This window comes from Microcebus murinus, chromosome X, assembly GCF_040939455.1.
Source record: "Microcebus murinus isolate Inina chromosome X, M.murinus_Inina_mat1.0, whole genome shotgun sequence".
In the NCBI taxonomy this organism is placed as follows: Eukaryota; Metazoa; Chordata; class Mammalia; order Primates; family Cheirogaleidae; genus Microcebus; species Microcebus murinus.
The window spans coordinates 34,975,051-35,096,946 of record NC_134136.1 but is presented as its reverse complement, the minus strand read 5'-3'; the positions used below and the strand labels follow the sequence as shown (position 1 = coordinate 35,096,946).

Here is a 121,896-nt window from a genome sequence, read left to right as displayed (position 1 = left end):
TCTACCTCCGTTTACTTTGTCATTCCATTTTTTTTCATTTGGTCAAAACTTTAAACAATATTTTTTGCTGTTATCAGTTTTTGTATAACAATTTTTTCTCTATTTAAGATTATATCCTAGGATGTATTTCCAGTGGATTTAATAGGTTGAAGGTTTGAACATTTGAAAAATCTGAATGCATTTTGCCAATTTGCTTTCCAAATGGGTTAGAACAATGCATGTTGCATGATTATGTTGGTTTCATGTTCTTTTCCCTTGCCTTGGTCACCATCATTTTGAAATACTTTTACTAATTTAGTAATCAAAAATACTTTCTTTTCATTTGTATTTCTTTGATTACTAGTGAGGCTGAACATTTCTTTTCATATTATTGTATACTAGTTACATTACTTTTCTTCCTTATTTTTGGTTACATATTCTTTGTCCTTAGGTGTTTTTCATATCATTAAAATTATTGGCTGGGCACGGTGGCTCATGCCTTTAATCCTAGCACTCCGGGAGGCCAAGGCAGGAGGATCGTTTGAGCTCAGGAGTTGGAGACCAGCCTGAGCAAGAGCGAGACCCCTTCTCTACTAAAAAAATAGAAAGAAATTAGCTGGACAACCAAAAACATATAGAAAAAATTAGCCGGGCATGGTGGTGCATGCCTGTAGTCCCAGCTACTTGGGAGGCTGAGGCAGGAGAATTGCTTGAGCCCAGGAGTTTGAGGTTGCTGTGAGCTAGGCTGATGCCACAGCACTCTACCCCAGACAAGAGGGTCTGTCTCAAAAAAAAAAATTAAAATTATTTTTTTCAAGTTATAAAAGTAATATATGCTTGTGATAACAAGAGAAACAATTCAGGACAAAGATATATAAAGTAAAAACTCTCCTGGTTCATCCCTCTTCCAATGTCTCCCAGAGGCTCGGAAGGGAAGGGGGGAAGGGGAGATGAAAAGTTGGTTAATGGGAACAAAAATACAGAAGATAGAAGGAATATCTTCTATCTATATTCCTTCTAGATAGAAGGAATACCTTCTAGTATTTGATGGTACAGTAAGGAAATGATAGTTAATAATTTATTCTATATTTCAAAATAGCTAGAAGAGAAGAATTGTAATGTTCCCAGCACAAAGAAAAGATAAATGTTTGAGGTGATGGATATCCCAGTTACACTGATTTGATCATTACACATCGTATACAGGTATCAAAATATGACATGTACCCCCAAAGTAAGTACAACCATGATATATCAATAAAAATACAAAAAAACCTCCACCATTAAATAAAGGGTAATGGGGCAATTGGTTAGTAAGTTCAAAGAGAAAAATAATCAGTTTGGCTCCTCATTTCCTCCTCACCCTACACCAAAATAAACTATAGTTGGACTAAATAACATTTTTAAAAAGTTAATAATTTTTTTAAACCAGCAGAAAACAGAGCTCAGTATTTATTAAACCCTTTGAAAAATCAGAGCAGGCTATCTTATCATTGGAAGAAATTAGAGGAACATTTGCCCAGTCAACATTGCCAAACTATGTCAAATAGGCAGCGATATATTAGGGAAATATTTGTAGCAAATGTGCCAAAGGTATTTTATGATATATTATTAAAGATCTTATGTCCATGATATATATTTTAAGTGAAAAAAAAGCAAGTTATAGAATGATAAATATACTCTATTTTGGTAACGAAACCAAGCCCCCTTTGTATCTTTAAAAGGAAATATATCTGTATGCACAAACAAGGAGAAAGGTAGCAAGATATACCTGGGCCTTTAACACTGGCTCCCTGTTAAATAATCTTAACATACTAATTTCAAATCTTCACATTATATTTTTGCACAAGTTAAATCATTATGTGCCTTAAAAATGACAACTTTCTCATAACAGCTTGTGCCAGTGCTGTGTATTACAGAATTTCACTAAACTATTAGGTTACATTGCTCTGGAGGTCAGTGCATCACTTTATATGGTATCTTGTATCTAAGTGCTTTTATGTTTTTCTTTTATGGCTTTCAGAGTGAGTCAAAACTTGGAAAGATAATTTTAAATTGTTTTTAAAACTTTGCAGTTGAGTAAAATTAGTCCTGGAATAATAAGTACCCATCAGCCTAATTAATTTTCTTTTTAATTATTAAGGTAATTTGCAGGAGGTTGAGTGGTCTAAGTGCTGACTCAATGTTTTTAGTTTTGTCTGTGGGACACCTACCTACATTAGAATCCCTTGGAAGTTTATTAAAATGAAGATTCCTGGGTCCCACCTTCCATCATCCTGAATCAGAATTTGAGGGAAAACTTAGGAATTTGTACTTTAAATAAGCCCTCCAGGTAATTCCTATGCACTTTCAAGTTTAAGAACTTTAGATCATACAACTTGTACATGCTGGATGATAACTGGATCTAGTTCTGGTTTTGACAGATTAGTTGCTGCCATTTTATTTCAACCTCATTGTGCTTCAACTTCCAATCTATAAAGGTTTGATGTTTACTTGAACTTTAGCTGGTACTTTGAACATTTATAAAGTATCTTACAAACCAACAGTTTACACAAGTGCCCACTCTACAACAGCTAGTATATCCTTGGGAAGACAAAAACCCCTCTGGGCCTTTTTCTGGATTTGCACAATAAAAGAGGTTGGATTAGGATTTATCTATAGGGTCTTTTCCAGATCTGACATGCTAGAACTCTGTGAAAATGAAAGTTGTTTAGAAATTATCAATTTCAAATTTTTCCTTCCCATCAGCACAATTCATAGCAAAGGTGTACTGAGTACACATAATTGTAGCATCTAAATAGGAAAGTAAGTTCAAAATATTGCATAAAGCTTGAGCTCTAATAAAACTAACAAATGCTTGAAACAGTACTATATACTGATAGTTCTAAAACTTATGTGCACATTAAAATCTCTTGGGGAGCTTTTAACTATTCTGATGCCCAGGCTGCACCCCAGAGAATTAGGGGTTAGTCTTAGGTATAGTAATTTTTGAAACTTCCCAGGTGATGCCAATATGAAGCCAAGTTTGAGAACCATTGCTATATAGTACTGTTTCAAACATTTAATATTATTAGACTTTTTCAATTACTTATACTTGAGTGCCTTAATAAAGGTACTTATTACCTTTAAAATCTGCATTTTAACTGTAACAATAAAATCTGTATTTTAATGTTACCTTCAAAAGTTATATTGAATATACCCACTTCTCTCAATCTCATTTGTCACCTACCTAATCCCCTTGCTTTCCCTTTTGCCTCTTGCATTAGTAGGATACAGGTTAGATTTCTGTTCAGAGACTCAAAATAATGGTGGCTTAAACAAGATAGAAGTTTTTTTCTCATGTAACAGCCAAAAGAGGTAAGCGGTATAAAGCTGGTATGGCAGCTCCACAATGACAGGAACCTAAGTTCCTACCAGCTGGTTGCCCTGCCATCGGTAGGGTGTTGCTCTTCTCTGCATCATCCAAGATGTCTCACCACCATGCTCATATTATAGCCAGCAGAATGGGGAGGGGAAGGAAAGAGAGCATTCCCTCTTTTTAAAAAATTATAATTATTATTTTTAAATTTTTTCCATTTCAGCATATTATGGGGGTACAAATGTTTAGGTTACATATATTCCCTTTGCCCCATCTGAGTCAGAACTTCAAGCATGTCCATCCCCCAGATGGCGTGCACTGTACCCATTAGGTGTCCTTTGAGGGAATGGTTCTGAAATTGTATGTATCACTTATGCTCACTTCCATTGGTGAGAACTGAGTACAAAGCCATACCTAGCCACAAAGGAAGTAGGGGAAAGTATTCTTTATTTTAGGTCGTCATGTACTCAGCTAAAAATTGGGAGATTTATTGCTACAGAAGAAGAGAACAGGTATTGGAGTTCAACTAGCATAATCTGCCAACCTCCTTGTAATCCATTCTCCTTCCAGCAGACAGTGATCATTCTAAAACATGATAGTGGCCACAAACCATTGAATGGCTTCCCAGTGCTTTAAAGATACAAACTAAAGTCTTTACATGGCCTATAAGATTCTGTATAGTCTTGCAAGAATCCTTATCTATTTGCCTGTCTCATGTTGTATCCCACTTTCTACACTCCAGACCTTATTTAATTCCTCAAACATACCTTCTGCTGCTTGAAGTCCTTTATACTTCAAGTTCACTTCCTCAGGGAAAACTTTCCTAGTGCTTCTTCTTCATTAAAAAGCTCTAATATAAACCACACACCTTTCCTTTATCACATTTATCTCACATGTTTGTGCAATTTATTTGAATGTCTTTCTCTTCTACAACATTTGTAAGTTCCATGAGAGTAGGGACCATGTCTGTTTTTGCTTGTATTGTATTGTGTTCTTAGTGCTAAGCCAGTGCTTGGCACAGAGTGGACACTCCAATATTTAGATACATGCAATAATAATTTGGTTCATTATTTTATGAGCCTCATGGTTTAGAGTTTATCTCACAGTGAAATTTATTATTATTCAAATCTTTTACTTTGTGCTCAAATTACAGTTTAAAGAAACAGACTTTAGCATATAAGCTTAACCTTATAATTTAATTGTCTTGACTATTTTATATTGTCATTTCGTTTTTTTTCTCTTTCAGTTCATCCATTTACAAAATAGATACTAAAACCTTGTTAGGGGCACCTTCTAGATCTTAAGCTACTAGAAGTCAGATACAATAACCTCAGAATAGCATCAGAGGCACTTGAGTTGCTTTAAAAAAAGCTGCTTGATTTTCACTGAAAGTGTGCATATCATTTTAAAAACAGCGAATATATTTCAGATTTGTTTTGACAACAGTCTTTAAACTCATATGAAAGGATCATCTTTCATATTAGCAAGTATATAATAGGCCAAAAATGGGGAGGAACACATTAAATACACTCAAAATGAGACAGGAGACCAAAAAAGTTGCTGTATTTTAACTTCTTTAATAATACACTTAAAACTGTAACACAACAAGAATCCACTATTTTAATTAACATTTAAACACAATTATAAAGAATAAAAGACCGAACACATTTATGAACAAACTGCATTATGTCTTTAGGTTTGTAGGCTGCCCAACACATTTAAAATGTATAGCAAATGAAGTCACAGTACTATAGGGCTACAAGAAAATCTCACAAGTTAATAGCTTAACTAGAATTAGATTTATCTTGATACAGAATAATCTTTAAATTCATTTGATGGTCATTTTGGCTCATCTAAAAAACCACACAGATGTCAATCACAGAGACTTACAAATACAGAGTGGCCATTTCATTTAAAATGAAGTATTATAGACAACCAGAATAAAATCAATTCCCTTAGTTTCTGTTTTTCACTTTCCATACGAGCATTTGAAATGTTAATATGAGATAAAAATTTCACATTACATATATTGAAGCTACAAACAAATACAGCAAGAATACAGACATACTGCAGCCTCTGGCTTTAACATCTCAACACACTGGTCAAAATATTGAGAAATTCAAGGCATACAAAGTCACGATATGGGGTGGATAAACCTTACAACAATTTAATTCAGCACATTCATTTTACAACTGGCTAAACAAAAGACCAGGGACAACTGGACCATAACAATCCATGTGTGCTTTTGCAAATGCTAGAAACTACCTTGGTTGTGAGAAATGCAGGTTGATCACTTTAGGAGAATTTAATCTTCAGATTGGCAATTTATAATTTCTCCTTACATGTGAATAACACTGGAAGGATGTTAAATCTCCAAGAAAAGTTACTCTTATAAGTTAGGATGCCTTATACTGAGGCTTTAGAATAAAAGTACACTTCACGAATAGAACACTGAACATAAATTATTGTTATAAGTCAGGATAAGAGTCATACAGAAGTAAGGTAGATTTCCCGATACACAGAAATTACTTTGATGACCTTGTTTTCAATCATGAATCTAAAATGAAGTACGTTACCTCCAAATACAAGATGAACATAAAACCACTTAACTTTAGAACTCACGTAATATTTTTGCTGAAAACGGTTACTGAATTACCAACAATGTGATAGAATATCTTTAAAGTAGTGCCTTCTTTATAATCTGTAATAATTTCATTTTTTAATTTTTAAGAAGTATTCTTTGGACTATAAATTTTCTGCAAATACACTTCCACTTTATTGTTACCCAAATTACAGATATCCAAGATACCGATGATATGGACTCTATCCAGTTCAGTTGCTGCTTTTATAATATCACCTAAAAGTAAAAAGCAGATGGTAAGTACTGTAAAATAGTTAAATATTTACTTGGATTTAGTATCATATAAGCTGATGATTTTTTTCTGACAATATTAACACTGTTCTTCATTTTCTCCCTCTTCCTTCCAATTTATCACATGCATTTACCAAAGTTATGATATAGTAACTTCTGCAGATTAAAAGTTGAACACATCAAACAGATGGACCAATAATGTCAAGATATAGATTGATACTTCAAAGCCATATTTAGTTTTTGGGTTTTTTGTTTTGTTTTGTTTTTGGTGGAGAAAAGTATATCTACATATCTTCAAGGTCACTTAGAAGGTTCCAAATAAACAATTTACACTTCAAAGAAATGCAAAGATAAATTTTATTTTGAAATTCAATCATCAATTTTTCATGAAATCTACAAGCCAGAAAGCAAAGCAATATATAAATACCTTATATATTTTAATTAAATATGTGTGTATATGTGTGTATGTGCATATATTTAATTGAAGCTTCTTTTAAAGTGTATTTCCTCTGAAGCAATTTTATTAACTAAAATTTAGCTTTGGATACTCTCAATAAGCTCTATCAAAAATGGATCAGGTAAGTGACATCACTGAAAATAGCAGAGTAGGGAACTTTAGGGTTCTGTCCCTCTTCAAAGCATCTTTTAAGCTGGTAAACTTATAAGCTTATAAACTCTCAGAATCAACTTTTGCAGAACTCTGGAATCTAGACCAAAACTTAGAACAACCAGGGAAAAATTAATAGAGAAAGAAACTGCTGCACTGTGGGAAGAGTGTGCTGTGGTGTTTTATAGCCCCTCACTCCCCAGATAAGTGACAGCCATGAATATGGCAGCTTGCACTCTTGGTGCAGGTTGATAGTACCAAAGGCAGCAATGCAGACCTTATTTTCAAAGATGTGGTTGTATTTTTAGTTTTTAAGAGATGGTGTCTCCTCTGTTGTCCAGGCTGAGTGCAGTGGGGTGATAATAGCTCAAAGCAGCCTCAAACTCCTGGGCTCCGGTAATCTTCCAGCCTAAGCCTCCACAATAGCTGGGACTACAGGCATGCGCCACCACACCCAACTAGTTTTTTCTTATGTTTTTTAGAGATGAGATCTCACTATGTTGCCCAGGATGGTCTCAAACTCATGGCCTCAAATGATCCTCCCACCTCAGCCTCCCAAGTGTTCTGATTATAGGCATGAGCCGCTGTACCCAGCTAGAAGATATGGTTGTGTGTTTGACCTGTCCACCAGCTCTCTCAAGGACAGATGCAAGAGTCTGCTTTTGTTTCACCCAGTTTGGAGCATTCCCACAGCTGGGGTGGCTTTCCTGGTGGCAATTTAGTTGAAAGCATATAAAAAAAGCAAAAGTATTGGCCAGGGCATCTGGGTAGTCTATAAAGCTGAGACAAGCAATAGACAGAACAAAAAAGCCTAGATAGGAAAACAACAGGAAAAGAGATATATCGGAGAATAAGGGCTTTTTAAAAGCTCTTGTGTACACTGGGAAATCAAGAAGGCCATATGCATACCCAGGTCTGGACAAATATTCAGAAAAGGCCTGAGAAGACTCTGATCATTCACCTCTGGCTGACCTTTAGGGTCTGAGCAACCAGGAAGTGAAGGCTAAGGAAGAGTTGTAAATGTCCTGGCTAAATGTTGAAGGAGTGCCACCACACAGGGCTAATCTGCAAAAATTGGGAGAGTATGTTTTTTTCTTTTCCCATTTCTTGGCTCCAATGTTTGAGGAAACTGTCAAAACACTAGCTGACCGCCACTAAGCTAATGGATCACAGACTTCAGTGGCTATACACAAAAAGATTTTATTTTAAATAGGAAAATATTAAACCGCTTAGAGGTTAAGTAACAAGCAAGTCACATGGTGATTCTAATCTAGATGATCTTGTTCCAAGGCATATTTTAACCTTTTATGCTAGAGCTCCATCCCTACAAAACTGTGCTAAAATCCAAGAGGGGATCTAAGTTTTGTGGGGCCTGAAGGGTATATTATTTAGGAGCCCCATTTCATGAAAAAATACAAAATATACAAGAATATCAAAAGGGCCTTAAAAGGGACCGATGCAAGCTTAAAGTTTCATTAGCATCACAGTAAATCCACCTCTGCTAGACACATTAAAAATCTAAACAATGATCTAAAATTATACAAATTCACTAAAGCACAATGAATATTATAACAACTGCTAGTACCATATAATTTTATTTTTCTTTGAGTGGGATGGGCTTTAATCCAGATGCTTTGGAATGATTTCAAGATCTTTAGATTTAATGCCAACAGCAACCACCTAAACCTCAATAATTCTAATTGCTATCATATATTGACTTTTACAAATAATGATTTAACTACTACCCAAAACATAAAATATAGGTTAGTCTTCTATTTAGGTGATTCTGCCTAGTTGTGTAAAACTTTGAAATGACAATCTCTCTATGCTTCAATTTGTTTAGCTAGTACCTATATCATAAGAATGTTTTGAGGATTAAAAATATGTAAATCATTAAGAATGGTAGCTGACACATAGCAAGCACTCAATTAAATATTAACAATGATTATTTTCACTTAAAAACTTATGAAATTAGGCTATGATTATTATTGCTATCATAATTATTCTTTTAAAATAACTACAGATTTTATTGATAAAATGAGGTTCTCTACATTTCATTTTAAATTGTTAGAATTACAAGAATGGCACATTTTTAGGAACATCACAGATGCATAGGGTAAGTGTGACAAAGGCAATGCTATATGTTCTCTACTCTGTTTTCTCTTCTTGGTCACAGGGGAAAACAAAGTATCCTGGACTTCCTTGTAGCTAGGTTAGGATCATGTAACTAAGTTCTGGCAAATGAGAATGTGAGTGGAAGTGATGTCACTTCTGCTCCTATGTAATTAAAAGCCAGAAGTGACGTCACTCTTCTCCAATGTAATTAAAAGCCAGTGTCTCCTCCATCTTTCTTCCTCTGCCTTGACAACCTAGAAGCCATTTGTTTCTACTGGGGCAGCAACAAGATGGAAGTAGGCTGGATTCCTGAATCACTGCTGGGAAGAGAACTGATGAATGATTGCATTAGACTCGAGCAAGAAATAAACTTTTATTAAGTCATTGTGACTTTAGAGTTGCTTTGTAAGTGCAGCATAGACCAACCTATTTTGTAAAACAGTGTGGTATTCCTGTCTCTGAAAATAATATGGGAAACTCTGACTACCTAGAGAATAATAAAATTATTTTCTTAAATGTGTTAAAACTCTTCCACATTATGCTATACTTCTGAGATATGTATCAATGGTAATGTTTTCAAGGAGTTGGAAGAAATAGATATCCTTGTGTTTAATAAGTAAACATGATACCAAGTAGGACATGATATCAGTAAGTATTATTCAATAAATGATTTGGGGTAAATGGCTAATCATTTGGAAAAAATATATAAAATATAAAGTTATCTTACTTTCTACACAAAAAATACAAATGGATAAAAATTTTAAGTAGGAAAATGAATCCATATCAACACCAAAGTACCCCCAAAATCTTAGGCCGGGTGTGGTGGCTCACACTTGTAATACTAGCATTTTTTGGAGGCCAACATGGGAGAATCACTTGAGGCTAAGAGTTAGACACCAGCCTGTGCAACAAAGTAAGACCCCATCTCTACAAAAAACAAAGAAACTAGGTAGGTGTAGTTGTGTGCACCTATAGTCCTAGCTGCTCAGGAGGCTGAGGAAGGAGGATGACTGGAGCCTAGGAATTTGAGGCTGCAGTGAGCTATGATGGTGCCACTGCTCCTAGCCTGGGCCACAGCCAGATGCCGCTGTCTCAAAAAACAAAACAAAACAAAACAACCCTCCCCTCCGCAAACTCAAATCTAATTAAAAAATGGGCAAAGGACTTCAACAGGCATTTTTCCAAAGAAAATATACAAAGAGAAAACAAACACATGAAAAGATGTTCAACATCATCAGAAATTAGGGAAATGTAAATCAAAACCACATTATATCCATTAGGATGGCTGTTATAAAAACCACCAGAAAAAAGTGTTGGTGAGGATGTGGAAAAACTGGAATTCTCATGCATTGCTGGTAGAAATGTAAAAAAAAAAAAAAAGTTAAAAAAATAGTGCAACTGCTGTGGAAAAGTTTGTGATTTCCTCAAAAAGTTAAACACAGAATTACCATATGATCCAGCAATTCCACTCCTAGGTATGTATCAAAAGAAGTGAAAGCAGGGACTAAAAGTAGATACCTATACACCAATGTTCATAGCAGAATTATTGACAATAGTTAAAACATGGAAACAACCCAGATGTCCATTAACAGATGAATCGATAAACAAAATGTGGCATATATACACAATGGCATATTATTCAGTAATAAAAAGGAATGAAATTCTGATTATATTACAACATGGATGAACCTTGAAAATGTTATGCTAAGTGAAATAAGCCAGACATAAAAGGACAAATAGTGTATTATTCCATTTGCATGAAATACTAAGATAGGCCAATTCATAGAGACTGAAAATGGAACAGCCATTACCAGGGGGTGGGGAGAGGGGGAAGGGGGAGTTACTGTTTAATGGGTACAGAGTTTCTGTTTGAGATTATGCAAACTCTCTGAAAATGGATAGTGGTGATGGTTGCACAACATTGTGAGTGTACTTAATGTCACTGAATGGTACACTTAAAAATGGTTAAAATAGTAAATTTTGTTATATATATTTTATCACAATAAAAATATGAGTAAATGTAATGAAGCTATAAAAGTACCAGAAAAAGACATAGAGAATTTAAAAAAGTACTTTTGAATTGAGTGATGCCTTTCTGAGTATGACATAAAACTAGCAGCCACAAAATAAAAAGCTGATATATTTGAGTATATACAAATAAAATTACTTATTAACAAAATACTAAAACAAACCTCCCATTGAATAAATGTCAAACTGGGTAAAAGTATTTGTAACACCTGATGAAGGGTTAATTTCTTTAATATCCGTAGAGAACTTACAAATTAATAAGAAAAAAAAGACACTAAGAGGAAAGTGGAAAAAATAAAACTAGCATAGAAAGTTCTAGAAAGTTACAGAAGGAAAAAATATAAATGGCCAATAAACATATGAAGATTTGCAATCTCAGAAACAATTAAGAAATGTAAATCAAAATAATGAAATATTGCTTTTTGCCTATCAGTCTGCAAAGATTAATAAGACCAATAATACTTAGTGTTTACTAGGGTGTGAGTAAAGTGGTACTCTTGCTTTTGGTTCAAGTGTGAATTAAGTATAACCTTTTTGGAGAACAATTGGACATTATTTACCAAAATTTTAAATGTACATGCATTTTGAGTCAGTGACTTATCTTCTAGGAATTCATCTTACAGATAAATTTGTAGAAATGTACATAGATTTTATATATATATACATATACATAAGTATATTCACTGCAGTACTGTTTGCTAATAGGAAAAACAACTGAAAACAATCTAAATGTCCATCAGTAGAGGATGGGTTAAATAAATTTTGGTACATTCACCCAGTGAAATAGTTTGTAGTTATTAAAAAGAATGAGGTAGCTCTCTATATACTAATATGAAATATATCCAAGATATACTGTCAAAGGGAAAATGCTGGTTATGGAATCATATGTTTCTCAATCCCATCTGTATGTTACAGAGAGAGAGAGAATGAATGAATGAATATATACTGTTATATGCAAAAGTAATTCCTCAAAGGATTCAAAGAATACTGGTTATTTCCAAAAAGTAGGTGAGTGGGATGTTGGAATGGACTGGGTCTGGGAAAGCAAAGAGGGGAACTTTCACTTTTACCTGGTACCTTTCTGTACTGTTTGAATTTTTAAATTATTAACATGTATAGTTTTTTGTAATAAAAAAGAAGCTAGTTTATAAAAAATATATGAAAGATGACACTAGTGTTCTATGAACCACTGCATTATATCTCTATATAACTATTTTTATCTTTCAATTTAGAATCATGAGAGAGATGGGAAAATGTGGAATCAGATCTGGTTTCAAATTCTAGCTGTGTTATTTATGCTAGTGAATCTCTCTGATTTTCAGTCTAGTTATCGATAAATAGGGGATAATAATCACCTTGCAAGGTTTCTATTAGGATTAGTTGTAACTTATGTAAAATGGACAGGCACAGAGTTAAATGGATACTATTATTATTATGAATGCTATGTCATGAAAAACATGGTATTCCATTCAAAATTAATCACTTTGCCTTTGATTACCAATTGATTTTTCTTCCCTAGTGATTCTTGTCTTTCATGTCCCAAATAGGGACTTGTCTTTCATGTCTCAAACTTCTCTGACAGAATGATACCAGTTATTTTTCATGTGACCATGTCAGTGACTACTGGAAGAATATTGGCACTAGTAACAAGCAGATAGCTGAGAACTCTGACCTGATAGTTTATATCAATAATAGCATATATATATAGCATAAGACATGTGACAGAAGTGGATATCATATGAAATAAGAGCATATATGAGTACACAAATATTTAAACAATATGCTAGAGCACTAATTAAGAAATTTGAAATTACCAAAAGTCTAAGGAGCTGCAATGTAGGAAGTAATACTGCAAGTCAACTAATATATCATTTCTATAATGGACTGTGGGAAAAATTTAAAATCCTCACCTCTTATAAAATTAGATTCTCAAGTTCAGTCTGCAGCAACCATTACTGGCAAAAGTTACTTTATCATCGGGCATAGCTTGTAACACTCATTTAAAAACAACATACACTCAAGGGTTTCATCAGCTTAGAAAGACCTACCACAAAATCCCAAGATAATAAAGCCTTTCTTAACAGCTCTTTTAAAATTTAATATCCTGATAAGCTCAATGAAAATTGCTAGAAACTTTACCACATGCTTAGGAATTAGAAATAACAACAGAAAGTGAATAGGATAATTACAATTGGACACATAATTTTATAGGTATGCAGAAATAACTTAAAGTTAAGTATATTATGCAACAGCCTAAACAATTTAGTTGGTTGAAGAGTTTCACTATGGGGATTACATACACTCCTAGCAGTCCTAAAGGAATTTATTTCATAGGACTTGAATAACTAAACATTTATATAAGAGAAAATAATTGCACTGGAGGTATGATTTCAGGCAATTATAAGGTGAAATGACAAATTGTCTTGTCTGAGTTAAAAGGAGAAAAGAGTAGAATCTGTACTGTTCCATGTGCATACCACTTAGGTCTGATGAAATAATTACATTTGGAATTGTATTATAAGAGAATATTCTTAATAGCTGTATGGAATAGAAACAAGTTATTCAATTTATTTAAAAGTCTTGGGGTTCATTTACCAAATAACCCTTGAATTAAAACTACATTAAATTTTAAGGCTAGAACTATTTACATAATAAAATCTTAAGGTTAGGACTGCTTATAATATTACTTTTTTCTGAGTGAAAAGAATACTGAGCTTGTCTTACCGGCAAGTGCTCTTGGACCTTGGATTCGGTCATTGCCAGTTAATTCCTGTGGATATACACAGCTGTAATTCATGCTGGTTAACAATGTGTCTATTTGAGATGTTCGGACATCTTCTGGACAATACATGGGTAGGAATGCGACATCAATTGCTATCTCATGGTTCAGACCTATTAGAGAAAAATCACACGTTATTGAAAGTTCCGTGGGTTACCATATAGTCCTAATGAAGCCGAATTTGCTGGTTTGATCCTAACATGTGCAAACAGCTTCAGACCTGGGGAAAAAAAAAACCTGTGTTTCAAAACTGGGGACTATACCCTTAGCTCTGCAAACAATTTATAAATACATGCTCTTGGCTGAAAGACTAGACACTTGAGTGCAACCTATCACCATTGCTGGAAATAACAATTCAAAAGGTTTTCCCCACTGATGGAAGATTGAAATCTTATTTTTCAGAGGATAGCCTGGTCACATAAGTGAAGACATACAGAGTGTTTCCTTAGTCATTCATGCCACTACAGGATAGGAGAATTCAGAGATGACTATTGGTTCCCTTATTGCTCTTTGGACTTAAGGATATCTGACTCAAGTAAGACCAGGGATGGTAGTAAACTAGGTCCCATCTGTCCTTAAATATACAAGCCAAGCTTCACACACTCACCATTAGGGCTATAAAATGTTGCAGTAGAGAAAGGGCTAAGGGGGAACAACCAAAGTGAATCCTGACCTATGATTGTCATCTCTTTATTTGGGTCAATGTCAAGGTGGATAAAAAAGACTTCCTAGAGGAAGACAAGGGTTTGAGCTGGGTACTAAAGAAGAAGTAGCATTTAAATAAACAGAGAGGAGGGCATTTCAGGCACGGCAGGGAGTAGCACAAGTCAAAGGTAGAGACCAGAGTAAAGAGATCATCTTAGTTAGAGCAAGGGTAAATAAACACACAGAGCACAGCTTTTAAACTATGAATTCTATCCAGTCACCCAAGCCAGAAACCTGAGTTATTCTTAACTCCTCCCTTTTATTCTTCCCAGATATTTAGTCACTAGATTCTATGATCTTAATATTTCTCCTGTTCCTCCCTTATAGCAATTCTTAAGTACTGAGTATGGGCCAATGATGGGTAAACAAAGTCCTTCTTGTTAAGCTGCAAACTGATCCAGAAATGAAAGTCCTTTGCTTTTGAGCAAGTGACACTAAATCTCATAGCTTTAATTTAATATACAACTAAAGTCCACTTAAAGCTTTTTAAGGATTACTAAAATTTGGTATTCATAAACTAAAATAATCATATTAGCTAGAATTTCCCAAAGATTCCAATTCAGTATTTTAAGAAGTGTAGCTACCCCACAACTCTTAGCAATGCTGCAAAACTCCTGTGAATGTGTATACAATGGTCTCTCTCCTTGATTCTAAGACTAAACTCTAAAGCATGCCGTTAATTTTATGTTTTTTTAGAAAAAAGAAAACACTGCATTAAATGTACTTATTAACCATAAGGTGCTTTCCAACTTGCAAATGTGAAAAGAAAGCATGCCTTAGAACTGAGAAAATACCAGAAGTTGGAAATCCTGGTATTTTCAGGAAGGCAGCTTTATTATCAGTGTGTCATGTATATTATTTTGAATTGCTTTCTAAATTACAAAATACTGTGAGTTAAGCTTCAACATTATAAATAATGTTTGTTCTGAGCTGTTTGATTAAAACTAGAGTTCAAAGTGCAAATGTATTAGTCAACAGGCCTCAAGGTTCTGTACCGCTGCTCTAGCGCCTGGAATGTTCTTTCCCCAGATAACTACCTGACTTGCTCCTTCACCTCCATCAGGTCTCTGGTAAAATGTTACTTTCTCAGGGAGACCTCTGCTGGCCACTTTATTTAAAATTTAACCCTTTCCTAATATAGCATTCCCAGCCCCCAAACCCCCTTTTTTTTTTGTAGTGATTATCACCATCTCACTCTACTACAAGCAGTCTTAGGGCAGGGTTTTTAATCAACTGTATTCACTAATGTAACTTTAGCACCTAGAACAGTGCGAGGCACATAGTTGGTGCTCAGTGAATATTTGTTAAATTGAGTAAATAAATGTACATTTGTGTATTTTACCTACAATTTTCAATACTAGACTTTAAGACATTTGTGCATTCATGTTCAAATACAAATTCATACATATTCCAATTACCAAGAAATGAACACAAATATCCTGTACAAACCCCAGTAACAATGGCTACAATGTAAGGAGAGCTGTTAAAATAATCTTCTCTAGATTTTTTTTGAACTCCTGATCTTGAGAAATCCTCCCTCCTCAGCCTCCCAGAGTGCTACGATTACAGGCATGAGCCACTGTGCCAGGCCCTAGATTTTTTTGTCAAAATATGTTTAGACAAAATTTGTCATATGGTTTGTTCTTTTCCTTTTCTGTAAAATGCATTTAAATGATAATTTAAAATTTTAATAGCATTAATTGTGACATAAAGGTAATTTAATATGCTATAGTTACATTGAAATAATAAGGCTTCATTTCCCTTTATTTTTTTCTCCCATTATAGCAGCCACATACACCAACATAATTCTTGCCCACCTTGGTATTAGCGTGTGGGCTCAGGATCAATTATTTGTACCCCTGAGGTGTGCCTCCTTTTTCTTGCTGAAAGCCCACTTGAACAATTAGCTGAGTAGCACTGGGTTCCCTCACTGTTGGTTCCCTCATCACTTAATGCTATTACTGGGGTTTATATCTCTTGACTTCCAAAGACAAATAGATGGCCTTCAGAGACTTACGAAAGGCTGGCTGGATTATGTTCCTAAGTGTCTAAGTCAAAGGCAAATTGAAGAGAGGATTCTTTTTTTGCTACAAAATATTTTACATATTTATGGACTATATGAAGAGAGGACTCAAACTTTGACTCATCAGATTTCATGGGTAACTAAATTAGTGTTAGTAGAGCCAATGACATACTGATGACATCTATACATTCAATTAAACTTTTAAAAAGTGTTTTCTTATATTTATGACATCTATACATTCAATTAAACTTTTAAAAAGTGTCTTCTTATATTTATGACATCTATACATTCAATTAAACTTTTAAAAAGTGTCTTCTTATATTTAAGGTGCGAGATAATTCTTAAAATTGGGAGAGACTGAGCAACAGATTTTAAATTTTATACCTGGGCTGAAAATTTAGTTTGTTTACTTCATCTCAGAATAGTGTCTTTAAAGTGTGTGATTTCACATGGTTGGCAATGGGCGGAGGTTTTAGTTATTATTATCTACTGATGTGAGGCAAGTGAGATGATGTAGCAAGGATTTTTTTTTTTTTTTTTTTTTTTTTTTTGAGACAGAGTCTCGCTTTGTTGCCCAGGCTAGAGTGAGTGCCGTGGCGTCAGCCTAGCTCACAGCAACCTCAAACTCCTGGGCTCAAGTGATCCTTCTGCCTCAGCCTCCCGGGTAGCTGGGACTACAGGCATGCGCCACCATGCCCGGCTAATTTTTTATATATATATATCAGTTGGCCAATTAATTTCTTTCTATTTATAGTAGAGACGGGGTCTCGCTCTTGCTCAGGCTGGTTTTGAACTCCTGACCTTGAGCAATCCGCCCGCCTCGGCCTCCCAAGAGCTAGGATTACAGGCGTGAGCCACAGCGCCCGGCCAATAGCAAGGATTTTAAGATAAGAACCAGTGCTTCTGGGATAGGTTTCTGATACTGCCACTGTACTGAGCTAGTTGTTGAGAGCCATTAGAACTGTGAGAAAGAAGATTAATAATTCTATTTGATGTTTTCAGTAACAATTCACTCTATGCCAGTCACAGCTAATGACTGGGTAACAGGGTTGTGGTCCAAATAACTTCTGGCTTCAAGAATAAGGTATTTCAAAATTGCTGGATCCTACAGAAACTAGCAAGATATTGCACAGGGATAATAAACCACTAGAAGACAGCATCAGTGTAAGTCAGATAATCTTTGTGCTTGGAGAACTTTAAGTGTCATACAGATTTATCTCCCTGGATTGGTTTAAGCAGTTGTAACTATGAACAGGGGTTAAGAACAGGGGTCAGTAAACCTGGAGGAGGGCCAAGTCTAGCCTGCACCTAGTTTTGTACATCCCATGAACTAAGACTTACTCTTTTACATTTTTAAATGGTTAAAAAGTCAAAAGAATAACATTTTATGATACATGAAAATATGAAACTCAAATTTTAACCATGCATATTCATTTACATATTATCTGTGGCTGCTTTCACACTAAAACAGCAGAGCTGAATAGTTATAACAGAAATTATCTGGCCTGCACAGCCTCAAACATTTCATCCTTTACCCTTTACAGAACAAGTGTGACCCCTTGTGCAGGATATTCTTAAAGTCATCTTGCAGTTTTAGGAGTTATTTAACTAATAGAACATTAATCAGAGATTTAATCCTCTCTTCTGAGTTCACTGCTCATGTCCATGCTTAAAATATATAGACATTACTCTGGTCTTAATACAACTTGGGTTTATACTTTCCTAAAACATCTGACAAATTCACCACTTTCATAACTGATATTCCGCTCTCATATAACCAGTATCAGAAAATGTCTATATTTCAAGTACTACTTAGAGAATAGTAGTTCTCAACCTTCATTATACTCCTGTATACCTGATGGACAGGATACATTCATTGCTCTCTGTGGCAATGTTTCCCTTACAAAGGGCAAGAGACTGAATGAGCTGCTTTTCTATTTCGTACCAGAATTCTAAAAAGTAGGGTAGGCCTCCCTCAGATGATTTTGATAGGCTACCCTCTTCCACCAAGGTTATATGAGAATCATTGGATCTAGTACCATTTATCCTAGTTTTCTAGATTTTATTGCTATATTAAGACAAACTATTAGAGAGTGACGTACTTGGATTATACAATAAAGTAAAAATATATTCCTTTATAGAAATGCTTTATTAAGATATGACTGATAATTATACTGATCATGTATATTACAAGGTTGATGTAGGAATCAAGTATATGAAAGAGAATTTACATTTCTTCTTTAAAGAAGAAAACCGTAGTTGAAGCTATCAACCCATTTGTTATTCTGTGCTATTTATACAATAATTTCATATAGCAGGTTCAGATTTTAATTTTGTTTGAGTAAAAAAAAATAACAGGATTTCTATATATGATTTTTTTCACTGCAACAGAAGATATGTTTAGAAACTCAGTGGATTTGATTTCTAATCACTGCGTGGCTTTACCTAGCCAGGAAGTAAGACTAGAAGATATCCAAATTTATTTTAGCTCTAAAATTAAGTATCTCATTGGAAAAAAAAACACAACAACATTCAATCCCCAACCCCTTTTTTCCCTCCCTGCTAGAAAGCTTAGGGAAAATTACTGCCAAATGGTAGTGATTTGGTTATTTGTAAGTACCTAGTAAAATCCCATTTTTTCTGTTTCCTTTAAAATGTTCTGTTTTGTTTTAGTCATAAATAGCTTATTTTTCACTGTCTTTTAACTCTGAAAATCGTCCTTGGAAAAAGGTAGGCTATAAATGTTATATAAAAAACAGCATATTTCTAACATGGATTAGAGCTGGTAGGAAGAATGATAAATGTTCCTTTTTCACATTTGATTCCTGCTTTTAGCTGACTCATAGCCAAAGCTAAAAAGTTTACAATTACATGTAAGACAGTTGAGATGTCTTAGTCAAGCTGTTTTAATAGATCAGTAGCATGTTAAAAGGAAGAAAAATATTCAATTTCGATGTTTCTAGATGAACTCATCATTTCCATGGTTACTTTTAAAAGGTTAAAAGTAATCTATTAACATGGTTACTTTTTGTGATGTATAGGAAACCTTGCTATCATTTTTATTTCCTAAGATATAAAACTAAGGTTGAGAAACTACCTGAAGACAACAGTAGTGTGATTTAGTGAAAGAAGCATTTGAAACATAGGTCTGTGATTATCTAACAGAGTCAGTGAAAATTTAGATGTTTCCTAGATTATACCACATATTCACATGTATGTACCCATTTAAGTGTGAGGAGGTAGGGAAGAGGGGATGGGAATGAATAAAGGGGAAAAAAGAATCTGATAAAGGTCAAGGCAATTCATTCTAGTATTACAGATGTAAAAATCCATGAACTACATTGTTCAGCCATTAAATTAATTTGCTAATGATTTTTCCTCATTCCTTCATTTTAAGGTAAAAAGCTCTAGTGCTAACATCGTCTCGTGACACACAAATATAAATTTTTCCTTGACTCTGAGAGACATTTTGGCTAAGATTTTATTTTAGGATTTTTTAAAATTAATTTTTCATTAATTATAAAAACCTTAAAAAATAAATCTAAGTTTTAAAATGTTTTGATTCCTTTAAATTTCTGTAAGTTCCATAGTTATCTTTCAGTTTTGAACAGCCTGGGAAAATCAACTTATTTTCCCTTATCAGACAAAGGAAGTGTTTTCAATAACTTCTTTCTGTTCAACAACTTCTTTCTGTTCAACCTTAGTTACTTGAGAATTCCATTTTCTTCAAGAGCTAAACAGACATCTTTTCACAGGGGTTTCTCTTGATTAATACCCGTTTTTTTTCTTTATCTTAGACTTCACCCTTCATTGGTTCAGATGAACTGAGAAAGAGGCATGGAATATGGACAAGAAAATGGTGGCTAAGGGATAACAGAACGGGTCTTAGAAGAAAGATAGCCAGGAGTGAAAAAAGTTCCCTTAGTTTTCATTCTTCTCCCCACAAATACTTTCCAAGGACTTGCCAATGTTTAAAAGCCCATAATTAGAGCTTCATTTATTCCAGAATTAGTGCTCCATTCCTTTTGTTTGAACTAAACAAGAACTCCCCTTGGAGCTCTTGTGTGTGTGTGTGTGGAGACTTAAATTTTTTAAAGCAAAATAGTATCTTTATTTAAAAGTATGTTAAATTGATTATATTCAAAGAGAAGAACATTTGACTTACCTAGGAGGGTTACTTCAAAATGTCCAAGGCATCGGGCACTCTTAAAATCATCAAGTTTTGGAGGCCTTCCTTCTGGTGGTACGTATTTTGCAGGCTGAGAATTATACTGCTCAGTAAGAAACTTTCTGTGTTCGAAAATAAATTTCCGCGGAATACTTTCAGGATAAACGTGGCTGTAATGCAGGTGATCTATTAAGCCAAACTTTTTTTCTCTCCACAGCGGACTCTCCCACCTATCACTTATAGTTTTTCTGGCTTTCCTTAGGGGAGTTGAGAGTCCACCTTCTCGACCTATTAAAAACACAATGAGATAGACACAGTTGACTTAGAAACTAACCAAATCAAGTTATTCACTGCAACAAACGCACACATTAATGAAGAACAAGTTAAGTAACTTTAAAGATCAAACCACCAACTCCAAAATGTAAAATGAATATGCAAAAGATAATTCTTTTTTTTTTTTTTTTTTTTTTTTTTTTTTGAGACAGAGTCTCGCTTTGTTGCCCAGGCTAGAGTGAGTGCCGTGGCGTCAGCCTAGCTCACAGCAACCTCAAACTCCTGGGCTCGAGTGATCCTTCTGCCTCAGCCTCCCGGGTAGCTGGGACTACAGGCATGCGCCACCATGCCCGGCTAATTTTTTATATATATATCAGTTGGCCAATTAATTTCTTTCTATTTATAGTAGAGACGGGGTCTCGCTCTTGCTCAGGCTGGTTTTGAACTCCTGACCTTGAGCAATCCGCCCGCCTCGGCCTCCCAAGAGCTAGGATTACAGGCGTGAGCCACAGCGCCCGGCCCCAAAAGATAATTCTTATGAAAGGGAAGAATGAACTAAATTCACTTTCAAAATAAACTTTTACTATAAAATATTAAAAGTGATGTTGTTTTTTCTGTTGTTAGAATTAGGAAGATTTATAATTTTTTCCTTATACTTTTATATATTTTCTAAAAACTCTTAAATAAACATATATTTCTTTTATATTAAGTGACACATTCAAGTTAAATTAAATTCCTGAGAATAGTAGTACCCTTTAGAGATTACTCACTATAGATGGAATTTTAGCTTAAAATAAAAATTAAAAAATTTTTTTTTTACTTTCCTCTATATTTCTTAGTTGGCCAATTAATTTCTTTCTATTTTTTTAGTAGAGATGGGGTCTCTCTCTTGCTCAGGCTGGTTTCGAACTCCTGACCTTGAGCAATCGGCCCGCCTTGGCCTCCCAGAGTACTAGGATTACAGGCATGAGCCACTGTGCCCAGCCTAAATTTTGTTAATCTTTGCTACAAGTAGCCTGAACAAATACAGTCTTGTTCTTCGGTACATCTCTCCTTCAAAAGGGCCATTTATTTATTATATATGACACTCCTTTCAGATATAAATAACACATGAAAACCAAAGAGGGAACTAAATTGAGATGAAAGACTCCCCTCAACTCTTGATTATTCTCTATCATCAAGTCAAATTATCATTTGTGTACAATTTATCTAACACATTTAATTTCTAAGGCAGAATATAATTTATCCCTTACACATTACGACATCCATTCATTCAACAAATAATTAATGAGCACCTATTATGTACCAGACACTGTGCTAAGGAATTTGGTACAAATAATATTTTAATTGAACAGTATATCCTGGGGACTGAAAACATATGGTAGAATCAGAAAAAATTAAATTTGGAACAAGACTCTTAAATTGTCAGTTCTGCTAGCTGAGGAGTTGCTGACAGCAACTGTTTCAGAGTTTGCCAAGGTTTGCTGAGCTACTTTCTTGCAGGCTATGTCCTGGTGTTGATTCTTATCCCAGCATCAAAAAACCTTGCTGGGACAGAGGGTGGCTTCAAAAAAAAGGTTTCAGTATGGGTAATATACCACTTCTGATGATTTTCAGACTTTATTCCATATTCCCAGACTACATGATTGGTTTTTCCAACCTAACTAGAGACTTACTAAAAATGTATTACAAAGTAAAGTATTAGATTGAGTTATAAAGGAAGATGATGAAGTTGATCACACACTTCTTACTCACCAGGAATTTAAAATACTATAATATTACAGAAGAGATTTTTTAAATTCAAAATTCAGTTCATGAACACACTTAGCTTCCTATGATAACGCTTGATAACAAAAAGGATAACAAATTTAATCGCACATGAAAAGGAAAGAAAGAAATAAATCAAAGCCAAGATAAAAACTTAATGTTAATAGGACTAAACTAAGGATGGGGAAATAATTTCATCCTTTTTATCCTCTAGAAATAAATCTCTTCTCAAATTAATAAAAGTACATAATTACAACAATAGTAGCTATTACAGTAATCTAAGCCATATTGAATTTTCCTGATTGACTTGTTCCAGAATATAGCATGCAAAAGAAATGGTTATATGCTACTTCAATTTTTTTTTTTTTTGAGACAGAGTCTCACTCTGTCTCATCATCATGGTAGAGTACAGTGACATCATCACAGCTCACCGTAACCTCAAACTCCTGGGTGCAAGTGATCCTCCTACCTCAGCCTCCCTAGTAGCCGAGACCACAGGTGCATGCCACCACACACAGCTAATTTTTTCTATTTTTGGTAGAGACGGGGTTCTTGCTTTTGCTCAGACTGGTCTCAAACTCCTGACCTCAAGCAATTCTCCTGCCTTGGCTTCCAGGAGTGTTAGGATTACAGGTGTGAGCCACCGTGCCCAGCCAATTTTACTCTTTAATTTTAATTAGCAAGTAAATGATAAACTTATAGCTAAACAAAAATTTTCTCCAAAATAGTATGGAATAGGAAGGAAAAAATGAGATTAATTTCAAATAGTCATTCCCCATGGGATAAACAAAATGTGTATAAAAAGCTCAGCACAGTGCTTAGCACATGAATGTCCAATAAATGGCTGGCACTATTATATAATTGTGGGAAGTACCATATTACTTCCTGTAGGCAAAACAGAGGGGATGATCTAAGCAGATGCTAATATAAAGATCTTTATAAAGTTTAATCACCAAGTTGACAGACTGAAGATTAGAAATTTGATTGCCTTCTTGGATATTCAGTAGAGAATGACAAAATCTGGAAACAATTATTAATATGTATTTCTCCTTTATTTTTAGAATTTAGATTCAGGTAAGATTTGTTTTCTGAGAAACCTTTTTTTTAAATTTCAAATTATGCTTATTTGGGGAAAACAATCTTTTTCTTCAGAAGTCTCAAGATTACTTTTTTTTTTTTTTTTTTTTGAGACAGAGTCTCACTTTGTTGCCCAGGCTAGAGTGAGTGCCGTGGCGTCAGCCTGGCTCACAGCAACCTCAATCTCCGGGGCTCAGCGATCCTACTGGGCTCAGCGATCCTACTGCCTCAGCCTCCCGAGTAGCTGGGACTACAGGCATGCGCCACCATGCCCGGCTAATTTTTTGTATATATATTTTTAGTTGGTCAATTAATTTATTTCTATTTTTGGTAGAGACGGGGTCTCGCTCAGGCTGGTTTCGAACTCCTGACCTTGAGCAATCCGCCCGCCTCGGCCTCCCAAAGTGCTAGGATTACAGGCGTGAGCCACCGCGCCCGGCCAAGATTACATTTTTTTTACTGAAACTGTCTAAAATGTGCATTAAAACGTTTAGAGAAAGTATTCAGCCTTATTCGGATAATAGTCTATCTAGAATATGATTAAGGGAAATGAATACAAATTTATTATTAGGTAACCTACATAAATCTAATAGGTAAGGTTAGTACAGATGGGTATTATTTTTTTACAAAAAGATTGAAAATTTTTAGAATGGAATTATTCAAAATGTCCTGATTTCATATCATGTAGCAATCAACAAAAAACATATTAAAATACTTTGGAAAGGTTCATGAGACATCAAATTTAACAATATAGTATGGAATAAAATAACAGTATCACTTCTAAGTGATACTGTTGTCTAAGTGGACATTGAAAACAAAATAATAACACCACCAAAAGCAAGAAAGGAGAAAAAGCTAAAGTGTAGTCCAAAGAGATAATCCCTTATAAGAACTGATTTGAAACAAATCACTCTAAGGGCAACCTACCAGAACAAAATTGTATTATAAAATCACTTCAGAAATGAACCCAAATTTCAAACCAATCAACATAATAGCAAAAAAAGCAGATACAACTTACTTTTAAGATTTACTTAAAATTACCATCAATTAAAAATTATACTTTCTACTTAATTATTTTTCTGTTAATTAAAAATTGAAACCTTAAAATCTGTATCCCCATAATCTGCCGAAATAAAAAAATAAAAAATAAAGTTTGTTTATAATTACTTTCACTTTGGGGATAATACCAAATTGATTAGTACTTTTGGCAGTGACATAGCTAATATAAATATAAACCAGCAATGAAACAACTAGCTACATATCTACCAAAAACACTACATTACTATATGGAAGCACATATTACTATATGCGAATAGTATTCTGTGTATAATAATGTTCCATAAAGTTTTCATAGATAATAACAAACAGTAACATACGTGGGGAGACGTTTGCCACGCCTGGTTTAGTTCCTTTTATGTGTACAGAAGCTTCTGGCTGAGGTACAGCAACTCTACAAAGGAATAAAAAGAAGATAACCAATAGTTATAAAAACAGACTCGTATGAAAAAAAAACCCTAATTGGTTCTATTTAGAATTTATTCTAATTCAATAAATTGAGAAAATAAACAAGTTCCTTAAAATAATGCATTAAAATACACAATTATTAAAAATATCCATACATAATATAATTCAAATATTATAAGAGATTTAAATTTTCTTTTAGGAGTATTCCATAAAAGGGAGCATTTAACTTTACTAAACATCAGCTAATATTTTCATTCTTTATAATGGAAATTTAAAAATTAGTGCAATGCCTTAGTTTTCATGTTTTCTTTGTTCAAATATTTTGGTAAACAGTCTGGCCTATCTCTTCAACCTCATTTCATAGTTTCATATTAGTCCCATGCTTTTTAAAACCTTTGTGCTTTTTATTTCTGCCTGAAATAATCCTATTCCCTCTTTCCTTTGCCTGGTTAACTTTTATTCATTCTTCAAATTTTAGTTTAGGCATTATTTCATATAAGAAGCCTCCCCTCATCTCTAGTCAAGGCTAACTGCTCCTTGCATATGCTGTTATGGCACTATGAATAAATTCTATCATAGTATTCATTACACTGTATTGAAAGTACAGATTTATAGGTTTTTCGTTTCCACCAGACTGAGCACTCTATGAACGTATAGACTTTATTAGTTTCTGTAGCTCCACATAGTAGCTGCTCAAAAACTGTTTATGGAACAGAAATTAGTAGAGAAAAGGGGAAACATCTTATTCTGAAGCTAAGGAGAACCATGCATTTATAAGGAAAGATTTCCATCTTACAGGCTTTAGCATATTGCTGTGAAAAATTTTTTCCTATTGTATTTACAAAACTAAAGGCATAAAGTGAAACAGAAATGTTATATTGTAGAATGACACATAATACTGCTCAACCTATTTTATCAATAGATTTATCTCTTATAATATTATTTTTAATTACACTAATCAGTTATTAACCCTTTGCACTCGCTTGCTTTTTTCTCGATTCCTTTATTCTACTCAGGATTTAATTTTTTAAATACCCCAGATTTTACAAAGCGTGGCAGTAGAATAAAAAACTGGAGCTTCTTTTCATACAAACTTATTTATTTGGATTTTTTTATATTTCAAATTATTGATACATTCAAAGAGTAATTTTAATCTCTATAATTTTTGCTAACAGTGTCGAGTCACACTCGACATCAAGTGCAAAGGGTTAATGAACTAAAAAGAAGTAGTGTTCATGAAGTATGTATGTACCATTTAACTATAAAATTCTGGCAAATAAAAACGTATTTTGGCTGGGCAAGGTGGCTCATGCCTATAATTCTAGCACTCTGGGAGGCTGAGGTGGGAGGTTTGCTTGAGCTCAGGAGTTCAAGATCAGCCTGAGCAAGAATGAGACCCCATCTCTATCAAAAAGAAAAGACAAAAAAGGGGGGAAAAGCCCACATTTTATAGTTGTAGTTTCATTTATTTTCAATTAATAAAAATGGAGTATTTCTAGAAATCTGTAAGCAGAAAACATAAACTCTAAGAGGAATATAAATAACTAAAAAATAAATAGTTGTATGCATTTTGAGATCCTTAATCAGTGTATATATACTTTTTTAAAAAGTGTGATTATAAAGTGATTTTTTTCATTTGACATAAATTAGAAGAAATAGTTTCTCAAACTCTAATATCACCATTACATTATACAGAATATTTTTTAAAAAGTGGTTTAGATTATTACTTGGTATACAAAATCATTCATTTGTATGACCTAAATGTCTTAAGGTGAGGGGCTAAGTGACAGATATGGAGCTATACAATGTCTATCGCTACCACCTGTGGAAACTGAACAAAGAGAGATAAAAAGATAAAGGAGAACAGAAAGATAACTGAGGGTAGAAAGGATAAAGAGGGCTAAAAGAAGAGAAGACAAAGATGCATATGATGTGTAGTGGCAGAATATCATGCAAATTATGTCAGGGACTACAAGTTGTACTCTAACCTTGCCCTTATTACCAATTTATTTAATTTAGCTAAAAGTCACATAGATTCTACAGTAGGCCATTCTCTCATCTATATAATAAGACTATAGTTAATATTATTGTGGTCTTATATAGTCTCTAATGCAAAGAAATTAAAAATACTTAATACATATATAGATATTATATTTTATCCTTTATGAACCTAAGAATCCTAATCTATAAAATTGAGATTATTATCCTGCTTCTCCCTCGCAGGGAAGTTGATGATCAAATGAAGTGATGTAAGTGATCTTGCTTTGTATACTGAAATGCTCTATGCAATTAATTGAAAGAATATTTTCAGTGTATTCTTAAGAAAAGCAGAAACATTATGCAAAAGGACACAAACATAGTTTTTTGTGAAGTTGCTACTTACTATAAGCAAATTAGAAATAGTTTATAATGATCAAAAATGCTAAAATCATTTGTGATCATTAATTCAAATTAGCAAATGCTTTTCAGGAAACAACCATTATTTTAAAATGTTTCCTATGGTTCCTCTGCTTTTCTTACTGGAAGATACTAAAAATGATTTTTAAGGATTGATTTAACTTTGGTATGATTCACTTTCTCTGTGGAGTAAATATCATCAATAGAATGAAATGAAGAGGTTTTAATGTCCCATTTGTCAAGTTTGATTTCTTCAGTGTTAATTTTTGGGGTGAGTTGATAGATTTTTGACTAAATTTTAAAATCTAACAGAAAGCACATGGTGTCCCTTAAATTGACTATCTACCATTTGAATTAAAATGTTGGTTGGATACAAGCTCTTAAACGGTTATATTCACTATTATTGTACCAACAGGTGATCAATACATTGGAGTTGTCAGGCCATGATATAAAACACTATGATTAGCCGGGCGCGGTGGCTCACGCCTGTAATCCTAGCACTCTGGGAGGCTGAGGCGGGCGGATTGCTCAAGGTCAGGAGTTCGAAACCAGCCTGAGCAAGAGCGAGACCCCGTCTCTACTATAAATAGAAAGAAATTAATTGGCCAACTAATATATATATAAAATTAGCCGGGCATGGTGGCGCATGCCTGTAGTCCCAGCTACTCGGGAGGCTGAGGCAGCAGGATTGCTTGAGCCCAGGAGTTTGAGGTTGCTGTGAGCTAGGCTGACGCCATGGCACTCACTCTAGCCTGGGCAACAAGCGAGACTCTGTCTCAAAAAAAAAAAAAAAAACAAAAAAAAAACAAAAAAACAAAAAAACCCACTATGATTAATACATTCAAGAAAACAAAAAAAACATGGTCAAAACAGATATAGAATCTTTAAACAGAACATGTAAAAAGTGAATCAAGTGGGCTTCCTAGGACGAAAAAACAGAATAGCTGGACTTAAGAACTCTGTGGTATAGTAAAGAATATATGTCGTACTTGTCTCTAGTTCCTGGCACAGAGCTTCAAAAACCTTTGGAATTTTCTGAGTGATAGAACTGCCTTTGTTAATCTAATGAGGTGACTGGTAGTGGGCTCTTAGATTGCTTCAGGATGGGGGCTTGTAAGTAGAAAGACCAACCAAGTAATTTGAGGGTTGGAACACTGGGTTACCTCAAACTCTAGGGAGAGAAGCGGGGCTGGATATCGACTTCAATCATTTGGCCAATGATTTAATCAATCATGCCTACATAATGAAATTAAAAAAAAACCCTCTGGCCAGCCAGGCTTGGTAGAACTCTGTGGTTGGTGAACACAGTGATGTGCCAATAGAATGACATGCCTGGATTCCATGAAGAGAGGGCACAGAGGCTCTGCATTCTTTTCCAGACCTTGCCCTGTGTGTCTCTTCATTTGGTTCTTCCTGATTTACATCCTTAATAATAAAACAGTGATTGTAATTGTAGCACTAAGTTCTGTGAGTTGTCTAGTGAATTATTGAACCTGGGGGTCAGGGGCACCCCTGAATTTATAGCCAGTTGATTTAAAGTGCAGGTGGCCTGGGGACCCCCTAAAGTGTTACTGGTATCTGAAGTAAGGACAGTCTTGTGGAGGACTGAGCCCTTAAGTCTGTGGAGTCTAATGCTAACTCTGGGTTGTTAATGTCAGAATAGAACTGCAGCATGCCCAGTTGAAGTGGAAACAGAAAAAGAACTCAATGAACTCAACTGATAGGTTTAATAGTAGATTGGATATAGTAAAAAAGTAAATAAAGAGACAGGTTAATAGAAAATTTCCAAACTGAAGCATAGAATCAAATGTGTGTATATATGTATATATACACACATATGAATAATACAGAATAGAGTGCAAGAAACATTTGTTCACAGAAGTACTATCATATGTGTAACTGGAATCACAGAAAGAGAGGAGATAATGGGGCAGAAATAATATTTGAAGAGATAATGGCTGATAATTTTCCAAAATTGATAAAAGAAATCAATCTATAGTTTCAAAATGCTCAGTAATCCCAAAGTAGTATAAAACAAAGAAAGATACTCCTTGGAACATCATATTTAAGGCACTAAAAATTAAAGATTGAGAACATCTTAAAAGCATTTTATGAAAAAGGATACAATACCTTTGAAGGAGCAATTATAAGACATCTGCCTGACTTCTCAACAAAGATAGCGGAGACAATAAAACAGTAGAATTACACATTTAAAGTTCTGAAAGTAAAAAAAAAAAAAAAAACAAACAAAAAAAAAAACACACACACACACACAAAAACCAAAAACCCCCTGCAACCTAGAGTTCTGTATACTGTGAAATGGGAATAAAGGTGAAATAAAGATATTTTCAGACAAACAAAAACTGAGAGAATGAGTCATCAGCAAGCCACACTGAAATAAATGCTGAAGAGAATTCTTCAGTCAAAAGGAAAATAATGCCAGAGAGAAGAATGGAGATATAGGTCGGAATAAAGAAGAACATATAAAAAATTAATCATGTGGATAAATATAAGGGAATACTAACCATACAATACTATTCTTAGAGTTTAAAACATATGTAGAATTAAAGTGCAAGATAAAATAATGAAAATAGGGACGAATACAATTGAAGTGTTCTAAGGTTCTAGCATTGTCAGGAAAATGGTATCATTTGTATTTAACTGCAATAAGTCAAATATTTATGTTTTAAGGTAACCACTAAATAATAATGGTAACCACTAAATATGTAATTATCAAAATAAAAAAGGGAAAATTGAATAATGGAAACTACTTGATTAAACAAACAGTATGAAGACTGATATAAATACAACTATATCATTAATTCCATTAAATGTGAATGGAACAAATAAGTAAAAGACTAAGATTGTCACATTGGATTAAAAAACAACTATATGCTGCTTAAAGGAGACAACTTTAAATACAAAGACACAAAGAGGTTCAAAGTAAATTGAATGGAAAATATATGCCATGCAAACCCTAATCAAAATAAAATTGATATAGGTATATTAGTATTAGACAAAGCAGACTTTAAGGCAGAAAGCATTGTGAGACATAAAGAACATTTCATAATAACAAAGAGGTCAATGCATTACAAAGATATCACAATTCTAAATCTGTATGTAGCCAGCAACATTACTTCAAAATACATGAAACAAAAAAAAAAAACGTATAGAACTAAAAAGAGAAATAAATCCACAATCATAGTGAAAAATTTTGACACATCTGTCTCAATTAGCTGATGGAAAAAGCAGACAAAAAATCAGTAAGGATATAAAGGAGAAAAGAGATGATCAACAATTAACATACTTGGACCTAGCTGACATATATAGAGCAGTGCACCCAACAATGACTGAATTCATATTCTTTTTAGGTACATATGAACCATTTATTAAAATTGACTATATATCTTTCTTAAGAAGGCTTTCAATAAATTTCAAAAAACAAAAATCATTTAGAATACCTTCTTTATCCAGAATGCAGATAAGCTGAAATAAATTTTTAAAAGGTAACTAGAAAATGCTCAAGTATCTCTAAATTAATCAATATACTTCGCAATAGACCTATGAATCAAAGGAGAATCACAATAAAAACTAAAAAAAAGAATGTTTTTAAACTGACTGAGAATGAAGTAGAATGCAGCTAAAGTAGTGCTTTGAAATTTATAGCATTATATGCAAATATTAGAAAAGAAGAACCAAAAATCAATGATTTAAGAATCTAGCTCAAGTCACTATAATAAAAAAAGAATAGGAAGACTGATTCAGAAAAAAAGTCAGAAAACACAAACTATGAGTATCAGGAATGAATAATGGAACAACATTATAGATTCTACAGAAATATAAAAGACAATAAGAAAAAAGATAAGAAGATACTATGAACAATTTTATATCAATAAATATTACAATTTAGATGTGAACATAAAATTCTTTTTAAAAAATGGCCAAAGGAGAAAATATGGATATTCTAAAATTTATTAGAGAAATTGAATCACCTATTCAAAACTTTACCCAGAAGAAAACCTCAGACCCAGATGGTTTCACTGGAGAACCCATCTAAATATTTAAGGAAGAAATAATACCAATCTTCCACATTCTCTTACAGAGAATAAAAGAGAAAATATTTCCTAATTATTTGTTAGTAAAGCCAGCATAAACTTGATATACATCTATAACAAGCATATTATAAGAGATAAAAATCTATAGATCAATCTCATGAACATGGATACAAAAATGCTAAATAAAATATTAAAAAATCAAATACACTGATATATATGAAGGGTAATATATCATGAGCAAGTAAAATTATTTATAAGAATGAATGGATGATTTAACATTCAAGAAATTAATCAATTTAATTAACTACATGGGAAGAACAAAAGGTAAAAAATTTAGTAGATTAATAAACTCAGTATAAACATTTGGCAAAATTCAACTCACATTCGTGAGAATAACTTAGCAAACTAGGATTAGAAGGAAATTTAATTAATCTGATAAAAATTATTTACCAAATTTCTCAATGGTGAAATCTTGAGAAATTTCCTTCTGAGATTAAAAATGAGACAAAGATGCTCTTTACTACAAATTCTATTCAACATTATACTAAAGGTCCTAACTAGTACAATCCACAAGAAAAAGAAATAAAAGGGAAAATAATTAGAAAGGAAGAAATAAACTACCATCATTTGCAGATTACATGATCTATGCAGAGAAAATCCCCCTAAAATACTCCACAAATTTTTAGAAGCAATAAGTGAATTTATCAAGGATGCTAGTATCTACAACCTTTATAAATGAACTTATTATTTATTTATAACCAAAATCTGTTGCCCAATTGGGCACAACTACTCTAAAAAACTGGAGTTTAAAAAAATCTTAAAATCCCAAAAGATTCTGTACTCTGACTACTTTCGGAGTGTCTGGGTTTTCCTGACACCTTAAAGAAACTAAAATTATTAATCATATACAATTCATAATGGATGAGGTTTATGTAGGAAGACCTATGCTTAAACAATTGGTATACAAATATAAGCTATAATGTTTTAAAGTAAAATAAAATGCTTAAATAAAATAAAAAATGTTTATTTTTAAAAATAAATCTGCATTTTAAACTCATTTTCAATTAGTCCGTGCTGAGTATGGCAGATAAGAAGGATTCTATTATGGGTTAAATTGTGTCCTCCAAATTCATATGTTGAAGTTCGAATCCTCAATACCTCAGAATGTGACCTTATTTTGGTTGCCTGGCTACAAACAGGTGCTATTCTTCAAGAAAACGGAATAATGACCCTGGGGATGAGACTACCTCCTTCGTTCCAGAAGACGGGACAACCTTTTCAAATCTAGAGGGTAGGACCATCTCCTTGGTTCCAAAGTGTGGAGCCACCATCCAGAGCTGAAGAAGTTGGGCTGCTACCTTGGTGGGCCCAGAGGACACAATGTTGAAACTGTGAAGTCTTAAAATCTAATGGAATTTGCCTTATTAGGTTTTGGGGTTGCTTGTGACCCAAGACTCTTTTTTTCCTTCCAGTTTCTCCCTTTTAGAATGGGAATGTCTATCTTGTGCCTGTCCCACCATTGTGTTACAGGACAGATAACTTATCTGATTTCACAGGTTTACAGATGGAGAGTTCTGTCCCAGGATAAATCACCCTGATCATGGATGAATGAATCACATCAATTTGTAATTTAGATATTTAAGTGAGATTTTGGACTAGAGTTCATATTGGCATGGTTTAAGCCTTTTGGGGATATTGTGACGGAGTGAATGTATTTTGAATGTGAGAAGGACACAAATTTTGGGAACCACAGGCAGACTGTTATTGGTTGAACTATATCCCCACAAAATTCACATGATGAAGTCCTAACCCTCAGTAACTCAGAATGTGACCGTATTTGGAAACAGGGTCATTGTAGATATAACTGGTTAAGATGAGGCCATATTGGAGTAAGGTGGGCCCCTAATCCAATATGACTGCTGTCCTTATAAAAGGGAGAAATTTGGACATAGACACCACACAGGGAGAACTCTATGTGAAGATAAAGGCAGAGAATGGGGTGATGCTTCTACAAGTCAAGGAATGCCAAAGATTTCCAGCCAACCAGCAGGACTAAGGGAAAGGGATGGAACAGATTCTCCCTCATAGCCCTCAGAGGGAACTAACCCTATTGACACCTTGTTCTTGGACTCTAGCCCCAAGAGCTCTATGTAAGCCGCTCAGTCATCATATTTTGTTATGGCAGCCCTAACAAATTAATACAGCTTCTATCATAATTGCTTATTTTACAGGCTAGAGATAAACCAAAAATAAAATAATATGCTTTGTCTATACTTGACACAAATGACTTACGGTTTAGCAGATGGGCCTTGAAGAATTCTTATTTTATTGCTCACACTCAAACTTGCAGATGCAACTTGAAAACACTGAGAACACCTAGGCACATCATCTAGAGGTCGTTTAACATTTCTCTCCGGACTTTGAGTTTCTCCTCTAGCTGCTTGAGATGTTGAGGGTTGGTTAGCATTCTAAAATCAATAATTTAGAGAAAACATTTAAAAATAATTCACAAAATTTTTTTCTCTCTTAAAAGATCTACAATTTTAATTTATCCATTTTTTTATAATCTTAAGAATGGTGATAACTGGAATTGATAAATAAATTCAGCAAAGTCTCAGGTTACAAAATCAATGTACACAAATTAGTAGTATTCATATATACCAACAGTCAAGCTGAGAACCAAATCAAAGACTCAAACCTTTCACAACAGCAACAAAGAAAATAAAATACCTAGGAATATATTTAACTAAGGAGGTGAAAGACCTCTACAGGGAGAACTATGAAACACTGAGGAAGGAATAGCAGAGGATGTAAACAGATGGAAAAACATACTATGCTCATGGGTTGGTAGAATCAACATTGTTAAAATGTCTATACTACCCAATGTGATCTACAGATTCAATGCAATCCCTATTAAAATACCAACATCATTTTTCACAGATATATAAAAAATAATTCTATGCTTTGTATGGAACCAGAGAAGACCCTGTATAGCCAAAGCAACCTTAAGCAAAACGAACAAATTGGGAGGCATCAAATTACCAGACTTGAAGCTATACTACAAGGCTATAGTAATCAAAACAACATAGTAATGGCACAAGAACAGAGACATAGACCAATGGAGCAGAACAGAGAACCCAGATATAAAACCATCCTCATATTGCTATCTAATCTTTGACAAAGCAGACAAAAACATGTAATGGGGAAAAGAATTCCTATTTAATAAACGGTACTGGGAAAATTGGATAGCCACATGTAGAAGACTGAAACAGGATCTACACCTCTCACCACTCACAAAAGTCAACTCACAATGGATAACAGACTTAAACCTAAAGCATGAAACTAAAAGAATTCTAGAAGAATATGTTGGAAATACTCTTATAGATAATGGCCTAGGCAAAGAATTTATGAGGAAGACTCCCAAAGCAATCACAGCAATAAATTAAATAAATAAATAAATGGAAATTGATCAAATTAAAAAGCTTCTGCACAGCCAAGGAAACAATCAATAGAGCAAATAGATAACCTACAGAATGGGAGAAAATATCTGTATGCTATACATCTGATAAAGGGCTGATAACTAGAATCTATAAAGAACTCAAGCAAATCAGCAAACTCAAACAAATCAGCAAGAAAGAAATCAAACAACCCATTAAAAAGTGGGCAAAAGACAGGAACAGAAATTTTTCAAAAGAAAATAGACTGATGGCCAACAAATATATGAAAAAATACTCAGTATCTCTAATTATCAGGGAAATGCAAATCAAAACCACAATGAGATATCACTTAACTCCAGTGAGAATGGCTTTTATCAAAAAGTCCCAAAACAACAAATGCTGGCGTGGATCCAGAACTATAGGAAAACTCACACACTATTGGTGGGACTGAAAACTAGTACAACCTTTATGGAAAGTAGTATGGAGATAATCCAAAGAACTAAAAGTGGACCTACCATTTGATCCAGCAATCTCACTACTGGTTATTTACCCAAAGGAAAAAAAGAGATTCTATAAAAAAGACACCTGCACTTGAATGTTTATAGCAGCATAATTCACAATTGCAAAGATGTGGAAACAACCCAAGAGCCCATCAATGTATGAGTGTATTAATAAAATGTGGTATATGTATACCATGGAGTACTACTCAGCCATAAAAAATAGTGAACTAATACCTCTTGTATTAACCTGGATGGAACTGAAGACCATTCTTCTAAGTGAAGTATCACAAGAAAGGAAAAAGCAACACCACATGTACTCACCATTAAATTGAAACTAACCGATTAACACTTATGTGCACATATGGAGATAACATTCATTGGAAATCATGCAGGAGGGAGAGGGAGGAGGGGATGGGTAAATTAACACCTAACAGGTACAATGCACACTATCTGGGGGATGGGCACACTTATAACTTTGACTCAAATGGTACAAAAGCAATTTATATAACCAAAATGTTTGTACCCCCATAATATTCTGAAATAAAAAATAATTGTGACAAAACTTTGCAACCAACAGTGCTTTTATAAAGATGATTAAATCTAATCCATCTGCTATTTCAATATTTTTTTTTTTTTTTTGAGACAGAGTCTCACTTTGTTGTCCAGGCTAGAGTGAGTGCCGTGGCGTCAGCCTAGCTCACAGCAACCTCAAACTCCTGGGCTTGAGTGATCCTTCTGCCTCAGCCTCCCGAGTAGCTGGGACTACAGGCATGCGCCACCATGCCCGGCTAATTTTTTTATATATATATCAGTTGGCCAATTAATTTCTTTCTATTTATAGTAGAGACGGGGTCTCGCTCTTGCTCAGGCTGGTTTTGAACTCCTGACCTTGAGCAATCCGCCCGCCTCGGCCTCCCAAGAGCTAGGATTACAGGCGTGAGCCACAGCGCCCGGCCTATTTCAATATTTTTTAAAGGAAGATAAAAGTGCTTCTTATACTAGTATAACTGAAAAGTTGGATTAAACATTTATTTCCATATGGACAGTAATAATCGTAGGCACATTTTTTAAGAAGATAAACTCATGGGAAAAATTAACTTATTTGTACTGATTGTGTCAATATTCCAGAACTGGCCTCTTTTACTATTTATTCTACAAGAGTTATTGCTATCTCATATAGAACCTGGGTAAGACTACCCTACTAGATTTAGAGATAAAAACTTCCCATGGAAACTTTCCTGTAGTACTAGCCTGGACAACAGGTAGGAAATGAATATGGACATACATACCACCTGGAAGTTTAAAACATAAATCATAGGCTCAAATTATGCAGAAAGCAAAAACAAAATGCCAACTTTTGAGGGTTTTGGGAAATGTCAGAGGCTGTGACTATTAGCCCAGTGTGCCCCAAAATAATGACAGAAAAAGGAAATAAAAAGCTGAATTTTTTTTTTCTTTTAGGTTTACATCATTAAGAGTCAATACATGTGAGTTCTGAAGAAAATGTAAAAGGTACCAATTATAATTATGATCACAGTGCTTTCAGAGATATGCTATTAATTCTCTGGCCCCATACCCGAGGTGTTTCTGGTGCTGAGGCATTATCAGTTGCGCTGCTATAAGGGACATACTTTATAACCGTAATTATCCCCTGAATTGCAATGCGCTTTTGTTCCCTATACTGTAAGTCTTCAATCTCCTTTTTCACTTCACTTATAGCTGTCAAGAGCGACTCAACTGCAAAAGAGGAATTCCAAGGTAAGTTTTAAAGAACTGAAATGATAAAAATAAGAATTAGATTTGCAATGTAATTTCACAACATGAAACTATAAACTTGCTACATTAACGTAAGTCTGTGAGACTTTGTGTTTATATCTGACATGTAATTTTTATGTAATTTTTGTGAAATAGGCAAGATACATTTATCAGTTAAATTGTAACACAGGCTTCCAATCTGGAGTCTTCAATTTGCCAAAGAAATTTTGCGTATTTAATGTAATTTATATATTTCAAACTATAAAGTGTTGCCTAGCCACACTGGTTTTTTTTCCAAAACCATGCAATTATTTCATGGCTTTTAAAAAAGAACATGCTTATATTAAACTTTCAACTGTCATATAGTAATTCTACTAATTGTACTAATTAGTTCTACTAAAAAGTAAATTAATATTAGGTCTCTCATCAGTACTTCAATTCTAAATTCAGCATCTCATTTATTTTGGTGTCATTTTTTATTTAAAGGTAGCACTCAATTGTGTTATATACAATATATATCATTCACAAAAGTAGCATAATACAGTTGTCTGTATTATGCTAGTTGCATAATACAGTATCTTAATATCAAATTGTCCAGCATCTCTTATAGATATCTTTAGTCTTTCTGTGTAATGTCATGGGAGTTGAGATCTACCAAGGTCAGATCTGATCTCAGTGACATTAAATCAAAACATTACAGGTTGAGCATCCCTTGTTTGAAATGCATGGGACCAAGAGGTTTCAGATTTCAGATTTTTTCATATTTGCATTATAGTTACCGTTCAGCAACCCTAATCCAAATCCAAACTCTAAAATGGTCCAATGAGTATTTCCTTTGAGCGTCATATCAGCGCTGAAAAAGTTTCAGATTTTAGAGCATTTTAAATTTTAGATTTTTGGATTAGGAATACTCAACCTGTATCTCCAGTTAGCCATCTTCTACATTCTCTCTTTTCTTCCAGTCTAATAAAATCATAATAGTGACCTTTAGGATACATGACATATATTTTTCTGTCTGCTTTAAGACAAAATTATTATCAGTGAATGTTGCTACACTTTGGCTCATTCTCATAAAAGAACAAAGACGACTAACTGAAATAGCATATACCATACATATAACATATAAACATGAAAACTGGCAATTATATAAATACCTTTAATTGAACTACTATACTTGGAAAATGTCTCTGGCACTGGTGGATAGGGGTAATATCCACCAATAACAGTATTCTTCACTTCTCCAGAATCGGTCTGTGTTTTAATCCACTGAATAAAGTTTTTTACCTTGGCATCGTAGGTATACGGCTGGCCTTTGTGACCTCCTTGTGAGAAGGGTAAATCGTAAAAAAACGAGAAATAAAAAGTTCACTGTAGTAAACTGAATAGACTTTTTTGTATAAGAAGTTTAATATTAAAACAGTCTCTCATATTACTAAGTAAAAAAGTCAAGTTCATTTATTCACTATGTAGCAGATAATTATTTAAGACAGTAAACAAATCCTAAGAAGGAAATCAGACATACATTAAAGTAGACTAAACTGTAGCTGTCTATAGGATGCTAAAAACCACAGGAAGAAGAAAAAGTAATAATCTGAATTTTTCTAACTGTCCAAATGGTTGGCATCTTATGAAAAAAATGATTTTAAAACCATATATTAACCTAAAAGTATGGCATTATGTATGAACTAAACTACTTATGAATATAGCTCACCATTTAAATTCATGTTCTTAAAACATACTTAAAAGTGTCATATTTACATCTGATAGTATTTTTAAAAAGGTATGTACTGACAAAGATGTACATTATACCTTTCCTAAGACTCTACTTTTGACAAACTTAATTACCAACATGGTATAGCTCTGGTAAATATCCCATTCTGCACTATTCCCTCACCTTCTCATTTGGAAACTTTAATCTTTATTGTTTTGACCCTGTTATTAGAGGGAATAGGGAAAATAATATACTTGTAGACAAGTAGTGAGACTCTTCTTACTATATAAGTAAGATGTCAGATCTTGGGGCCAAAATTTGATACTCATTTTTGTTTTATTTAGTATTTTAAAATATTGTTAACTGAATCTATACTATGGTACCATGCTTAATGGTTTTCAATCTATCAAGTAATTTATGATTATTTACATTCTACATCAAACAGGAATTAAAGTTAACTGAAGGATATAAACACAATTCTCTAGTGAGTCAAAAAATCATTGCTTCAATCATAAATAATCCAGAAGCAATGCACTCCATAGGCCAAATATTTTTTTGTTAAAACATTCTTACAGTGATAAATGAGGGCAAAATAAAGCTATCTTTTAGTTGACTGTTATTATATATATTATATAATATTAAGTTATATGTTAAGTTAATATGTGCTAAAGGATTCTAGAGAAGAGAAAATACATTACATTTCCAACAAAGTATACACAAAGAAATTACTCACCAGTAATAAACACTCGACTCTCATTGGTAGTGGTGAGGTAAAGCAGTTTAGGTACTTGAGTGTCATTTCTGACAACTTTCAATTGTGTACACACAAAATATGTCACTGTAAAAAATAAATATATTTCTAAAATTACTTTTATATTCTAAAAAGGACATACCAAAATCAAGATCTAATAAAAATGCTTGTCTAACTTCAATGACAAAGGAATAACATGAGACTATTGTCAAAAGGCAAATTCAGATTCAGTAGGTGTAAAGTGGAGCCTGGGCTTCTGCATTTCTAGTAAGCTCCTAGTTAAGTACTGGTGCCTCCACTCCTCTGACTATACTTGGAGCAACAAGGATCTAATCCTAATCTACAGAGTCATTCTAACTGGGCACCCAACTGAGTGTGAAAAGTTATTTCCTATAGAGAAAAAAAAAAACTTAGTTTCTCCATGATACTTTCATTGATTAACTGAATCTAACAATGAATCCTGAATTACTCCAACTCCTTCAATGAGAGTGGGCTAAACAGTATTAATTTGTATTTGTTTATGCAAGGGTTTTATATCTCTCATGTATTTGTCTTAGACTTAAAGGCCAATAACAGGGCTTATATCATCTGTTTATTTTCTTTTCACCTTGCTAACTTGATACACTAAAAAGAATCCCTGAAAATGAGCTTATAATGTCCTCAGATTTCAACTACTTTCAAAAATTATCCGTTGTTTTTAATTATTTATCAGGTTATTTAGTTATTAGAGTTTCATTAATCTAACACTTAAAAATTTTTTTAACTCATTACCATGTTTCCCCAAAAATAAGACAGGGTCTTATATTTATTTTTCCTCAACAAGACACCCTAGGGCTTATTTTCAGGGAATGTGTTAATTTTTTAAGTATGGTACAACAATCTACATTTATTCAAATATAGTTAAGTCGTCTTCTTCTGGAATATCATCATAACTCTCCAAACCCCAAATTCCATCCTGAATTTCTTGTGACTCTATTTCCTTCAGAACCATTGGCCCCAATCTCTCATCGAGCAATACAGCTCTCATGGGGCAGATGAGAAGGGCTGCTCATCTTCTTTACCACTCTGCGACGAAATGCATGGGTTGTGCAGATATGCTGCGTAGCCACGCCCATCACTAGGTCTTATTTTCGGGGTAGGGCTTATATTGAGCAAATGCTTAGAAAGCCTGCTAGGGCTTTTTTATGGGTAAGTCTTATTTTCGGGGAAACACGGTACATGCCAAAACAGTTACAGTCTTTCAAATCAGGAAATGAAGAAATAAATGTAAATTCTTGTAATCACATAAAAGTAAGTTTTTATTTGAGAATAAAAATTTCTCCAGTGTATAACTATAAATTCATTTGCTATATCTTATATTTACTAGATATTTCTTTATTTTGTAGCAGTGAAAATAAAGAAAATCTGTTCAAATGATAAGAGTTATCTTAATTTATATCACTTTTCCTTATTTCAAAAACTGTACAAACATATGAATATTAATGGCTAAAGATGCTGGTACAGGAATATTAAAGGACCTCTAAAATCTGTTAAGAGGGTAGATCTCATGTTAAGTGTTCTTACCATAATAAAATAAAAATAAAAAAAAATAAAGAAACATCTAACCTCTAATGACCTCTAATGGCCATTATAAATCTGAGAGTCAGATCTAACACTTTCTAGCTGTTTGACATCCAGGAAATTACTTAACTCTTCTGGATCTTTGCTTTTTCACCTGAAAGTTTATATCAACATCAACTGTTTAAAAGGTTACTGAGAATACAAAATTAGATAATATCTAATAGCTTCTGGTACATAATAAATGCACAATATTAGTTCCCCTTAGTTATTCACTTTCCTTATAAAAATTTTTTTTGTACTACCAAGGGATTTTGTTATTACTTCAGAAGACCCTTGGTCATATTCCCCCTCATAGGCCTGAAGCCCCCTTAATATTCACAATTTTTTCCTTCACTCTTGGTCAAAAGAAAATAAATTGTGATTTTTGTGAACTTATTATACTAGAATAAATCTCACCAAGGTCCATATATACCTTTCTTAGAAAGATACATTTCACATTATTACAAGAAATAGAATATGCATGCTTGGCAAAGTTTCTGTAAGAAATCTTTATCCAAAACTTGTGTCAGCTGATTGTTTAAAATGGCTATAAACAAACTGAAAGGAGATGAAACCCACCTAAAATGAGGCAATCAAAATTGTCATCAGAGGTCATCAATGACAATTGTTTATGTCCCAAAAGAAGTGATATGAGAGGTCATCTCCCACTCATCTTGGAAGCCCATGTCTTGGTCATGGCCAAAACTCTCTTTCTGTTCCATCCCCCAAAAGTTGGGGTAAGGTTCAGTTCTATCTGCGTATATTTAAAAATTTTAATCTCACAAGCCTAGGGTAGAATCTAATGAAGCAGAAGTGTGTAATATTGTTTTGTACAGAGAAAAAAACAAAAGGGGCAGCAGAATAGTCCTGTATATAGTCTCTAGGTCTCTTAGTGTTCTATAATTTTTATCTTATTGCTGGTTAAAAAATTAGATGTAGTGAATATTGGGAGTTTTCTCAATGTTGGCAAGCAGTTAACACAGGTAACAATCAGTATTTATTCATGTAATCATTTAGAAAATAATAAAATAGCATACCATATCTAAAATAGCTTTATGTTCTGAATTCAAATAAGGAAATCATCACTGAAATTATTGAAAAGTATTAAATATACTTTTTTCCTTATCATACTAATCTGAAGACTATCCTGTTACGTTATATGAAATATATAAAGGGCCATACTTAAAAATGTTTTCGAATAAATAAAACTAGTGGAAAAATACTTTTATATCTGAATGAATACAGGAAAAAAAAGTCAATGCCAAAGTAAGCCAAAGTAAAATACTGACCAGCTGGTGTAACGCCACCAACTTAATATTAATTTAATATTCAAATGGGATCATACTTACCACTGTTATTATTTAATTACATGGTTTGTCAATCCTCTATCAATTACTGCCACATTAGTAAAATCTTTGATGTCTTTAATGGGTTCTACCTAATCAATTTCCAAATGGATACAAAGGGAACTGATTGCCCACATTTTAGTTTTACTGAATCGGACTTTTTTTATGTGTGCAATTTTAACGAGAATTGATAAGAACACCTGTTTTCTAAAAAACTAGTTTAAATACCAAATTAATTCTGAATAGACAACCAGGAGTTTAATATCTGCTATAGCAAATATGATATTAATATAGAAAAGTTTAAACATGCTGTCAGACTGCTTGAATTCACTAATTCAATGTCATGCCACTTCTACTATTTTTTAAGTTAATGTTCCCTCCTACTTTTAAAAATAAAAAGATAAAAATATTAAGATTGAGTACTTGGGTAAATATTTTCGAAGATTTCTGGCTGAGATGTAGAAAACAGTTCCACTATAAATGGTAGCTCTGAAGTCCCATCAGCAATGTGAATCCAGCGATATGACCAAAAATCTTCACCATTTTCTATATGGATAGAATATTAAAATAAATAAAGGTAACTGATTATACACACATGAACACATAATTATGTGCTGAAATACTTTTTTATGACTTCTCAACTTTAAAAGCTTACCTTTCTTTTTTGACCTCTGGACCCTTCCTACGAAAACTAAAATGCCAATTACATCGCAGATACGATTTTCTGGCATATCATCCAGTTCTGATCTAAAAAATTAAAAAAAATTATTAAATAGATATTATATCTTTAAATAGTGAAAAAGTATTCTTCAATTATGATTTTGAAAATGTATATATACATAATTGGTACAGCATAATTTTGGGTTTTCTTTTTTTGAAATAGGGTCTCACTCTCTTGCCCAGGCTGGAGTGGAGTGGCCCAATTATAGCTCACTGTAACCTTGAACACCTGGGCTCAAGTGATCCTCCCACCTCAGCCTCCTGAGTAACTGGGACTACAGGTGCATGCCACCATGCCTAGCTAATTTTTAAATTTTTTGTAGAGACAGAGTCTTGCTATGTTGCCCTGGTTGGTCTTGAAAATCTGGCCTCAAGTGATCCTCCTGCCCTGGCTTCCCAAAGTGCTGGGATGATAGGCATGAGCCACCACACTCAGCTAATTTTGGGTAGATTTTGAACAAATTATAATGCATTGTTTTTTAGTAATTAACATTAAAAAGTAATATTTAAGACATTTTACAAGCAACTATTTTACCTTGTGATAAATCGGTGATTTAATTTTGGCAGTCTCCATTCTGGTTTCACCTGCTTTTCTGGAATGATGATTATATTTGTTGGAGGATCTCGAAGATTCAGGCAGATTTCTGAAAAACAAATAAATTACTTTAATATGATATTTAATACATACTAAAGAATATACATGTACATACATTACACAGCAAAGTAATAGACTGAACATTTTGGAACCTACCACCAAACCCAAGAAGTAGATCATAATCAATGGTCTTCTGCCTCCATTATCATGTCCACTTATTTCTCCACCAAAGATTAACCATACCTTGAATTTCACGTTTTATCATTTTCTTAACTTAAAAAGATTTTATCATTTATATGTTTTTGCTTAAATAAAATAAGTTTGTATTTGTTTTTTAACTTCATATGAATGGAATTATATAATATATAGTATTCTAGGGATACTTTTTTCACTTATTTTTGCTAAAATTCATTCATGTAGCTACATATAGCAGGATTAGTTTTCATTTCTATGGCTGAATAATATCCCAGTGTGTCAATATACTGTAAGTTTTTAACTATACCTTATTTATCCTTTATTGTGTTGATGGAAATCTGGATTATTTCCAGGTTTTTGCTATTACACATGACTGTTACAAATATTTTTGTATATGTCTCCCTGTGCACACAGGCAAGTGTTTTTATAAGGTATTATACCTAGGAGTAGAAACTCTGTATTGTACAATATGTAAATATTCAACTCTACAGGCTAATCCCAAATTATTTTAAGTAATGAACCTATTTATATTTCCACCAGCAATGTGTAAGAATTCCCAAAGATACATATCTTTTCCAAACTTTGGTATTGTCAAATTTCTTATTTTTTGAGAACCTAGTGATATGACAATTTGTTGCGGTCTTGTTTTATACTTCCCTTATTAGTAATTAAACAACAATTCATATACTTATGGTCCATAAATACATCCTCTTCTGTGAAATGCCTGTTTGTGTCTTTTGCCCATTTTTCTACTGAATTGTTTTTAAAAATATATTTGCAGGAATTGTTTATATATTAATTCTTTGTTGACTACGTAGTTGCAAATATTTTCACCCAGTTTGTACCTTGTTTTTGCATTTCTTATGGTGTTTTTTGATGGACATGAATCCTTAATTTTAATGTAGTTATTAGGTTTGTTAATATTTCTTTTATGGTTACTACTTCTTATGTCTTATCCAAGAAATCCTTCCTTATCTCAAGGTCAAACTGTGGGTTACTTTCTTATAAGTTCTTCTATAAGTTCTTTCTGTAAGTTCTTCAAAAAGTTTTGCCTTTCACATTTAAGTATTAGATATATCTGGAATTGATTTTTATATGGTATGAGATACGGATATACTGTCATTTTTCTCATATATTAATCAAGTATCTTACTACTATTTACTGAATGGTTCCTCCTTCCTTGATGATCTAGCAGCAGTCCCTAACCTTTTTGGCACCCGAGATCGTTTTGACTGTTTTCATGGAAGACAATTTTTCCATGGACCGGGGAGGGAGGGGATGGTTTGGGGATGATTCAAGCACATTACATTTATTGTGTACTTCATTTCTATTATTATTACATCATAATATATAATGAAATAATTATACAACTCACCATAGTTTGGAGACTCCTGCTATATAGCACAGCTGTCATGTCAAAATTCTATATGTTTATGGCTATATCTTGGCTCTATATTGTGATTCATTGGTCCATTTATCTATACTTGCACCAATACAACATTGTCATAAATACTATAGCTTTATAATAATTCTTGATATTTGTAAGACAAACCCATACTCCCTTACTAGCCCCCTATTCTTTTTCTTCAGAAGTGCCTTGACTATTTTTGGCAAATATGTGCTTCCATATGAATTTTAGTATCAGTTTGTCAGTTTTAGTTTAAAAATCTGATGAAATAGCACTCAATCTATAGATCAATTTGAGAAGATTTATTTATGAAATTGAGACTTATCTCCCACCTGTGAACACGGGATATTTCTCAACTTATTTAAGGCTTTTTTAATTTGTCATAGAATTAAATAAAAAAAATATTTAAGGCTTTATTATTAAGGCTTTCTCAATGTCTTTGAATAATGTGTCATAATCATCTCCACACAGGTCTTACACATCTTCTTTTAGATTTATTTCTAAATACCTTAGAGTTATTGTTGACAATGTAAATAATGTTTTGAAATTATAATTTCTAACTCTTTAGTATTGGGGTATACAAAATCAGTTGACTTTTGTATATTGATCTTACAGCTAGCTTTGCCAATATCTTATTAGTTTTAATACTTTGTGTTATTTTGAACTTTCTGTACAGAACATTTAATTTGTGAATAACAAGTTTTGTGTTTTTCTATAAAATTCTTATATCTTTAATACATTTTGTCTTCTCACACTGGCTAGGACAGCCAGTACAACATTAAATAGAAATAGTAAGAGGAGGCATCCATATTCCCCATTTTAAAAAGAAATGTTTCTAATTTTTCCCCATTAAGAATAGTGTTTGCTGTTTTGTCCCCATTAAGAATTATGTCTGCTATTTTGTTTTTATTTGTAAATACCCTTTATTAGGTTAAGGAAGGTTCTTTTCTTGCTATTTTCTTTTTTTAAATTAACAAATGGGTATAATTTTCTTTAAGCCTATAGCACCTGGTATTTACAGGTGGTCTCCCATCCAAGTACTACCCACCCAATCCTGCTTAGCTTCCAAAGGGCAGGTTGGGTGAGACAGGCAGTCCATGGTGGGATGGCCAAAGACAGGTATAAAATTTAAACAAACACTTTGTGTATCTATGAGAATGATCATTATTTTCTTTGTTAATGTGGTAAGTGACACATAGATTTTCATATGTAAAACTAACCTTGATTGCTCTACATAGTTAAAAAAAACCCCAAAACAAAAAAAACTAATTTTGCATTGCTAGGAAAAAAATCCAACTTAGTCACAGTGCCCGATCTTTTTTTTTACATATAATTGAATTCAGTTTGTTAATATTCTATTAAGAATATCTATATATATGTTCATGGCTGAAGCTAGCCTATAATTTTCCTCTTTCATGCTATTCTTGTTTGGGTTTGATTATCAAGGTTATATTGGTAGCAAAGAACGAGTTATTCTCTTAGTCTATTCTCTGGAACAGTTTTGGAATGGTATCTTCCTGTAATGTTTGGTAGAATTTGCTATAATATGATGTATGCCTGATATTTTCTTTGTGGGAAAATTTTAAACCTCTGATTCAATTCTTTTAATAGCTATATAACTATTTGGACTTTCTAGTTCTTTTTATGCCAGTAAGTTATATTTTTCTAACAATTTGTTGTATAGCAAACAAAACTTAAACCAGCATGAAGATATCTGATTTCTAGTCCTGCCTATTACTAGCCATGCGACTGGAAAAATCCACTTTATCATAAGCAAGGGAAGTTTGTATTAGGTGATATTACCTTGCACCTAGAAAATTGTTTGCATTTTATAAAGCACTTTCATAGTCATAGTACCACCTGATTATATTCAAGATCCCTTCTAGCTCTAAAATGCTAGGATTCCTAATTAAATAAATATCCCCTCCCCCAAACCAAAAACACGTGATGCAATCATCTCAATATGTATTATGCAATACAGTCTGAAAATCTCAAGATTTTAAAAAGTTTATTATTTGGGTATGCCAGCTGAATACTATTTTGAAAATGTAGATAATATCATATACAAAATGGCAATATACAAAACTATACATTACCAGCAAATAATATATCTTTTGTTTTACAATAGAATTTTCATCTTTATAGGTTTTCATTTATTCAATATTTTAAAAAATTACATCTTAGTTTCTCTAACTTGGAACTATATGTGTAAATATGAAAAATAAACCAAGATAAATGACCCCAATTGTTTGTCTTCCAACCTCAACACCTAGAAGGCAGTGGTATCACAAATTCTTATTCCCTTACTAACCTACTCTCCTCCCACCACACACTCTTCCTCATTTATACTGCTTATAATGTTTAAACTACACTGTTTTTTTCCTAATCCCTGCTTAACATTTTCACCTATCCAATTCATTCTCCTACTTTCCTGTCCATTCTTTCCTCAAATGCATTTTGATTCATTTCCTCTCCCCTTCTATCACATTTTTTACTGTTCATTGTCATTCATCTTTCATTTTACTGTAATTTGTTTATCTTATAAATCTGCCACCCCATTAGACTATTTTTCTAAGGGTAGAACTATATATTATTTATCTTTGTATCTTCTGTACCCAGCATGATTTACAGAACTGCCTTGGTTTCCCTTTGAAAGATCATTAATCCCCTTTCTACACGCTGTTTCTATGAGATCGACTTTTTTAGATTGCACATATAAGTGAGATCATACAGTATTTGTCTTTCTGTGCCCGGCTTATTTCATTTAGCGTAATGTCCTCCAGGAATCTAAAAAAGTCAGTCTCAAAGCAACAGAGAGAAGAAAGGTGGTTACCACAGGCTGGGGAGGAGGGATAGATAAAGGGAAGATATTGATCAAAGGGTACAAAGTTTCAGTTAGAGTGGAGGAATATGTTTTAAGCATCTATTGCATTGCATGTTGACCACAGTTAATGATATCTATTTCAAAATTGCTAAATAAACAGATAAAATTTTAACGTTCTCACTACAAAAAATGACAAATTGGTGAGAGGATGGATATGTTAATTACCTTGATTGAGTCTTCCTACAAACTATACATAAATCAAAACATCATATTGGATTTTATATAAAAATATATAGTTACTATTTTCAATTAAAAATGAACAAAAAATCTAGGAAAAATATCACTAATAAATTTGAGATAGGTAATTTTTAAAGATCATAAATCCATAGTTTTCAACCCTGGCTGTACCTTAGAATCAGCTGAGGAATTTTAAAGCCATGCCTTGGTCCCCGTCTCAGAGTACTTAAATCAGAATCACTGAGAGTGGGGCACCAGTAGCTCTTTAAAGCTCCCCAAGTATTTCTAACGTCCAGCCAGAGTTGAGATCTACTTATACATGTGGCTGCCTGTGTTTGTAAATAAAGTTTTATTGAACATAGCCATACCCATTCATTTATGTACTGTATATGGTTGCCTTCATTCTACAAAGGCAAAACTGAGTAGTTGCAACAGAGACTATCTGGCCTGCTAAGGCTAAAATATTTACTATCTGGCCCTTTATTTTATTTAAAAAAAATTTTTTTTTGAAACAGAGTCTCACTGTGTTGTCTAGGCTAGAGTGCCATGGTGTCAGCCTAGCTCACAGCAACCTCAAACTCCTGGGCTCAAGCAATCCTTCTGCCTCAGCCTCCCGAGTAGCTGGGACTACAGGCAAGCACCACCATGCCCAGCTAATTTTTTCTATATATTTTTAGTTGGCCAATTAATTTCTTTGTATTTTTAGTAGAGATGGGGTCTCACTCTTGGTCAAGCTGGTCTTGAACTCCTGACCTTGAGCGATCTGCCTGCCTCGGCCTCCCAGAGTGCTAGGATTACAGGCGTGAGCCACCGCGCCCGGCCTGGCCCTTTATAGAATTAGAAATAGTTTGTTAGCCCCTGAAAAAGAGGCAAAAAAATCCTGTTACTGATCAAGATATAGGGGAGAAAATAGAGACTGCGGCTAAGGTTATGAGAAGTAAAACTGTTTTAAAGACTAAAAGGCATATTTTAAATATATGCTTATCAAGGCTATCATTTAAAAAATAATCTCTGTATCTATAATTACTTATTTGAAAGCATAAATAATTTTTCATATCTTAGAGAGTTTCCATTACGAAAATCTGGCCCTATGATTCTATATAACAGAGGTAGCATAGTGTTTGGTTCAGCTTCAGTGTTAATTTTTTAGTGGTTGCTTATCTACTGACTACATGCTATCTATGGTCCTGCTTTTCATATGTTTTTAAGGCTTAGAAGTAGCTATTAGTACCAGATACATTTCTAGATTTATCCACAGCCATGTAAAAACTGTGATTTAAATTAACTCTCTTTACACCAGAAAACAGTGTATCTAGTAGAAAGAACATTGGGCTAGGTATCAGGAAAACCAGTTTTTGATTTCCACTATGCCAGTGATTTAGTATTTGTCATGAACAAAGTGACTTACCTCATCTGTTATTGACAAAGAATGTCTTAATTCTTACTAAAGAATTTTGTCACCTGGATATACTTGGTTGTGGAATATAATTTATAATTTGGTAGACATAATAATACATGTTGTGAATTAGTTTCCTCCTGCCAACTTTTACTGCACCTTCTCAAATAAGCCACAATATCTCTATCAGTTTAATTTCTCATCTTTCTATAGCAAAGACTAAATGAAATAATGGGCTAAGTGTACCAAACTATCTAGGTAATGACTTCTTCATCTAGAAAGATCTGATCAATGCCTGCAAAATGCTTAACATTGTAATAAAGAATCATATGAGGCTTTCCCAAATAAATACACATTTAAGAAGACAATGAACAACCGCTAAATTTATCTGAATATTCTTTTAGTAATTAAACTCAATGGATTAACTGGGTAATTTAGAATACATAGAAATTCAGGTTCAGAATTAAAAAACAATTATAAGCCAAAAATAATACTTAAACTTGTTAAGTGATGTAATCTATAATTCTGAAAAATAAAAATGAAAAAAATCACATCTATATCTAAAAACAGCCATTTAATATATTAATTTTAAGCTCCTAAAATATTTGGGATGTCAAAATGGCAAACCTTTGATTTGAATACTAATTAGGAAAAGCCCTTTCAAGATTGCAGCAATGGGCAAAATTTGAATATTGACTATAAGTTTGTTACATATTAGTATTATATCAATTTAAAATTTCCTATTTTAGGTAATTATACTGTGATTATATAATAGAATGTTCTTGTTATTAGAAAATATGTACCGAAATATTATTGAAGTGTTTAGGGGTAAGAGGGTATATATGGTTACTACTTTCTCTCTAATTATTCAGAGGGAAATATATGTATCTATATATATGTGTATATATCTACACATTAGTGTGTGAGTGTATATATATATATAGAGAGAGAGAGAGAGAGAGAATGATAAAGCAAAGGTAAATGTTAGCAATTGTTGAATATGGGTGAACGGTGTATGGGAGTTCTTTACACTATTCTTTCAACTTTTATGTAAGTTTAAAATTATTTCAAAATAAAAAGTTAACAAAAGCACTTTCAAGATAGTACCTAGTAGTTACAGCAAAATATATTCATTATTAACTTAATATTATATGACAAAAACCACATAAATAAGTATATCCCAATTGGAGCTCATTCTTCAATCAACAATAAATATCTAAGATGATTTTTCTTAATAAATATAATAATAAATAGTTATTTTCTTAATAAATATAATAATAAATAGTTATATTTATTAAGTTATATGATTTCCAGAGAATTTTAATGATATAGGAATTTAAAGGTTTGTCAGTCTGTAACACTTTTAATAATTTTTATGGTCCTTTGCCTGATCTGGTACTTTGTAAATTTATATAAACAAAAATAGCCATAAGACAAGAAAGTCATTGAATACTTAACCCATTGTAGAAATTGGTTTGATCTCTGGATCCACAGGGAGAGGCTGCATCCTGAATGGATAACTCTTTTTAACAGAATAATCTTGGAGCAGAAGAACTAAACCAACCCGCAAACTTTTATACCATTCAGGACACAGGGCATTCCACATAATCACTGACACCGTGCCTGAATTGTCAGCAACTTCCAAAAAGGTCTAGAAAAAAAAAAGAGCAAGAGCACATACATATTTCTCACTTTTATCTATATAGATGACATATAGCATATTATCTGTGATAATTTAGACTGATAGAAAGTAACATTTAAATTTTAATTCATTATGGGTAATGATTCGGTTGTCAACTGTGCTGATATTGGTGATCTAAAGAAGAGATTGTTACCAGATTCATGGAAGTAACCAGATTTATTACTAACTTACTGTGTGATCGTAGACTCTGAGGACATAGGTCAAATCTTATTTATATTTGGCTCTCCCATAATGTTTAGCAGGGTGCCTTACAGAGTAATCCCACAATACATTTGTCAAATGAATGAGACAAGTCACATTTTAAAGGTTTTAAGTGAAGATCTTGACATCATTCTTGGTTACTTGACCTGTTAGAGGGCCTTGATATTCATTCATATTAGAGAACTTTAGATAAACCACAACTAATTGAGTACAATGCCATCAATGCCTGATTATATTAATTTACTTATAGTGATATCTAAGACTCTGGTATAAATGACATAGGAATTATTTCTGAGATACTACTTGAGAAATTATGCTAGCAGGAAGGGGAATGTTAACACCAGTATACATTATTGCTGAGTCTGGGTATAGTTAAAATAGAGAAATCTGTTGCAGCAGAAAGTATTTTATGGAGTTTTTCTAGGCTAGAGTGAGTGCTGTGGCATCAGCCTAGCTCACAGCAACCTCAAACTCCTGGGCTCAAGCAATCCTCCTGCCTCAGCCTCCTGAGTAGCTGGGACTACAGGCATCCGCCACCATGCCTGGCTAACTTTTTCTATATATATTAATTGGCCAATAAATTTCTTTCTATTTATAGTAGAGACAGGGTCTCGCTCTTGCTCAGGCTGGTTTCGATCTCTTGACCTTGAGCAATCCGCCCGCCTCGGCCTCCTGGAGAGCTAGGATTACAGGCGTGAGCCACCGCACCTCACCTCTCAGTTTTAAAATATAGACAGCTTTGGTTCTACATAAAAGGCAGTCTTCAAAATGTTCTCTAGCTCTTTTAGTTTCTTCTTAAACGCTGAGATCCTTTTTCTTACTGATGAATATATATTTTGGGTAGTTTATTCCTTTATTCATTAAACATTTACTGAGTCCCTATTATGTTCCAAATATTATGTTAGGCACTGGGATGAAGAGATGAATCAAGCCATCCCTAATAATAATAGCTAATATACCATGTTTCCCAGAAAATAAGATCTACCCATAAAATAAGCCCTAGCAGGATTTCCAAGCATTTGTGCAATATAAGCCCTACCCTGAAAATAAGACCTAGTGCTGGGCGTGGCTACGCAGCGTATCTGTACAACCCATGCATTTTGTCATGGAGCGGTAAAGAAGATGGGCAGCCCTTCTCATCTGCCCCCTGAGAGTTCTATTGCTCGACATGAGAGATTGGGGCCAATGGTTCTAAAGGAAATAGAGTCCCAAGAAATTCAGGATGGAATTCGGGGTTTGGAGAGTTATGATGATGTTCCAGAAGAAGACGACTTAACTATATTCGAATAAATGTAGACTGTTGTACTGTACTTAAAAAGATAACACATTCCCTGAAAATAAACCCTAGGGTATCTTCTTGAGGAAAAATAAATATAAGACCCTGTCTTATTTTCGGGAAAACATGGTATATATAGAACTTACTATGTGTCTGGAATATAGGTAAATGCTTTACCTGTATTAATTAATTCGATCCTTATATCAACCTTGTAAGATAAGTACAATTAGTACCCCCATTTTACAGATGAGTAAACTGAGGCTTAAAAAGGATAAATAATTTTCCTTACATCATAAATCTAAGAAATGGTAGAGAGAGAGAGCTGAGATTTGAACTCAGTTCATCTGACTACAAGGCATGTACTCTTAAGCACTATTACATACTTCTTCCCTACAGTCAGGGAGCTCACAGTAGAGTAAGGTTAGCAAATGTATTAACAAATATGTGTAACTGGATTATGCATGCTCTGACAGACCTAAGTTAGGGCATATAATGGAGTCCTGAGTAGCACACAGTTGATTCTCCTTGGTGACTACACATATGGTTATACATGGAAAGGCTTAAAGGAGAGGTAAGCATTGAACTGAACCTTAAAAGTGGCTTTGCTAATCTGATGAGAACTGAGAGGAAGAGCATTCCAGGCAGAAGAAACAACAGGAGCAGAGGCACAAAAGGTAGAAAAGAATTGGTTATTTTTAGGAAGTTCTAGGTAGGCCAATTCGGTTTGTATGAGGCATGGAGGGATCAGGAAGAGATGAGACTGGATGGGTCTTCCTGTACACAAAGAGTAAGAAGCGAAAGAAACAAGTAGAGTCAAAAATCTAGGGAGGAAAGTATCTCAACAATGAGAAAGCAAAAAACTATAGAGGGATGACTGAATAATGTATGATATCATGTGATAGAATCTAGAACTATGAAAAATAATGAAGAATTTTCAATGATGTGAGAAAATACTTAAAAAATATTAAATGATACTAAATTATATGCATATGTTCTTGTTTTATAGGATAATTTAATGTAATATATGACATACATAGTCACATGTAATATATAATACATATGCTCATATATGTGATATATAATAGACAAGATATGATAGATATATGTATAAATGATATGCATATATATGTGTGTGTATATATATATGATTTACACACACATAAGAAAGGGAATAAAACATATGTTAACAGTGGCTCTCTCTCAGTGGTAGGATCTTGGGTGATATTATGCTTTTTATACAGCTTTTTACATTTTCCAAATTCACTATAATAAGCATGTATAACGTTTATAATAAAAGCTTAGAAAACACCTAAAACAGTCTTGATAACATGGGAAAATATAGTATAATACTAAGTAAAAGCAGAACACATATCAAGAAAGTAGATCTCATCAGCATTATATGGCACAGAGAGTCAAGATAATAGAAAAGTGTCACATGGATTTGACAATCAGAAGGTTATTGGTGAATGATGAGCTGAAAAAAAAAGCCAAAGTTATTGTGTTGAGAAGTGGGAGGCAAGGAAGTGAAAACATCTAGTGTAAGCTACTTCTTCGAGAAGCTTTCTTGAAGAGAAGGAGAGAGGGAATAAAGGAATCACAAGGTCAACAGAATTTTTTTTTTCTTTTCTCTCTTTTTCTAAAATGGAAAATATAGTATGTTTATGTGGTGGTGTAGAAAGCATAGCTGAGAAGTAAAGGTTGAAGATAATGGAAAAGGTGTGAAGGAGGCCAGTTGGATCAGGAAACTGAAGGGCACCAATACAGAAAGGATTTCTTTTTCTACAATAAAGCATGTAGAAAATACTTTGCAAAAAAAAAAAAAATACTTTGCAATATATATTTATTTACATTTAAAAATTATTACATTGACCTTATAAAATGGTATTTAAACAAATATGTTATCATAATATGAAGTCATGTCTGTAAGTTATAATCTATAACTTTAAATTAACATATAATATCTTATCATTACTTATACCTGGTATGGCTCAATCATCTTTTTATCAGGTTTCCCATAGTATCGCAGTTTTGATTTATGCAAGATCCTCACAAGCAATGCAGGGAAACTTCTTCTGTTAGTCCAGGTCATTTCAAGGTGAGAAAGTGAAATTATTTTGGTATCTAAAATATAAAAAAGAGTAAAAATTCTATTTAATATGTCAAGGCAATTTCAAAGATCTATTTTAATGGTTATAAATGGTAGCCAGATCATACCCAAAGCAACTCCTCTTGCCAGCTAAACCACTCTATATACTTTTCCCACCTAAACTACATACCATCTGATATTGATAGCTAAAATATATAAAGGACTTACTATGTGCCTGGAACATAGGGAAATACCTATATTAACTAACACATACTTTCATCTAGAATGTCTTCCATCTTACCAAACCATTTAATTACTTCTTGGAAAACTTGGAACTGAACTCACCTTCCTTAAGACATTTTGTGGAAAAACTGGATGTCTTGGAATATTTTCCTACCACTAAGTACTTATGTGTTTAATTTATAGCATTGTTTTACGAGACATTTCTGTATTGTTCTCACCTCAGTTTCATATGTATAAGTTCCATCTTTCCCAAACATGCCAGACATGGACCTTTGTATTTGCTGTTCCCTCTGTCTGGAATGTCATTCCCTTAGATATCCAGGTTACTTTCTCCCCCTTCAAGTTTTGCTAAAAGGTCACTTTCTCAGTGATGTTATTGCTAACCACCCTATTGAAATCTGATCCCCCATCCCACTTTATTTTTCTACAGAGACTTACTATCTTCTCATATGCCATATAATTTACTTTGAAATGTTTTAATTTTCAAGCCTGCTGGCAAGCATAAAAACTGCTTAATAACTATTCATCATCTTAAAGGATTAATTTGTATTCCTGATTTTATTCTTCCTTGGATTAAAAGGGGTTCCATCTGTACTTCTCTCCACATTTTGCTCTCTCACAGCCCACAGTACCAATTTTTAAAACCTGACTTTGCATTAGTTCCAATATTTCTTTTGCTAAGGCACCTTTCACTTCTAACTTTGTTTACATGTTTTACCTAGTCAGCATTTTTGCATAAAAATCATACTTGTAATTTTTTTCTAATAAGAGCTTAAGTGGTATTTTATAATTATGCCTCTACCATAAAAACACACACACAATTTTCAGTATTATTAGGACAGCCTATATAATTTTCCTTCCAGGTCCTCCCAATACATTACTAGCTCAGGATCGCAGGTCCTAATATTTAATCTGATGTAATTAAGTGATTTCCTTTTTAATATAGTCAGATAAATCTCGGACCAGCTTTGAATTATCTGGAATGTACATGGAACACTCTTGATCAATGAAGGCATATACACCTCCTTTATACTGGCTGGAATAAATTCAAGAGCTACATGAGTTTGTAAAACCATATTTCTAAGAGCTACTATTTCTGCTATAATTAGGTCCAGAGAGTTAGCTGCGATCATACATCTGCCTGGTTTATATTTTTCCCAGTTTGAATTTTTAACTCACAAACTTCATAGAACACACATATATTGCTCAAATTCAAGAAGGAACTGCAGGCTATTTATAGATAATGAGGTATCTGTATAAATTCATAGCAATATATGTGTTCATTATTTAAAAAGAATGATAATAAATAAACTGGTTATTTAATACAAAAAGCCAGAAGGTAAGCAATGGAACACTGATTCTCAAATTTTTGGTCACAGGACCCATTTATATTCTTAAAATTGAGGATCTTGAAGAGCTTTTGTTTATGTGGGTTATGTCTATCAATATTTACTATATTACAAAACAAAAAATTTTTTTTAAATTTTTATTTATTTTTCCCCAAATTCTGTGAGTACAAATATTGTTAGGGTTACATATCTTTCCCCTGCCCCCCCTCCCCAACCCGCTCTGCCAGAGCTTCAAGCGTGTCCAGTCTTCAAAAATTTTTTTTAAAAATTATCAACTCATTTTAAAATAACAATAAACTAATATACATAATTATATTTTTAGAAAGATTACTATATTTTCCAAAACAAAAGAAATTTAGTGAGAAAAGTGGTACTGTTTTACATTTCTGCAAATCTCTTTAGTATCTAGCTAGATACTCGTATCTTCTTTGGCATCCTGTTTCATGTCTGTTTCAATGTCACAAGTCATGTAGTGTCTGGAAAACTTCACTGTGCACTTGTCAAAGAAAGAGTGAAAAAAGGTAAGTAAAGCATTATAATTGTGAAAATAGTTTTGACCTCATGAATACCCTGAGTATGTCTTGGAGATACCACCAGAGGTCCCTGGACCATACCTTAAAAACTGTTGCAAAAGAATAAATCTAAGGAATGCAGAAGGTATAAAGACAAAAGCTGAAAATAATGAATTAGAAAACACTATACCACAATAAAAAACTCAGTAGGACCGATAAATCCAATTCTTTGGAAAAAATTAATGAAAAGGTAAACTTTTGGCAAGTCCAATCATGAAAAAAGAAAACAAAAATGTAATATTCAGAATGTGATCAACTATACACAAAGAAAAATTGTTAAAAGATTATTATATATGATTCTACATCAATAAACTTGAAAATATCAGTGAAACAATCTTCTAGGAAAATATAAGTTACCGGTGTTGCCTTAAGAAGCAGTAAAAAACCAGAATAGTTCCTTAACCATGGAAGAAAATGAAAAAACTTCACAAATAATGGCCTCCAAAAATGGCAGCAGGTTCATATCATTTTACAAGAAAATTCTAACAACTTTCAAAGAATACTCTTTCCCTGAGCTATAAATTATCCAAGCCCGGTAAAATATATAAATTGTATCAATTCACTTTATAAACTTCGAATAATCCTGAAGAATCCCAATAGAAATACTATAAAAGAGAAATCTATAAACCCAAATCATTTATGATGGCAAAAAGCTTTTTTTTTTATGGCAAAAATCTTAAATCAAATACTTTCAAATCTAATACAATAACATGCCAAAAGACAACCATGCCATGACCAAGTAGAGTTCTAAACATTTGTAGGGGGATATTATAAATTCTGAATAATTTTGGAGACTGACACAGACACATAAGTTTAAATAATCCTGTTAAAACATTAAGTGTAACCACAAGGAGACTACAGACATAATATATAACCTCCAAATTACTAGAAGAAAAAAAATATTTTAATCCTGCAAAAGTAAAAAAAATAAAGGATGGCATATAGTAAACATAAAGCAGGATTTCAATAACAGGTGCAAACATCATTATTCACATTAAATTTAACTGAATTAAATTCATCTCTTAAAAAGAATTGGTTTGGGTCAAAAAGCAGAATGTAAGTTATATTCTTCTTAAAAAAGAAAAATCTACAACAAAATGGAAATAAAGGGATGGACAAAGATACACACTAGGCTAATGGTTCTCAAAGTGTGGTCTTTGCATCAGCAGCAGCATCACCACTATTGAACTTGTAAGTAATGCAAATTCTAGGGCACTGCCCCAGACCTAATGAATCAGAAACTGGAGCAGGTGCTCAGCAATGTGTATTTTAAAATGCTCCTGAGGTGTATGAACACCCACTCACTTTTGAGAACCACTGCCCTAAGTGCTACCAAAAAGAAGTGGTAAACATTATCATCTGATAAAACAGAATTCAAGACAAAAAGGGACAAAGAGGCAAACTCCATATTGATAAAGGGTAAAATCCACCAAGATATTAATCAGTTACAAAATTTTATACATTATAGCAACATCTAAAGCAAAAGCTTTTAGAAATATAAGGAGAATTGGATAAAACTATCATCATAGAGAAAAGTCAATATTCCTTTCACAGAAATAGGCAAACAGATTAAAAATTAGAATATAGAATATTTGAATTAGATTTTAAAAACCTAGTATAATAAGGAGCTCTAGATCTAATAAATAAGCTTTTTCTAAACTTTTGGAGGTTAAAGAGAAATTCCAATTTAAAATAAAAAATTTTGAGTAATGAATAATAATAAAATCTCTATACTTCAAAATCTGGGAGTGCAGTTACAGCAGTCAGCACCCAAGGGAGATTTCAGAATTTTAAAAGCTTCTGGAAGCAATACACAAGTAAATAAATGAATGAAGCATTCAACTGAAGAAAGTAGTACAAGAAAAATATGAACGAAGGAAGTACACATATGGAATTAAAGATGATAGCAGATATCAAGTAGAAAATATTTCCTTACTACAGATTTCATTATTAGTAAAGCCAAGAGTCATTTATAAAATAACAATAAAACAGGCAAACCTATGGCGAGGCTGGATCATGAGGAAAGGTGAACATATAAACATTAAGACTGTGAAAGGAGACATAACTGATAAGATATTAAAAATATAGACTACTGTATGCAACTTTGAGATCTAGGAGAAATGAGATTTTCTAGTGAAATATCAACTGTCAGAAAAGGACTCAAGAAGCAACATTATTGGTTTGATCACTTTCTCTACAAAAAAATTGAAAAGGAGTTACTGTCATCATCCCCAATCCCAGTCCAAGATATCAGGTTCGGATAGTTTTAGGGGTAAATTCTATCAAACCTTCAATAAGCAGAAAATATCTGAAAGCACAGAAAAACAGGCAAGCTTCCCAATTCATTCTACTAGGTTAATATTAACCTGATATTAAAATGTCACTGAAAAAGTATTCCCCCAAAAAAACCCCAAAATGAAACCTATGTACCAAATTCACTTAAATATACAGATATAAAAATATAACCATGACCAAGCGGGGATTCAAAAGTGGTTGAACAACATAAAATCCATCAGCTTATTTCATTTATTCCCTTATTCAACACTTACTGAATGCCTACTATGTGCCAGACATTGTTCTGGCTATAGGGGATCCGACCCACAGCAGTGAAGAAAAAAGTCCTTGATCTTATAAAACAGGTAAGGGGAGAAGGAAAAATAACCAAATAAAATAATCCCAAAGTGTTATGATTCCATGAAGGGCATCTCCAGGGTGATATAATAGAAATATATGGGAAGGGAATACTTATTTAAAAAGCCCTTTCTAATGTGTTTTATATATTTGGACTGAAACCTGAGGGAGGGAAGAAACTATCCAAAAAGATGAAAAAGCAGGTGCAAAGTACCTGAGGCAGGAAAAAGCCTTAGGTTTTTCCTGAGGTTTGAGGATCAAAAAGAAGGCTGGGATTGCTCGAATAAAATGGTGGAAGAGAGGGGCTAGAGATGAGGTTATAGAGGTGAGTAGGGGTTCTATAGGGCAGGGGTCAGCAAATTATGATTCATAAGCCAAATCCAGTCTGTTGCCTGTTTTCTGGTAAATAAATTCTACCAGAACATAGTCAGACTCATTCATTTACATATTGTCTATACAATAGCAAAATTGAATAATTGTGACAGAGATTATATGTCCCACACAGACAAAAAGATTTACTATTTGGCTCTTCACAGAAAGCTTGCCAATCTCTACTGCAGGGCCGTGTGGACCTATGACTTGCTGTTTAAATGAAATGGAGAGCCACTGGAGAGACTTAGGCAGGAGAGTGGCATGATATAACTTCCAGTTTTAAAATGTCATCTCTGAGGTCACAATATGTGTGAACTTTTGGGTAGGGTGCTGACTGTGAGGAGGCATGAAGGAGTCTTTTGGGGTGATTGAAATGTGCTATATCATATATATATATATATATATATATATATATTAACCGGGGTGGTTACACAAGTGTGAATATAAAATTTATCAAACTGTATTTTTAAGATCTTTTTACTTTACTGTGTATAAGGTAAACCTTAATAACAAGTTTCAAAAGCACAAAAACATACCATAAACAAATTTAAGGGAAAAGGAACCAAATGCAAGAAAATAATCTGCAGTACGTAGTAGACAAAAATTTAATACGCATTGGCAAAGAAATCTGATAAATTAACTAGAAAAAGTCAAAAGATGTAATTTAAAATAGTAAGATATGGGGAAATGGACACTGTGATATATATGTTGGTGAATATAAATTAGTACAATATTTTCAGAAGATCACTTGTCAACATCCACTAATTAAAAAATTCAAATACCCTTTAACCCAGCAATTTCATTGCTAGTAATCCATTTACCAGAAATACTTGAATATAGTGAACAAAAATATGTGTACATCCTAATGATGTTTAGCATTGTATTTAATACTGAAAACTTAATGACTGCCTAAAACTACAAATTACTCATTCACATGGGTATGATTACATAAATTACAGTTGTATCCAGACTATGGAATATTTTATGTACAGTTATACATAAAAGATGCTTGAAATATGTTTAATGGAAATAGTAAATTACACAATGCTATATAATTCATTTTTTTCAAAAATACACACCAAATTGCTGACAATTTGGAGTTTTGAAAGGAAAGTTGAAGGCTTGAGGGAAGGTGAAAGAGGTCTTTCACTCCACCCCAATATTTTATTATTAACAGTTTCAAACATCCAGCAAACCTGAAAGAATTTTACAGCAAATATCAATGTACACACTTCCTAGATTTTACCACCACCGTTTTACTATACTTGGGTCTTACACTTTTAACACAATATATATTCTTTTAAATATACAGTTTGGATCTTTTTATGGCACATGGATATCAGCTTTTGTAATAAAAATGATTTTGATAAATGAATAGATATTACTTTGATAGAATACAACCAAAATACACTTTTACAAAGTATTATCCCCTTCTTAATTCTTCTTTTAGGGCACTGATTTTTCATTTACATATTCAGTTCTAAAAATAGAAATGATCAGCATTTATCGTAATGCGCTACTGTCTTATTCCATGCTCAAGATAAAATTATTCCATTATTTCAACCCCAAATAACTATCTTGCTTGTAAAATTTAGTTATTTAAAACATCCTTGGCTACATATGTCTACAACATCTTTTTTTCCTTATGACTACATATGACTATAATTGCATATTTTTGAGCCAGTTGTCATCACTTTCAAATTTGTTGTTCTTACACGTCAGAGTTAGATTATCTATGATTTAGCATTGTGATGACAACATAAAAATAAAGGACTGAAAAGCAGTAGATGTAGAAAATTATAAGAAAATTATAATCTTTCTCCTTGCAGTACTTTCTCTTTTATTTTTTGCATTTTACTTATTCCCCATTCCATACATGTTCATGCCTATAGTACTATTATTCCCCTTAATTCCGTCTTTTATAGAAAAAACACTTTAGAGCAGTTGCTGGTGACTAGCTAGCATTTTCAGGTCAACTTTCTACTTCTGATACAGAAAATTTGAACTTCTCAGATCAGTACTGTCCGTGGTAAGCAATAAGAAACACGAAGATGAGAATTCCACGCCTTCCCACAAACTTACATATTCAAAAAGTGATATTTACATAACTATAACACTCAAAGACATAAAAGTGACATTTTGAACAATGTTAATTATTGAGGAATACATCACAGAACATCCTTTTTGAGTGAGCACGCAAACTCGCAAATTTTTACAACTCTTATGCTAAATTCAAATCTATAAGCTCTTCAACCGACACAATGTACTATTTTCTCAACCGGAATGGGAACGAAATTAAGATTAATTCCACCGTAGTCAAACGTATAACGAACGCCTGAAGAATACTGAATTCCAGATCACTACGTTTGGCAGACTGAATTTAAGATATAGTCTGACACTTCTTGAATTGGCCACTTTTGCAATCAAACCAAGACATGGGGCTGTGCAAATTTCATTAAGCGGGAGTCCTGTCCTTCAGTCATTCAAGAAAACTTGTCCACTACCACTCCTGGCTTATACAAAAGCAACTCGTTTCCTTTCCCGTTAACACAAGCTCCTGAAAATCATTTTTTAAAAACCCTCCGTCATTCCCTCCAAATACTTACCGCTAAAATTGTGTTCCTCAGGTTGCTTGTTGGTTAACCAGATATCTCCATATGGATCTTCGTTATTCCACAGCGCCAGGTAATGACTCTTCCCGCCCCTTAAAGGCCTCTCTGGTTTCTCCCCGTGCGCCCTATTTCTAAAGGGAGTTTCTAAAGAAATCGTGTCTGAGGTCTCCCCACAGTGGACATTATCTATGCACAGGATCCCCTGGCCTAACCTTTTCTCGTTGTAAAGACAAGAGACTCTGGAGATTTTCATTTCTATGCCAACTTTAAGAATATTCTGATGGACGAGAGAGTTTAAGCTGGGGTCCAGGTAGCACTTCTCCCGGTACACCCCGTCTGAGATCGTCACATCATAGCAGTAAAGAGGAGGCTTGGGCACCGTGTCCCGCGGCTCATCCTCTAACAGGTACCTTTGGACGGCTAGCACAGAGACAGGCACTACCTCAGAGGGGGTGACCCACTGGCGAGGTGAGCCGATTATCTGGTCAAGAACCGTTTGGATCCAGGACCTGGGCGCTTGGGCACCAGCCCTTCGTATCACCCCTCCGGGGACCCCAGCCCGATTTCTCTCAAGGTTCGGCAAATCTAGCCCAGCATGTGAGGGACCAGCCTGAGGCTGGCCTGACTCACCGGACATTGTTGGGTAACTGCTGCGTACCCTCTTCACTCCTAAAAGCTAGCCTGCCCCGCGCAAAGCTAAGAGAAAATAAACCGCGCGCTTTGGCGACGATCTCTACTCTGCCCCTGCTGACCAGCGAGGCTCCGCCCCGTAGCGAGGCTGCAAAGGTATTGCGCGTGCGCGGCCCAGATCTCCCGCCCCTCACTTGGCGCGCTGCAGACGCCAAGGCACTGTTACTAGGCAGGCACACGCGCCAGTTACGTAGCAGGTCGTTGGACCTCGTGCCAGCGGGATTGCCGTCTGAGGGAGGGCTGTCAAAGGAGGGGGAGGAGGGAAGCGGTGGTCGTCACGGTTGCCGAAGCTGGGGGAGGAGCGTACCCCGCTCTCTTTGGAGGAGGATGCCCAGAGGCAAGGGAAAAGGGAAAGTGACAGGAAGCCGGGTGCAGGGAGTCATACCTGAGAAGCTTGGGGATTTGGGCCTTGGGCCAACAACAGAAAGTAATTTAGAGTTGGTTAATATACATTAATGTGATTACATGAGTCTCCTGTAGTATGAACAAAACCAGATAATGTATGCACAGCCTTCAGGACAGTCCCTGGCACAAAAAGTCCTCAATAAACGTTAGCTGCTATTGCTATTAGCATTAGCATAATTGTCTGTAGTGGCTCCCTGAGTGCAGGGTGGGTGAATTAGTGATTAAGTGCAAATGAATATAGAAAATTGCAGAATTGGCTTGGTTAAGAGCTGTCTTTAGATTAGACTTCTTAAAATGCACATATATATATATATATAATTCCTGGCTTAACTACAGCTAGGATATAGAATTTCAGAAACTGCATTTCTTTACTACAAGGCATATATCAGGAATGAATGTAAAGTGAAAAGGCTGATAAGAATAGTAAAAATTAAGGATAAATATTTACTAGATGTACCCAGATGTGCTAGTATACATAGAATGTAGTAATTATCCTAAGAATACTTTTGAAAATGATAATGAGCTAATTTTTAAAATATTAATTCCCCTTGGCTCTCTATTTTATTCTTTATTCACTGTCTATGAAGTCCCTACTATGAAGCGGGCACTGTTTTAGACCACTGGGAATAACTGTAGTCAGGTTCTTTGAGTCAAGTTTCTTCTCATTGTTTGGGCTAAAGAACCCTGCCATTATTAATACTTAATTCACTCATTCTACATATATTTCTTGAGTGTCTGGTCTGGGCAAGGTACAGTCTTGCTATGGAGACCCAAAAACATAGTGAGGAAAAAAGGAGTGGAGGGGGCAGGAGTTAATATTTTGTAGAGCATGATTAGGGAAAGGCTCTCCAATAAGAGATTGAGTAGAGTAGAAATTTGCAGAAAGTGAGGAAATGAGCTATGTGGATATCTGGAGGAATGATACTTGAATTAGAAAGAACAGCAAGAGTAGATTCCATGAGAGCATACCTGATATTTTCAAGGAAAGAAATGCAAAAGCCAGTCAGCTGCAGTGGAGGAGTGAGGGAAAGGGTGGTAGAAAATGAGGTCAGAGAGGTAGCAGGGTTTCTTCTATTTTGAGGAAAGGATTGACATGCTGCTTCAGCTTGAGCTCCACTTCCTTCATGATGCCTCCCCTAACCAAGTCAGTCCAAAATAATCTTTCTGTTCTCTGTATCACTTTGTATGTATCACTCATTTAACATTTATCACCTAATACCTTGCAATTAATAAAAACTTTTAATGTATGCATCCTATCTCTCTAACTCAGAGTTTCTCAAACTGGGCACTCTTGATATTTTTAGGCCAAAAAATTGTTGCACTGTAGGATATTTAGTAGCATCTGTGGTCTCTACCCACTAGATACCTGTAGCACCTCCCCCTCCAGTTCTGACAAACAAAAATATCTCCAGACATTGTCAAATGTCCCTGAGGGGGAAAAGTGCACCCAATTGGGACATCTGATTGAGATCGGATTTAACTAGATTGTAAAACTTTTGAGAGCAGAAACTGATTTGTTCTTTTTTTGTTTCTTATAGTTTTTTTCACTACTGCTATGCATAAAAGACACTCAAATATTTTAAATAAGTGAAACATAATTCCCACTGACTCTCTACCAAAGGGAATATACAAGTATGGTTTTTCATAAATAAACAAATACAACATACAAAAATTCAAACTTACAAAACTTAAAATAAGTTTCTTGAGTACAGGTACCAGTGGCAAAATCAGTATCTAGTATATAGTAGGTGTTCAATAGTAATTGTTGAATGAATAAATGAAATTATGGATTTTTATTGGATTTACTGTAGGGATCATTAAATATCAACTATCTCTGTTCTTTGGCCAAGAAGAACTTGTTTGAGAATGGAAAAACAAGCACTACATGTACTCACCACCAAATTTGTATTAACAGATCAAAACCTAAGTGGACATATAGGAATAACATCTATCGGGTGTTGAGCAGGTGGGAGGGTCAAGGAGGGGATGGGTATATACAAACATAATGAGTGAGATGTGCAACATTTGGGGGATGGTCACGCTTGAAGCTCTGACTCGAGGGGGGAGGAGGGGCATGGGCAATATATGTAACCTTAACATTTGTATCCCCAAAATATGCTGAAATTAAAAAAAAGAATTTGTTTGAAATATTTCAAATCTGCTCCATCAGCACCCCCTAAACTATACACTCAGTGAAATTTATGCATAACAGTATTGTATCATCACTTTCTGTGTCCTTGCAGCTAATTCACGAAAGATGGATATTAGCAGTGGTAGTTAGTAGTTGGATAATGAAGAACTAGCACTCATGTTTGTTTTTACATTACTACTCACAGTGAACAAATACAATGACTATGGGTACACGCTTGGAGTCTTTTGTGTTATTCTACTGACAATCTGCTGGTAGTGTGTATCTCCCTCAAAATTAAGGTGTCTACTTGAATAGAAGTCACACCTATGGAAGTACAACTGCTTTCTGATGTGGCACTACTAAGTACCTGTTTTAGGATCAATTTCACAATAATAGAATAAGTGAGGGAAATGACTTTCAAAGCCAGTATTGGGAATCATTCAGGTTATTGATCTTTTTCTCACCTCAGATCTGAAAGGTTTGTTATAGTGCCTCCAGAGCTTAAAATGGTAAAAGCAGACAAGACAATATTTTATAAAATGGAAATGTTCTAAGATATTCAAAAACACTTTAAATATATCATGAAATTTATTTTGGTAGTCCACTGAATTTGGTGCAGATTATAAATCACATTGGTATTCCTCATCTTTAAAATTGACCGATAAAAAGTAGTCACCGTTGTTGAAAAATTAAGTTAGTTCATATGAGTTGAGTGCTTAAAACAGTGCCTGCCACATAGTAAGAGTTCATATTTACTAGCTATTGTTGCTGTTATCCTAAAAGGAAGATAAATGCATAACACAAAATCATAGAATGCTAGAACCATAGGGAGACATTAGATACCCATTAGTTCGGTGTTCTTCAATCTGTGAACTGTGAAGCACTAATGAGGTTATGAGGTCAATTTATTAGGTCACAACCAACAATTAAAAATATGTAAAAGAATGGAACAAAAAATATCAAGAGTGCATTGTACATAATAAAGATAAGTATTGCTTTGTAAAATTTTTGTTTCAGATTTGTTGGTGTGTATATATATATATATATATATATATGTATGTATATATGTATGTATATTGGGTCATGATGTAAAATGTATTTCTTACTATAGGCTGTGGCCAAAAACGTTTAAAAGCAACTGTTATAGTTCAAGCCTCTCCTATTACAAAAGAAGAAACTCAGGCCCAGAAAGGGGGACTTACATGAACAAGATCACACAGTGATAAGTGGCAGAGCATTACAACTACTAGCCATGCCTCCTGATTATCAAGCCTTAAAAAAAAAAAAAAAAGGCTTTCCACAACATTGGGTAGGACAGATCCTGCATTATCCTGCAGATATATCAAATTTTTGCTTGAAGAACCTCGTTTGGGTCTATCCTCTCATTCATTTGACTATCCTTTCATTCATTTGCCTGAGTTAGGCAAATTAACATCATTCCCCGGCCTTGGGTATTGGAGATACACATGTAGGTTCATCAAATTTGTAAGATTATGAGAGTGTAGGTGGAGATGTGGGGGAGGTAGAAAAAAAAAAGTAGCACGACTAGTTGGTGCTAAAAGGATGTGGAGAGTTCAGAAGCTGTCTCAAAGAGTATTTAGGTAAGCTCTCCAAACATCACCACGGTAACAAGAGAGGGCCTGAGGGTGGCTGCCTGGCAACCAGAGCACTACAACCTCCAGCTCAGTGCTGCCCTTTTCCAACATCTTTCCCTTTTAAGGCTGCTCTTGATGATTTTATTAACTAAATTGCCTCTATATATGAGGATAGATCTGTATAGCTTATTATACTGCTTAGCATATTGGAATCAAGGTTGTTCCTATGTTACCTTTCTATCAGATGTCGAATGTGGCTTGATTTATATATTTGGAGTGCACAGATAGAAATCTTTAACACAGACTATTACAGTGGTTCTAGACTCCTTTTGTCTCTCAGTGTCTCAAACAAATGCTCATATTTGTCCTCATGTTTTTGCTTATCCTGAGCACATATTAGATGCACCATAAATGGTTAATTGATGTTCGCCTTTCCTTTCCGTCTATCCAAATCCTACTTGTATTTTTCATAAAGATCTAAGTGTGTTTGCTTTACTTCTGAGTCTTAATATTATATATCTGTAAGGAACTTGGATTTTTGAATATAGATTTGCTTATTTTCAATTTGTTAGGTCTTTCTTTTCCCTGGCTACCAGAGAAAAGGGGACTGCCAGTAAACTCCTGGGATTCCACAAATTAACTTATTCCCTCTTATCCTCATTTGTCATCCTAGTATGATGTGTCTAGCATGCTTCAATGCTTATATTACTCCTCTCAAGAATTTCTGTTTGTTAAAATGTGTGGCTAAAATTTGATGACACTTTGGAAATCTGAATACCAGTGCGTATCCTGGGTTGCTGTACATGAAATAGAATCAGACCAGAAAGTTGGTTTTCAGTAGGCTATTTATCTAAAGATATCTGTACTAGTTTTTTAAAAATGATAGCTTTATTGAAATATAATTCACAGACCATACAATTTTCCCATTTAAAATGGAAAATTCAGTTGTTTATAGTATATTCAAAGAGTTGTGCAACCATCACCACAGTCTAATTTTTTTTACAATTAATTTTTTTTAAATTTTTAAATATTCAGTTAATGTCTTTTTTAAAAAATTTCAGGATATTATGGGGGTACAAACATTTTGGTTACATGTTATGACTTTGCCACACCCAAGCCAGGATTGGAGGTGTGCCCTTGCCCCATACAATACTCACCACATCCATTAGTTGTGAGTTTACCCCCCCAACCCCCCAACCCCAATGAAAATTACTACCATGTGAGCACCTTAGTGTTGATCAGTTAGTGCCAATTTGATGGCGAGTATGTGTGGTGCTTATTCTTCCATTCTTGGATACCTCACTTCAGAGGATGGGCTCAAGCTCTATCCAGGAAAATGTAAGAGGACCATAGTCTAATTTTAGAACATTTTATCACCCTATAAGGATCCCTATACAAATTAGCAGCCATTTCCAATTCTAACTGACAACCACTAATCTACTTTCAGTCACCATGGATTTGCCTATTCTGGACATTGCATATAAATGGAAATATACATTGTATCTGGCTTCTTTCACTTAACATAGTGATTTTAAGGTTCATACAGGTTGTAGCATACTTCATTCCTTTTTATGATTGAATAATATTTCATTGTATGGATATACCACATCATGTTTATCCATTCATCAGCTGATGAACATTTAGGTTGTTTCCACTTTTGACTATAGTGAGTAAGGCTGCTATGAATATTGGTTTACAAGATTTTGTGTGGACATATGCTTTCAAATCTCTTTTATAGACACCTAGGAGTGAAATTGCTGGCTCATATGGCAACCCTATGTTTTACTTTTTGATGGACTTCCAAACTATATTACAAAGTATTGCACCATTTTACATTCCCACCAGTAACGTATGAGTCCCAGTTTTCCACATTCTTTCCAACACTTGATGTCCCTCTCTTTTCATTGTAGCCATCATTGTGGGTGTGAAGTTGAATCGCATGGTGGTTTTCATTTGCATTTCCCTAATGACTAATGATTTTGAGCATTTTGTATGTGCTTATTAGCCATTTCTATATCTTTTTTTGGAGAAATTTCAGATTATTTTCCTTTTTAATTGGGTTATCTATCTCTTTATTATTAAGTCATAAGAGGTCTTTATCTAGACTATATATTCTAAATATAAGTCACTTATCAGATATATGATTTGCAATATTTTCTCCAGTTATATATTTCATTTGTCTTTTCTTTTTTTGATGGTGTCCTTTGAAGAATAAAAATTCTGAATTTTTATGTAATCTAATTTATGCATTTTTTTTTCTTGCTTGTACTTTTTGTGTCATATCTAAGAAGCTATTGCCTAATCCAAGATCACAAAGATTTACTCTCATGGTTTTAAACTTAGAGTTTTATAGTTTTAGCTCTTACATTTAGGTCTATGCTATATTTTGAGTTAGTTTTTATATATGATGTGAGGTAGGAGTCAAACTTCATTGTTTAACCAGTGGATATCTAGGTGTTCTGGCACCATGTGTTGAAAAGAAAGTTCATTTCCAGAGTTCTGAAAATGTTGATTTTAAAATCCTTTGCCAGTGGTTTTATTGCTTTCCTGGAGGAGTGGATTTTTGAAGGTCCTTGCTGCAACACTCAGGAAATTCCTCCTGTGTTAAATTTTAAAGAAGAAAAATCATTTTGAAATCTGTTTACAAATAAATTTGAATAGTTTAAATGGGAGGTTAACTTTGTGGTGAAAAATAATATTTAAATATCATATTATTGTTAGTGGTCCCACCCAGCATCTTCAAAGTTGGTATCATGGACCATGTTTTATTTATCACAATATCCATCGTGCGTACCATATGGTAAGTAGTCAATAAATCATTGTCAAACAAATCCATGTGTGATGGGATTATATTCTCCTTAAAGTTACCTGTGATGGACCATTTCAGTCTTAAAAAGGTATGCTCTGACCAAACAACTCATCAGGAAATGGGCAAAGGACATGAACAGAAACTTTTCAAAAGAAAATAGAATAATGGCCAGCAAACATATAAAAAAATGCTCAACATCTCTAATCATTAGGGAAATGCAAATCAAAACCAAAATGAGATATACCCAACCGCAGTGAGATTGGCCTTTATCAAAAAAATCCCAAAACAAGTGCTGGTGAGGATGTGCAGAGATAGGAACACTCTTACACTGCTGGTGGGACTGCATATTAATGCAACCTCTGTGGAAAAGAATTTGGAGATACAACAAAGAGCTAAAAATAGAAATTCTATTTGATCCAGCAATAGCACTATTAGGCATCTACCCAAAGGAACAAAAGACATTCTATAATAAAGACATCTGCACCTGAATGTTTATGGCAGCACAATTCACTATTGCAAGGATGTGGAAACAACGCAAGTGCCCGTCAATCTATGAGTGGATTAATAAAATGTGGTATATGTATACAATGGAATACTGCTCAATTACAAAAAACAAAGGTGATCTAGCACCTCTTATATTTTCCTGGATAGAGCTTGAGCCCATCCTCTGAAGTGAGGTATCACAAGAATGGAAGAATAAGCACCACATGTACTCACCATCAAATTGGCACTAACTGATCAACACTCACAAGGTGCTCACACGGTAGTAATATTCTTTGGGGGATTGGGGTTGGGGGGTTGGGAGTGGGTAAACTCACAACTAATGGATGTAGTGAGCATTGTAGGGGGAAAGGGCATGCCTCAAATCATGGTTTGGGTGTGGCAAAGTCATAGCATGTATCCAAAATATTTGTATCCCCATAATATCCTAAAATAATTTTTAAAAAAGGTATGTTCTGAATTGACTATGAGGCTTCACTATCAGATATAGTCATTATGGCAAATGTCATAGGATTTTTCTCCCTGGAGTTTTCTGAGATAATAGTGCTGTCAAGCTATTCAAGTTATGTGTAGTATAAAAGGCTTGCTGGGTCAGCAAAAATTAATACAGGAACTTTGACTAGACAATTCACTGGTGTTTGGAATATCTGCTCACAGGCGCTCCCTCTACCTCATTGGTTGGGCCTTTCTTTCAATGTTTAAAGCTATCATGGATTGTTGGCATTTTAATCAAAGGATAATGTTATAGCTATGTCACAGTTTCTCTGTGTCATGGTTTATGGATAAAACCCAGAAAAAATAGGAGGTGTGTGGATTGATTATATACAAAATAAGTGTGTATTATAATAATCAAATAACTGTGGATTATATATTGAATAATGGATTTCCTTCAAAAAAAATACATACTGTGGCTCATGTTCCTGAAGTCCTAAACTGTCCAGTATGGAGTCAGTGGTTTCCAACATTTGGTTTAAAGGACGAGTATTATGATAATAATATCAGTAACCCATGCAATCATGCAACTCATATGCATGCCTTAGGGTACCTACCAGGCTCCAGCCACTCTTTCAGAGGCTAGACCATATTGTTAGGGGTAGCAGATGCTGCTGACGGCTCCTACATGTCCCCTGTACTAGGCTTTGCTCAGCAGTACTTGAAAAGTTGCACCTTGCTCTACTTCTCTACCCACAGCCCAAAGCTAGTTGATCCAGGAAGGGGTGCAAATGCCTAGCCTCTTTGCCTCAGTGTGAGAAAATTCTAAGGTGCCATTCCTGCACCAGAGCTTCCCTTGGGATCAGACTGAAGTTAGATTTAGGCAGAAACCTCATCTTTGTTTGGCTTCTTCCTCAACTGTATCCTGCTTTCTTTACTTTTTTACAAGTTTTTCTCTTGAGAGTACTTCCACTATAAATTACTTGCCCAAACATGATGAAACTAAAAAGCTTCTGCACAGCCAAAGAAATAGTCATGAAAGTAAACAGACAACCTACAGAATGGAAGAAAATTTTTGCATCCTACGTATCCGATAAAGGGCTGATAACTAGAATATACTTAGAACTCACGAAAATCAGCAAGAAAAAAATCAAATAACCCTATTAAAAAGTGGGCAAAGGACTTGAACAGAAACTTTTCTAAAGAAGACATAATAATAGCCAATAAACATATGAAAAAATGCTCAACATCTCTAATCATCAGGAAAATGCAAATCAAAACCACAATGAGATATCACTTAACTCCAGTGAGAATGGCCTTTATCAAAAAGTCTACAAATAACAAATGCTGGCGTGGATGCAGAGAGAGAGGAACACTCCTACACTGCTGGTGGGACTGCAAACTAGTTCAACCTCTGTGGAAAGCAATATGGAGATACCTTAAAGTGATACAAGTGAATCTACCATTTGATCCAGCAATCCCATTGCTGGGCATCTACCCAAAAGATCCAATGACACTCTACAAAAAAGACACCTGCACTCGAATGTTTATAGCAGCACAATTCATAATTGCAAGGCTGTGGAAACAGCCCAAGTGCCCATCAATCCAAGAATGGATTAATAAAATGTGGTATATGTATACCATGGAGTACTATTCAGCTCTAAAAAACAACGGTGATATAGCACATCTTATATTTTCCTGGTTAGAGCTGGAACCCATACTACTAAGTGAAGTTTCCCAAAAATGGAAAAACAAGCACCACATATACTCACCAGCAAACTGGTATTAACTGAGCAGCACCTAAGTGGACACATAGGTACTACAGTAATGGGGTATTGGGCAGGTGGGAGGGGGGGCAGGTATATATATATACATAATGAGTGAGATGTGCACCATCTGGGGGATGGTCATGCTGGAAACTGAGACTTGTGGGGGGAGAGGGGGGAAGGGCATTTATTGAAACCTTAAAATCTATACCCCCATAATATGCCAAAATAAAAAAAAAATAAATTACTTGCCCAAGAATTCCCATCTCAGAGTATCCTTCTAGGGAACCTGATTCCAGATGGTGCAGCACTGACTATTTGGAGATGTTGGTTTATGCAGACAACACAACTGTGTTTGGAAGTAAGTACTTGAGAGCAACATGACATGTGACTTAGAGGACGTGAGCAACATGACTTGGAGGAGGAAGGGTTCAAACAATTCCTTGTAAAGTGTCAGTTCTGGCATGCTTCTGTGAATTGTATGTGGTATACTGCATCTCAACAGAACATAAAACGGACTCAAAATATTTCTGCAGATAGAAGATAACTTCCCTCAGGTATGTATATGGCTTACCCTCTCACATCCTTCAGCTCTTTGCTCAAAAGTCAGAAAGGCTTATCTTAATTACCCTATATAGAATAGCATCCCCATCCCCCATACTGTTCTCTCTCCTAAACTTCTTTTTCCCTATTATACTTACCTTTACTTGCAATATTACATATTTACATATTTGTTCATTGTCTGTCTGTCCTTAGAATATAAGCCCCATGAAGGCAAAGATTTTTGTTCTCTATCTTCAGTGTGTAGAATAGTGCTTGGCAAGTAATACCTACTCAAATATTTGTTAAAAGAATGAATCAATAAATGAAGATTTATTTAACGTACATGTATGTATATTACATCATGAGCTTCTGACAACAATTTACCTTAGAATATTGATGAGTCTTATATTTTTCCTCCCCTTTCACACAGCTCACAATTTCACTCATGAAGGGGAAATATATATACCTAATGCATAGATTTCTCTTTATTCTTCCATTCCTTAGTGCAAGAGAACTACTAAAGATAAATTTGTTTAAACAGTTTTCCAGGGTCCCTCACTGGGGTACTTGTCAGCTAGAGTGAATTGGAATTTGTCTCCTTCACTTTTTAGCTTCCAACAGTATACACTGGCACAAAAGCATGTATCTAGAGTTAATTTTTGTATAAGGTATGAGGCTTAGATCACTATTCATTTATGTTGCTTACAACAACAGGCTTACAAGGATGAAAACTGACAAAGTATTTTTCCAGAGTGCCCGTACCACTTTACATTCCCACCAGCAATGTATGAGTGATCAAGTTTCTCCATATTCTCACAAACATTTGGTATTGTCACCATATTTTAATTTAGCCGTTTTCATAGATATAGTGATATCTCATTATGGTCTTAATTTGCATTTCCCTTATGGCTACTGATGCTTTACATTTTTTCATGTGCTTATTTGCCATTTGCATATTCTCCTCAGTGAAATATCTCTTCGTGCTTTTTGCCTATTTTCTAATTGGATTTTTTTTAACTGTTGAATTTTGAGATTTCTTTATATAGTCTAGATATTAGTTTTCTGTCAGATATTTGGTTTGCAAATATATTCTCCTAGTCTGTAGCTTGTGTTTTCATCCTCTTAGCAGTGTCTTTCACAGAGCAAAAATTTTTAATTTTGATGAAGTCCAATTTATTATGTCCTTTTAGCATCAAGCCTGAGAGCTCTGCCTTGCACCAGATCTCAAAAATAACCTGTATGGTTTTTTTCCCCTAGAAGTTGTATCCTTTCACATTTTACATTTAAGTCCATGATCCATTTTTAGTTCATTTTTGTACTAGGTGGGAGATTTTGGTCAAGGTTCATTTTCTTGCCCATGGATGCTCGATTGTTCCAGCACCATTTGTTGAAGATTAACCTTCCTCCATTGAATTGCTTTTGCATCTTTGTCAAAAATCAGTGACCAGTTTGTGTGTGAGGATTTTTCCAGGTTCTCAATTTTGTTTCCATTGATCTATGTATATATTTTTCCACCAATATCACACAGTCTTTATTACTATGGCTGTATGAGTCTTGAAATCAGATAGACTGATTTCTCTTTCTTTACCCTTTCTTTTCAAATTTATTTTAGTGATTCTAATTTCTTTACCTTCCCTAGAAACTATAGACATATCTTGTCCATATCTATAAAAATCTTGCTGGGATTTTGATAGTATTGCTTTAAACTTATATATAAATTTGGGGAGATTGACATTTTTACTATGCTGAGATTTCCAGTGAATGAACTCCATTTACTTAAATCTTCTTTGAATTTATTTCATCATCATTTCATAGTTTTTAGCATGTAAGTTCTGTGCATGTATTGTGAGATTTACACCTGTTTCAGTTCTTGAGTAATTATAAGTTACATTATGTTTTAAATTTCAGTGTTCATGTGTTCATTATGAATATGTAGAAATGTAGTTGATTTTTGTATGTTGAAATTGTATCTTGGGACTTTGCTGAACTCATGTATTAGTTCTGGAATTTTTTGGTAGATATTTTATGTAGACTATCATGTCATCTGCAAATAGGAAAAATTTTCTTTCTTTCTTTCTGAGTTGTATGCTTTTTATTTCTTTTCTTATCTCATTGTGACAGTTAGGATCCCCAGTATAATGTTGAACAGCAGCAATGAGAGTGGCTAGCTTTGCCTAGTTCCCAGTCTTAGGGAGAAAGCATTCAGTCTTTCACCATTAAGTATGATATTAACTGTAGGACTTTTATAGATTTTTTTAATCAAATTGAGACAGTTCCCTTCTATTTTTAATTTGCTGTGATTTAAAAAAATTATGAAATCATGAATGGATACCAGATATTGTCAAATGCATCTTCTGTATCAATTGATATGGTCATATGACTTTTTTTCTTTAGCTCATTGATATGGTGGATTATACTGGGTGATGTTTTAATGTTGAACAAGTTTTGCATACCTAGAATGAATCTCACTTGTTCATGATACATAATTATTTTTACACATTGCTGAATTTGGTTTGCTGATATTTTGTTGAGAAGTTTTATGTCTACATTCATGAGGGATATTAGTCTGTAATTTTCTTTTTTTGGTAGTCTTTGTCTGGTTTTGGTATTAGGGTAATAGTGGCTTCATGAAATGAGTTACAAAGTATTCACTCTTATTTTCTGGAAGAGATTACATAGAATTATTGTTAATTAAAAAAAATTGGTATGGTTCTCCAGTGAAATCATCAGAACCTGAAGGTTTCTTTCTCAGGAGCCTTTTAAAATCATAAATTCAATTCTCTCAGTAGGTGTAATAGGCAAATGGTATAGTTGGTGTACCTGATTTGAACCCAACTTACCTCCTAACTTAAGTTTTACCTCACAAGAGCAGAGCTTGCCCCACTAGTTTCAGTAAAAGAGTGAGAGAATAGAGCAGAGTGTACACTCTCTGCAGCATAGATCACAGAGACCAGAGGGTGAGGCTAAGCTGTGCATGCTAAGATCCTTTCCCCAAAGTCATCAGTTTCATTATTCCTCCTGTAGGGAGAACAAGGGGTGGGAGGAGAGGTCAGGAGCACTATTCTAATGGAGGGGCTCTTCACTTGAAAATATGAAGGGAAAAGTAGTTTACCTCCAAAATAGCTACATGACAGCAAGACCTCATAAGAACCAAACTATCTTGCAAGGAATAAACATACTTTAGAGAATTTTCTGCATCTTACACCTAAAGGGGTATTATTATATTTCTAAATAGAAGAAAATTATTCTTAAAATCTGTTTTTAAACTTAAAAATGCCTAACAAGAAAAAAATTCTGTAAGTAAAATAATAGAGATATTTAGACTATTTTTAGTGCAGATTACTCTCAAAGATGCATATACTCTGATTACAGTAGATTGCATTCTCCTGGGTTGGATGCTGTTTGGTTTTCCTCCTCCTGCTCCTCCTCCTATTATTTGTTATTTTTACTCATCTGGTTCTTTGCCATCTTCCTCTGAGGATCTTGAACCTCTTCATTGGAGGTATCATTATCATCTTTAACAGCATATCTAACTGATCCTGGGGCTCATGGAAAAAGTACTTCGCTTCATCTGCGGCAAGTATAGCTTCAGCAGCATCAACCAGAGATCCTTCCCCAGGAATTTCAAGAGAACAAAAGTAATTAAAGAAAGAATTATTATATATCTGTTAGATTGGCAATAAAAAGGATCTGGATCAATAAACTGCTAGTGGGAGTGGTAAATTGTTTCAAATAAATTGTTTCAATTAAAGTTGCACATATGCATACCCTGTGATACATAAATTCTACTCCTATATATGTACCAGAGAGTAGTGTTTGTCAAAGGGGAGGATGATATTAATATCTGGCATGGAAGTGATTTTTTCTTGTACTGATAAGTGCCAGACATTGGATGTTTAACATCCCTGGTCCTAACCCTCTGATAGGAGAGTATCACTGTGATAATCAACCCTCCCTAGGTGAGAACTACTGGCCTAGAGAAACTTGAATATCTGCACTAATAAATGTGTAAAAGAATGTTCACAGTAGCACCGTTCATAATAGCTCTTAACTGGAAATAGCCTAAATGTTCATAATAGAAGAATAAATGAATAAATTGTGGTATAATCACATAATGGAATAACTTGATACTCTCATGATATCAGCATACCAGCTCTCATTTGCCTACAGCAAGGATTTGTAATGTGAGAGCAGAATAATTTTTCTATCCTATTTTAGCTGTTTTTTCCCAGTCTCTAAAAAAAATTACTAGTTTGAAAATTACTGTGATTTGGAAACAAGCTCTGGCCTTTGGTAGGGACCCCACCAAACAAATGTGGTATTGTAATGAGACATTTCCCCTTTAATTAGCAGGTTGTTCCATATAATATATGAAACATGTAAGACTTAGATATAATGCTGGCTGATGCAATTTGATTATGATACATCATTCTGAATTGAGGAACTGATATTATTTTTGAAATGAAAGTGCATGGTTGGCTTTTAGCTACATGATTTATAAGGTGGATTACTATTCCTGAGCAACCCAGCCTGTAAACAGGTCTGGCCACCTTTGATGTAATTAAGTTGCTCAGAATCTGGATATCTGGTAGTTTTTTTATGTATTTGGATAGCCCAGATCTTAAATATTTGCTAATTTTCACAAAAATCAGGACTTAGATGGCTTTGTAAGATAGACGGCCCAATGGTTTTATTTCTTTCTCTTCTTCTTTTTTTTTGAGACAGATTCTCACTGTGTTGCTCAGGCTAGAGTGCCATGGTGTCAGCCTAGCTCACAGCAACCTCAAACTCCTGGGCTCAAGTAATCCTTCTGCTTTAGCCTCCCAAGTAGCTGGAATTACAGGTATGTGCCACTATGCCTGGCTAATTTTTTCTATATTTTCAGTTGGCCAATTCACTTTCTTTCTAGTTTTAGTAGAAACAGAGTCTCGCTCTTGCTCAGGCTGGTTTCGAACTCCTGACCTCGAGCAATACACCTGCCTCGGCCTCCCAGAGTGCTAGGATTACAGGTGTGAGCCACCGCACATGGCCGGTTTTATTTCTTAGACAGCCTGGAAACAATGCATATCACTAGTTTGTGTTAGAGCTATTATTATAATCTCTGATATGTGCTTAAAAATGTACTCTTTCTTCTATGACGAGACACAATTTTCTGGAGGACCCAGTTTCTTTAGGCATACTCTTAGGCTCTTGAAATAATTTTATACATCCTTCTCCTCTATCATTATACCCCATACTCTGAAGAATGATGAGAAATTGTAACTCATAATTTCTCTTTGTTTGAGGATCTTCCACTTTCTTCCACTGTGGATTACAGATGACAGGCATTGGCAAAAAATATATATATGTGTGCTTTATCCATAGTTTGCTTCTAGTTTCACCACTAAAATTCAAAAGCTAGGTTTTAATTAGACTAATACAAATATGACTTCTTATTCTCCCACTTACTAGTTGTTTGACCTTGACTAAATTACCTAAACCCTCTAAGTTTGTTTCTTCTTTTTAAAAGTGGAATGGATCACTTACTTCACAAGGTTGTTATGAGCTTTAAATCATCGTGTACTTAGAAGATCTGGGACCTGGCCTGCTTGAAAGCTAACATCATTTACGGGGTTTAGATAGCAATTCCTAAAGGGCAATATCGTCAATAAAAGATGTTTAATAACGTAAGGTATAGTATATAATACAAGCCAGAAATGTAGTAAGAAATAAGTGAGTTTGAAAGAGTGCATAAATATATAGGAAATCTAAATGGCCAATAAACATAGTAAAAGTATCCTAACCTCATTAGTAGTTAGAGAAATGCCAATTAAAATTGTCTACCAAATTGCTAGAAATTTTAAAAAGAATGATAATAGGTTATTGGGTGGCAGCCATTTTGTCTCATCACCAAGTGATTGGACCCTAGTAAGGCCAGAGTGACAGAGAGAAGAAAGGCCTGGTTAACTGAGCTGTAGGAAAGGCACCTGTTACAGGGATACTGACCTTCATTGGAATGTAGGAAGGATACTCAGGGATTTTTCATGCTTTTTCTCCTTTCATACTATGGGACTGATCCACACTCTCAACATCATGTTAAGGCCAGAAGACATCTCTTTTCTTCCCTATTATACCCAGAGGTGCCTTAAGACAGAGACATATTTTAAAATATAAAAATTATTACTTGAAAATTGCTTTTGCTTTCAGCTATGATGGAGCAGCTGGTATCAAACTAGCTCTACTGTTGACAATAACTATAAATGCATCACAAATATTTTTAAAAGCTGCTTGAAGATATTAGAGACCAACTAAGGCAGCTAGGATGTGACAGGACAAATTATAGTCAAGGGAAAAACATTGAGATGAGTCTTGCATTAGTTGCTGTTTTCTCCCTCAATTGACTAATTCACAGAATGTTTGACATAAAGGCCAAACAAAAAGCAGCAATTAGAGATTGTAGCACTCTTACTGGGCTAGGAAGACTAAAACTGAAGGTCACAACTACCAAGTGGCTGGGACTTGAATGGCAAAGTTCCCTGAAGAAAAGAGAGATTGTTGTGGACTGAATATTTATGTCTGCCCAAAATTCGTACGTTGAAATCCAAATACCCAAAGTGATAGTATTAGGAGGCAGGGATTTTGGCAGGTCATGAGAGAAAAACCCTCATGAATAGGATTAGTGACCTTATAAGAAGAGACACAAGAGAGATATGCTCTCTCTCTCCTCTCTCCACCATGTGAGAATACAAGAAGACAGCTGTCTGTAAACAAGGAAGAGGGCTTCCACTAGAACCTGACCATACTAGGTTAATTGTGAACTTCCCAGCCTCCAGAACTTTGAGAAATAAATTTATGGGTTTGTTTGTTTGTTTTTAGAGACAAGGCCTCACTCTGTTGCCCAGACTGGAGTGCAGTGGCACAATCATAGCTCACTGCAGCCTCAAACTCCTGGGCTCAAGTGATCCTCCCACCTCAGCATCCCAAATAGCTATGATTATAGGTGCGAGCCACTGTGCCTGGAAAATTTCTGTTATTTAAGCCACCTAGTCTATGGTAGTCTGTCATAGCAGCTTGAACGGATTAATAAAGTGCTACAGAGAAGTGTGATCACCATTCTGAATGAAATTTCTCCTGGAAGCATTAGCTAACTTTTAACCTGTGCCTGTTCAGAGCGAGAGGCAAAGAAACCAAGCATAGAGCACCACTAAAATGCTGCAAGGCTAAACAGATCCAGCAATCTCATAGTGCTGGGAAGGCAAAAATAAGAATTAAAAAATCTCTAAGGAGGCAGAAGCCTAGTAAACAACTTAGATTTATTTTTAGGTGAGCCCCAGAAAGGTAAACTGGCCTCAACTGCATCAAGTTGAACTATCCCCACTTTGTCTGTTATTTAGAGAAGAATGTTTTATCTTCTTTTGAGGAAGATAGCATCGTCCAGGGCCACTACAATTTTCCATACACAATACTCAGCATTCAATAAAAAGTATTCAGGCATGCAAGAAACAGGACCAAATGACCAAAAATCAAACAAACAATATAAACAGATGTTTATATTGGAGCTATAATTGGAGCTATCAGATATGGCCTTCAATATAACTATAATTAATATGCTCAATAAAATAAAAGAAATAATGGAGGTTTTTTTTTTACCAGAGATATAGAAATTATAAAATAGAATCAAATGAAAATTCAAGAATAAAATAACTGAAATTAAGAATTCAATAGATAAGGAAGGAAGACAGCTGATTAGAGACATCAATTGCCAGATCATTTCAGAAAGAAGGAAAAGTTTTAGATGAAGAAAAGCATATGTCAGCTGCTATTCTGAGAGTAAAGTGCCAGAATCTACCAGACATTTCATGGGAAGAAGTTGTGGAGCAGAACAAGAAGGAGCAAGATATTGGCAGAGATCAACCCCCAAGAGGTTTGGAGCCTGGCAGTTTCTGGGGGGTAGATGGGGGTTTCTTTCTCCTTCTCTCACACCTCTGGGAGTCAGCAGGCTCCTGAGCGGCTGGAGGGCTTTTCTACTCTCATGAGCCCAAAAGCTCCGCCACCAGTGAACTGGGAGCTTCTTTATTTTTTTTCCGAGACAGAGTCTCATTCTGTTGTCCAGGCTAGAGTGCCGAGGTGTCAACCTAGCTCATAGCAACCTCAAACTCCTGGGCTCAAGCGATCCTCCTGCCTCAGCCTCCTGAGTAGCTGGGACTACAAGCATGTGTCACCATGCCCAGCTAATTTTTCTATATACTTTTAGTTATCCAATTAATTTCTTTGTATTTTTAGTAGAGATGGGGATCTCACTCTTGCTCAGGCTGGTTTCGAACTCCTGACCTTGAGCCATCAGCTCACCTCGGCCTCCCAGAGTGCTAGGATTACAAGCGTGAGCGACCGCACCTGGCCTAACTGGGAGCTTCTTGAGGACAAAGCAATAGGTTGCTAGCCCCCTTGGTTTGCTTCCCATTACCACAGACCCAAGCTGAGATGGCGGGTGCCATACTGCTTCTCCATACATTGTGTGCCTTTGTTCTCCCCCAGGGAGCTTCAGCCCCTCAGTTTTCTTTCTTTTTTCTTTCTTTGAGGCTTGCTATTTTGTTTTTATTTTTTAACTGATTCAAAAAGAGTGAAATTTGTGTTAACTGATTTTAAGGAATTATATAAAACCAAAGCTAATCTGTGAGTCAAGATAGTTACATGCTGAAAAAAGCTAAATAGTCAAACATTAAGTTGCACAACTTATGTTGTTCTTTTGTTATGCTGTTATTTCCTGTTGTACATTTGCCATGTATTTGATTGAAGTCTGTTGTTTATTTTATCATAACGTTAAATTACATGCTTTCTTTTCCTTAAGAGCTAACAATTCCAAATGTGGCTTCTCATTCAATGAATTCATTCTTTTTTTTAATTTTTATTTTAGGATGTTATGGGGGTACAAACATTTTGGTTATATGTTATGACTTTGCCTCACCCAAGCCAGGATTAGAGGCATGCCCTTCCCCCACACAATGCCCCTCAGTTTTCATGTCACTTGTACTCACACAAACATTTTCCAACTCCATCCAAGACTGCAGGAGCCACAGAGGGATCTGTGTGATCCCACATCTTGGATATTCTGGGAAGACTGCCTTCTGGGGAGAAGGACAGAGATGACTAGAGTGCCAGCTCTCCTCCATTCAGACTCTTTTACTCCCCCTCCACTTCCCTACCCACTGCTTGTAAGAGGTATAGGTGCCCCAAGAGATGACTGAGCTGAGATTCTCAGGAGAGGCTGCTTCCCCTCTGTTGCTATGTCATCTACATCAAGGCTCCCATAGAGAGTAGGGCTCATATCTTTCCTCTTAAAGACCTGCAGTGGACCAAGGGGTGCCTGGACTGTGAGCTTACTGCATGCTGTGCTCCTGGGTGCTGCTTACCTGGCTGCTCCAGTGGAGCAGGGCATACCCTGAAGTGGAGGGACATCAAACCTGCTTGAGTACTACATGGGCAACTTGGGACTAGAATGCTTCTCCCTGGCATGGTCAGGGACTGAACTTGAGGGACTCAGGGACAGGCCCACAGGCCAGATTCCATATCCCAGGACTGGATTGTGTTGCTTAGGAGCAACACAGGGCTGGGGAAAGAGAAAAGAATTCAAAGCCCTCCATCTTCCCTCATCAACAAGAGACAGGGACTCTGCCCCCACACACAGTACACCACAACTACAGCCTACAAATAACTAGCAACTAAGAAGAACACTACACAAAAGAGATCTATGATCAAGGTATCCATCTAGAATGTAGACCTCCATCAAGGGACCCAGAAGCAAAAATCCAAAGATCCTTACCCAACATATGGTATAGGAACACTTGTAAGAGTGAGGGGTGGGGGGAGCCCTATCAAATCAGAAGAAAATCCCAAAATAAGAAGAGACAGCTGCTCCAGATGAGAAGGAATCTGCACAAGAACTCCAGGAGTATGAAAAATCAGAGTGAAAGGATACCCCCAGCTCTCCAGCAATCGATCCCAACAAAAATGAAAATATTTGAATGAAAGATAAAGAATTCCAAATATGGATTATAAGGAAGCTCAATGAAATACAAGAGAAAATAGAAACTCAACACAAATAAATCACAAAAATGATGTAGGAAATGAATGAAAAATGTACTAAGTAAATTGAATTATTAGAAAAAATCAAACAGAACTTCTGGAAATGAAAAATTCATTTAGGGAAATAAGAAACACAGTGGAGAGCTTTAAGAATATATTAGACCAAACAGAAGAAAGAATTTCAGAGCTTGAAGACAACTCTTTTGAATTAATCTAGTCAGTCATAAATAAGAACAAAGAATCAAGAGGAATGAACAAAGACTGTGAGAAATATGGGATTATGTAAAATGGCTAAATATAAGAATCATAGAAATCCCTTGGGATGAAGAAGAAAAAGAACAAGATCTGAAAAATCTATATGAGGAAATAATTGAGGAAAACTTTCCTAGTCTTGCTAGAGATTTAGATATCCAGATACAAGAAAATCAACAAATACCCAAGAGATTCATTGTATAGAGGGAATCCCAAGACATATAGTCATTAGACTGTCAAAGTCATCATGAAGGAGGAATTCCTGTGAGCCATAAGGTAAAAACATCACCTCATTTACAAAGGAAAATCCATCAGGCTAACTACAGACTTCTCAGTGGAGAACTTATAAGCTACAAGAGATTGGGGCCCCATCTTCAGTCTTCTTAAACAAAACGATTGCCAGCATATAATTTTGTATCCTATAAAACTAAGTCTCATATAAGAAGGAGAAATAAAGACTTTTCCAGACAAACAAACACTGTGGGAATTTATCATAACCAAAACTACTATGCAGGAAATACTCAGAACTGCATGATACATGGATCAGCACAATAGATACCCACCAGTATAAAATCATCCAAAAGCTGAAGCTCAGAGCTCATATAAAACAATAGAACAAGAGGGAAAACAAAGAAATAAGGTATACCCATCATGATGAACAGAACAGCATCCTATATTTCAATTTTATCACTCAACATTAATGGTCTGAATCCCTGACTAAAAGACATAGGTTGGCTGAAAGAATGGAAAGATAAAACCCAAGTATCTGGTGTCTTCAGGAAACACATCTAACCCACAAAGACTCACACAGACTCAAGGTAAAGGGATGGAAAAAAATATTCCATGCAAATGGAAACCAAAACAGAGCAGATGTAGCAATTCTCATATCGGATAAAACTTACTTTAAATAAACAATGATAAAGGAAGAAAAAGATGGTCATTATATAATGGTATAGGGAAAAATTCAACAAGAAGACATACATAAGAATCCTAAATATATATGCACCTAACACAGGAGCTCCCAGATTCATGAAGCAAATTCTACTAGATCTAAGTAAAGAAATATAACAGTAGCATCATAATTGCTGGTGACTTCAACTCCCCACTGACAGAGCTGGGCAGATCATCAAAGCAGAAAATAAAGAAACACTGGACTTAAATGGACTCTTGAATGAATGGGCCTAAAATACATTTACAGCACATTCTACCCCCAAACTACTGAATATACATTCTCAACAGCACATGAGATATTCTCCAAGATTGACCATGTCTTAGGCCACAAAACATATCTAACAAATTCAAAAAAGTTGAAGTCAAACCATATATCTTCTCAGACCACAGTGGAATAAAACTAGAAATCAATTCCAAAAGAAACACTGAGATCTACACAAAGTCATGGAAATTAAACAACCTGCTGCTGAACAATTATTGGGGTCAATAATGAAATTAAGATGGAAATGAAGAGATTCCTTGAACTGAATGACAAACGGGACACAAACTATCAAAATATATGGGATTCCGCAAAAGCAATACTAATGGGAACATTTGTAGGTTTAAATGCCTACATCAAAAAGACAGATAATCACAAATTAACAACATAATGTAACATTTCAAGGAACTAGAAAAAGAAGAGAAAAACAAACCCAAAGCCAGCAGAAGAAAAGAAACAACTAAGGTCAGAGCAGAACTAAATAAAATGGAAAACAGACAAATAAAAAAATCAAGACAAGGATCAACAAAACAAAAAGTTAATTCTTTGAAAAGATAAATAAGATTGAAAGACCTCTTGCTAGATTAACCAGGATTAGAAGAGAAAGGCCCCAAATAAGCTAAATCATAAATGAAAAAGCAGATATTACAACTGATACCATAGAAATATAAAATATCATCTTTGAATACTATGAATATCCTTATGCACATAAACTAGAAAACTTAGAGGAAATGGACAAATTCCTGGAAGCCCATAACCTCCCAAGATTCAATCAGGAAGAAATAGATCTCCTGAACAGACCAACACCCCAATAACGAGCAGCAAGATCAAAGGAATAATACAAAAATCTCCCAACAAAAAAAAAGCACCCTGGAATAGACTCACAGCAAAAATTCTACCAGACCTACAAAGAAGAGCTGGTACCCATACTGCAGAAATTATTTCATAACACCAAGAAGGAAGGAATCCTGCCCACTCATTCTATGAAGCCAGTATCACCTTTATACCAAAGCAAGGAAGGGATACAACCAAAAAAGAAAACTCTAGACCAATATCCCTTATGAATACAGATGTAAAAATTCTCAATAAAACACTAGCAAATGGAATTGAACAGGACATAAAAAAAATAATCCACCATGAAGAAGGGGGCTTCATCCCAGGGATGTAAGGATGGTTCAACATATACAAATCAATAAATGTGATTTACCACGTAAACAGAAGCAAAATCAAAGACCATATGATCATCTCAATAGATACTGGAAAGGCACTTGACAACATCCAACATCTTTTTGTGTTAAAAACCCTCAATAAACTAGGCATAGAAGAAAAAAACCCTCAAATTATAAAAACCATATATGATAAACCCACAGCCAACATCATACTGAATGGGGAAAAGTTGAAAGAATTTTCAACTTTTAAGAACCCCTAAGAACTGGAACAAAACAAGGGTGACCACTGGCACCACTTCCATTCAACACAGTACTGGAAGTCCTAGCCAGAGCAATCAGACAAGAGAAGAAATGAAGGGCATCCAAATTAGGAAAGAGGAGGTCAAACTATCACTTTTTGCTGATGATATGATCTGATATCTAGAAAATCCCAAACACTCCACCAAGAGACTCCTGGAAGTGACAAATCAATTTAGCAAAGTCTCAGGTTAAAAAAAAAACAATGTACACCAATCAGTACCATTTCTATACATCAATAACAGTAAGCCGAGAGTCAAATAAAAGACTCAATACCATTACCAATAGCTATGAAGAAAATAAAATACTTAGGAATATACTTAACCAACGAGGTGAAAGATCCCTACAAAATGCTGATGAAAGAAATCACAGAGGACACAAACAAATGGAAAACATATCATGCTCATGGATCAGTAGAATCAACATTGTTAAAATGTTCATAGTCCCCAAAGTGATTTATAGGTTCAATTCAATCCCCATCAAAATGCCAATGTCATATTTCATGGATCTAGAAAAAATGATTCTACATTCGATTTGAAACCAAAAAAGAGCCAGAATAGCCAATGCAATCTTAAGCAAAAAGAACAAATCTGGAGGCATCACATTACCACACTTAAAACTATACTACAACACTATAGTAAACAAAAGAGGATGTTACTGTTACAAAAATAGAGACAGAAACCAATGGAACAGAACATAGAACCCAGATATAAAACCACCTACCTACAGCTGACTGATATTCAACAAAGCACACAACAACATATACTTGGGAAAAGAAGCCCTTTTCAACAATGGTGCTGGGAAAATTGGATGGCCACATGCAGAAGAATGAAACAGCACCCCTATATCTCACCATATACACAAATTAATTCAAGGTGGATAAAAGACTTAAATGTATGGCATGAAACCATAAAAATTCTAGAAGAAAATATGGGAAAAAATCTTCTAGATGCCAGCCTAGGCAATGAATTTATGACTAAGACACCAAAGGCAATTATAGTAACAACAAAAATAAATAAATGGGACCTGATTAAATGAAAAAGCTTCTTCACAGCAAAGGGAATAATCAACAGAGTGAATAGACAACCTACAGAATGGAAGAAAATATTCACAAACTATATATCCAACAAAGGGCTAATATCTAGAATCTACAAAGAACTCAAACAAATCAGCAAGAAAACAAATAACTAACCTTATTAATAAGTGGGCAAATGACATGAACAGAAGTTTATCAAAAGAAGCTAGACAAATGGCCAACAAACATGAAAAAATGCTCAATGTCAATAATCAGGGAAATGCAAATTAAAACCATAATGAGATACCACTTTACCCCTGTCAGAATGCCCATTATTAAAAACTCAAAAAACAATAGATGCTGCTATGGATGCAGATAGAATGGAATGCTTATACACTGTTGGCAGGGCTGCATATTAATACACCCTCCATGGAAAACATATGGAGATGTCTCAGAAAACTAAAAGTAGACCTACCATTCAATCCAGCAATCCCACTAATATCCAAAGGAAAAGAAATTATTTTTATCAAAAAGACACCTACACTCAAATGTTTATTACAGCACAATTCATAATTGCAAAGATATGGAATCAACCCAAGTGCCCATCTATTCATGAGTGGATTAATAAAATGTGTTATACTGTGGAGTACTACTCAGCCACAAAAAATGAATTATTGTCTTTTGCAGCAATTTGGACAGAACTGGAAACCATTATTCTAAGTGAAGTATATCAAGAATGGAAAAACAAACACTAAATGTACTCTCTAATAATTTGGAACTAATTGATGGGAACAGAGAGAAATAAAAGTCCTTGGAAATCAAGAAGGGGAAGGGGGAGGAAAGGAAGGGGAAAAACCTACCTAATCAGTATAATGAACCCTATGTGGGTGATAGGCATGCTTACAATCCTTACTTGAGCATAAAAGCTATCCATGTAACAAAAATATTTATACCCCCTTAATATTTTGGAATAAACAAACTGATGTAAAAGCAAAAAATGAATAGTATGCAAGGTTAGAATGAAAATTATGAATACTAAGTAACCAAATGAAGGCATGCATATAAAATAAATATTAAACCTTTTAAAAAGCAAAATATTAAATTACTTCTACCATAAGGGTACAGTTATGTAAAATGTAGTACTATGGACAAGGATTATGAAAGAAAATGGAATTTCCGAGGAGAAAAAACCCAGCCTTTTATGTAGTTGAATATGTCAATTATTTTGTTTTGTGGTTTCTGGATTTTTGAATATAAAGGAATGCTCTTATGTTTAAAAAAAGAATTCAAAAGATAAATTTAACAAAGATTAAACAGATCAGAAGAAAGGATTAGTGGACAGGACAATAGGTCAGTAGATAATATTTATACCAAATCCAGAGAGAAAAAAAAAATTGAAGCATACAGAAAAGAGAATAAGAAATGTGGGTAACATGATAAAAAGGTGTAACATATATGTAATTGGAGCCCAAGTAGAGAAGAAATGGAAAAGAGTGCAAAACCAATATTTAAAGAAGTACTTCCCCAGGATTTTCTACAAACTGAAGGAAGCTACAAACTACATATTCAAAAGGCTATATAAATCTGAAGCAGTATAATGACTGACAGGCAGACGATATTCTCATCCTAATTCACAGAATCTGTGAGTATGTTATTTTACATGGCAAAGATATTTAACATTATAGATGGAATTTAAGGTTGTTAATTTGATGACTTAAAATAAGGAGATTATCTGGATTATCTAGGTGGGCCTTTCAATGTGGACGATGAAGGTAGCAGTATTGGTTAGGAAAAGATGTGGCATGAGAAGGACTCAATCAACCATTGCTGGCTTTAAAGATCCACGAAGAGGCCCACGAGCCAAGAGATGCAGGTGGCCTCTGGAAGGTAGAAATGGTCATTAGATTACAGCCAGCAAGAAAACTGGGACTCCAGTCTTACAAATGCAAGGAACTGAATTCTGCCAATAACCTCAAAGAGCAAAAAAACAGATTTTTCCTAGAGCCTCCAGAAAAGAAGTCATTTCTGCTGACACCTTGATTTTAGACCAGTAAGACATCTACTGGACTGCTGACCTATGAAACTATAAAAAACAAGTTTATTAAAAACCTTAATTGGTTTGCACATATAAAATAGCTCCAAAATACATAAAATGAAAATTGATAACTCTAAATGTCAATAGATAAATTTGCAAACATGGTTGGAGATTTTAGCACATCTTTAGTAACAGAAAATAAGGAGACAAAAAAAAGTGTGGACAAAAGAATGGACGCCTGAGCTCTAGCAATCGATTCAGATGGGGAAGGCCCAGCGCAATTCAAAAAATTAAACCGAAAATACTCCCCCTAGGAGATACACCAGTTCTAAAGCAACAGAGTCTGAACAAACCCAAAACACTAAAATGACAAAAGAAGAATTTCAAAATTGGATTGTAAGAAAGCTCAATGATATGCAAGAAAAAATGGATAACCAACACAAAGAAACTACAAAGAAGATACAAGAATTAACAAAGATTCACTAAGGAGATAGAGATCTTGAAGAAGAATCAATCTGATATCCTGGAAATGAACAATTTATTCAAGGAAATTCAAAACACAGTGGAAAGCCTCAAAAATAGGGTGGACCAAACAGGAGAAAGAATCTCAGAGCTGGAAGACAACTCATTCAAATCAAATAATTTAATCACAGAGTTAGAGCAGAAAAATAAGAGACATGAGCAAAGCTTACAAGAATTGTGGGATTATATGAAGAAAAATAACCTGTGGGTACACTGGATTCTGGAGAAGGAGGAAGAAAAAACCCAAGGGTTGGATAAGCTTTTTGAAGAAATAATTGAGGAAAACTTCCCAGGTCTAACCAGTAACCTAGAATTAGAAATACAAGAGGCCAAAAGGACTCCTGGGAGATACAATGCAAACGGGAAAACACCACGCCACGTAGTCATCAGACTGACAAAAATATCAACAAAAGAGACCCTCCCACAAGCTGTAAGGCGAAAGAAGCAAGTTACATACAAAGGAAAACCGATCCGAATAACACCAGATTTGTCAACTGAAATAATACAAGCAAGGAGAGACTGGGGCCCCACTCTCACTCTTTTGAAACAAAATAATCCCCAGCCTAGAATCTTGTACCCTGCAAAACTAAGCTTTATATATGAAGGAGAAATTAAGACATTCTCAGATAAGCAAAGTCTCAGAGAATTCACCAAGTCAAGACCAGCCCTGCAAGAAGTACTCAAAACAGTGTTACGTTATATACATACATAACGAGTGATATGCGCACCATCTGAGGGATGGTCATGCTGGAGACTCACACTTGTGGGGGGAGGGGGGAAAGGGCATTTATTGAAACCTTAAAATCTGTACCCCCATAATATGCCGAAATAAAAAAAAACAGTGTTATGCACAGAATACCATAATAAAAACTCACGAATATAAAAACAACCAAAACCCAAAGATTAAAGGGCAGATATTACAATGGCTCAAGAGAGAAATCAAAGCAACATCATCCAACCCAACAGAATGAACAGTAATCCATTTTACCTTTCAGTTCTCTCTATAAATATGAATGGCTTAAACTCTCCACTCAAGAGACATATGCTGGCTGAATGGATGAGAAAATACAGGCCAAGTATCTGCTGTTTTCAGGAAACACATCTAAACTGCAAGGATGCATATAGACTAAAAGTAAAGGGGTGGAGATCAGTATTCCAAGCAAGTGGAAGCCAAAAGAAGGCTGGCGTGGCAGTTCTAATTTCAGACGATTTAGTTTTTAAATCAACAAAAGTAGTGAAAGACAAAGAGAGTCATTATATAATGGTGAAGGGCACAGTTCAACAAGAAGAGATAACAATTTTAAATATATATGCACCCAACTTAGGTGCACCAAGATTCATAAAGCAAACCTTACTGGAGCTAAGCAAATGGATTCATAGCAACTCCATAATCACCAGATTTCAACACTCCACTGACGGCACAGGACAGATCCTCCAAACAGAAAATTAATAAAAAAATAATGGACTTAAACAAAACTCTAGAACAACCGGGTCTGACTGACATTTACAGGATGTTCTACCCAAAATCCACTGAATATATGTTCTTCTCATCAGCTCATGGGACATTCTCTAAGATTGACCATATCCTAGGACACACAGTAAGCCTCAAGAAGTTTAAAAAATAGAAATCATACCATGTATCTTCTCAGATCACAGTGGAATAAAAGTAGAAATCAACCCTAACGGAAATTCACATTTCTACACAAAAACTTGGAAATTAAACAACCTCCTACTAAATGATTACTTCATAAATGAAGAAATCAAGATGGAATTTTAAAAATTCTCTGAACAAAATGATAATGGAGAGACAAGTTATCAAATCCTCTGAGACACAGCTAAAGCAGTTCTGAGAGGAAAGTTTATCTCCATAAATGCCTATAACCAAAAGACAAGAAGATCACAAATAGACAATCTAATGAAATGACTCAAAGAGCTGGAAAAAGAAGAACAGACCAACCCCAAACCCAGCAGAAGAAGTGAAATCAACAAGATCAAATTAGAACTAAATGAAATTGAAAACAGGGAAGATATACAGGAGATTAATAAAACAAAAGTTGGTTCTTTGAAAAAATAAACACAATAGACACACCATTGGCTAGGCTAACGAAAAGCAGAAAAGAGAAATATCAAATAAGCTCCATCAGGAACAAAAAAGGAGATATCACAACTGATCCCAAAGGGATACAAGATATAATTTATGAATACTACAAAAATCTTTATGCACACAAACTGGAAAATGTGGAGGAAATGGACAAATTTCTAGAAACACACAGCCTCCCTAGGCTAGACCAAGAAGAAATAGAATTCCCGAACAGACCAATCTCAACAGCTGAAATAGAAACAGCAATTAAAAATCTCCCTAAAAAGAAAACTCCTGGTCCAGATGGTTTCACACCCGAATTTTACCACAGGCACAAAGAAGAACTGGTGCCTATCTTGCAGAAATTATTCCACAACATCGAGAAGAATGGAATCCTCCCCAATACTTTTTATGAAGCAAACATAACCCTGATACCAAACCAGGAAAGGATGCAACAAAAAAAGAAAACTACAGACCAATATCCCTTATGAATATAGATCCAAAAATTCTCAACAAAATCCTAGCTAACTGAATCCAGATGCTTATCAAGAAAATAATCCATCACGACCAAGTAGGCTTCATCCCAGAGATGCAGGGATGGTTCAACAAAGGTAAATCTATAAATGTAATTCACCACATAAACAGAAGCAAAAGAAAAACCATATGATTCTTTCAATAGATGCAGAAAAAGCTTTTGACAAAATTCAACACTCTTTCATGATAAGAACACTTAATAAAATAGGTATAGAAGGGACATACCTAAAAATAATACAAGCCATATACGACAGACCCATAGCCAACATCATACTGAATGGGGAAAAATTGAAAGCATTCCCACTTAGAACTGGAACCAAAGTTGCCCACTATCTCCACTTCTATTCAACATAGTACTGGAAGTCCTGGCTATAGCAATCAGACATGAAAGTGGAATTAAAGATATCCAAATGGGGGCAGAAGAGATCAAACTTTCACTGTTTGCTGATGATATGATATTATATTTAGAAAACCCCAAAGATTCAACCAAGAAACTCCTGGAACTGATCAATGAATTTAGTAAAGTCTCAGGATACAAAATCAATACACAGAAATCAGAGACATTCATATACGCCAACAATCAAATTGAGAACCATATCAAAGACTCAATTCCCTTCACAATAGCAACAAAGAAATTAAAGTACCTAGGAATATACTTAACCAAGGACGTAAAAGACCTCTACAGGGAGAACTATGAAACACTGAGGAAGGAAATAGCAGAGGATGTAAACAGATGGAAATCCATACCATGCTCATGCGTCGGCAGATTCAACATCATTAAAATGTCTATACTACTCAAACTAATCTACAGATTCAATGGGATACCTATTAAAATCTCATCATCATTCTTCACAGATATAGAAAAAATAATTTTACACTTCATATGGAACCAAAGAAGACCCCGAATATCAAAAGTAATTCTAGGCAACAAAAACAAAATGGGAGGCATTAATATGCCAGATATCAAACTATACTACAAAGCAGTAGTAATTAAATCAATATGGTATTGGCACAAAAATAGGAATATTGACCAGTGGAACAGATCTGAGAATCCTGATATAAAACCATCCTCATATAGCCATCTAATCTTTGACAAAGCAGACAAAAACATACGCTGGGGAAAAGAATCCCTTTTCAATAACTGGTGCTGGGAAAACTGGATAGCCACTTGTAGAAGGCTGAAGCAGGACCCACACCTTTCACCTCTCACAAAAATCAACTCACACTGGATAACAGACTTAAACCTAAGGTATGAAACTATTAGAATTCTAGAGGAAAATGTTGGGAACACTTTCCTAGACATTGACCTAGGCAAAGAATTTATGAAGAAGACCCCTAAGGCAATCAAAGCAGCAACAAAAGTAAATAAATGGGACATGATCAAACTAAAAAGCTTCTGCACACCCAAAGAAACAGTCATGAAAGTAAACAGACAACCTACAGAATGGGAGAAAAATTTTGCATCCTATGCATCTGATAAGGTACTGATAACTAGAATATACTTAGAACTCATGAAAATCAGCAAGAAAAAATCAAATAACCCTATCAAAAAGGGGGCAAAGGACTCGAACAGAAACTTTTCTAAAGAAGACAGAAGAATGGCCAGCAAACATATGAAAAAATGCTCAACATCTCTAATCATCAGGGAAATGCAAATCAAAACCACAATGAGATATCACTTACCTCCAGTGAGAATGGCCTTTATCAGAAAGTCCCCAAACGATAAATGTTGGCATTTATATGGAGAGAGAGGAACACTCCTACATTGCTGGTGGGACTGCAAACTAGTTCAATCTCTGTGGAAAGCAATATGGAGATACCTTAAAGCGATATAAGTGGATCTACCATTTGATCCAGCAATCCCATTACTGGGCATCTACGCAAAAGATCCAATGACACTCTACAAAAAAGACACCTGCACTCGAATGTTTATAGCAGCATAGTTCATAATTGCAAGGCTGTGGAAACAGCCCAAGTGCCCATCAATCTAAGAGTGGATTAATAAAATATGGTATATGTATACCATGGAGTACTATTCAGCTCTAAGAAACAATGGTGACATAGCACATCTTATATTTTCCTGGTTAGAGCTGGAACCCATACTGCTAAGTGAAGTATCCCAAGAATGGAAAAACAGGCACCACATGTACTCAAGAGCAAACTGGTATTAACTGAGCAGCACCTAAGTGGACACATATGAACTACAGTAATAGGGTATTGGGCAGGTGGGAGGGGTGTGGGGGGTGGGTGTATACATACATAATGAGTGAGATGTGCACCATCTGGGGGACGGTCATGCTGGAAACTCAGACTTGTGGGGGGAGAGGGGGAAAGGGCATTTTTTGAAACCTGAAAATTTGTACCCCCATAATATGCTGAAATAAAAAAAAATTGGTATAGGAATTAATAGTGGCAAGGTAGACAAACAGAGATGAAGAAAAAATATGGATATGAGAAAAAAAAGACAATAAGACAATATGCCTCAATCATCCCTGTTGGAGTATTATATAATATCAAGACCAATTCCCTTAGATTATCTAATTCTTCTTTAATTTATTACATTGCTTATTCTCATAATTTTAACATTTTTTTTGTCTCCTTCATTTCATTGAATATTTTAAAAATCTTGTCTATCTTTGATTAAACATCTTTTCCCTGGTAAAAAAAAAAGTGTGGATATAGAAGAATGGATATCAAGACTTACAAACATGTCCTAATACATTTAGAACATTGTATGCAATAAATGTAGAATACAATTTTTTTTCAAGTGTGCATCAGGTATTTATCAAAATTGACCATATGTGGGGCCACAAAGCAAGTCTCAACAAATTTTGATTGGCTGAAACCATAGAATATGTTCTCTGACTACAGCAGAATAAAACTACAAATCAATAAAAAAGGTAACAGAAATCCCCAAATATTGCAAATTATGCAATATGTTTCTCAATAACCCAAGAGTCAAAGAAAGGCTGAAAATGGAAATTATAAAATATTTTGAGTTGGATTATAATAAAAATATGACACCACAACTTGTCCAATGCATCTGAAGCAGGCTTACAGAGAACTTTAAAGCCTTATATGTATATATTAGAAAAGTAGAATGGCTAAAAATCAATGATATAAATACTCACCTCAAGAAGCTTAAATAAATAACAAAATTATACTCCAAGAAAGGAAGAGGGAAAAAATAAGAGCAGAAACCAAAGAAATGGAAAACAGATAATAGAAATGATCAACTAAGCCAAAAGTTGGTTCTTCGAAAAGACTAATCAAATTGATAAAGCTGTATCAATACTGATGAAGAAAATAGAAGGCATAAATTACAAGTATCAATAATGGAAAAGGATACAGTGCAGAATCTATACATATTGAAAAGAAGATTTATAAATAACAAATTTGATAATTTGCATAAATACACACAAATTACTTGAAAAACACAACTTACCAAAATTGATTTCAAGAAGATATATAAAATTTAAATAATATTATACATATTAATGAAATTGATTCCATAGTAAATCCCTTCCTACAAATAAAATTCTAGATCCTGATGGTTTCATGGTGAACTCTCCCTAATATTTAAGTAAAAAAAAAAAATAACACCAATCTTACACAAAGTCTTCCAGAAACTGAAAAAAGAGAAAGCAACACATTTCCCTACATATTTTATGAGGCTACTATAACCTTGTTACAAAAACCTGTGACAGACAATATAAGAAAGGAAAAACCATAGGCTAATATCACTTGTAAATATAGTTGTAAGAATCCTACACAAAGTATTAGCAAAATGAATCCAGGGATTTATAAAGATAATATACCACAACCAAGTTGTATTTATTCTAGGAATAAAAGAATGGTTTAACATTTACAAAGCAATAATATATTCATCACACTGACAGAAAAAATATGTGATCATTGCAATAAGAGCAAAAAAAGCCTTTGATAAAACTCAACACTGATTCATATGAAAAAGCTCTTAGAAAACTAGAAATAAAAGGAAAATTTCTTAATTTGATAAAGGCAATTTTTAAAAAGTAGAACATGTGGCATATTAACAGTGAAATATTGAAAGCTTTCAAGATCAGAAATGAGACCTGGTTGTCTGCATTACCATTTCTAATTAACATTGTGCTGAATATTCTAGCCAGTCAAATAAGGTAGGAAAGAAAAGAATCTTACAATGATTGAAAAGGAAGAAATAAACCCTTCATATTTACAGATGACACAATTGTGTTTAGAAATTTCAAAAGTATTTAAAAATAACTTAATAGAATAAGTAAAATTTGCAAGTTTGCCAGCTATAAGGTCGGTATAAAAATTAATTGTATTTTTATATATTAGCAGCAAGCAGAAAATAAAAAAATACCATTTGCATTAGTTTTAAAAATCATCAAATATTGAGGATTAAAATTAATAAAAGATGTGTAAGACCTCTACACAGAAAACTATAAAACATTGAGAAAAATTAACATAGACTTAAATAAAAAGAAAATTATATGTTGACCAAAGATTGGAAGTCTCTGTATTTTATTTTTAAATTTCAGAGTATTGCAAGGGTACAAATGCTTTGGTTACATATATTGCCTTTGCACTGCCTGAGTCAAAGCTACAAGCGTGCCCATCCCCCAGGCAGCGTGCACCGCACTCCTTAGGTGTGAGTTTACCCAGCCCCTCCTCCCCACTCCTACCTGCCCAACACCTGATGAATGTTACTTCCATATATGCACATAAGTTTTGATTGATTAGCACCAATTTAATGGTGAGTACATGTGGTGTTTGTTTTCCATTCTTGTGATACTCCACTTAGAAGAATGGGCTCCAGCTCAATCCAGGATAATACAAGAGACATTAGTTCATCATTTTTTATGGCTGAGTAGAACTCCATGGTATACATATACCACATTTTATTAATCCACTCATGTATTGATGGGCATTTGGGTTGATTCCACATCTTTGTGATTGTGAATTGTGCTGCTATAAACATTCTAGTGTGTCTTTTTTATAAAATGCCTTTTTTCCCTTTGGGTAAATACCTTGTAGTTGGATTGCTGCATCAAACAGTAGGTCTTTTAGTTCCACAACTTTCAGTTCTTTTAACTCTTTTAGTTCCTTTAAATTTAATGTGATTGTTTCATAAATTACATCTTTTCATCATGTGGACATTTTCTTCTATTTTTTTTTGACTTTGTCTTCATATAATTTGGTGGTGGTGAAATTTACTTGCTGATATTCTTTTATTTTTCACTAAATGAAGTGGTGCTTGAATGAAGAGTGTATCTTAATACCCTTTGGTTTGGATAGGCTGCACTTGGATAAAATAGGCACCATTGTGTTGATATGTAATTAAATTCATAACCATTATCTATGAATGTGACCATTGCTAAATTTAGTGTATTCCTTTGTTGAATTTCAGTCTGCTTTGTAAAAAATAACTGTAATTGATATTTCATTTTTTAAAAAAATTATAAATTCTAATCATTGTCATTCAGGTTGTTAGAAATGAGTCAAGGAGCTAGCTCATAGTTCTGTACTCACTTTTTTAAAATTGTAAAGGTTGAGATATATTTGGTGACTTTCTCTGAGATAAAAATGAACACTGAAAATAGGTGAGAAATTGATGCAGGAAAATGTGAATAGTATTTTCATGTTTGTTAATAAATTGCCACCAGGGAGGTCAGAGAATGAACCAATTAATGACAGCAACTCTATTTTTTGTATACCTTGTTCTGTGTGAGTTGTAAAATTGAACTGGATAAACTGTTCATTTGGGATAGGGAAAAAAGCTTTAAGTTTTCTAAGCTAATTATTTTATAGCTTTGTTGACTTCATACACAAGAATGAGATTAATCTGTATTATAAAAGAACTAATATTTATAAAATAACAAATTTGGACCACAGGCTTTCTTCATGTTGTATAGTATAGTAAAAAAATACCTTTACTTCTGGCATTAGGGTCATGTCCTGTAATCTGGGGGCTTTTTTACTTCAAAATTTCTGCCCTCCTTTTTTTACATCATGTTTATCTGAAAATTGTTCTTTGCCTGTATTTTATGACATATTTCCCTATGGTGGTAAAGAATTGTGCCATAGTCAGTTTTGTTGACATTGTTAAAGAAAGGTGGCCATCAACAAGGGAAAAATGAAACTGAGCAATTAACTGTTTCAGAATACCTTGGACTTGCAAATCTGTAGTGTACTGCTGGTCCTCTTGTTTTAGTTTGGCATCTTGAAAGCTCCCATTTTTTGTATAGAGATATAGGAACTAAAGCAGAACTTAATTATGAATAGCTCTGTGTATTTATGTTATGCTAAATATCATAACATTCCCAAAGTATAAAAGGTATTTCAGGCTTACGTATGATATTTTGCGTGAGTTCACACCCCAGCTTTTCTCCCCAGCATACACTGAGCTGCCTTTTAGAGAGCAGTGCCATGGTCAGGAGCATACATGCATGTTTTCTGTACTTTCAGAATAGGGTGCCGTCGCCAGGCCGGAGGTTTGCGTTGTGTTTTTTGCTGGCTTAAGTTACATAAACCTGTGAGAAATTTCTTTTCAGGTTATGGTACGAAAATAATTTTTTTCTGACTTGTCAGAAAATAATTCCCCTATTTTCGAATGGGGGGATGAGACAGAAAAATTTAACAATACATAGAGTATGCTAATGCTGCCTTTTGTGATCCTTTAATAATATTCATCATCTTAGTGCGATGCAGTTTGAAATTGCCACAATTTAAAGTGTCATTCTCCCACAAGTAGGTAATAGATGTACTTTATGGGTTTTAGCCTTATGGGTAATAGAGTGCATAACTTCCAAATAAAAAAAATAATATTCTTCCTTGGTATCTTAACATCATGATTAAAATACTTTTAATTCTAATTTCAAAAAGAAAGGTAAATGCTGATTGTGGTCTAGGATGTTATAATACTAATACCAACATGTTTTTTATTCTAATATAGAGGTTTTTGGGAAGAGGGGAGTGTATATCTAGAGTTACTCAAATTCAAAGTAGATACCAAAAGAGTATTGATTATGACTTGAAGCCTGGGCATTGGGGGAATATACAAGGGAAAATGGAGGCATAGTGTCCACTTTAAAGGGACGAAGGGACCACCTTAATACACTATGAATTTGAAAGTTTACTGAGGGGTGAGTTTTCAAAGAACTGCTTTATCTTGTAGTCAGTGAAAAAGCATTTGGAATGTACCTTGCTTTTCAAAATAGGCTTTGACTCTATGACCTATGGAGAATAAAAATATAATGTGAAGGTATTTGAATCAGAGGCTATTTTCCCCTTTATATTTTAATTAGAAGCCTATTTGTAATTCTCCCTTTTCATTCTTCACGTGAGTTTCCTCTTAAGTAGCCACCACTCAGGACAGGGACAGCCCACCCAGATGTTGCTCTGTTTGCCCGTAGAGATCTTGCCACATTCACATCTCCTTGATTGCCTTAGATCTCTTGACGAGTGAAGAACTGGGAACGTGTCAGAGGGAACAAAGTAAACTTGATGGGCTGGAACTTTTGACCTTGGGTTCCCCACAAAGCCAAAAACAGATACCAGAAATCTTTGTGTTGATGCCTGTGTTCAGAATGGCCTTATCTTGACCTCACTTCTGGACTTCATTAAGCACTCTATTGGAAATTTGTGAAGTCATACCAGCATTTTCCTTGTCCCATGGGGTGTCTTTATAAGGCAGCATGTTTCGTGAACACCCTGTGGATGAATAACCTTACTAAGTTAGCTGCTGGTATAGAACCTTCCAAGAAGAATTATAACTAGTATGCTACATTTGAAGCACTTAGACATGTATATTTAAAGTGACGGTGTTAACAGCAAAATGATGTTAAATTACTCACTGTAAAACTTGAAAGTGTGATGCTCTGACCATTTTAGGAAGCTTAAACAAATTTCTGATTTTCCTTTATTAATATGTAATCCATGTGATTTGTATATTTTAGTTTTTATCTTTGGCAGTGGTACAAATGACTGACATTGGCAGGCAATTGCTTTAGGGTACATGATAGATCATGGTTGTCCAACTTACCCAGAGAAAATGGTGACACTCTTCTTTCTTGCATGGAGCCATGAAAATTGGATTTGTTGGCTAATTCATTTCTAGTGTTTCTACAATGCAAATAAATGTAACCTTTTTAACCTGAAAAAAAAAAACAGCAAATAACCCAAATGTCTATCAACAATAGAGTGAACAAATTATGTTATATTCATACAATGGAATTGTGGCAGCAATGGAAATGAGTGAACCACAATTACAAATGACAAGGATATCTTTTACAAAAATAATATTTAGCAAAAGAACGTAGATACAAAGATTATGCACATATGATTCCATTTTCACAAAGTTTAAAAATAGTCAACACTCATTTATGGTGATAGAAATCAGAATAGTGGCTCATGTCGTTGGTGCCAATGACTAAGAGAGGCATTGGGAAGAGGCTTCTGGGGTGCAGGTGATGTTCCATATCTTGATTTGGGTGTTGGTTCCAGGGATGTGTTTATTTTGTAAAAAAATTATCAAGCTGTACACTTAAAATGTGTGTATTTACTTGTATGTATGCTATATTTCAATAAAAATATTTACAAAAAAAGTGAGGACATCCAGAACTAGTAAGGATGTGTGGAAATAGGTACTCTTATATATTTTTACTAAAATTTGACAGCTATATCTCTTTTGAACATTGAAAATTATACTTATGAAAAATTAAAATACACTTACCATTGATCAAGAAATTCCACTTCTAGGAATTTATTTGTGGTAGTCAATATCATTGTTTGCCTAATATTTCTAGTTTCTACTCTAGGTGTGTGGTAGGATTGCTCTTCCCAGCTTTCTTGGATTTAGGTATTACCATAGACTAGCTTTGGTTAATGAGATGAGTGGAAGTGACATTTCCATGAGCAAAATAGAAATGACCAATGGTTGGGTAAACAAACAAATGACAAAAAAATTAACAATTAAGTTAATTCAAATATAAATAGTACTAAAATTTAATTTTTCACCTCTTTGGATTTACAAATTAGAAAAAGAAAGACTTAACACCATATTGACAGTAGGGTAACAAACTGGGCTCTGTTGGGCACATGCCCCAGGTTATATAGCTGGAAAGTAGGGAAACCCAAATCAGAAAGCAGATCTGTCTGTATCCACAGCTCTCTCCTTGGAAATCATAGACATACTGATAAGTACCAACTGCTGACCAGAGCTAGTCATCTATACAGGTAGATGACAAGGGTAATACACCCAGGATATTCAGGCAACTAGAGACAATGGATATATAGGCTATGCTGTTCAGCTATGAAAAATTCCATTCTTAACTAATGAAAAAGATGTATATGTATGTGCTTATGTGTGACTGGTTGTGGTGTGTAACACAATGGGATACGTCATTTCCAGCTCCTTTTCCTCTGATTATAATACTGTGACCTGAAGAGTGAGACGAAAAGAAAAACACACTCTAAGCAGTCAGACAACTCTTAACATCAAGTACGTATGCAGCACTCTATTCTTTAGTCCAGTGGAGAATTCCATTCTCATCTAAAGATAAGTTGTGTGTGTGTAACAAAATGGGATAGGCCATTTCAGCTTCAATTTTTTCTGATTTTATAAATTTTCATTGAAAAATCTAATAAGATGCTGAAAATTATAAAAAAGGAAATATATATTATCAGTAATCTCATCACCCAGAAACATTTGGTGTTAACATGTAGGTCGATAAACTTCCAAGTATTTATTATATTTGTGTGTTGAACTGTGTTCTCCCAAAAGATATGTTAGAATCCTAACCCTTGTTACATGTGAATGTGACCTTATGTGAAAATAAGGTATTTGCTGATATAATCAATTTGAGATGAGATCATACTGAATTAGGGTAGGCTCTAAATCCAATACTAGAAGAAGGAAAGAGACAAAGAGAGAAGAATGTTATGGGAAGACACAGATACATAGAGGAGAAGGCCATGTGACAACTGAGGCAGTTTGGAGTGATGCATTTGCAAGCCAAAGAATTCTAAGCAACCACTTGCCAGCAACCACTAGAAGCTAGAATAGGCAAGAAAGAATTCTTTCCCTTCAGAGAGACTCTGAACTTGTCAACAACTTGATTTTGGACTTTTGTTCTTCATGACTGTGACAGAATCAATTTCTCTTTATGCAAGCCACCTAGTTTGTGCTGTTTCATTATGGCACCCCAAGGCAACTATTATATTATTCATACATTTTAAATAAGCTATGTGAAAATCATTTAAAAAACTTAACAGCATACTTGACAACCTTTCTTACTCATTCTGTCTATATCATTATTTTGTAAATCACTTGCAGAAGGAATAATTTCTACATATCTTCAAAATTTTTATTTCATTTATGTTTCTGACTACAAAGGTAGTACATGTTTTAGATAAACAAATAGTAGAGAAGATCTGTAAAATAAGATTTAATTGCCTTATGAACCCATTCCTAGGCCCCTTTCTAAGACATTCTCTATATGCAGTTTTGTATGAATTATTCCAGATATTTTGTATTTCAGATTTGGTACCAAGAGAAATGTAACTCTTTCTCTTCCTCTCTCAATGAGAGGTGCATATGTTTTACTGATATACTCTATTAACATAAGAATGCTTATTGGAGCATTGTCTATAATGGCAAAAAGTACTGGAAACTAATCATATGTCTACCAACGAGTGGATGCTTGAATAAATTGTGCTACGTTCATCATAGGCCATTTTCTTCAGCTATTAGAGAAAGAATGAGTATAGCTATCTTGATTACTAGAAGGGATATTCATGATGTACTGCTAAGTGAAATGTGTAATACACAATGAATATTGATAAAAGTATGGAATAATACACAGTAGGTTATCTGAAGTTTGGAGGTGAGAAAGGAAAGGGTGTATGTGTATGTGAAATTTTCTTTCTTTTTTGTAAGATCATTATATTATTTCATTCCATGGCTTGCAGTGAACACATATTAATTTTACAACTCTGCTAAAACATTCAATCAAAGATTGAAAAAATGCACAAATTTGAAAACCTTTTATTTAATATGGATATATCAGCTGAAGAATATATTATCTAGCATTATTATTTATAATCTTTAAATTTATAATAAATATTACCCAGAAGTAGAAAAATAACATATTGCATAAACCCTTAGTATTTAGGGTCATAAACATAAAAATATCTCTCAAAATATCTTTATTTGTAATATACACCTTTCGTTTTCATGAAATCATCATTCAATAATGAATTAGGAAATTTTATTTATTCAAAAATTCTCATTGATGACACATAAATGTTGGATGAAATTACTAATCAGAAAGTGTTATAATAGCATTTGCAGAAACCAAATAAAAGGATGGTATACACAGCTCTTTTGAGAGGCTCTTCAGGGTCATTTTCCTGCTCTTGCTGTGTGTTTCTTTTCTAAATTTTTATTTCAGCATGTAATTTTGGAGCACATCCTGATTACAGTAAATGATCGTTGTTCCACAAAATTTATTATATTTTAGCAAAATAAAATAGCCTCTGTCACAGTAATTTTCTTCCTGCCAACACATTGCTATCATCATGGTCTTCATGCTAATTTATTGTGAGGACTATAACAGTATCAATATTATTCCAGTCTGCTAAAGACTAATAAATAATTGAGAACTATCATAATGTGTATGTTACAAGTGGCGCTGCCATGATGTCCCAGAGATTGTCTAAAGCAGCTTTTACTGGTCATGATCACAGCTTAGTGAATTATAATGTTTTTTCTGTACCATGCATCATATCAAACAATTGTTTCTTGTGTGCCAAGAACTGTGCTAAGCATTGTATAAGCATATTATTACCCACACTTCACACCAAGGCTCAAGGTTTAGACCATTTGTCAGGTAGGAAGTGGCAGAGTTGGGCTTGAATTTAGACTTTGTGACTCTAGGTGTACTCTTTACCCATGAGCTATACTACTTACAATTGTATCTGAGGTATAAACACTGGAGTTCAACAATATCTGGTTCGCCTCCGTTTTATGAGTGTTGGAAAGCTATAATTCCTAACCCTCTTGTAATTAGGGCCATCTAACTAGTTCTGGCCAAGGGTCTGTGAACAGAAGTGATGTTTCTTTTCCAGGTTGAAACACTGAATTGCTAATGTACAACTGCTCCTCTCTTTCCTAGCACCTATCTTTCCTAGTTGCAGCAACTGAAGAGGCCTCATGTTGAGACACTGGAGCTTCAAGTTTGAAATAGCCTGATTATTTAGTTACCATATGGAGGGTAGATACTCGGGAGAGTTGTCTGAATCCACAGTGTAATTTGTCTGAGTCAGAAACATGCTTTTGTTGTGTTAAGCCACTGAGATTGTAGGACAGTTACTATAGCAAAGCTTAACTTAACCTGATTAATATAAAAATTGGTACTGAAAGTGGAGTGATGCCATAACAAAAACCTGAAATGTGACATTGGATAAGTAATTTTGTGGCAGGATTTTGCAATGGCAAAAATTTGGTAAAACTGTCATTTGCAACTAACTCAGCACATGTATCAGGTTATTAAGTATGAAATACCTGATTTCCTTAAGTACTAAGTTTGATAACTGATATCTCTGACATTTCACTTCTTGTTTTATTTTTATAGTGAGGGTACATCCTTGGTCTTTCAAATGCATGTTTTGGCTTGTGATTATCTTTCAATTTTTTTTTTTTTGTTAGAGCAATTTTTGTGAAACCATGGATAAGTGAAAAATTCATGTTATTTTCAAATATGAGTTACATTGTGGAGTCAATGCAGCGCAGACAGCTCGAAATATCACCGAAGTGTTTGGGAAGGATGTGGCTAATGAACGCACAGTATGTCGATAGTTTCAGAAATTCCATTCCGGTGATTTTATTCTTGAAAATGAGCCAAGTGGACGATGAGACCAAGGTTGATAATGATGAGCTAAAAGCTGTAGTGGCAGCGAATCCATCTCAACCTATGTGTGAATTAGCAGCAAGGTTTTACATTACTATTCCAACATTGGACCATTTGAAACAAATTGGCAAGCAAAGAAATTGGATAGATGGGTTCTGCGTGAATTAAATGAGCGTCAGAAGAGAAATCATCTCCAAGCTTGCCTTTCTTTGCTGTCACAACATAAAGGCAAACCATTCCTATACCATATTGTTATCTGTGATGAAAAATGGATTCTTTTTGACAATTGCAAGCATTCGGCACAATGGTTGGATAAAGATGAAGTGCTGAAACACAGTCTGAAACTGAATATTCATCAAAAAAACCACAATGGTGTCTTTTTGGTGGTCCAGCACTGGTATTATCCACTACAGCTTCATGAAAACTGGTTAATTGATTACAGCGGATGTCTACTGCACCCAGTTGGACGAAATGATGAGGTTGCTTGAGATTAGGCAGCCAAGATTGATCAATAGAGACAGGCCAATTCTCTTGCAAGACAATGCTACACATGTCGCTCAAACAACACTGCTCAAACTACCAAAGCTGGACTTGGAAACTCTCTGTCACCCACCCTATTCACCAGAACTTGCACCAACTGACTACCACTTCTTCTAGGCTTTGGACCACGTCTTGCAAAGAAAAATATTCAATTGTCAACAAGCTGTGGAAATGCCTTTTGGGATTTCATCACCACTTGCTCTCCAGGCTTCTTCACTGCTGGAATAAACAAGCTACATTAAGATGGCAAAACTGTGTCCACAGTTTGGGCCCATACCTTGATTAACTGTACTGCTTCTTGTTTTAGATATAATAAACTAAATTTTTGATTCAATACCAGACATTCATATTTAATGACCTTAATAATTAGAGAACTTATAACTCTAGGAGAAGAGATTAGGGACAAATATTAGTTGGGGATATTATAGGGAAAGAGCCTAGAAAACAGAATGTCAATAGTGTTAATAGTAGTGAAAGTAGTGTTTGTTGATTGCTGTTGGCTTAGACTTGCAAGATAGTGCAAGAAAGAGGTGAGATCATAAAGTTTGATGGTTTACAATCAGAAATAAAGGGGAATAGAAAATACAGGAATCAGACTGTGTATGTTTGAGAAAACCAACTAAATTTTAACCCCAAACTGTAATATAATAAGATTTAGAGAACTGTTGAGGGACAAATGCCCATTAAAATATTTTAATTTATTAAAATATATCAGGGAAAACTTAGACTAATGGTGTGACATTCTGTAAAATCTTTCAATTAATTAAAATTTCTCAGGGCAAAGATTATCTTAAGGATGTGGTCTTTCCACAGAAGACTGATAGTTTCAAGTTAATCCACATTAAAAACACAGGGAGATATGGGGGTAAAAAAGCAAAAAAAAGTCTAAAAATCTGAGAACTATGCCTGCAAAAGAACTCTAGGTGTGGTTATTGGCACATGGAATTGATGGAAACCAAGCCTACTAGTTTTTGAGACAACTGAACTGTCAAACCATGAGCCTAAACTAAGAAAGCCTGTGAAAAAGACTTAAACCTTGGACTGCCAGGATTAACATAATCTAAGCCATCAGTCTCAATTTAAGTCATAATACTTAAACAATCCTTAGGCCACCAAAATTCTGTAGACAAGAAGCAGACTGAGAAAGATGTATACCTCACAAAAGGATATATTTCATAATGTTCACTTTAGATTAAGATGAGAAAGAAAAGGAAAAAGGAAGAACCACCCCGAGGGTGAATCATGGAATCACAGAGGACAATAAACAAGAGAACTCATACAGAGAAAAGAATCAAGGCCTAATAAAGGAATATCTCCAACCTCCTGAGTAAGAGATACTCACAATGCCTGCTGTAATTTGCCTCTGCAAATGGGAATGTTTATTGTGGTTATTCCATCTTCGTCCCACTATTTCATATTGGGTGGGTAGAGGAAGATGACTTACCTTTTTAGTTCATATATCTCAGGACTGACAGGAGCTACAACTTGACATGATGGAGACAGTACTGTGAATCACCTGGATATTCTGGACTTTTAAAATGTGACTGAATGGTATTTGTGTTGTCATCCTTGGAGAAGAGGTGAGTGTGTTTTTCCTGCGGGAAGAAGAATGAAACAAGTATTAATATTTGGTAGACTATGGTAGAGATAACTAGTGTTCACTCATACTCATTTCTCCTCTACTTCCTGGGCATATAGAACTTCACACTTACCAACTCTTTTAGACTTAGATAGAACTGCATGATTAGTGTTGGCCAGTGGACTGTGAAGAGAAGTGACATTCACTTCTTGGCAGGAGCATTTAATTACTTTTGTGTATTCTCTTCCTTTTTTTGTGGCAAAAGAGGAGGTCTTGGGTTAACATAGCAGTGTCACAACTTGAAGCAGCTTAGTTTGCTGAGTCACCACTTGGAAAAGAACTGCCCTACAGAGCCGTTTGAACATGTTGAAATTTTTTGATTGTTTGTTACCATGACATGGTCTATACTATTTCTCTTACAGATATAAAAAATCATTTTATAAAAATATTATGTATAAAAACAAGTTGGAAAGATAGTGCTTATGTTGTACGAACTAATCCAGGCATACACACAAATGCATATAGTCAATTAATTTAATGAAGCTAGCATAACTTTAACACAAACCTGATAAAGATAACTCAGAAAAATAGACTAATTATATTTATGAATAGATAAATAAATGTAGCAGTAGAGATAATAGATAAGTAAATGTAGCAGATATTGTGGATTGACTAACTTCACCTCCATTCTAGCCTTCTAATTACAGTTAGGGTTCTGATAGCAAATTAGGTTCTGCCAATTAGATAGACATGTCAGATATTTATAAGGTGGAAGTGAGATGGAGGACATCTTCCTGCTACTGTTACTGCCAGCCAGGTCTCAGATAAGAGAATGGCAGTTTTGGTGGCTGGATTCAATATTCCAGAGTCTGGTCACCAGTTTTATGTATGTCTAAAGGCAATTACAGAGGCCAATTTAACCCCCCACTCTCTAGTTCCTAGCTTAGTGGGTGTAGGAGATAATTGTGGGTGGCAATGGTAGCAGCTTCCCTTGAATTTAATGATGTAGTGGCAGTCCCCTAATTTCTACTCTCCAGCCATTACAATAATTTTGTAAGCACCTAATCCCTTTATTGTTTCTTTCTGATTGAAATACAGAGAGGTCTCTGTTTCTATTCTGACTTGCAGTGTGTATTCTTAGACCACAGAGATTTGCATCAGCTCAAAATCACTGACTGACCTACAGCATGGGAGACAATATTTGCATGCTACACATCTGATAAAGGGCTGATAACTAGAATCTATATAGAACTCAGGAAAATCAGCAAGGAAAAATCAAACAACCCCATCAAAAAGTGGGAAAAGCACATGAACAAAAACTTTTCCAAAGAAGACAGACTAATGGCCAACAAACATATGAAAAAATGCTCAATATCTCTAATCATCATGAGAATGCAAATCAAAACCACAATGAGATATCACTTATCTCCAGTGAGAATGGCCTTTATCAAAAAGTCTTAAAACAATAAGTGTTGGCATGGATGCAGAGAGATAGGAACACTCAATCAGTGCTGGTGGGACTGCAAACTAGTACAACCTCTGTGGAAAGTAATATGGAGATACCTTAAAGAGATACAAGTAGAACTACCATTTGATCCAGCAATCCCATTACTGGGCATCTACCCAAAAGAACAAAAAACATTCTTTTTTTTTTTTTTTTTTTTTTTTACCAAAAACATTCTATAAAAAAGACATCTGCACTCGAATGTTTGTAGCAGCACAATTCACAATTGCAAAGATGTGGAAAAAACTCGAGTGCCCATCAATACATGAATGGATTAATAAAATGTGGTATATGTATACCATGGAGTTCTACTCATTCACAAAAAACAATGGTGATCTAGCACCTCTTGTGTTATCCTTGATAGAGCTGGAGCCCATTCCACTAAGTGAAGTATCCCAAGAATGGAAAAAGCAGCACCACATGTACTCACCATCAAATTGGTATTAACTGATCAAGATTTAAGTGCATATATAGTAATAACATTCATTGGGTGTTGGAAATGGGATCAGTGTGCACCATCTGGGGGATGGACATGCTTGAAGTTCTGATTCGGGTGGGGCAAAGGCAATGTACATAACCTAAACATTTGTACCCCCGTAATATGCCGAAATAAAAAAAAAATCAATGTCTGGCTATCCACTTAAAGTTTGCCTATTTCTCTTCCCCTGTGTACACTCAGCCCATTAAATGGTCACAGGTTCATAGGCTAGGAGAAACATTTATAGTATACTTGTGGCAGTGTTCTAGGGTACTTGGCCTTTCCTTCATTCAAATGACTCTGTGTTATAAATTGGCTTAAGTTTGGGAACTGTGAGAGAGCCTGTGAATTTCTATTGTGATGACCTAAGTCATGCCTCTGTTCACTAGACTTAAAGTTAAAATATATATATTTGTTTGTTATGCAAACCAAATAGAACTTTAGTAGGCTGCTCATCTATTTTAGTCTTAGGATCATCATAATCAAATAGCTACTGCGAAAGGTCTGTATAAATCAAACTACTCTGACTAGCACTCTGACCCTGATGCTTCTTATAATAACCTTGTATACCTTGCTTCTGGCAGTAAGGTGCTGTCACTTGTCCTACACTGCTCTAGGATCCTATTATCCACATTGAAATCCAGGAACCTATTTCTGTGGCAGCAGCTACCTAGACTCCCATAGGCTTCAATCTTTCAAGAGCACAGTACTCTCCTCAGCAATTTGTTTCTCAATTTTTGGTGAAGAAAGTGTCATTTGGGTCCTTTTGTGGACATGATTGGCAAATGAGTGGGTTATACATGATAAATCCACTCCACTGCTCTCATCTTTCTAAATCTTTGGCTTACTTCCTTTACATTGTATCAAGGAATTTATAACAGCTTCATTTAGTGGTGACCACCTTTGAGTCCAGATGTGGCAGGTATAAGCGGTGTTCTAAATCACATTTGCACAACCTTTTCTCTCTGCCTTTTGTGCATGTCAGCCAGCCTCTGTTTATGGCCACTTCTGTGTTTGCACAATGGACCTATGAATGGAATAGCCATGACGGCAAGAATGGAGGCTATACATGACCTCAAAAACGTGGACAACTCACGAAAACTAGCCAGCATGTCGGTGGCAAGTTCATTACTTCAGACCCTTCTACCATAGAGGATGGAATTATTTGTCCTCAATGGAATTGACACTTCCTCCAGATATAGATTTAGTTTGCTTTCCCTGCCCTTGGTGTTTCTGCTGGCATCATAATTTGAAGCTTACAAAATGCTGATTTGTGAGAGGGGATCCTGCATGACATTGTCTTAGACAAAAGGACCTGTTTTATGCTGAAGGGGGTGTGGCAATGGGCACATGATCATATGATCCACTGGTCCTATAATATAGAACCTAGCATCAGTTGATCCAATAAATCAGTTGAATGACCTGTTAATGGCTCAGCCAAGCACCAGATAGAGGACAACACCTTGCATAGTTAGAATACTGTCCTCCATGATGAGGTATATGTACTCATATACCAATAACTAATATGCAGTGCTGTATTCCTAGTAACTAAACTACACAGATCCAGGAATCAATGTAATAACCTACTTATAGAATTTGTGCTTCTTGTTTCTGCATACTCAGGCTCTGCTAAATTAGAGGTTCTGCTTTTCAAGAGGGAATGCTTCCACCAGGGGACACTTACCAAACCTTGGTAACCCACTTGGACCTCAGAAAATTTAGAGAACCTAAACATAGCCAAATGGAACATTGAGAGTTAATCTTCATTAATAATAGCAATGTTTCCAAGGTTAATATCTTGTATATTTATAAGTGGACTTGAATTTGGAAATTACTATGGCATTAAGATTTTGCCTCAATAGTTGTATTATAATAATCGACACTGTAATACATTGCTCAGTGATATGCCTATGTTGTGTTTTATGTTATGTGAGTATTTTACACTGGTTGTCACATTTAAACATCACAGTAAACCTGTGATACAAAATTAAGAGTGATTTTTATATCATATAGGTATTTGCCTGGCTCAAATGATCTTGAAATGTATAGTAAGCACTCTCACTGATGAGTAAGAATTGAGTAAATATCTCCATTAGTTTTTTAAATGATTTTCAAAATTAAGCAATTGTGATCATTCAGAGAAGGAAATCATTGGTGACTGTTGAAAGATTTTGCAAGTTCCCACAGAAATAAAATGATATAAATTGTTCTAATATTTTTTCATAAAATGAATTTGTCTTCTTAATTTAATGACAAATATATTGTTGCCTCACCATAAGTAAGGAACCTGAGCAAATACATTCAATGTTCAAATATATTAATTCTATATCTCTTTGCTACCACTGTTAGCTTCATCATTTGATCCTTATGTCAAATCTGTGCTCTTGAATTAAAATTTTCTATGGCAGAGGATTTTTTTCAGGGTCAGATGAGATAATTCTCATTATAATCTTAAGTAGGTTGCCTGTCAAGTAACTAAGAAATGTTATTTCTTTTTTAAAAAATTATCTCTTATTACTAATATTGCTGCTACATTTCTTAATATTTCTAAAACTAGATTCTATTATCATGTTTTCAAGGGTGGCAAATTTGGGGGTTTCTAGAAGCTGAAAGACTCGCTAATATTCCATAGCAAGTGATTTAATATAACATTTTTTCTATTTATATTTTTATAGAAAAAGCAGCATTTCCTAGCTTAAGCATTGAGATGCTGCAGTGGTTTTTTTTTTCTTTTCTTTTTTTTTATTTTAGCATATTATGGGGGTACAAGTGTTAAGGTTACTTATATTGCCCATGCCCCCCTCCCCCCTCGAGTAAGAGCTTCAGCATGTCCATGCCCCAAACATTGCACATCTTACTCGTTGTGGTTGTATATACCCCCTCCCACCCTCCCGACACCCGATAAATGTTACTCCTATATGTCCACTTAGGTGTTGATCCATTAATACCAGTTTGCTGGAGAATATATCTGGTGCTTGTTTTTCCATTCTTGGGATACTTCACTTAGTAGAATGGGTTCCAGCTGTAGCCAGGAATATACAAGAGGTGCTATATCACCATTGCTTCTTAAAGCTACTGCAGTGGTTTATAATGCAGTATTTAATAATCTCCCACTCCATAGCTTTCTATGCATATCCTATTTTAACTCCTATTATCAACTGCATGAGTATCATTCAAATATATTTGTTATGTGCAAAGAAACATACACATACATATACACACACACAAAGATTCCACTGTAATGAAGGGTATGGGGTAGTTTATTTTCATATAAATATTAGAACCTACTTTGTCCATGATTTATGAAACTAGTTTATTCTCCAGAACACATCTATGCCAAAATGTATATACAGATGCATATGCATATCTGCTAGTTGGATATGTAGGTATATAGATATATTAATAGATCATTGATTTAAAAATTAACTTCTAGAAACCGTAAGTAATGACTTGTGGGAAAGGCTAATTGTTGATAATTAGAATCATGATTTTTAGACATTAGATTCAAATTTATCTAACAGTATTTTTATCTGTTCATTCTGTTCCATGTACTCTTCATTGTGCCTTTAGCCAATGCTATATTTTTAAAAAGTATCTGACAGACACATTATATACGTTGGTGCCTGCTACTGCCAATGCTCCTTGGCAGGCTCCTTGGAATAGTAAAATATCTAGGAGGTTTAAAAATACTTCGTGTGGCACCTAACTAAATATTGCCCAGGTAGGCAAACATCAGTTGCAGTGACTGGAGCAACTTTGCTGCCAGTTGATATAATTGACCCTTGGCAGCCTCAACAATTCCAGTCAATCACTGGGTATTAAGCTTGGTTTAGGAAATAGTAGTTTTAATTTTTTTAAGAAAATAAACATTATTTTTAAAGAGAAGTTTAAGGTTCACAGAAAAATTGAGTGTAAGATACAAAGATTTCCCATATTCCCCCTTCTCCACACATGCCTAACCTCCCCGATTATGAACATCCTCCACAAGAATGGTCCATTTCTTAAATTGACAAGCCTACATTAATACATCATTATCACCCAGAGTCCATGGTTTACATTAGGGCTCTTTCTTGTTGTACATTCCATGGACTTGGACAAATGTATAATGACATGTGTCTACCATTATAGCGTCATACAGAGTATTTTCACTACCCTAAAAGTCCTGTGTGCTCCACCTTATACATCCCTCCTTACCCCTTAACCCCTGGCAACCACTGATAGCTTTACTGTTTCTATAGTTTTGCGTTTTCCAGAATGTCATATAGTTGGAATCATATAGTATGTAGCCTTTTCAGGTTGGTTCCTTTCACTTATTATGCATTTGAGGTTCCTCCATGTCTTTTCATTACTTCACAGCTATTTCTTTTTAGCACTGAATAATATTCCCTTGTCTGGATGTATTGCAGTTTGTCCTTTCACCTATTGAAGGACACCTTGGTTGCTTTCAAGTTTTGGCAATTATGAATGAACCTGCTATAACCATTCATGTGCACATCTTTGTGTGGACACAAGTCTTCTACTCCTTTGAGTAAATACCAAGGAACATGACTGTTGGATCATATGGTAAGGGTATGTTTAATTTTGTAAGAAACTGCCAAACTAGCTATACCATTTTGCATTTTCACCAGCAATGTAAGAGAGTTCCTGTTTCTCCACATCCTTGCCAGCATTTGATATTTCAGTGCTCTAGATTTTGGCCATTCAAATACGTATGTTGTGATACTCATTGTTGTTTTAACTGGCGTTTCCCTGATGACAGATCATGGGGAGCATCTTTTCATATATTTATTTGCCATCTATATATCTTCTTTGGTGAGGTAGCTGTGTAGGTCTTTGACCTATTTTTAAATTGGGTTCTTCATTTTCTTATTGTTGAGTTTTAAGAGATCTTTGAATATTTTTGAGAACAGTCCTTTCTTAGGTATGCCCTTTGTAAATATTTTCTCCCAGTCTCTGGCTTATGTTTTTCATTCTCTTGACAGTGTCTTTCACAGAGTAGAAATTTTTAATTTTAATAAATTCCAGTTTATCAAACCTTTCTTTAATGGATCTTACTGTTGGTGTCACATCTAAAAAGCCATTGCCAAACCCAAGGTTCTCTTGATTTTCTCCTGTTTTTTTTTTTTTTTGTTGTTGTTGTTTTGTTTTTTTAGGAATTTTACACTTTTGAATTTTGCATTTAGGTCTGCGATCCATTTTAATATTTGTGAAGGGTGTAAGGTTTGTGTCTAAATTAATTTTTTTTGGGTGTCCAGTTTTAACCATTTGTTGAAAAGACTTGCTTTTTTCCCTCCATTGTATTGCCTTTGCTCCTTTGTCAAGATCAGTTTAACTATATTTATGTAGGTCTATTTTTACGCTCTCTATTCTGTTCCTTTGGTCTATTTGTTTATTCTTTCACCAATCCACACTGTCTTGACTGCTGCAGCTCTACAGTGAGTCTTGAAGTTGGTTAGTGTCAGTCCTCTAACTTTGTTCTTCTCTTTCAATACTGTGTTGGCTATGCTGGAACTTTTGCCTCTCCATATAAATGTTAGAATAATTTTGTCAAAATTTACAAAATAACTTCCTGGAATTTTGATTGTGATTGCATTGAATCTGTAGATCAAGTTAAGAAAAACTGATATCATAAAAATATTGAGTCTTCCTATCCATGAACATGAAGGATTTCTCTATTCAGTTCTTTCAACAGTTTTATATTTTTCCCCATGTAGATCTTATGCATATTTTGTTAGATTTATAGCAATATTTTGGGGGTGTTAATGTAAATGGTATTGTATTTTTAATTTCAAATTCTACGTGTTCATTACTGGTATATAGGAAACAGATTGACTTCTGTATATCAACCTTGTATCCTGGAACCTTTCTATAATTCCTTATTAGTTCCAGGAGTTATCTGTTAATCATTTTGGATTTTTGCCATAGACAATCATGTGCTCTATGAACAAAGATAGTTTTTTTTCTTATTTCCAAATCAGTATGCCTTTTATTTCCTTTTCTTTCTTATTGCATTAGCTAGAACCTCTAGTATGATGTTGAAAAGGAATGGTGCGAGAAGACATCCTTGCCTTGTTCCTAGTCTAAGTGGGGAAGCTTCTAGTTTCTCACCATTAAGTATGATGTTAGCTGTAGGTTTTTGTAGATATTCTGTATCAAGTTGAGGAAATTCCTCTCTATTTATACCTTACTGAGAGATTTTTATCATGAATGGGTGTTGGGTTTTGCCATGTGATCTTTTTGCATCTATTTATATGATCGTGATTTTTTTTTCTTTTAGCCTGTTGATGTGATGGATTACATTAACTGATTTTCAAACGTTGAACCATCTTTGCATACCTGAAATAAATTCCACTTGGTTGTGGTGTATACTTATTTTTATACCTTGGTGGGTTTGATTTGCTAATATTTTGTTGAGGATTTTGCATCTATGTTTATGAGAGATATTGGTCTATAGTTTTCTTATATTGTCTTTATCTGCTTTGGTATTAGGGTGATGATGGCCTCATAGAATGAGTTAAGAGATATGCCCTCTGCTTTTATCTTTTGAAAGTGATTGTAGGGAATTGGTATAAATGTTCCTTAAATGTTTAGTGGAATTCTCCAGTGAACCCATCTGGGTCTGGCGCTTTCTGTTTTAGAAGGTTTTTAGTTATTGATTCAATTTCTTTAATAGATGTAGGCCTATTCAGATTGTCTATTTCTTTTTGTGTGAATGTTGGGAGATGTCTTTCAAGGAATTGGTCTATTTTCTCTCTTATCAAATTTGACCACTTTATTATTAAGTAATGTTCCTCTTTATCCCTGATAATTTTCCTTGGTATGAAGTCTGCTCTGTACAAAATTAACAAAGCTTTTCCGGTTTTCTTTTGATTAGTGTTAGCATGGTATATCTTTATCCATCCATTTACTTTTATTTTATTTATTTTTATTTTGCAACAGAGTCTTGCTCTGTTGCCTGGGCTAGAGTGGTGTGGCGTTGGCCTAGCTCACAGCAACCTCAAACTCCTGGGCTTAAGCAATCCTTCTGTCTCAGCCTCCCGAGTAGCTGGGATTACAGGCAGGTGCCACCATGCCTGGCTAATTTTTTCTGTATGTTTTTAGTTGTTCAGCTAATTTCTTTCTATTTTTTGTAGAGACAGGGTCTCACACTTGCTCAGGCTGGTCTTAAACTCCTGACCTTGAGTGCTTCTCCTGTCTCAGCCTCCCAGAGTGCTAGGGTTAAGGCGTGAGCCACCACGCCCAGCCCACCCATATACTTTTAAAGCATTTTAAATTAATTTTTAATTTTTAATTATGGGCACATAATAGTTGTATATGTTTATAGAGTATATGTAATGTTTTGATATAGGCATATAATGGTGTAATAATCAAATTAGGATAATTTTGGTATCTATAACTTCAAGTATTTATCATCTCTTTGCTTTAGGAACATTCCAAATATATTCTTTTAGTTAAAGTATGCTATAACTTTTTGTTGACTATAGTCAGTTTGCTGTGCTATCAAATATTGTTCATTCTATCTATCTAACTATATTTTTGTACCCATTAACCAACCCCACTTTATTCCCGCCTTCCCTGCTACGCTTCCCAGACTCTGGTAACCATCATTCTACTATTTCCATGAGATCAACTGTTTTAATATTTAGCTCCCACATATGAGAACATACAAGATTTGTCTTTCTGTGCTTGGATTATTTCAATTACCATAATGTCCTCCAGTTCCATCCATGTTGTTGCAAATGACAAGATTTCATTATTTTTTATAGCTGAAAAATATTCCATTGTGTATAATGTATCACATTTTCTTTATCTATTCATCTGTTGATGGACACTTAGATTGATTCCAAATCTTTGCTAGTGTGAATAGTGCTGCAGTAACAAGGGATGCAGATAGCTTTTTGATATAGTGATTTCTTTTATTTTGGATATATACTTAGCAGTGGGATTACTGGGTCATATGGTAGTTCTATTTTTAGTTTTTTGAGGACCTTCCATACTGTTCTCCATAGTGGTTTCACTAATTTACATTCCCACCAACAGTATGAAGGTTCCTCTTTTTCCACATCCTCACAAGCATTTGTTTTTGCCTGTCTTTTGGATAAAATTTCATTTTAACTGGGGTGAAATGGTATCTCATTGTAGTTTTGATTTGCATTTCTCTTGATTACTAATGATGTTGAGCATTTTTTTATATACCTGTTGGCCATTTGTGTATCTTCTTTTGAGAAATGTCTATTTAGATCTTCTGCCCATTTTTAATTGGATTATTGGATTTTTTTTTTCCTATTGAGTTCTTTGGGCTCATGTTTTTTGGTTATTAATCCTTTGTCAGATGGGCAGTTTGCAAATATTTTCTCCCATTCTGTGGGTTGCCTGTTCACTTTGTTGGTTGTTTCCTTTGCTGTGCAGAAGCTTTTTAGCTTGATGTGATCCCATTTGTGCATTTTTGCTTTGGTTGGCTGTGCTTTGAGGTATTACTCAAGGAATCATTGCCCAGACCCATGTCCTGGAACAATGGCCTCAATGTATTTTTTAGTAGCTTCATAGTTTTAGATCTTAGATTTAAGTCTTTAATCTATTTTGATTTGATTTTTGTATATGGTGAGAGGGGTTTAGTTTCATTCTTCTGCATATGGGGATATCTAATTTTCCCAACATCATATATTGATGAGACTGTCCTTTCCCTACTGTATGTTCTTGGAATCTTTGTTGAATAGAGGTTCATTATAGATATATGGATTTATTTCTGGGATCTTCTATTCTGTTCCATTGGTCTAAGTATGTGCTTTTATGCTAGTACCATGCTGTTTTGGTTACTACAGCTCTGTAGTATAATTTGAAATCAGGTAATGTGATTCCTCAAGTTTTGTTCTTTTTGCTTACAATGGCTTTGTCTACTCTGGGTCTTCTGTGGTTTTATATGAGTTTTAGCATTATTTTTTCTATTTCTGTGAAGAATGTCATTGGTATTTTTGATGAAGATTGCATTGAATCTGTAGATTGCTTTGCATAGTATAGACATTTTAACAATACTGATACTTCCACACCATAAACATGGATTATCATTCCATTTTTTGTGTGTCCTTTCAATTTCTTTCATCAATGTTTTATAGTTTTCATTATAGAGATATTTCACTTTTTTGAGTAAGTTTATTCCTAGGTTTTTTATTATTTTATTATTTAAAATTTATTTTTAATCTGAAATAATATTCATCCCCAGCAACATTACAAAAACTCTTCTATACTATTTTCTAAAATATGTAAAACATTACTATTTAGGTAAGTATCCTTACATCACTATCTTTGAAAAGTGATCCATAAACCTTGTATAAAATCAATAAATATAGTGAATATGAATATTTATATTATTGAGTTTAAATACAACAACTAACTTATACTCCTGAGTTGTTAATCCAATATACTATTTCACATAAAAATGTTAAAATATTTCATAACAGAAATATAAAAAATAAAAAGTAGAGAGAATAGCATAATGAATTCCCAATTATCAACTCAGGTCCAATCTTACATCATTTATAGCTTTGCCCAGTTTGCTCTCTCCCAGTCATTATTTCAACTGTAAATATTTCAGACAAGGATGTTTTGTTTAGAATAAAACCACACACACAACAACTTAATCACACCAGAAAATCTGAATTGTTTGTTAATGTATAAGTAACCAAAATATAAACCATAAATGCAGAATGACATCACAAAGTATGATTTTTTCTTTTACTTTGTACCACTTTTAAGTGATACTCTTCCCCATCTTTAGAGAGTACATATTTTAGACACTTTTAGACATTTTGTTTTTTTGGGATGGGGGTCTCACAATGTTGCCTTAGCTGGTCTTGAACTCCTGGCCTCCAGCGATCCTCTGGCCTCACTCTCCCAAATAACAGGTGGCCCAAGTCACCACACTGGAGACAGTTTTAGATCACAGTAATAACCAAGTGGCTTGCCAATGATATTTTACTTGGCACACATAAGGCTTCTGTTAAAAACAAACAAAACACCGAGTAGAAATATATTTTTTATAATAGCTCACTACTGTTCTCATTACTCCATGTTGTTTTATATCCACTCAGCTTCACACATTTAAATTATGTGTCTGGCCCCTAGAGCATCTGAGGTTGTAATCTGTTTTAGATACTGTTACTCATCAAAATGACTTAGTATTTAATTCTCATTATGACTTAATTTTTAAAAATCTCTGAATCTCCCTAATTTCTGACATCTTTCTCAAACTTTCATCCCTAGAAATGTCTCTGCATACATAAGAGAAAACAAAGACCAACTCAAAGAATAGGTTTTTAAAATCCCACCACTTCCTTATATTGCTAAACTAAATAACTTCTATGCACTTTATTGAAATAGTTCATATTACTGTATGTCTATTTGTAAAATTTACATTCGTGAAAGTCCAGAGAAATCCTCGGATTTTAAATTGCTCAAAACTTTTTCTCAAGGAAATATATGCATCAATGTTGAGCCTCTCTCATAAGAATAAAAGCTGAACATGTCACTCTCTTCTGCTTAACTCTCAGAGGCTTGCCTAACATAGCACTCTAGAAAGCAAGCATTCATTCCCAATCATTTGGAGCTGGCAAAAGAAATAAACACTACTGGTCATCTGTGCTCTTAAATAGAGCCTACTAATATTTAAAGTGTGGTACTAGTATTTGCGGTAAGTAGCGGTAATGAAAATGTATAAGTCAGTCCATTCCTCACCCTACTGAACAATTTAGGCCAGGCACAGTGGCTCATGCCTGTAATCCCAACACTTTGGGAGGCCGAGGCGGGAGGACTGCTTAAAGTCAGGAGTTTGAGACCAGCCTGAGCAACATAGTGAGACCCTGTCTCTACAAAAAAACAACAGAAAAATTAACCAGGCATGGTGGTACATGCCTACAGTTCCAGCTACTCAGGCAGCTGAGCTGGGAGGATCACGTGAGCCCAGGAGTTTGAGGTCGCTGTGAGCTAGGCTGACACCATTGCACTCCAGGCTGGGTGACAGAGCAAGACCCTTCTCTAAAAGGGTCTCTGTTTCTTTTTTTCTCTGAAAAAAAAGAAAAGGAAAAAATAGAATTTAAGTCAGCAATGTACAAAAGCTATGGTAAAATAATAGCTGATATCAGACCTCTTAATACTGGTTGGGCATTATTCTGAGCGATTCACATGTTATGTGCTGACTTAAATTTTACAGCAACCCTATGAGGGTAGTATTGTTGTTATTTCTATTTCATAGAGAAAGAAACAGAGGCTAAGCTGTCCTTTATCCAAGGTCTCACAGCTGGTACACAGTGGAGCTTAGATTAGAATTCAGATTATCTAGCAATTTCTTTAATGAGAAAGTCCCTCCATGAAATCCATAGGTGATGGGACAGAATAAACAGGCTCAGAAAGCCTCTCTTTTATCATAAAAAGCAAAAAATAATTATTTTGCTGGTTACTATAAAAAAAACTTTCTGCCTCTGGACTTCAAAAGGAAGAGAGCTGGTGGCGGTAGCTCTCAGGTTTATAATCCCAGTAACTGGGAGTCCAAGGGGAGACTGAGGTACGAGGATGGCTTGAGGCCAGGAGTTTGAGACTAGCCTGAGTGATAGAATTATGATGGGACAATTCTTGCACTCTGCTTTCCCAGGAATTTC

The 121,896-nt window shown here is 34.6% G+C and overlaps 1 protein-coding gene across 1 annotated transcript; it reads right to left on the bottom strand.

The window, feature by feature from the left end:
• Positions 1-4,953: 4,953 nt before the first annotated feature.
• On the bottom strand, positions 4,954-63,919 carry RADX (RPA1 related single stranded DNA binding protein, X-linked). Its single transcript, XM_012751163.2, has 14 exons — positions 63,177-63,919; positions 55,296-55,438; positions 51,597-51,789; positions 44,019-44,127; positions 43,419-43,510; positions 43,187-43,309; positions 39,801-39,905; positions 38,511-38,675; positions 37,178-37,338; positions 33,957-34,132; positions 25,125-25,198; positions 20,629-20,919; positions 13,681-13,848; positions 4,954-6,191 (listed from the first exon to the last, which is right to left on the bottom strand). Exons 1-14 carry the CDS (start codon positions 63,817-63,819, stop codon positions 6,061-6,063), a joined length of 2,574 nt encoding a protein of 857 aa, XP_012606617.1. The 5' UTR covers positions 63,820-63,919; the 3' UTR covers positions 4,954-6,060.
• Between the last annotated feature and the right edge of the window lie 57,977 nt (positions 63,920-121,896).

Excerpts from the sequence above, each read along its gene's own strand:
- RADX (XM_012751163.2), bottom strand. The coding sequence starts at position 63,819 with ATGTCCGGTGAGTCAGGCCAGCCTCAGGCTGGTCCCTCACATGCTGGG. Across the intron at positions 39,906-43,186 it reads CTTCGAAAATATTTACCCAA|TGACATATTTTGTGTGTACA; the intron begins GTACTCAATCTT and ends TATTTTTTACAG. Across the intron at positions 20,920-25,124 it reads CGTGGCAAACGTCTCCCCAC|GTCGAGAAGGTGGACTCTCA; the intron begins GTATGTTACTGT and ends TGTTTTTAATAG.